Source organism: Adelges cooleyi, unplaced genomic scaffold (assembly GCF_023614345.1).
Source record: "Adelges cooleyi isolate 19-005CV unplaced genomic scaffold, UGA_ACOO_1.1 ACOO_flye_CR_arks_rails_tigmint_CR_PRNA_671, whole genome shotgun sequence".
NCBI lineage: Eukaryota > Metazoa > Arthropoda > Insecta > Hemiptera > Adelgidae > Adelges > Adelges cooleyi.
The window spans coordinates 70,942-215,120 of NW_026096373.1; the positions used below are offsets into that span (position 1 = coordinate 70,942).

At 30.6% G+C, this 144,179-nt stretch overlaps 2 protein-coding genes and 2 long non-coding RNA genes across 20 annotated transcripts; all 4 read left to right on the forward strand.

Moving 5' to 3' along the window:
* Positions 1-11,273: 11,273 nt before the first annotated feature.
* LOC126845101 (carotenoid isomerooxygenase-like) lies at positions 11,274-27,862 on the forward strand. 5 transcript variants are annotated; one of them, XM_050583663.1, is made up of 12 exons: positions 11,582-11,685; positions 16,974-17,175; positions 17,422-17,533; positions 17,603-17,749; positions 18,099-18,243; positions 18,987-19,131; positions 19,213-19,445; positions 19,535-19,711; positions 20,728-20,967; positions 21,084-21,182; positions 21,875-22,032; positions 27,297-27,862. In XM_050583663.1, exons 1-12 carry the CDS (start codon positions 11,656-11,658, stop codon positions 27,418-27,420), a joined length of 1,812 nt encoding a protein of 603 aa, XP_050439620.1. In that variant the 5' UTR covers positions 11,582-11,655; the 3' UTR covers positions 27,421-27,862. The 5 variants fall into 5 exon arrangements, with proteins under 5 accessions (XP_050439619.1, XP_050439620.1, XP_050439617.1 ...); XM_050583662.1 differs by lacking the exon at positions 11,582-11,685 and adding an exon at positions 11,274-11,485 and having other exon boundaries at positions 17,422-17,749; XM_050583660.1 differs by having other exon boundaries at positions 17,422-17,749.
* Positions 27,863-29,545: 1,683 nt separating this feature from the next.
* LOC126845104 (uncharacterized) lies at positions 29,546-38,867 on the forward strand. 13 transcript variants are annotated; one of them, XR_007686694.1, is made up of 11 exons: positions 29,546-29,853; positions 30,570-30,669; positions 31,174-31,486; positions 31,873-31,954; positions 32,069-32,252; positions 32,622-32,884; positions 33,908-34,119; positions 34,225-34,303; positions 34,575-34,955; positions 36,417-37,018; positions 37,729-38,867. It is a non-coding gene; the product is annotated as an uncharacterized LOC126845104 (long non-coding RNA). The 13 variants fall into 13 exon arrangements; XR_007686697.1 differs by having other exon boundaries at positions 31,174-31,460; XR_007686696.1 differs by lacking the exon at positions 31,174-31,486 and having other exon boundaries at positions 34,575-34,713; positions 34,776-34,955.
* A 14,387-nt stretch (positions 38,868-53,254) lies between these two features.
* On the forward strand, positions 53,255-65,300 carry LOC126845102 (uncharacterized). Its single transcript, XM_050583665.1, has 3 exons — positions 53,255-53,327; positions 59,474-59,567; positions 64,831-65,300. Exons 2-3 carry the CDS (start codon positions 59,531-59,533, stop codon positions 65,268-65,270), a joined length of 477 nt encoding a protein of 158 aa, XP_050439622.1. The 5' UTR covers positions 53,255-53,327; positions 59,474-59,530; the 3' UTR covers positions 65,271-65,300.
* Positions 65,301-136,073: 70,773 nt separating this feature from the next.
* LOC126845108 (uncharacterized) lies at positions 136,074-137,034 on the forward strand. The gene is made up of 3 exons (XR_007686708.1): positions 136,074-136,226; positions 136,289-136,412; positions 136,939-137,034. It is a non-coding gene; the product is annotated as an uncharacterized LOC126845108 (long non-coding RNA).
* Positions 137,035-144,179: the final 7,145 nt, after the last annotated feature.

Below are 144,179 nucleotides of genomic sequence, written 5' to 3' on the forward strand. Positions count from 1 at the left end.
TGTAAATACATTGGCCTTTTTTTGCATGACCCTTTATAATAATATCAAGGACAAAAAGTGGTGTATTTGATTTAAGAGGACGTCACACACCGCTTATTTTCTTCAAAAAACCCGCCTTGCGCAGATTAATTTTACAAAGGCTATAATAAAAACTAAGAAACCTCATTTTTACATAATATAGACAACAGCATTGTCTGTGTTCTACTATCGCCCTTTTTTAAATATTTTAACTAGTTAATGAATAATTAATTAATTAAGAAAGGACTTTTTGACTTTTTTAAAAATGATATAGCGTTGGTTGTGTGAGGTATATCGAAAAAATATGGTTGTTGGAACACAGATAATTTCGTCATAAATAATATGTATGAATTTCTTTCCTTAACTATATATGAAGCCTGAGAAAAATAAATTCGCGCAAAGCAGTTTTGAATGGAAAAAATTGTAATTTGTCCTATAGAAATGACTGTGATAGTCTGGCAAAAAAAATGGCAATCAACAAAGTATCCTCATAACTGTATAAATAAGTATGCATTGTATTTTAAACTCTAAATTAAGATTTTTTCAAAAAACTGCCTTTTTCTCCTTAAAAATGGCAGGTGTGGCATCCTCTTAATGTTTAAAGTGAATAATAAAGTTTTTTTGAAAAATTAGTTTTTCTACGCTCTAGACTAGTTTATTTCACACCAAAATCAGATTTGAAAAATATATATATATATATAAAAACAAATCATAAACAAAAAAAACCCGGATTATGAAAAATTGTAAATAATTATTTCTCAGAATCACAAAAGAGTAGTTTATAATAATATAACTACGTTTTTTTTTTTTTGGACGACTGATTTATTGATCGATAGTCCGGAAAGGGGCCATTGTGTTTGCATACATATCATAGGAATATGTTTAGCCAATATTTTCAGTATATTAATTTTCACTATGAACAAGATGTGTGCAAAAACTTGATTAAGTTTTAATCGAATTCCTTATAGTCCACAACAACTTACTAGAAATGTGTTTCCCACATATAACGATATGCTTTGCTATTTTTTGTTTTTCCAAAGTGTTGATAGAGTAACAAACATTTTTTTTCCATAATCCGGGTGTTTTGTTTTTGTTTATAGTTGTTTTATATATATATATATTTTTTCAAGTCTGATTTTGATGTGAAATAAACTAGTCTAGAGCGTAGAAAAACTGATTTTCAAAAAAACTTTATTATTCACTTTCAAAATTAAATCAAAGTTAAAAAAAATGTTTTCTACAAAATAATAGTTTTTTAATTTTTTTTAGTATTGAAACTTTTTGAGTTATGATAGAAAATCTAAATATTTTTGCTAAATATTGGTTTTTTTACTTGGGCGGGGGAAATATTTAAATATTTTTTTTTACTTTAGATTTATATACACCAAGACGCTAGTTTTGTAAGGTATTACGAAAATGATTTCAAAAATTGCCAAAAAAATGGCATTTTATAAAAATATTTGCAAATATTTTTAAAATTATTTTATTCTTGTATTTGTAGGTACATATTTTACTATATTTTTCAATACTTTGAAGATGTTTAAGATCATCCCTTACTATACGTAACAAGACTATCAATTGTTTTTTTTTTAACGACACATAGTTCAAAATATTGTCGTTTGAATTTTTAACTTTTAACAATTGGTTTGCAACGTATGACTTTGTAAATATTTTAATTTAAGATCGTCATTCGTTCTGTTTTTATAGACAGTACTTCGGCGAGATTCCAATAAAAAATACAATAATATAAAATAATTGGTAATATTGACTCCCGTCGATATCACTGTCATCAATAACCAGACATTAGAAACACTTGTTGCGGTAGAGATTCTTTTCCGCCAAAAAATAAAATCGAATTCAAATTAGTCGATGAATAAAGAATATGAGTAGCTCATTTTCAAAATTAATAATAAACACTTTTGGCAAAATAGGCAAAAATCGTTTAAACATTTCTAAAACAACTAGAAGTATAACATACAATTACTTTTAATTGTTCTATATTTTATGTTATTTTTCCAACTATGTTCAAAATTAATAAAATAAGCCAAGTGGAAATAATTAAATAAAAATGTGTTATTTACATGATAACCAAACAATAATAATTTAGTATTTTTCTCTATATACATTAATAATTAATAATATAACAATAATAACAAACAACTATTATTATTATTCGTTTTTTAGATAAAGGACTTTGATATTTATTCTGTATCTTATGAACATCTATCTTACACAAAAATACTCTAATATTGCGTATGGCGCGTCCGGCCGCGAACAGTACTTTAAATCAGTACGTCACACGGAATTTTTTTGCATTTTTTTTTTACAAAAAACATAAAATTTACTATTAAATATTATAATTTAAATATTATATTTTTGGGCAGAAAATCCCTGTTATGGTGTAACAGGGATTTTGTGTCCAAAAATTAAATTATAAAACTAACAATATTATTATTATTTTATTAATAAAATACTATTTCACATAAAAAATATTAAACTAACCTTTGGCTTGAATTACTTAATAGTGTGATGTCATGCTGTTTTTTTTTTGAAGGACTCATACCGGGTTGCACCAAACTTGTTGTTATCTATTGGTAAATTATTTACCACCGTAATAAACTAACTTTTGTTAAACTTGTTGTTTTATATTTAGGTTATTACCAGTATACTGGTTAACGAATAAATGGTATCAGCAGTAGGAGTTAATGGTATAATCATACTGGGACTAATCAACGATACACTGATTTCCGCTGAACGCACATTTCCATTATCACCATTTTAACGCAAAACATTGCAAACAAAATTTAACTATACGTACATTTTTACACAGCGATAAATTAATTTAACTCGTGATAAAGTACATTTTTAACAGCAGATAACATTTAAAACATGGTTTCTGCAACATAATTTATTTTAACTCCAGTTAATCGAGTTTATCTCTATGTAAATATCCGGTGCAACCCGTCATCAGTGTAATATCACTCGTATTAAAATAATTAATGAAATAATTCCTAATAAAAAATGTACACTTTTGTGCTGATGATACAAAACAAATTCACTATTACAGCCGCCGCGCCGATGACATGTTAAGTCCGCCCGGTTCGATTTACAATTAGCCATAGATTGTCTACCCGAAGCTTAGACGTCCCGCCTCCGCCACCAAAAACACCGACGCCGAAGGCGGAGGGACTAAACGCACACAACCCCGCCGTCGCCGATGACGGCAAAGGAACTAGACGCCGCAGACGCTCCGGCGCCGCCGACGGCGTGCCGACTAGCCGCAGACCATGCCACTGCCGTCCGACGAGTGCCGAGGCTGGCCGAGACCGTGACGCCGGCGACATAACCTAACCGTAGTTAACTTACAGCTGAGCCGATCGATGCCAACAGTTCTGCGGTTTGAGCCCAAAATGCATTTATTTAGTTGACCATAGTTTACCGCAAGATTTGCTGTTTTTATTGTGCTACGTTATTGATTGAATGATTCGCGCCTTGCTTTTTAAAATGGGTAAATTTTAGTACTACACAGTACACTCTTCAATCAAAAAAACGTTTAAAACATCTGACATTTTTCATTAAAAATGATCGTAATTAGTTAAAAAAAATAATGTTTTTTTCAATAAAAAAATGTTTCTTTTTTTACTAATCGTCTAGTTAAATAAAACAATTACACATATGACCCTTGTTTGAACTTTATCTCGGCAGCCGCCACCCCACACTACCGCATTGTCCATCGGTACTGAATGTACAATATACCGTACCGACTGCATCGTTTTTATTTATTTCGAGAAAATATTTAGTTATTGTGCGATAATCATCAGCGGAGGTGAGATGTAGCTTCGAAAACTGATTTTTGTTAACAATGTTAAAATCGTGAACTAACATTGGAGTAATTGTATTTCGGAATTCGATAAAGTTTGTGATGTCATAAACATAGAGTGGTGGTATTTTTTGTCTTACCTCTGGAGGGTCTAAATCGATATCATTATCCGAATCTATGTTTGTGTTATTTTGAGTCTGTAAAGGTGAATATCTGTTTCTGTTAATTATTGGTGGCGAAAGAGCAGTACTGGATGTTCTTTTGACAGAACTATTTTTTGAAGTAGTTGGCATTGCTTTACTGGGTGCCATACCCAGGGAAGCGTTGGAACGCGCGACGAAAATAAACTTTGCTTACGTACAAACGGACAACCGGTTTCGATGAACGACGCGCGTGAACTGAAAGAGTTTTAAACTTTTACTATGATGACAGTTTATTTCAATTTCAATTGTCAACAATGGAAAAGCTATTACTGAATTATATCAGTGAAAATTACACATTTTCTTCATAAAAAAGTATTTCATTTTCGTATTATTGTATACAACTTGGTTTTATCCCTATCATCGACCACAGCTATACTATCAATGTATATAAATACACTTTGAGAAGTGGTTTCCGCTTGTGCACTCCAGGCGGTTTCTATGTTCGGCGTTTGACAGCCATCTACGCGAATAAGAGATTTCTTTCAACGTGAACCCGGAATGGCTATTTCAGGAGAGACCGAACTCGGACGTTAGAATACTAATACACCGTTTTCGTGGGAACTTCCTTTTTTGTACTATTAGTAGGGGCTATAAGTTAAGACTGCTACGTGTTTAAAATATTATGTAATTGTGTATATATTCATAACAAATAAACAACTACAAGGTTACTACTTCCTTTTGAAAATTATAAAAACAATTTTAACTGTTCCAAATTTAACTTTAAACTGCTGTAAGTTCTTGGAAAGTTGTCAGATTAAGTATATTATCTAAACAGTTACAATTTTATTACTTTTATATAAGGAAACCACATATAAGGGAACTATGACCGAGCTGTACTCCAAAATATTGTTCGATTTTTTTTTATGCCGAATGTGTTTTACAATTTAATAAAAAAAAATGTCTATGAACTTCTAGTAGTATAGCTCAAAAAATATCTTAGATAAAAAAATACAAACATTTAAAGCCAGTTAAGAACGTTTACTCTGCGCTAAGGAAGCTGTTTTTAATTTATAATTCACCAGGTAGTAGATAAAAATTTGAAAAAAAATTCAAATATATGTAATAAGTTTTAATAGAATGTGTTATTATTTATGTTGAGTTGATATTATTTTAAAATGTTGTTAGTCTTTTGATCCAGTCCTATCATCTGAGGTTGCGTTAATTCTTATATTAGCCCTTTGAGAGTTTTTTTAAATGTTTTGTTTAAACACCACGCGTACACCGATTCGGTAGTCTTACGGAATAGGATGAGGACGAAAGGTTGCCACGCGATAACGACAAACCGGAAGGGGTGAGCCCTTTGATGAAATTTAACACCACCTTGACCCTTCCCTTGGGTCTTGGCTGCTGTCTCCCAGGGCAGTGTCCGACAGTCTGTTATTAAATGTTAACCGAGCGGCACGCATACCCCGGTTAGGCAGTCTGTTAGCCGCTTAAATTTCGAAATTATGTCTACTAGGGTGCTTTATAATTTGGTCGACAACGAGCAAACTTTGAATCATCAGTTATCAGCGGTTCTGTTAAAAGTAAATGGTAAGTAAATCTCACATAATTTTATATTTTTTATGTGCTAGTGTTTTATAGTTTTTTCTGGACCGATTAAGGTGATGAGACAACGCCTGTCTATAATAATTTGTTTCCATTGTTACTTATATCGTAATAATATAATGAAAATATTTTCAAATATTTGTCAACTGTTGATTCGTTCAGACATAGTTGGTTCATAGACATTAGTGACCTAGAAATTTACAACAGTCAAAGTTTATTATCTTCTCTATTTTTGGTTTTTCCTTAATATAAAAAAAACTTTGACTACAGATTTAAAAAAAAAACGTATATGTTTTAGTCCGACTCTAGATTTATCTTCAGTTTAATATTCAGACCTTCAGTTGTTTCTATTTTTAATATAAAGTACATTGAAAAACGTCGCTTCTGGATGATCATTGTGCATGCTGCATGCACAGTTCACGTGGTTTTATGTTGGTGTGTTTACTTTGTGCATACACACAGGCGACGTCATCACAAAGGAACATTATTATACAGGGTCCTGCAAAAACACCTCCCCTATTTAGAAATGTCACTGTGTGAGTTGTGGTACAACGGGGTATCGATCGATAGAGTATATTTCAACTGCGCCGAAACGATGTCTTTTATATTAAAACTTTAAAAAAAAAATAAGCGTTTAAACATATTTTAGCTTGTAACGTTCCTGCAAGACAGTTTTTAAAAGAGCTGTATTAAGAATGCCAACTTAGTTTTTGTACCTTAAAAATGCATGTTAGCTTAGGTTTAAGCTTAAGTTAATGATAAAAATTGTGTTATCGTTGCAATCGTCGAGTAGAAAACTGAGAGTGAACGCGTCGAGTGCTTTTATAATTTTTTATTATTTGCTAAAATGGAACATGAAATTGATGAAATGATTAATGAAAAAGGAAAACCAGTAAAAATTACATCGTGCGAAAGACCGGCAAAAGTATTACACGCGGAATTAATGGAAAATAACGTAGATAGTAGTACTTTTTAACGATAATGTCAGTTTTATTAGAAAAGTTCAATAAAATTTTAGCGTTGTTTTAGAACCCCTGTTTCTTTAGCGGGATGCAACTAATAATAATTTTTTTCGGATGCAACTCATATTTATATATACTAAGCCTGAGAGGCAACTACTGTAGATTGACCTTTTTAGTTACGATAAGGATCGGATGCAATTCGTAGTTTCCCAGATGCAACTAGTATGCGCCCATATTTTGATATCTACTATCGTACGGCCGGCCACCGAGTGTTTTGTAACTCGATGGCTTCGCTCGCTACGCTAAACTAAAAGAATCCTAGGTTTACTGGCTAAAGTCTAGAAGGCGACTATAGGCTTAACGCCTTAAGTAAAATTTAACTTAAATCATACATACGAATGAATAGCGTTGAAAACTTAAACTAAAAATCACAAGTGAAAAAACAAACTCTGGCGCAGTTGATGTATACAACTATACATTAAATGTACTATAGATAAATAATGTCCATGTTATGATGGGAAACGCATATAACACAAATATTTTAGTGTAGATTTAGGACACTGGGAGCGATCAATGTTGGGAAGAGTGGTGGAAACGTGTGGCATAGCTCAAACCAGAATAAATTATATGTGATCCACAAAAAAGCATATGTTTGAAATCCATTCTGAGCCTTATTGACAGAAAAACTAACTAAAAAAGAGCTTCCAGCTGTTCCATACGCGTTGTTTATCTATATTACATTTAATCTATAATATAACCCCGGCGCTGTTGATTTATATTTTTTTAGTATACCACCTTAATTCCACCGGCGCAATAGATGTATACAATAGTAGGTAGTTGCCCAAAATGGGCGGAATTGACGAATACCGGATCGATAGTGGTATACATGCCATTTCCTCCGACCTAACCTAAACCAGTTTGCTAGGAACCATAATGAGGATGAACTCTAAATTACCGTACATCATTGAATATTTGTAAAATGAGCACACTGATAGACATGGTTACTGGAATTATTTAATTTTATATTTTCCTAAATCGTGTTATGTTATTAAGTGAAAGTTCAAGGCTGCGTTTTTTTTCACTCGTCATCGCGCGGTACTCGGTCTTGTTCAGAATTTTGGTAGAATACAAATTAAAATTGTGATAACTAATAACTTACCATTTGTCAATAACAGTATTATGTTGTTATGTATTATGTTTGTTAATTAAACAAATTTGTTCGTTTGTTTGAATAATTTCCTCAGTCCTTCACACTGCCGTTCAGTCCCTCACAATGACAATTTGTTTAATTCAAATTTTCTGCTAAACTAAGAATTTCTATGAAGGAACATTAAAGGTCTTTATGTGAATCTCGTGGCTTAATCAGAAACAAAAAAAATATTGTAAAAAAATTGACTTTTCTTTAAGTGAAACAATTATGTCAAAATTCCTTGGTTTCAGAGAATCATCTATATTATTGTATATTTAAATACATTTATCCGAGCTGCTCTATTTGAGCTTGAGGCTTTTTAGTATAAATAAATTAAATCATGACTCTGAGACTTTTTTTGCTCTTAAACTGGTTAGGTTAGGTATAAAATATTACACGCCTGACGCACGTAAATACATACTACATAATAATACATAAGCCGACTGAAGCACGACACAAACTAAATTAGTTTTGTGTCAATAAATATTATTACCCAGATACGATAAACAGATAGACAGACAAGTAAGAAAAAAATCATACTGAAAGGGTAGAAAAAAATAATGCTTTCATCTTTATAATTGGTTATCATTGAATAACGTCTATAGATAAGATATCGCACCAAGGACGTCCGGAGAGTAAAGATACAACCCAATACAAGCCCCCCTCCCCCAAGGCCGTAGAAAATTTTTTTTGCTATGTTGGCCACAATGCCGTTTAGCTTATTTTTTCCCCTTCAAAACAAGACCAGAACGAGTTCAGTACGTCAAAAACTGTGGTCACAGGAATTTTTCTCGTGAAACATGTCGATCGAGTCTTCCGCCAAGTGGAGAATCCGCGCCAAATCCGTGAAATCGAGTGCAGACCTCCAAAGAGTTTTTGGAACGTTATGAACTGAAGGGTGATGATTGTCTCAAGTGTATTTCTACTGGCGATGAAACTTGGGTTGCACACTATACGCCTAAAACCAAGAGACAGTCCGAACAGTGGCGTCACACCACTTCACGGTTCACCCTCAGCCAATATTACCTAATACGTAATATAAAATTATTAAATACATATAAATTTAACATTGAGTTAACTAGTATTTGATAGAATGAGTATTATAATAAAAACAAATTTAATATACTCAATGTTTATTAATATAATGTATCACACAAAATCTAACTTAATTTATTATTAAATTACAAACGTTTTTGTTTAATACAAATCCATAACGTTTTATGAGTGTAATGTTTATTTTTATGTGCGGCGATGGTATAAAATGCTACGTGACGTTTTGGGGGTTGTGGTGGCGGCGAGGGTGTTGCAATAGCAACAATGCATATTGGACTCCCTCAGCTGTTACCGAGCGTTATTATTGATTTATTACGGCGAAACGCACGCTACCGTTTTTACTTCACCATGGCGGATGGCCTTGCAGTACGGTACGAGACGACGTCATACGCGCATTAAACGTTGAACAATTTTTTTTTTTTTTTATGTTTTAACAATTTACGATAAAATTCATCAAATGACATATTATTTCTTTACACCGTACTCATTCGTCATACAGCATTACAAAATTTTATAAAACTGAACATAAGGTTGCAGCGTAATATAAGGTACAGTATAAAACGTATATTATAAGGACTCTGGCCAATAGAATAACCGTACATGTATAAAACGTAACGCCAAAGAACCATGAATAATATTTTATTATAATGTATAACAATAATAAAACTATTGGAATTTGCTTTTTATGCAGCTTTAGCTTCGATGCGAAGCTGCGAAGGTATGATGTGTTTTTTTTTTATCTGTATACACATAATGATTAAATATTATGTGTTCTAACATTTCATAAAATAACATAACAAATGATTTTATTGGGCATCTATACTCAAACTTTAAAAAAAAAAATGTTTAGCCAGCTGTATTCAATTGATTAAGATTCAGTCTACATTTTAGAGCTGAAGACATAAAAGTTTTTCAGCCGAGTTTGCAACACGAAAGAGAATTTTCATGTCTCGTTGAAGTACTGAATAAATTTAGAGTAGTGGTGGAATTATAGATAATTAAATAGTATATTAACAAGCTAGTATCTGAGGTGGCTAGTAAATATATTAAGGTTCTGGGTTATATTTTAGTGATTTCATAATATCTACCCTTAAACAATTCATAGGAAATATGACCTGTTAAATTACATTGAATTTATTTTTCAGTTATAATTTGATCGTTGTAAATACAACATATCTCTCACTCCAATCTATCAATCCTATCACTTTTCCCCTATCTCCCACCCCTATCTTCCCCTCTCAAACCCATCTTCATCCCCAACCCATCCCCATTCCCACCCATTCCCCAACACCATCTCCGTGTGGTAACGCTTTTTTGATACGCTTTTTTGACATTTTCATGTCTTAGCTCTGGCACATAACCCTGGCAAATAACCGAAAAAAGCGTTACCAAAAAAGAAATGGGGTTGAAGATGAGGTTGGGGGTGAGAATTAGCCGGTAAATAACCGAAAACATTTTTCAGCTGAGTCTGTAACCACGAAAGAGCATTTTCATGTCTCGTTGAAGTACCAAATAAATATAGATTAGTTGTGGAATTATAATTAAAAAAAAAAAAATTACATGAAGCTTCCAGTTACAGCATAAGCCAAGGGGATTAAAAAATTATGTACAATCATGTTTCTGGCTAAAATTGTAGTGTTTATTATCTGGCCAAAAGTAACTTAACATAGAGAATTAAACTATTTTGAATTTATTATTTAGTTCTTATTTGAACGTTGAACGTACAACATAACTTTATGTGTTGTGTTCTGTTATATCATAGTATAACAATATATATACACAAAACCAAGAATAACGAATTTAAAATGGTATTTTTCAGAGCTCTGACCACATTTAGAACTTTAATAGTAAGATAAATCATTTATTTACTTTATTCGATTTAGCTTAATTTTCTGAAAATGTTGACTGGTCGATAGCCAATTTTGGATAATTTAGTTTATTGAGTTATTATATTTATATTTGCGCGCGTTACAATTAAAGCGCTTATTAAAAATTCCTTAACTATTTTTTCTTTATTTCACTTTTTAAAGCAGTTCTAGGGATTTAGGACTGAAACGTAGACCAAATGTAGATCAAGATTCAAGAATGGAACTAGAACATGTACAATTTTCTCATAAATCTGTAGTCAACCTTTTATCACTCTCAGTTATAATAATTTCTGTAGACCTGCGACCACCCCGTCCCCACACGCCCCGGTTCTGCCTGTACTGGCTTTGAGTTTAATATACGGGTTAAACGGGATCAATAAAAACATTATAAAAAAAAAAAGGCTACTCTGTATGGCCAAAGGTTTTCGAACGTTGCTGCACAAACACTTACCTGCACAATATATAGTATGATGATGGATTCTGTAGGGCGATTAATCATGCGCCGTGACCTTTGGGTGGGACGCCTGGTCGTCTGGCTTACATGCACATCGATCACATTCCCAACAGGTGTTTGTGTACGATGCATTTAGGTGCGCGTCCATTTTACTTGGTATTGTCTTTTCAATTCAGTTTTGAACCGTTATATTATTTTCTAACTATTTTATCGTTTATTATGTGAACCAATACACGTACAATCGTCGAGCCCACATAATATTACAGTGCATTCGTTTTCTTGCTAATCTACGTGCATGTGCAGTTCCACCAAGAATTGTCTGCCCGAACGACACTCCAACCGATCATAAAAGAAAATCACCGTCGGGAAGGTAAAAATCTTCTTCCGGGGCATTCCAAGTAAAGTAAAAGACCTCCGACAATTCTTATGGTTGACGTGGGAGGTGTTGAACACAGGTTTTACGGGCCGTCACCCTAGAACCAGCAAGGTCAAGACCCACATCTTAGTCACTATTGATTATTTTAGTCGCCAATTAAATCGATGGCTAAACATTTTAGTCATCCCATAAAGGTAACTTTTTTATCATGATAAATTTAATCATAGAATAACAAATAAAATTAATCATGAATACAAATTTTAACATTTAATTATGAATAAATTAGTCATGATTAAAACATATTTAATCTTGGGTAATAGATAAATTAATCATGATTAAAAAAATTCACCATGACCAATAGCTAGTTAAATTAGCCATGACCAAAAAGTCAACTTTTTTGTAGGTACACACGAATTAAGTTATAAGTGATTGAAGATAAAAATGTTTTTTGTTTAATTAAGCACTCATTAGTGCACTATTTAAACTTGAATAATATGCACAAAGTAACAATTTTTAAAGAAACTATTTTTTAAAGAAAAAAAAACAATTTTAAAAACTATGTGGAATAGGGTAAAGGAAGGTATTTTCGTGGCATAAGCAATTTCGTGATATAGTTTGTTTGATCGTATCGCGTAATTCCCTATTAGAATATTGTCTTGAAAACCACACTGATTGTTAAAATAACAGTTATTTTTAACTAGCGGACGTGTAGATTAAACTAAAACGGATTCTGTTTTCTGTTGGCGCTAAACGTGTTAAAGAATTAGGTAACAATTTACAATGACCGCAACAGTTATTTTTCAAGACAATTTTCTAATAGGGAATTACGCGATACGATCAAACAAACTATATCACGAAATTGCTTATGCCACGAAAATACCTTTCTTCACCCTATATGTCTGTAGCCTAACAATTTGATTTAAAAATTATTAGATATATCAAATTAAAAATTAAGACATTTTTATCTTAAGTGTTTTTTTCTGTTTCCCTTAAAACTACTTTATTTATACAAATTAATTGAATTATCCTAAAAAACGAATATTACATACAAAACAAATTACTAATTACGAATAATAATATTTAAAAATATAAATTGCAAATGAAAAAGTTAATCTTGGGCAATAGTTGAATCCTTGTCTTGATGTAATGGTTTTTTTGTGGCGGTCATTGTAAATTGTTACCTAATTCTTTAACACGTTTAGCGCCAACAGAAAACAGAATCCGTTTTAGTTTAATCTACACGTCCGCTATGACGCTGGATCTGTTAAATGTGGTTTTTACAGTATCGTTTATAAATAAACCATGAATATGTTCTTATGAAAACGAAATTTAATATTTATAAATTACAATAAATAATATCTTTGTCGTTGGATAGCCAATATTTTGTGATTTTGGATGGAAGGGTGCATAGATATAGCATGATGCATTTCTTTGGGTGAAGGGGGGGGGAATATTCCTAAAACAAATTCTGACCATACAAAATAAAATTATTAATATAACTTTTTAATTGCCACAATAATAACAAATTACCATTGTTATTTGTTGCGAGCCCTTTTGAAATTAAGAGCGTAACAGAAATAACGGTTGTAGGTTGTAGTTGAAGTTTTGAAAAAATAAAGCCGTGTTATAATAACATTTATAATAGTTAATAATATTTATTATTAATATTCACTAAAACTGAACATATAAACAAATACAAACACTGTTAAAATAATACTGTACAGATATTTGTACAATACAATGACGCAAAAGATGTTGGTATGCCGTTCTGCGTCTCGCAAAAGATTCTTCTAGCTTCAGTGCATGGAATCATTTCACTGATGGATCATTTTTGCTTGCTATTTAAACCATAAGAGGTAACCGGATCTGGGACGAATTACATGTTCAAAGCTGTGTTAGGCAAGGCCGTTACCTTTTGCATGTACACTTTTTTACATGCATAATTTATATACTAATTCAAGTACATATTATTCGCGAAATTGTTAAATTAAATTATACTATTTGTCTATAACGACTTTAAACAATTTGCACGGGTCGTAAAACCATATAAACTGTTTTTAATTTAATCTCAAATTTATTCATTAAAAATAAAAAGCCAGTACAGTGGGGTCGAGGCATATTGGGGACGGAGAGGTCACAGGTCTACAGATTTTATCATAACTGAAAGTGATAAAATCACTTTTAAAAAAAACGTTTCAATGCGAATCTGTGAATAGTGTGTTCAAACTAGTTATAGTGATTTAAAAGATATCATGGGACCAGCAATAATGTAATTAAAATGTAATATTTAGTCTTGTGCAGGGTGGATACGATAAGGGTTGATCGCCTGTCTATAAAAATGTACTGTCATAGTTACCCATGTATCGTAATTAACAATATAATGAAAATATTTCCATTACCTGTTGACTGTTAATTCACACACACATAGCAACCTAGAAACTGACTACGGCCAAAGTGCAAATTTACCCTATTTTTGGGGTTTTTACTTAATAAAAAAAAAATTTGACTACAGATTTTTGAGAAAATTGTATATGTTATAGTTCCATTTTAGATCTACCTTTGGTTTAATTTTCAGTTCTAAATCTCTAAAACTTTGCTTGAAAAGTGAAATGAAGAAAAAAATTCTATCCCTTCTAAGGAAAAGGGTTTATAATATTTTTTTGGTTTGTTAATGTTTATCGATAGTACTATGTTTGAAAAACAATTCATATAAATTTGGAACATTTTCGACTATTTTTAAAAAAGTTATAGAGCATCGTAATTTTAAATTGAAAAATTTGTACATTTTTTGGGTGTTTTTCTCGATTTTAATGGGGAAGGGGTGGCTTTTTTAAATGTTTGACCATTTATTGTACCTTTCGGGTATGATTTCTGATCTTTAGAGTTGCTACACAAAGAAATCGGTTTAGCGGCTTACGAGATATCGTGGGTCCAGACACAAAAATAAAAAATAAAAACACATCATTGTAAAAACAATACCTTCTCAGCTCCGCATCGAAGCTAAAATGAAAACGGATATGAATGCAAATTGATATTTTGAGTTTTTTGAAAAATGTGGTTTTTGAATTATACGAGTATTAATTCTAGCCTACTCAAATATAATATTTAGAGGAGAGGGAGTGGTACGTCTCATACCAATGGACAGTACTCGTATCCACCTATATACTAATTAATTGACATCTTACTATCTAAGCTCTAATATCTTATTTAATAATTACCTAAATTATTCAGCTCTTTTTATATTTTGTGTGTGTTTCATCTTACCTGCTCTATCACCGGATTACCAAAGGACCAGGTATCAGGTTTATAACCTTTATATTATAATATATATATATATATTATATTTATATTGCTTTCCATTCATTTTAATACACTTTTATCAATAACTTAATCTTTACTCGGAGTTAAGCCTTTTTAATAAAAAACATTGTGCGTTACAGTTTCAGAGTTTAGTTTGTACGACAGCCCTTTTGCTATTCAGTCGGTTATATAAATTTATAAAGAGTCTCTAGGGATATTTTACAATAGATTCAGGGTAGCTTCCTGTCCCGGTTAAGATCTTTTAATTTAGCCCTAGAAGGCGGTCAGACGTGGGTGTGATCCACTGCACCGTAACAAAAGTCTAAAACGATAATCATACCACTATAACAACATCGCTAAACAACTACTGGGCCCTTTGCCATCCTGAAGTCGCGTATTTATGATAACCGTGCAATATACATAGGTATAGTAATAAAATACAAATTTGACATTAGTTTTCCACCCCTTACTTAACGGATTGTGGTTGGGGGCTGTGGGAGGGGAGGGTGGTAGGGGGTTGTCGAAATTTGGGTTTGAGGCAATGTGTGGATGGAGGCCATAATCAATGTTCTATAATCATTTTGACTCGGATCAACCCGCGAATTTCGAAAGTCTAACAAATTAAAGTTGATGGTAGAAAACCCAGTCAAATACGAGTATTTTTCGGTTTATTGCGGTTTTGAAGATGAAGGAGTTGGCTTTTGATCCACCAAAGTATCAACCGCATACGATTTCGGATCTACAGAGGTGCTACTCGAGTAAATCGGTGTACATAAACAGTTATCATAACTTCAGACACAAAAAAAAAACATCGTAGCTAAAAAAGTTTGTATAAATATTAAATACACGGACAAAAATACTGAGTAGGTCCAATTAAAATTAAGGTTAATATAATGACACAATACATTTCTAGTTGGTATAACTAAATGTTTAGTTGACCCAACTATTAAACCTACCCCTCCTAAGACCCATCCACAAAAGAACGCCCGTGGTTGTAATACAATTCAACTTAATGCAGCCTGTTATTTTGACGTTTTAGAACAAAATGCCAGAAAAAATTTCGATATAAAAGTTCTTTGGCAATTTTACTAGGTTATGTAGGAAACAGATTTTTGATATTTTGCTTTTTTTATAAAAAAAAATTGAAAATTGTATTTATTTAAATACAATAAACTTAAGATTTTTATGAAAATCAGCTTCCTACACAACAATAGTAAAGTAGCCAAAACACTATAATCTCTTTACAGAATTGAAATTGGACCGTCCTAGGTAGTCGAAATTTCGTCTGGCTTTTTGGTCTAAAATTATTATTCAAAATGACTTTTACTCATAGGAAAAAATATTTAAATTAAAAATAATACCTTGAACTGCTTGAAGCTTATACAATTAACAGATCAATTAAGTGACATGACTGTAATTTATTACAACCTTTTTCTTCTTAAATATTGCCTATACAAAACCCCTTAAAAACAGACCGCATGCAACACATTATTGTGATAACCAAAAAATATATTTTTATGAAAACATTTTTTTTCTTTTTGTGACCTTGTATGTGCTATACATTAATCACATTAGTGGAATAAAAAGACAAAACCGTTACATAAATTGCTCAACATGTATATGTTTTAGTTATTGTTTTTTATATAATAACTAAGTATCGTTTAATTTATGAGATGTTCACCTAACCTTATTTAACCGCAAACGACTAAAGGACTCGCGTTATAATTTGTATGGTACTTACTTGGATTTCAATTTTTAATTTTATTAATTTTTATCGATTGAGTAATAAAATCCATAACACTATGTATTTGTATACAAATCACCGCTGTAAACGTTTTGTCGTTTGGTAAGTCGACCAAGATAAATCGTGGCATTTATTTCTTTGGAAACCTTACAAAAAATAAATAAATAAATATATATATACTATGAATATAAATCGTAATCCAATAATTTTTATACTTTCTCATAATTCAGTTGACTGTTTAAAGCACAACCGCATGTCGCCCATTAGTACTACTAGTGTGACCACCAAACGGTCACATTTATACATGTGTAAAAATCTATAAATATATATATGTATTAAATCATAATGCGCACTGCGACCAAAGTAAAACAAATAATTATAACCAAAATAAAGTAGGCTTTAAAGCGTTGTAAAAAGTATCGGGTTTGGATTCTGCAGAACTTGAAGCATCTGATGGCTCTGTCGGGTTCCGTGAACCGAACGATGATCAAAGATTTATTCTCAAGACTTGACGAAGACAGGGAAGCGTTGGTAAGAAAATTAAACACCGGCGAAGACCTGTACCCGAACTGTGACAATTCTATATGGCTTCGAAGTTGTACAAAAGAGACTACTAGTCCAATTCATGGAAAACCCAAAGGTAAGCGTTGAATTCGACGGAAAATTTAAAACCGGCAATTTTTCTTTAATATTAAAACTCGAAAGGAACTGTTTGTTTTTCATACTAATGGTATCTTCTTTTTATCTGGCAAATAAGTATAAGTGATAGTTTGTTCAGCCTCTTACGCCTCTTATCCCAGTTATTAATGTCATACTATTGATTTTAAAAGAATACATAATATATATGTCATACATACAAGTGTAATAATCATGAACGTTGTGACAGGTAAAATACCAAAATGGTTAACCGGATCACTGCTAAGAAACGGACCAGGTTGCATGAGTGTCGGGGAATTTGAATTCAAACACTTATTCGATAACTCAGCGTTGTTACATAGGTATGCACATCATTGTATTATGATGACACTTGTTTCCATGGTGTACAGAATTTCAGTCTTCTCAAACAGATTTGCATTTGATAACGGCACAGTAACGTACCAATGCAGATTTTTGAAATCTAATACTTACAAACAAAACCACGCAGCTCAGAGGATTGTCGTCACAGAGTTCGGAACTAGAGCTTGCCCAGACCCATGTCAAACGATTTTCCACAGGTACTGTTATATATTGTTGTTTATCACAGACCACTAGTTTGAGACGTTAAGTATTAACCATTTAGGTTTACCATCAATAATTACCTGTTCTATCATTAGTTAATTATTCAGAGCTTTTATTCCTAGTTTTAAAATTACCACTACCTAATGTTTTGCTACAATCATACATTTTTTAACGTAACTGCACTTCTACAAACTTTAAACGATAATCCTCCGATAAACAAGTAACCACACATTTTGAACATTATTCATATTTACAACAGAAACGTACGGATAAACTGTTTTGTCAAGGGCAAAATTCTTACGAGATAAAATACGTAGTAACCATTGATTCCTATTTTTTTTTCAGGTTTGCCAATGTGTTCAATTGGAACTTCGACGAAACAGATAACGCAATGATATCAATATATCCGATTGGAGATGAATATTATGCACTAACGGAGTTTCCTGTGATGATCAGAATAGATCCCAAGACCCTGGAAACGCTCGATAATGTAAGTGTTGTATTTTAATGTTGAATTTACAGTTTGGTCACATTTATCATTGAAATTTTGGGGAGTTTTTTCGAAACCTTTTTAGTTTTACAATCGTCCATTTTCTTCCTTTCATTTTTGTACATATATTAAAAACCCAATGCCAAATAATTAAAAAATTACTTCCTCAAAAATCACGATAAAACCAAAATAAAATAGGGTGCTGCTAGGGTAACAAACAAAAAAAAATCTCTTATAAAAGTTATAAAGCTTAAGGAAAGTTCGACTGATAACAGCAAAAATAGTCATAACTTTTACAATTATTAAGCTAGAGAGCCAACATTTTGTCGAGTTCAGTCAACAACATAAACAGTGTAAATTTCAGTTATTAACGTTCAATGTACCGCGAGAAAAAAATGCCCGTTAAGATGAAACCCAATCACCACAAAATTTCAATCAAATCATCTAGACAACCCAACATACTGCCTACTGGTAAAAATGTAGAAAAAAATTCGAATCCACCATCTTCCTTCCCCTGAGATTATTTCCTATTGGCGCTACTGGGTTTTATTTTGTAAAAACAAACCGATAAACCATTATTGACGTTCAATTTCACATATTATGCTCTGCTATACATTTTTAGAGTTTTTAAAAAAATATATATTTTCGCTTGATATTAGGGAGTGTTTGGGCCTACCGGCTGTAGTTCCGCTTATGCATGTAAAGATACTTGTTAAATACTTTGATTGTCGTCACGTTTTCAGGTTAATATTGCTAAGAAAATGGGCATAGTGCACCACACTGCGCATCCGCTTTTAGCGTCCAACGGGGACGTGTACAATTTGGCGACTATCCCTAAAATAGACGGTCCTTACTATGGCGTGGTCCGTTTTCCTCGGTGCGATCCAGGTATAAAACAATTAAAACCTAATTGAATATTATTATATAGGGTGTTGATGGTTTTTTTTTCGCGATTTTGTTTCAAAAAAGAAACCGGACAACAGCATTCCGGTGCCGATGGGATGTTCGATAAAATGCACGTGGTGGCTTTGGTTAAGTGTCGATGGCCTTTGCACCCGGGCTACATGCACACGTTCGGTATGACCGAACATTATTTTGTCGTAGTCGAACAACCGTTGAGCGTGTCCATACCGACGGCGCTGGTGAACCGATTCAACGGAGAACCACTGTCTTCTGCTCTTAAATGGTTCCCAGACCATCCGGTAAACAGCTTGCCCTCCAAGTGATCTAAGTGCCAAACGTAGTGTATATAATATTTCTACTTGGTAACAATGTCGTAACGTGTTTTTAGACTTTAATTCATTTGATTTCTCGAGTCGACGGACAAACAGTAACGACTTATGAGGCCGAGTCTTTTTTCTACCTTCACATCATCAACCAGTACGAAAACAACGATAGCGTAGTGATCGATATTTGCTGTTACCGAGATCCAGCCATGCTCGATTGTTTGTACATAAAAGAGTTACAAGTAATGTTACAAAATCAACACGAACAAATTTAGTATTCCCGTCGTTTTTCCACATCTTAATTCATAGCCATAAATAAATTCATACATCTCCATCCTATTATTTATAACATTTAGTCACTTCTATAATTCGGTCTACCTCTTCTCATTTAATCCTTCTATACCCCTATGTGTCCTCAACATGACCAAACATTTTTTAATCGATTGTCTCTCGTTTTTCCTGTTATTGGCTTTTTCTTAAGTCCAACTAAGGTCCTAATGTAAAATCATGGTAGGTAGTAAAAACACAATTAAATTATAGGAGATATTCAAATGCATAACACAAATTGAGCGTCACCCCCCCCCCCCCACCAAAAACTATCCATACTAATAATACAAAAATACTTACTTTAAAAAAAAAACACTACGATGGCGATGATTTTTGTACAATTATTAGCTTAGAGGTGATGTAGTATGAATATTGCAGAATCCAATTGTTAGGGAGATTCGAAAGAGTTACTTATTAAGGGACAGAGGATAGGCAATATTTAACAAAAATAGATCATTTTAAATAATACGCCGCCTAATTTTAAGTTAAACAAATATTAATTTTTTTCAGTTATAAAACTTATAACGTTTTTTTTCTTTAAGTCGTGAAGATAGTTTAATAAAACAATTTAAATTACATTGTGCATGTTTTTTTTTTTTTTTTTTTGGATCCTACGAACAGCTTTTTTCATTTATTTATCTAAATAAGCGTAATTATAAATTGTAATAAGTGTAATTTCAAAATTGTTAATATTTGTTCGTATGGTCTAGAGAAGAAAATATGAGAAATACAACGCCACTTTAAAAGTCCTTAGAGCATAATTAGATCGTTGAGTACGTTGGTGTGAATAATATAGGTTTTTTTAACATGAAAAACAGTCAGTTTCTAATCTCTTTAATAGATCAAGTTAGATTTTAAGTTGATTGAACGAAGAAAATGTCCCCAAAATAAAAAAAAAATGTTAATTTTTTTTTTTTACAAATGTTATAAGAACCTGAACAAAAATCCAGATTATGCAGCCATGTTCCGGAGTCGGCCGCTTAGATTTATGTTGCCATTGACCGGCCAAAAAAACGGTGGAAGATTGGCGGCACAACACCCGTTTGTATGGCCAGAGGCACTGTGCGATTTAGGATGTGAAACTCCCAGGATAAACGAATGTAGGGCGGGGATCAAATATAGGTTTTTCTACGCCATTTCGTCGGACGTGGACGCAAAAAATCCGGGCACGGTATTTGTATTATATATATATATTATGTTTAATGTGCCAAATACTGTAGAGTTTTATAAGACTAACACATTAATGGATTCGACGTTAAAAGACGCTACATTGTATGTTTTAAATAGATCATCAAAGTGGACACTGTCAACAAAAAGTGTATAACTTGGTGTGAACGAAACGTTTACCCTAGTGAACCGATTTTCATCGCATCGCCCAACGCTGAAGTAAGTACCTCCGTAATCTATGTACGTTTTCGAACTTCATTTGTATGTGAATAAAGTTTCTCATATAAATAAAATGTGCCGTGTTACTTTAAAGCAGTAGATGTGTCATTTACGAGAGTTGAGTGATGTAAATGTCTTATAATTACGCTAAAAGTTTGGCTGATTTTTATAAATACTTATGCATGTAAATTATATATTCATTTCTTAAAAAATGTTAAGAGGATATAATATGATTTTCTAAATTTCCCTCTCTGACAATCAGGTGAGATTTCGTAGACTTGAATGAAAACTTACTCAGTCTAATCGAGGCCAAGTCTTTGTGCAATGTTGAAAAATGTATAGCGTTATTTATGAATAATGCAGGCGGACAATGTGTGTTAATAGTTTGTTTAGTATTGTCGTTCGAACATAATCGTGTCATATTCTGTACCTTGTTCCAAAAGCACGTTGAACTTATTTGGTGAAGTAAATACTTTTGGTTTATTCTGGTACATTTTGGGAGAAGTAGGTTAAGAGAGAAGCCGATGCTTACTTGCCGGTATTGGCGTGCCCATATTCGTGCCCCATGTTCAGTACACATTGCGACATGATCCGAACCAACCTTTGAATATACCGATAATAGACGTCTGTACATAATGACCGATGAAACCGGACTAAACCCTGTAAGTTATTAATAATTTTTTTATGTGCAGGACGAGGACGACGGAGTGGTGATGTCTTCGATTGTCTGGGGAGGAACTGAACATCAACGTCGAACAGGAGTTTTAGTTTTGGATGCAACAACTTTGAAGGAATTGGGCCGGGTGACGTTTGACACAGAATCCCCAGTGCCAAAATGCTTACACGGGTGGTACGCATTGAAAATGGTCTGAGCAAAATACTTAATTCCATTTTAAAAATAAATCATTAATATCTACCAAAAATAATCATAATAGAATTCATATAAATAGGGTTGAAGATAATAACAACAATAGTTATTATAGGGCTAACAAGAATGTGAACAATAAAAATAGTAGGATTAGTCAGCATACTAGGATTAATAATGGTAAAAGGAATTTTGTACATAGTATTCATAGGGCCAATAAGAATATTAATTTGGGTAACTTTAAGTATTATAAATATTATAGACACCCCCGTGGGTTAAATAATAATCATTCTAGGGCTGTATTCAATGAGAAAAATAGGACAACTCAAAATCATTATAATGGAACTAGAAATAGGAAGTTTGAATATAATTGTAATAGGTCTACTTTTAGTGCTTTTAACGATCAATCTAGAAAGGGTATTAGCAATAGACAGAGACCCAATTATACTAGCAGACCATTTACCACTAACCAACAATATAACATAGGGAACTTAGACTATAACCTACGAACCCAAAATTATGTCGAAACTCCAATTCCTCTGTTTTCCTCTGTCTCTTGATGGTAATTCCAAGAGACAGTATAAGAAAAAGGAAAAATAAATTTCTATTTTTCTTTTGTAAAAGTATAATTTTTTTGGGGGGAATCATACATATAATTGTATTATGCGTGAATAAATCAATTATTAACTTCTGTTATGTAGCGTCTTTAAAAATATAAATATAAGTATTATAATTCTCATTTCTCACGGTGTAAAAGATTACCAGGAATAGATCTAGCAAAAAAAACACATATTTCTTTGGAGGCAGAAAACTGCCGTTGCAGGTTTTTAAAATTTCAACCTAACCGTTATACCGGAATTATAAACGTTCGTTTGTAAGGCAATGCCTTTTTCTGTTATTGCGTTGTCAGAAATGAATAGTGGACATGTCCGAGTCTTATTTTCTGACAATCCTTGGACAGCAATTCCCGATTCGCACTTCAAATTATTACTTGAATTTAACACGATTATAAAATATTATAATAGGATTCGTTGACCGTTAGAACAGAAATGATAAAACAACGTATTAAAAATGATGATTGTGATTTTAATAGACCATAATAATGTAATATGTACAATCTCAGACGGTACCCAAGACGATGCTAGTAATTATGACACGCACACACCCGTATGTGCCGGTGATCGCAATGTTTTGCTGACGCTGTAATTTCTGGGACAATTTTTATTATAATATTATTACGTTAGAAGGTTTTAATTTTATTTTTCATAATAGTAAATAAATAAGCAATTTTTTTTCCCCAAGACAAAATAAAGAGTAAATATTATCGGTCTGTGCCATGCAATTATGCAAACGTGTAAAAATAATTATTTTTATATTTTTTCCCATACATATAAATATATGTATAATACTTAATATAATAAAGCAATTAAGATCGAAACGTCATTTATGTATTACTGTAATTTCCAGAATTAGGTCATTTTATGGACCATTTTAGCCGTGACCCTTATTTGTCTGCCTAGGATAATATGAACTGGGTCAATTTTTTGTCCAACTATATTAGAATTTAACATTCATTTACTACTTCTGCCGTACGCCTGTTTCTAAGTCATCAATACTACCGAATTATTTACCGATTTTTATTTACATCATCGTTTTAGCCGTTTATTTGCCGTTTGTTTCATCTCTAGCCGAACGATGCCGCCCGAAGCCGTTGGAGGCACTTTTATTTGGCCGCACGATGCCGCTTTTACTGTAATCAATTTGTATTTGATTTTATGTACTTTTATTTGCCGATTGCCGTTTGCCATGGCCATTGATCGACGCAATCTTAATTGTCGCAGATCCATTGTTGCCGATATTGCTGCTTAGTGCCGCATTTTTACCGCAAATTCAATATTTTATTGAGTTATTTGCCAGGAGTCAGGAGACCAAAATTGTTACCACACAACATAACACGCATTTTTGAATTTCGAATATTGATCATATGGGTAGTTTAAGAGAGAGGAGTAGCTAACCTTTATTTTATTCGTCCGGATCAGTTTGTTTTTAATTTTAATTGTTATTTGTGTTATTGCGCGAATGTCATCAGCGATTTTATTAGTGGTTTATACTTATTTCCGGTTGGTTACCGATGATTTTTTTATATTTTAAAATCTGTTTATTCACATCGACTGTTATATTATTATTTTGGCAAATATTTTCCCGGCTAACCCCCGGTGACTACTTTATGTCCAGTCTACTGTCGACATATTTTTTACACGGCACTGTCTCTGACGATCTCAGATTGACATATTTTAATTATTGAATGGCGTTTTATTATTTTTTATCAACATCAATGGACGAATATTATGTCACGTCACATGTTGACACACATTTTGCGGCATATTTATTTTTTTGGCTTTATAAAATAATTTCGGATTAGGTAATGAAATAATGACTAATATTCTACATGGTGTTTCGTTTACGATTGATTGTTTATGACTATGTATACATTAAATCGAATTTTAACTAACTTATTTTATTGACACGAGGTGTGCAGATACAGCCAGTATTTTCTTTTTACGGTGATTTTATTTTTATATGCATAATTTTGCGGATACTGATTTACGGGAGTATATGACATTATTTTGAAATATTGTTGTTGTTGTGGCTATTGTTGTTGTTGTTACTGCTGTCGTCGTGGCTGTTGATGTGATTGTTGGTGTTCTTGTTGCTATTGTTGTGGCTGTTGGTGTTGTTGGTGCTGTTGTTGTGGTGGTTGCTGTTGTAGTTGTTGTTTGTTGTTGTTGTAGTTGCTGTTGTTGATGTTGTCTGTTGTTGTTGTGGTTGCTATTGTTGTTGTTATTGTTGTGGTCCTAATGATTGGTACGGTCAATATTTTTTTCTTTGATTTGTTCGTGTTCTTCTGTTGTGCGCTGTTCACTTTGGATCTCCGTATTTCAATTAGCTAACCACCAGACGTTAATCCCTCCGTTGGTTTGATGTGGTTTTTGCGAGACATTTTCATGTCTTAGCTCTGGCACATAACCGAAAAAGGCGTTACCAAAAATCGTTACCAAAAAATCGTTACCAAAAAAACGTTACCAAAAAAGCTTTACCAAAAAAGCGTTACCAAAAAAGAAATGGGGTTGAAGTTGGGTTGGGGTGGGAATGGGAATGGGGTTGGGGGTGGGAATTAGCCGGTATATAACCGAAAAAAAGTGTTACCAAAAAAATCGTTACCAAAAAAACGTTACCAAAAAAGCTTTACCAAAAAAGGGTTACCAAAAAAGAAATGGGGTTGAAGTTGAGGTTGGGGTGGGAATGGGAATGGGGTTGGGGGTGGGAATTAGCCGGTATATAACCGAAAAAAAGTGTTACCAAAAAAAGCGTTACCAAACAAGCGTTACCACACGGAGATGGGGTTGGGGACGTGAGATAGGGGGTAGGAGATAGGGGTGAGAATTAGCCGGTTCATAACCGAAAAAAAGTGTTACCAAAAAAAGTGTTACCAAAAAAAGCGTTACCACATGGAGATGGGGTTGGGGACGGGAGATAGGGGTGGGAGATAGGGGATAGAAGATAGGGGTGAGTGATAGGATGGGATATAGGGGGTAGTGGATAGGGGTAAGATATAGAAGGTAAGAGATAAGAGATATGTTGTAAAATGGCTGATTTTCTTTGTATAATTTGATCAAATGATCGTACAAAATATAGTATGTATAATTTGATAGTATAGTTAAATATTTATTTATATGTATAATGAATATATATATATATATTTTGCTAAATAAACCTAGAACAAAAACAAATCGTTGGCATATAATTATTAATATATTATTATATATATATATATAATATATATATATAAAGTTAATAAAGTTTTAACCTTTGTACATGAATCGTATCTACGGAGTTTTTCCCGTTGAGAGTAAGGGCTACCTTATAATTAATTTCAAAAGGTCCCCTATATTTATATTTTAATTTTTTCGATTGTCTTGGAATTTGTATGTCAAATTTTACTAAGACCTTTTGACCGGGTGTGTAACTGTTTTGTGTGTTCTATCGTAGTATTTTTTTTTTCTATTTATGTTGTTGCCAAAGATTTGTAATAATAGATAACTTTCCTAATCATTAAATTTAGCTTGACTTAATTTTGAAAAATTTCGTTGTAATTTTGATTTGTATTATATAAAATTAAAAAAAAAAATCGTTGAATTAGTTTATAATTAAGGAAAATGATAAATAAAAAAAAATAATTCGAGAAAAATTATCTTGTAAAAAAAAAAAAATTCCTACTACTTTTTAGTTGTTACTAAACACAAAAAAAAAGTTGGTGAGACACAATATCTCAAAAGTTGAAATATCCCAAGAAAAATCCTTGGAAAATTCCAAAAAAAACTGTAGAAAAATGTTCTACACACAAAAAAAAAAATCAAACGAGAAATCCTATTCCCTTTGAATATAACACACACAAAAATTTGAGAAAAAAGGTAAAACTTCTCCCTCAAAAATAAAAACAAAAAAAAACTTGACACTTACCTTAACCCTTCACTGCATAATGTTCCATATATGGAAAAATTATTTTTGTTGTTTATATCTGCTCATGCTATACATCTTTGATGCACAATGTTCCATATTTGGTACAATTCTTTAATTAGCGTTTTCTATGAAACCAAAATTCAAAAAAAATTTATTTTTATATTTTTAAGTAGTATTAAGTGCATTTATAGCATATGGTTAAAAAAAATAATCATGCAGTGAAGGGTAAAAGATGGGCGCCAATTTTGTCGTATACGCACTTTGGTACACGAACCGTTAAACACACACACACTGTAACAATTTTAAATTAAGTAAAAGAAAAGTAACTCAAAAGCTAATAAACACACACACACACAATTATAATTTTCATAAAAATAATAATGCACGCAACAATACTCTCCTCGTAACAGAACGGTCGCTTACGGGAGAGTGTAACCGACATAGTAATTTGGGCGGCCTTAAATAATAAACATGATTGAAATCTTTACTGTGTAGACAATATTGTATAGTTTTGTTTTGATTGTTTGGCCTACATTTAATTGCTTATTTGCTAATATACATTTGTCTTTAAGAACTATACTACAATAATTAATTCTATTCTTAATTAAATGTTAATTTTCCAGGGCAATGTGTATTTAGGGGCTATATAAAATTATTTATGTATTTATTATACTGTATTTTATTAAGTATATATATGTATGTCTTATTAAGTCGACTTTTATATTAAGTTTTAGGTGCAGCGGTACGATGGTCAACTTTTTAAACTGTCTTTTTAAAGACAACCTGTGTATTAATAATGCCTTTGTTTTACATATTTTTATTATATACATATATATTGACCTATTTTCATAGTTAAGATAAATCATTTCTTAGTCATACGATACACTAAATGCGCAAGATAAGCCAACGTCAACATATTTTATGTACACTTTTCTTGTATCGTATGTATAATGTTTGTATACATTTTAGAAAAAAACCCGCGTAACGACCTGGGGACGGATATAATTACTTTCTTTAATTTAAATTGTTAACGTTCGTTTTTGGAAAACTACCCTACAATTAAATAAAAAAATACACCTAAAGGTGCGTGCATTCTTTAACTTAAGTGTATATTGTAAATGGTCTGGTTTTTTACGCAGCTTTTTCTCCAAACCATTAAGTTAACTTAAATTCTATAAACTTGTGATTACACATAATTTTATTTTATAAATATTATTCACCAGATGCACGTCCACATTGTTTGTGACCCAATAGATTTTAACTTAATAATGACGGAATTTTTAAATGTGGTGTATTGTTAAATTTTAAGAACACTATTTTTGGGGAGGACTTTGCGAAGACCTAGTATTTCGGTTTTGCCCCGAGCTTATGCCAAGAAAGCGACGACAGTGCGGGCCATTTCCCTATGTAGAAGGAATGCGACAATGTGGTGGCCCTAGCTGAGAGGGATGTCCTTCCGCTCTTCGAAGTCACCAGAAGTCCGCCAAAAATACAAGTGTTCTTTTCCCCAATTAGTTTTAAGGGTTAACCTTTATTTTCAGGAATTTTTGTAATACCATTTCTTTTGCCTTTTAACTTTTTTTTTTGACAACCCTTAACTTTATATGACTAGGTCTGAGGTCGGACCTCTACGGGGGAGGGGCAGCTGTAACGATCATATTTCACCTGACCGTTACTTCGTGTCCCAAACCTACTGACACAGCACCCCCGACTATAGGTAGGGGAACGGTCGCACACACAGGACAATGCACGTCGCGTAGCATCTAATTAACCAGTTGACTTTACCATCACGGACCGCCAATACCCTCGACCTTTCGCCCTATATTTTCGCGGTTTTACTACAAGCCGCCAATCCGATTATCTTTTGTGTGCGTCCGTTTCAACTCCGCTTTGAACAACCATTTCATCGTCCAACCCAGGTCAGAGTGTATATATTTATAATATAATTTTGTATTTTATTTAGTGACCTTAATTTAGAATAAAACATCTTGTAGCCTGCAGCTGAGGGTTAGATTATTTAACAGCGTGACCGCCCGTTCTAGCTCCTCGGGCGATATATTAAATTAATAAGGGAGACTTTAACCCTTCACTGCACAATGTTCCATACATGAAACAATTGTATTTATTGTTTATATCTGCTCATGCTTTACATTTTTGATGCACAATGTTCCATATTTGGTACAATTCTTTAATTAGCGTTTTCCATGAAACCAAAACTCAAAAAAAAATTTAGAAGATCATAATATCCTTTAAATTTTTTTTAAGATACGAAAATATAGTTTTCATACATATTTGCCAAATGCAACCAAACGCTATAGTGTAATTATAAGACATTTCACATTGACAACACTCAATTTTCGCAAATAATATATGCAATGTGCATACATACAAATATAATATGTATATACTACATAGTATAATGTGTATACTATGTATGGTGTCTTATGATTTAATTGGTTGGTCAAAATATAGTAATGTGTATAATAGTATTTGAACAAAATGTCGAGTACCTTTTGAATTTACTCTTTAAGTCTTGATAAGAAACTGGTCATTGGGAAAAAGTGTACGCGATCCTCCTGCATGACGGCGGCGACCGTGCGGGCGCCGCGGACGGTGCGGACGGTGCGGGGCGTCCCGCGCAGTGATAATTTTCTATGTTCAAGTAGCTGTAACTTCAAAACTAAGCGTTTCCGCAATTTTTTTTTTGTGCCATCGTTTTCAGCATTAAAAAACAAATCGATTGAAAAAAAAATATCGAAATTCGGGTCTTGGGTGGTAAAGTCGATTTAAGCCCAATTAATTATTATTGTCAATATTGTTAGGCGGCACGGCCGTTTTGGCGGTAGCGCGTTATCTCATCAGTGATCGTTTCTTCCATGACTGGCTGTTTGTGTTTTTATCAGCCGCACGGCCTATAGAACGAATTCTCATGGAAGAGCGATCCGGCAGTAATCACCACTGTTTAGTGTTTACCGATTATTGTTTAGACTTTAGCTATGTTTTTTGGCGTTTGCCGTTTGGCCAACTGCCAATAACTACCAGTGGTTTTAGCTGGTGTATAAAGTAAAAAAAAAAATGGTTAATATTCTTTAAGATACGACTTAACGCGGGTAACATGTAAAACGTAATTATTTTCGGGCAAGGTAATTTATCTATAATAAACGTTCCGAGATTCCATCGCGTTATTTCAATTTTTTGATTACTAGATCTAAATGCATCGTCCACGTCTATGATGACTTCGACGGTCGATTTCTAATACTAGAAAACAAGAATCGGCATTATGTGGTGCGTAAAATGATTGTAATATTGTGTTAATTGTTGTTTATGTGCTTGGCCAAGTGCTATTTTTCATTTCAACACAAAACTTTTTGTCCACTTGATAACCGATTGTCTATCAGCCGTTTAACAGACAACTGTAACCATCTTTATAATATTTCTCAAATTTGTTTCCAGAAAGCTGTTTAATTTCTTTTACATATTTTCTTACAGTATTCGATTAGGCATTGCAAACAATTATTTTTTGTAAGAGTCTAAAAATTTACTGATAAAAATCTTAACATTTAAAGCGTATGTATTTTAGATTATAAATTTATGATTAGTCCAAGCTACTGCATCAACTATAATATTATATTTGTTTCGGTGACATAATTATTAACGTTAGTAGTTAACCCAATTACAGATAAACAACTGCACACTATATAATATGTCTAACACATTTATATTGTATGTTACACTAAAGTTTACCTAGAAGTTATAAACCATATTATTAAATATGTACAAACTGTATTATAAATGCCAAGAAGCCACCATTTTTTATCAAAACCAACTTGAGCATTAGTTGTATGATATTATGAATGATTATAATGTGCATATAATATGTGATAATTTGATACCTATTTGACATTACTTGAAATTTATAGAAGTTTCATAAATTCAATCATAAATAATAACATTATTATAATATAACCATAAATAAACTTTGAATTTTTGTTTTTTTACAGATCAAAATCACATTCATTATACATTATAATTTGATTTAACGGATGCGACTGTAAATTAGTAATAATTTTGTGGACGAGAACAAACACAAAAATCATCATGGTTAGTATTTATTGTTGAAAGTTAACTAATTTAGATCCCTATATAACCTTTGATCTAGAAAAAGATTTTGCAGAAAGTTTAAGTCAACCCATTAAAATAAGTGTTCAAAAAGACAATAATAGGACTAATTTAAACTAACTTTAACTACTTACAATATTGAAAACCCATAATATAACGGTAATTTTATAATATCCTAGTATTGTTGTTGGAGATTTCTAACATTAAATTCAATTGATTTTTTTTGAAAACAATATTTGTTTATATTATGGTTCTTGGTGATTTAAAATGCTTATTAATGTACAATAATATCAATATTTAGAAATGGTTGTGGTTTTTCAGTGGCGGTCTCTAGGTTCTATGTTGTTGGCAAAAAAATATTATCAAAATATGATAATGACCATTAGCATTACTAACCTTCCTCACAAGACCACCTGCCCCTGATTTTCTTTTTTTAATTATTATTATTTACACGGTTATGGATTGATGTTTACTATGTTTATTAAGATGTATGATCATTTACCAAGACTTATTGGCGGTCAATCTTTGTTTTAACAATTTACAACTTTCTTTCGACATACGATAGAAAGATTGAAATTTGACATCATCTTGCATTAACTCATTAGCGGCAACAAAAATACAACAGCTTACATTATTCAGTATGTATGGATGTACCCAATATCTCCTTTTATTTTTGCGGTTTGATAATACCAGTATAATGCAATGGTATCATCATCTTCAGAGGATGACTTGTTTGCAACTGAGCCATTCTAGTTGCCGAAACATTGCCTATAGTGTGCAGAACTCACAAAGTCAGATTGTACGATTTTTTTGCTAAGCAACTATTTTTTTTAATCGCGTTGAAGTCATGTTGCGTTGCGTTGCCCTAGTGGGAGGAAAGCATAAGTCCTATTCATAACTGTATTATTATTGCCATAATAATAATCATGACATTTAATAAATTAAAACATGTTAGAAATTTGTTGTATAGATTCAATATTCAAATGGACAGGTTTCAATTGTGGCTGACAGTTAAAACACTTTTATAAATATACTATAATTGGTCATGGTTATAACCGCCTACCCATTATTTATTGCTCAACATTTTTTTATGTATACCTACTATTGTTATAATATATTTTGTTAATACCTGTTCATAATACCCGTCATTAATAAATATTATTGTTTTTGTTTCTTTTTTTGTAGATTGGTGGAAATGTCAAAGAAAAATGTAATAAGAAGAAAGAATTATTAAAAAATTACAGGACCATAGTACAATACACTGTTGGTACGATAAATTTCCAGGAGTTTTATTATTTTATTAATTATTATTTTTGATATTTTAGACTTTTAAATGTATTCAATATTCATTTTTTTTTTTAAATGCTTATTTTGTCCGCAGTGTTCGACGATGGCGATATTACAAGTTTAAAAAGATCTGCGTTGTGTTTAAAAAGTGGAAAACATTTCGTTGTTAGTGCAACTCTCGATCAACTTCCCCTTACTCATCCCAAACATATTACTAGCCCAACACAAAACACAATTATTTATGAACGTAGGAGTTGAAAGCATAAAAAATCTGTTGGGTAAAATAAATCTATTTGACTTTATACTTTCAATGATTTTATAACATTGCTAGAACAGTTTCTACTGCTTGTATTTTGTCACTTATTCTAACAAAATTTGTTAAAAATCTAAGTCAAATATAAAAAAACCGTTCATTGATTTGTTGTTTTATATTTTTTTAATTACTATCTTCGTACAATTTATTTTTACTTATTACTTAACTGTAAACTAAATAATTTAAATAAACTTAGTTCAGCTGTTTTATAGTCTTAATTGTTTAAATAATTGTCGCTATTATTTATACTTCAAAAGTTAAGTATTGTATTCAATGATTTTAAAAAAAGGTTTTATGTAGTGTAAACAACCTTATTTTGATTGATTTTTTACAGGGATAGTGGAGAGGAAGAAATTTTAGAAATGGAAGAAGAAGACATTGGTTAAATGGTGTGCGTAATAATAATGGTGTTTTGAAGATTTCTCCCGAAAACTCGAATGCTTGATGCTAAGTCATCCCAGAGGAGTGAGATCTCAAAGCAGATTTAGTCGCAGTATCATTCGGGATGTGGATTAAGCTTTACCCGGCACATCTACCTCAAGCAGTTCTGTAATTGTTCAGTAATTTCAACTGACTAAATGTTTTAACTAACTTTAGGTATTTTATTGATATGGAAATACCTCAAATAGCAATAAACTTGTATAAGTAATAGGGTGGTTTTATTTTAACTAGGAGGGGTGTGCAAACAAAGGAAGTTAATTGATTTGTTGACTTTAATTCGAAATCTTGTTGAAAATGTCTATGTTTGAATATAATGAATAATCTGAACAATTTGGTTATCCATAGATAATTTATTGTACATGGTTAATGAAAAATTCAGGAATTTACAAAAAAATAATAGAATAATTCAAAAAATGTAATTAATAGTTGTATACATGATAATTCGTGATGTTTTGCCAAATTAATTGAATACATTTCATTCTTATTTTTATTGATGTCTAAGTGATAATAGGTCATCACTTAGACATGTATTAGTTGTGTTCTTATCAGATGTATTATTATTATTCCGATATTCATTTTATACATGTCTAAATAAAAAAAATGTTTATCCAGTTTTTTTAATAATAACAATCAGATAGAAAACAGTTTAAATCAGTACCTAACAAATAAGCATAAACTAGGAGCTTCTTAGCTGTTGCCAATTCTATAAATAGTACAAACTTGGTACGCCTTCTCCAAATAGTAGTTTTTATTTTGAATTTAATTTAATTGTGTAAAATATGGATAGTCAATTAAAAAATGGGAATTATTTTACTCAGCCCTGGTGAACTAAATCTCGGGCAACGCCGGGTCGGGACAGCTTATTAGGTTACAATAAAAAATTATTCAACAATATTTGATTGGATCAGGTTAAGTTTAAATTTGGCATACTTACATTATTAAGAATATTATAAAATATTAGGGAAGGATGAGGTACAAACAATCTTTCCACTCTAATAAATATGGTTATACTTTTCAAGTTTATTACTCTATCCTAATCTTATGTATAATAATCATCAATTTTTTTTTAATAAATATATAGAAATAGGAGACATTGCCCTTCTTAAATAGCAATAACTATTTCCTGTTTACTATTTGTTTTACCATAAACAAATTTTAGCAAATTGTGTGATTTTCTAGTTAACTCATTCCAAATTTAAAGATGAGTTACCGACAAGACCAAGAAAAGTATCTATGAGCCCTATGAGTTCTTACATGGTGCCATGTGGATCAACAGTAGAGGTAGCAAATAAAATCAAAAAGACCGTCAAAAGACCTGAAAAGAAAAAATCTACCAGGAAGAAAAATGAAGATAAAGATGATAATAAGCCTGTATTGAACGATTCTCTAATGTGAGTTGATGGTTAATATGTTATGAACACTACTAATTCAACATTTATTATACTTAAAATATATAACAAACATTTTTTTTTTTTTTTGCAAATACTTTATATTAGACTGACCTACACTTAACATTTAATCTAGGAGATAATTTGGTTGTTTACTATGGTGATACACATACTACTACTTACTAAAGTAAGTTGTTTTTTAATTGTTGTTGTTATTTCTTTTAATGGATACACATACATTTATTGTTGATTAACACAATTCTTCTTCTACCAAGTTTCTTAAGTAAACTGCAATTTTTTTAATTAACTTAAAAGTTTAAAAAATATATATATAATATTATTATTGAGTTCCTCTTATATTATTTTTATTTAGATACTAATTGGTATTTCAAAAGTTAATATCATAGTTAAGAAGTTAAATATTTTAATTAAGTAATTATTACGTGGATGATTTTCAGATATATCTGTGTCAATGGTTGTTGACACTGTACAGTCACGGCAGCGGAACGGTCATGACACCCCTGAAGATGGACTCTGCAAAGAGTCCGAAACGTCGGTCAACAACCGTTGACACGGATATATCTGAAAATCATACACGTGATATATCAACCCGTGAAAGTTTTAACAGATTCATTAAGTAATTATTATTTTTGTTGTAGGTTCTTAATGTATGCAACATTGAAGGGTATGTTCAAATATTATGGCCATTACAAAGGATGGAATACTCGTTACGACAAATGGATCGATTTAACACGCATCGCATTGAAATCTAAGCCACCAGAACCAGAACCAGATCATAATAACGATGGTCGACGGTGATGATTCTTTACAAAAGTGAAGTAAGTTGAACATTTTTATTATTTTATGCAAAAATTAAAAATAACGTGTAATACTTGGTATTGCAAGTTGTTCCCAAATATGTATGTGGTCCCTCAAATCTGTTGTGTTTATCTGTACTAGTTATGGATATGCTAAAAGAATTATTTTCTTATGAAAAATGAGAGATATGGGTTTGTGACTTAACTTAAGTCAGATTTAGTCTGCCTGCATATATTTTTTATCATTTGCATTTGAAAATTTCAATGAATTTACCTATGTTTACCGTTTTTCTAAAAGTGTTGAATAAATAATTTTAGTTGTTATCGGTATAACGCATATGTGGGGTAGGAATTGTCCGCTGTTGCCCATTGGTCAATATTCAACTTTTTTAATTACAATTTTGGATAACATTTTTGGAAAAGGTATTGAAAATCGTTTAAAAATAATGCAGTAAGCTGCAGTAAAATATTTACTTTATATTTTAAATTAAATCTACTCATTTTCCAATTAATTACTAAACTGTTTAAATAACTTGGGCCATGTCGTCATGGTTTGTAGACCATTTCATCAACACAAGTATGATGACGTGCAAAACGGGCAGGGATCTTCAATAACGCCTTCCATACCCTCTTCACGGTTACCGGGTTCCCTACAACCCTTTTTAGGCCTGGTGGTTTCTTTTTCATTACGGTTCCTCTCCAAAATTAATTTACTCATCTCAAATACGTAACATATTGCAAGTTTGATCGCGGTAGTCTAAAGTCCGCCAATGCATGATGCCTACTAATTCTAAAATGTCATGTCTTGGAGAGTAAAACAACGTCTCCGCCAACTTTCTACCAACCCTACAAACTTAGAACTATCAAAAATGGTCTACTCTTGTGCTTCGCCCTGTCAATGTAAATTTATTAATGCTAATTTAAGGCAAATTTATTTTATTACTAACATTTATTTTTATTATAACGTTTTTATGAAGTCACAATCTTGTTTGTCGTCCGGGTGGAATCTTGCAACTCAAATTTCGAGCACTTCCTGATTAGCTATTCGGCTGAAACTTTCAGGGTAGCTCACAATTCGATGACAATGCATTATTAATCCACAAGAGGTTGAAAATTCCAACTGAGAAGAGAATGTTATTATATATTTAGACGTGTGAAGTAGTAAAGATGCGCCCCACGTTTTTCTAGTTCACCTGCCCTATTTGGTTATCAAGACCCCCGGAGGGTTATTTTATACTTTTTAAGGCGCATAAAAACGTTATTTTTTTAGATTAATTTTTTAATCTACTTTTTTAAGTTTGCATTCACATTCCATTCAAATTGAAACGCATAATATTCACACTAGCCTTAACAAAAAAAAAAATACATTCCTTTAGAAAGGAATGTCATTAGGGAAATGCATATAAATATTATGTATTTATTGGTTAGCTACACGGAAGACCGATTAAATTAACTTTTTATCTAATTGTTTTTGTTTTGCAGATAATTCCTAACCTAACCGCCATGACTCAAGACCGAGGTGCGAAGCCGGCGTGGCTCAACCAAAACTACGGAAGACATTTACGAGTTCAAGGAACCGGAACCGTGCGGTTTACAGGCGCTGCCGTCGGCCATCGACATAAAGCGCGACCGTAGGCTAGTCAAGCATTCCGAGCTGCCAAAGATGTACTTGAACCTATCCTCTCCGTGACTGCCAGCAAAGCCGCGTTAGTCGCTAGCGTAACGGTTGTAACGTTGATTGCGATAAGACAAGTCGGTCACCAGCAACGACTATGGCAGCAGTAGTAGTTGGTACGACAACTGTGTACCGAGTACGAGCAAATGTAATTTCTATGATACCAACATGCCGAACACCAGCAAGGATTTCTACAGCCCGGAAGCCGACGTCAACAATGTATTGTTTTGCCAAGAAACCATACCACGTAGCCGATGATCAATACGATCAAGAAGACAGGAAGAAATCAATAAATCAATATTACAAAGAAAGAGAAGCAGCATCGGCCATGTTTGCCATGAACTTGGCGTTCCGCAAGTCGGCAGTTGCTTCCAATGACAGCGAACCACACGACTACGATGCACCACGAGTAATTTCTTCTGTTAATTTAGTCATTTTAATATCATCATTGTTATTAGAGCCAAATAAGCTATTTGTAAGCTCTAGAATATATGCACATATTAATCTGAAAATCAATTTTTAAAATGTAGGCTACGTATAATAAAAAGTTCAATGCCATATTATTACTATAGCACCATATCATATGTGATGGTTTTTTCTGCCTCAGAGAGAAAGCTGCGTTCTTTCAAAAACATTTTTTCTACTAACGGGTTGGGAGTAAGATCTTATACCATAATATTATGTATTTTAATCGAAAATAGAACAACTTGGCATTCTGTCCATGGATGTGCGTGTGTGTGTGTATATGTATTCGTTTATTCATATGCGATTATGCAGATTTGAATTTTTCGCAGTATGTTTGTTCGGTTGACTAGATAACCTTATTGAAATTTGGTGGTAATTGGGTTTCATTATTACTGGAATATTTTTCCTGCAATAAATAAAACGTAAGCACCTGAAATTTACAATGTTTATGTTGTTGGCGGAACTAGACAATGTTAAGTCCACCCTCTAGCTCAATAATTGTGAATGTTATGACTATTTTTGCTGTTATCATTTAAACTTACCTTAATCTTTTAGACCTTGATAGGAAATTTTTTTAGTTTTTACTTTTGTGATTATAAAAACATGTCGACAGGTTTATGATAATAATGTTGACGTTCTTTATTTCTATTTTAGCACCAGAGATGGATTCGGCTCAACGTCAAGTGGGGAATTTTGGCTAAAATCAACAAACACCAAAAAGATTACACCATGGTCAAAGCGGGCATTGTGGTGGTGGATCGCAAGAAGAGCAGGAAACGCAAGAGGGAACTGGTGAAGAAAAAAGGCGCAGTGAATCCGAACGAACAGTCGACAGCTGCTGTTGCAACCAAATAATTCTCTCACCTAATATCAATACATTTTTGTATTTTAATTTTTTTAATAGCTAACCCCCTAGTTTTACACAATTGTCAGAATGGCTCCGTAATGACAATCGATTTGTTGTTAAGAGGACGCCACACCAGCCGTTTCTTAGGAGTAAAGTATAGGCAATTTTTCGAAAAATCTTAATTTAGAGTTTGAACTATAATGCATACTTATTAATACAGTATTGAGGATACTTTGTTGATTGCCATTCTTTTGTCAGACTATTACAGTCATTTCTATAGGATAAATTATAATTTTTTCCCTTCAAAATTGCTTTGCGCGAATTATTTTTTCTCAGGCTTCATATATAGTTAAGGAAAGGAATTCATACACATTATTTATGACAAAATTATCTGTGTTCCATCATCCGTATTTTTTCGATATACCTAATACAACCAGCGCTATATCATTTTTAAAAAAGTCAAAAAGTGCTTTCTTTATTAATTAATTATTCATTAACTGGTTAAAATATTTAAAAAAGGGCGATGGTAGAACACAGACAATGTTGTTGTCCATATTATGTAAAAATGTGGTTTCTTAGTTTTTATTATAGCCTTTGTAAAATTAATCCGCGCAAGGTGAGTTTTTTGAAGAAAATAACGGGTGTGTGACGGCCTCTTAATACTAATATCATTTATCCATATTCAGTAATTTAATTATTTTTTATGTTCTTCTGTATTGTCGGTGCAAGTGTTTTTTTTTTTTTAATATAAGCGCTTGATCTTACTAGACACGCTATTTAAACATTTGTATTTTCTGCTTTAATTAGAATTTGTCATTTAATGTAAGTACGTCAAACTTATTAATACAATATCAAGTATGATTCCCCCATATTGTAAAACAGATAAACGTTCTACTCGATTTCCAATCGTATATCAAATATATTTAAATAACCACAAAAAAAATAATTTTCCAAATAAATGAAAAAAGTTTTGTTTTATTTTTTTCTTAGATAATAATGCATTTTTGGAAAAAATTGTGTAGAAAAATGTTTCTACACAATTTTTCTACAAAATTGTTTATAGAAAATTTAATAATCGATCATAAAGGTAATTGAACATTTTACGCTTAACGCAATAGTTTTTTACTTAAACTCAAAAACTCATAAAACTACCCTTTTTGCCAATTTTCAATCCCTTTGAGGCACGTCTTCACGTTTGAATTGAAGTTAGCAGAACCAAATTCTACATAATTTTTTTTCACAGTAATGAACAAAATGGCGGGGTAGCCGATTGAAAAACTTAAAAAAAAATTCTTATCTTTGACTAAGGATCACCCTAATGTACCCCATGAACGTTAACGGATGTTAAAAGAAACTAATTTTATGACCTAATTTTTAGTACCAAAAAAAAAATTTTTTTAAATATTTTTCTACAACAACTAACAGCATAGAGAATCTAAAAAAAAATGTTTTTATTTTAAAAATGTCATGCAGTTAAAATCAAGACAATAAAAACTATCCCTATAGGCTCTATATGAGTAAATTTTAAACAGGTTCATATAATTAATAACAAATTAGGTATAAAATTCAAAAGTAGGTGCAATTAAGACCATTTTTTTATACACTGACCATGAGATTTTTATATTATACAATATGACGGGTAGCCTTACATAACGCATTAACTTATTAAATTAAAAGATACATAAAATCATATAATATTACAAACAAAATAAGTTTAATATAATTATATAGTTTCCAGGTAACATTGAAACCAAAAAATATTACATAATAACATGATAAAGTGTTTGTTTTGATTTAATTTCTTCTTAGGCTATAGGTACAACGTTTTATTAGGTAGGTAGCCATGTTGTGTGTCTATGATCGAAAGTGGTTCAAGGTTTAGGTACTAATAAATACATATTACAAAACAAAAAATAAATAGACAAAATAAATAAATTACAACATAGCTTCAATTGTTTTTGAATTATTTTAAAACGACTGTCTCTTAGTAGTAAAACTTAGTAAAACGAAAATCAAACTCCATATTTGACAAGTATCTACATAAGAATAATGACGTTATCATAAATATACACGTTAATTGTATGCAAATGAATCCACAACCATTTGTAAATATAAACTTGGGTACTTAAACTCTTTAAAAATTGACACGTGTTGAAAATCTATCGACTGTAAGTCCCTCAAAATCAATATCCAACACGGATTGTAGTATTCATAATAGTTTATATTTTTATTGTGCCTTATATAATATTGAGACTTGAAGGAAAACGGCGTTCACTTAACACTATAATATGCATTATACTAATTGTATTGTTATCAAAATGTCCAAAGTTGTATGTACAAAAAACCTGGCTACTCAAAAATAACATTATAGATATTATAGTTACTATTTATACAATTATGATTAGAATATTAATTATTTTAAATACACAATAGTAACTAGCAACGTAAATTGCACAACAAAATAATTTGGTTACTAAGTCGGGGTATAATAATATGATTCTAACTTATCCTATTCTAGAAAAATATCCATAATTGTTAAAATATAAACGATTCGGGTAAACTCGGATAAATTATGTTGCATTACTCAAATTATATGCATTTTGTACAATGAGAAATAGTGTCAATGAGTATTTAATATTATGTTAGCGATTAGGCGTACGTTTATTCTACGGTATTAAGGTTCAATTTATTACATGCATTAACATTTAACCATGCTTTCAGTAAAATAACAGGGCGAAACCGTAGCTATAATCATAAATAATCAGTCAAATATTATGTGATTTGTTCTATAATAATACTAGTGAGATAGCGCAGACCGTGTCTCCGTGGGCTAGTGATTTATTTCTGTTTATCCACGAGTAAATTAATATGCTAATTAGTGATGGGAATAAACGAATGATTTTAACAATGATCGAGTGATAAGTAATCGATATAAAAGATAAGAATGATCGAATGAATTCGATTGTTAAACAAAAAATCTATCACAGTAATTATTGATTTGGTTCATGCAAAAAGGGTCTTTAACGCCATTTCTGGCAAAAACAACTTAACCGCGGATTTTTACTGTAAGGGGGTAGATTCAACGTTTTATGCTAGAAAGGACCTTATTCAGACATTCCCTGATCTAGAAAACGGCTTGTCCATTTTCCGATTTATGCCAGAAGGGGCCTTATTCCTGGACTAAGGTCCCTTTTCACACGAATTTACTAAATTTCCATGGTTGTATCTCGTCTGCTTTATCACATATGTCATTACTACACGTTTTACTGTATCAGCTTTAGCTTATTAAATTAATGAAATATTTAAAATACCCGTGAGAGAGTTATGGTTTGATTTTATTCGCCAACATTTCTACCGCACAAAGGAAGCGGTCAGTGAATATCTCGAATAGTGTTTTTGTAATCATGTATTTTCCTTATTTTAAAATAATAACATAATAATATGTTATAATTAAAAACAAAATAGTTAATACACCATAGTGATTCACTGAAAAATATGTAAATGGTAGAACCAATAATCATCTATTATAAAATCAACTAACTAAAAATAATGACATAACGTAACGGTTTTATAATACGATATCAATTTTCTTTTGTACTTTGTAGAATAGATTGCAGTCGGCTCTGTCGGGCCTTTAGTCCACTTTTTTTAAAAAAGTTCTTCTGTACTTGTATAATTTTATCGGGACCTTTTGTCTGGGATTATATTACACCGATGTTCATGCCAATTACGTCGGCTGCTCAAAGATAAAAAAAACCCTCTTTGAAAATGTACCTAACGTCCTAACACATATTTACTTCCGTACCACCTTCCTAACCCATTTTGGATAACTATTTTAGCCTGGAAAATGAGCAGAAGAACGACCAAGGTGGTCTTAAAGGCTTCCTAATGTTCGAGGTTAAATCATACACAAGCACCGGGCAGGTCTGAACTAGATCAAGGGAATTCAAAGTGGAAGGGTCTTAAGGAGCTTTATTTATGAAACATTGAAAAAAATGGGGTTATAATAAATTTCGACCAAGTCAATTTATTTACAGATTAATTTGCATAAGTTTCAAAGTATTATTTTTAACTTATAAGTTTGTTCAAAAATTAAACGCCATTTGTATGGTATTTCGTCCGAAAATAATAAATGTATAAAAAATTAAAGTGTGTTTTCGTAACCGGTGCACAATGCTCACCTTAAAAGAGGGGTCACTTCATTTTTTAAGTTTTTGAGGTTAAGAAGTCAAAAGGGGCTGAAAATGTTGTAATCTCTCTTTTACGATGAGGATTTTGCACCGGTTACGAGAATACCCTGTAATTCTTTTTTTTAGTTTTTTGTTTTTGGACTTAAGAGGTTAAGTGTTCGATTTTTGAGATAATCAAAAACGGACAACAACCTGTATAACTCCTAACAATAATAATTTTTATCGTTTTTTACGCATCCTAAAGTTTACCACTCGATATTAAAAATAATAAATTGCTAAGCATGACAGTATGTTAAACTTTTCATATTATATAACTTTAACTATTATAATTCATATTATAGTTAAATAAACTCGGTCATTTATGTTATAGTTATGTTTGAGCTTTATGTAACAAAAAGAAGATGATATGAATTTGCACACAGTTATTTTAGTATACCATTTAAATATGTCCGACACTATATGTACGATCTTTATGAAAATTGCTTTATGTGTAATTTCTGAACGCAAAACTAAACTTCAGTTTGTATTTTTTCTAGTTAAAGTGCGGCTTAAAACAACATTTTTAAATGTGTTAAAATATTTATACATTTTTGTGTTCAGTTTCGTTTTTTGACGTTTTAATCGGTGTGTATTGGTGAATGAAACACTTATATATTTTTCAAGCAATTTTTCGTTTTGCAATTTGATTACTAGGGGTTTCAAATAGTTAAATGAAATTATTTAATATCAATCAAAACAACCATTTTCTTAAAATACTTACATATTTTACTTACAATACTTACAATACTTACATACTAACATATTAACATATTTTAAAGAAGACATAATTCAACGTTAACTTTTTTTTGTTTTTAATACTGTTACCATTCAACCAAATAGAATTTCACAACCCGTGTCCACGGACAGCTTTCCCGTTATATTTTACAAAGGGTAAATGCAAAATCCATTATGCATATGATATACAATTGAGTTAGGGAGTATTGCCGCACTCAGGTCCCAGACAGAAATTTAATTAAGCTGTCTGGACTACAATTATATGCTAATAGTATGCATACAAAAAAGCTACGTCCATTTCGGTATTAATTGATGAACAGCTATTACAATTTCCCGTTATTTTAATTATTATTTCTTTCATAGGGTTTGACATTGTTTAGCTACACGGACTGTCATTATTTAGCTGCAGTGGATTCTGAAATACCGAATTAAATGGAACACAGAGGTTTTACTATGTTTAGTAATTTTATTCACCGAAAAATATTTTATTTGACAAACGGGATTATTTTAAGATTAAAACTTCCAGTTTAACTTTAAAATCCCGATGTTATTGACTAAGTGCTCTAAACAGTAAAACTGATAAGTATGTGTTAATAAAAAATCTAATTAAATGAAATGTATTTTGTGTTATTAAAAAAAATTTTAATTTTGTTTTATAGATTTCTATTTACATTTTTTTGATTAATTTTTTTATCTATATTATCTGTATTAGTTATCATTTTGCTTCTAAATAGTTTGCTATTTGTGAATATTTTGAATCAATACTGTAACTTTCGTTAACTAGCTTTATCTTTAAGAGTATTGGATTTACAATTTTACCAAATATAATCAATGGTTATCTAGGTAACTTTCTAACTAGTGGATTTATATCTTTGAGTAGCTTGCCCATAAATAGTACACTGATGCAACTATGAGGCGAACTATACCAACTTTCCTCATCAAAAGGAGAACAATATCCTACACATTGATATATTAATATTACATAGGTTTTTACAATATCGGTAATTTAACTTTTTTATTAAGGATCCGAAAATTAACTACAACTTTAAATAATGTTAAACGTCTTTAATATTTGTCTGAAAAGAAAAGCGTGGGAACCTTTAATCTAATAAAAAATAGTAACACAGAATTTTAATAATATGTTGCTGTTATAATATTAAATTAATAAAATATACACAATAGAGTATATAAAAAAATAGCCCTTCTGGCTCAACAAATGTAAATATTAATATGAACTCAGCAAAGGCTGGTTAGGTCGGTCCTTCTGACGTCACTAGCCTCCCTCGACCGTCATTCTTCTGGCCGTCGCAACGATGTAAAAAATTCGAATAAAACAAATTTGTATAAAACTTACAGCGAACGCGGAGAACGCAGACGGGCGAGCCGCTTACCTATAACCTATATTACTAAAATTCACACACGCATACAGAAATACAAATAATTAATACATACACAGGAAATCAAATAATACAAGTGGCAACAATACGAAATATTACAGCTGTTCAAGCAGCCTTAAACAACAGTTTGGCTATTACTTAATAGAACCACGATCCACTAGTGAGCTGTACAACGATTAGCGTTACACTCGACTTGCGCGCGTACTTATAACAAAAAAAAAAAACAATAATATTTTACCTATTATTATATAATGTAACGATTTGAACCATAATGCAGCTCTAGTGTTATCGTAATTTTAATGAGGTTACCTTCCATCATGACCGCAGTCAGTGCCGGCTTGCAAATCGTTATTTTCAACGTCTAAGTGGTACCTTTCCAAAGGCAATTAACACAACTTAACGACTGGTCAAAGTAGTTTTGTTCCACTCGATGTCCGTAAGCTCACAACTCAGACTATATTATCCGTCCCTTGATGTACCTTTATGATCCGCCTTAATTTCAATTTCGACGGGAGTGTACAATTCTTAAGATCACGTATTAAACACAATCGTTAGATATTTAATGAAGCACTATATTGCGATGCAAATATGTATACACAGTATACACACGACTGTGTAGTACTTCATCGGTCCTTTTGGATAGCCTAACCCGGGGTAGCACAAACAAACCTTATACACATATTATTTTAACTGGCGTGGCGCTGTCAACTAAAAATATTGAAAAAAAGGGAGATAAAATTTGACTTGACCCATAAGAGAACAGACCAAGATTTGCTCGTATAAAATAAAACGGCAAAACCCTTTTCATCCGCCCCATTCATCAAGTAATCTCCTTTACATTTAATCACTTTTTCCATTTCCATTTTTTTTTTATTAATTTCCTATTTTATCTTTCATCGTACAATACTACTTTTCTAAAAGCCAATAGCCAAGACAATATTCAATAGAAAAAGAAATGTTCAAAATATAGAATTGCCAAGGGGTTAAGACATTTTTATAAAGAAAATATTCGGTATCAAATCTAGATCTGAAAATGATTATTCGATATATTATTAATGAAAGAATTAAAAATGCCAATAAAATATATTTTACAACAATGGCAGAGAGAGATAAGCATTTTTTTTATTAAGGATGTTATTCGTAGAGTTTTGATTAAATGCAGGTTGATTTACCTAAACACTAGAGAAATTGAATTTAAGAGTTTTCTTAATAATTTACACAATGAATTTCTATCTGCCACAATAATCTTTATTTTTTTTTAATGAAAAAAGTAGTACCCACATATAATACAAAACTATTAAGAATAGTTAATTAATAGAAATAATTAACTACTAAAAGTATTTATCATGTCGATGTTGAATGTTGAACGACGATTTTGGGACTTAAGGTTATGTTTAGGTCTACAGGGTGATTTCTTTTATCATGTACCACTCAATATCTCATAGGGTTTAATAAGAAATAAAATGTTTCTTTTCATATTGTTTTTATATAATGTGAATATAATTTTTCACAATTTTTTTTTTGTTATTACCTCCCTCCCAACTTAGTTTTTTTAATAGCAACTATTGAAACTTTAATGGTAACGTATATATTTTATTAACTTAAGTTTAAGTTGAGAATAATGTACTAAACATTTTGATTGGTCGATAACCAGTTTCGGATAACTATTTTTGAAGTTATTGAAGTTTCAAGTTTAGGGCAGGAGGAAAGGTGGAGTGTAGTATTATTTTTATCTGCGCGCATTTCCCAACCGCACTTCTCAACAAAAAACAACATTATTTATGACAATATGATTTTTGCGGGTTGCAAAAAATTATACAGGGTGTTCCAGCATTAAAGGTAAGTAATAGGTGATTGGATATCTGGGGGACCCCCAACTAAGCCCCCCGTTTTTATTTTTTTGATAAGTCAAAAATTGAAGATTTCGATAGTTAAGTAAACAAATAATGACTTAAAAATAAAAAAAATTATTCCCTGTTATTCAATGCAAAAAGCTCACCTTAAAAGAGGGGTCACGTCATTTTCAGTCTTTTTCAGCCCCTAACTCTTCTCTTATCACTAATATCTTATTATTTATTTCTTATCTCTTGTTTCTAATTATTTATCTCTAATCTCTTATCGTTTAGCACCTATCTCTTATCATTTATCTCTTATCTCTCATAATTTATCTCTTACCAATTATTTCTTTTCTTTTTTCTCTTATCAATTATGTCTTAGCATTCATATTTTATCACTTATCGTTTATTTCTGGTCTCTAATCATTTTTCTCTTATCATTTTTTGAGTTAGGGGCCGAAAGGAACTGAAAATGATGTGACCCCTCTTTTAAGGTTAACTTTTTGCACTGAATAACAGGAAATAATTTTTTTTTCCTAAGTCATTATTCTTTTACTTAACTGTCGAAATCTTCAATTTTTGACTTATCGAAAAAATGAAAATTGGAGGCTTATTTGGGGATCTTCCAGATGTTCTATCACCTATTACTTACCTTTCATGCTGGAACACCCTGTATATTCTTACTGCTGAGAACTTTCTCTATAAAATGCATATACTGGGCTTAGGGTATAATTGAAAAAATGTAAACTGAAGTCTTTGAAAAAAAATGATTCGTAACCGTTAGGGACTTAAATTAAAAAAAAGAAAAAATGATTTTTATTTTATAATCTTTATACTCTACTTAACAATGTATTGTTGTAAGCATTTTATTTTTTTTATTTGATATATTTCAATAGCCAAAAAAAATTAATGAATTATCGGCATTTTTATTTTCAAAATAACAGAAAAAAACCATATGTGTTTAGTTCACTTGGCTATAACTGCAGTTAAAAAAATGTTATTAAGCTGAAATCATAATCATATACTAATGAGATCCTAAAAAAAAATTGATATTTTGAACATTTTTAATGGCCTATTTTTGCCACCTAAATTTCATTCTCAGACCACTGTGCGTCGTCCGGCTAACTGACAATAGTCATCTGATTATCAGAATAACGGCAAAATACTGAATAATACAACTGATTGACGGCGGTCCGATGACGGCCGTATTTATGTCGCCGGCGGCGGTCACCTTTGCTGATAAGCTGCGCCGGGGTTTTGCTTAATAGGGCGTCGCACCGCCCATTTTTAAGGAGTAAAGTATAGGCAATTTTTTACAAAATCTTAATTTAAAGGTTAAACTGTGATGTGTAATTATTAGTCAATAACTAAGACTCTATTTGGTAGTTAATTAATTTTTTGGACTATCACAGCACCCTTGAAAGCGATTTAAAAATGTTTTTTCATCTCTACTTGCTTAAGCAGACTGAAAATAACTCGCTTAATTTTGAATTTAGAGTAAAAGCACCCATTATAAAATTAAAAGAGAACAATATTTCAGAGGGCAAGACGGTACATTTTTTTCATTCTTCTAAGTATAGCGCTCAATACATAGTTTAGAAATAACGACTATTTTAACATTTTTAAATGACTGTAATTTTTCAAAAAATGAATTTTGTTAAAAATCGCACCGTCTTGCCTTCCGGAATATTATTGTCTTTTAACTTTATAATGGGTGCTTTTACTCTAAAACCAAAATTAAGCGAGTTATTTTCAGTCTGATTAAACATGTTTTTACCACTGAAAATCACCGGTGAGACGCCCTCTTAATGGGCAATTAGGGAAGCACGGCCCGGTCGGATATTGTCATCGCGGTCCGGTCGGATATTGTCATCGCGGTCCGGATAATAGTCCAGACCGTGGTGATGGCAATATCCGACCGTGTCAATATGTAATAAACTAGATTGCTAACAATAAGTGACGTAATTGTACAATGTACACAGAGAATCATATATATATATATTATTTTATACACACATAAATCCTACAAAAATGGCGGACGTCGACTTAGAATCTTATCACTAGTTAGAAATCTAGTTTATTATATGCTATGTGTCCTCAGTTAAAAACTTTCCTAAGAAAAATCTAACTATCTAATACGGTAAGAAAAAATATTTCTAGAATTTTTACTTCAAAAGTAGAATTTGCAAGATAAATCAGTTAATGACAACGTATTAATCTTCCTTTTTTTCGTTAGTAAAAACAAAACAAATAAATTGCATTTGAATCCCATATTATATCTTTGTAACATATTTTAATAACAAAATAATACATATTTCTTAGTATTAACAATATAACAAAAAAGCAATATTATAATAACCACATTTTTATCAATTAGGTACTTTTGGTAGATTATGTTATAAAACAATATTAAAATAACAAATTAGTCTCAAAGTATAAAATAACATTTCAGAATCTATATTTTAACATTATTTATCATTAAAAATAATTAAAGTATTTAACAATATAATATATCACTTTTGAGAACTATTTACATATTTCTCAATATTCTCAATATAAATTTAAAAAAAATAACATAAAAACCATATAATGAGTTTCAGATATATCCACGTCAATAGTTATAGGTCGACGTTTTGGATTCTGCAAAGAAAATATATCCGAAACTCATCCAAATGAATAACAAATAGTCACAACAAGTTTACATTAGCCACAGGAACAGTAAAAAGCTGTGTACGCGGGTGACGTGACAGAATAAAGTTGCATACAGGTACTTCGTATCGCGTCATTACAATTATCTCATATTTTTGTTAATTATTTGAAAGGTCGGATAAAGTCGGACACACCAATCACAGAAACATCATCAAATTTACTAGTTTCATAGCCAGTTCCAATTTATTTCAGTCAGACAATAGTTGATAATTTTTATTTGACTCAATTTGAACAATGTTGATTACAATTAATCTGTATAGTTTTATTTTATTTTTTTTTGTATTTCGATAGGTAATTTAGGTTATTTTAAAACCAGTACAATAATTATTAGTAGTACATAACATGTAAAATAAAATTATTATAAATCATTTAGAATTTTATTACAGAAATTTAAATTAAAAATAATATTTTTAAATACTCAAAAAAAATGTCCATTACATCAGATTAATGAATATCATTATTTACATTATTATTCGTTTGTTTGGTAAATTTTCATGTGAAAATATTGGGGCAAGTAAAATCTGCTTTGTCAACTAATTGAGAACACATTTCAATAATAATTTACATTTCAATAAAATGCCCGAGATTGTCTATTAGTCGCCCCATTGCCACGGCAGTACCACCGCATCAGCGGTATACACGGCCGCCCGGTAAACACCTCTCCTCCTCCCCACACCTAGTCATACAACCGGCCGGCGACTCATTACAAACAATAGCCAAGTAACCACCGACGGCCGATCAAGCCACCCTACCGCACCTCACCACGCTACACAGGCGACCGGCCGAGCCGCCCCTCTACTCCACCTCACCTCACCTCACCACATAGGCGACCGCCGGCGACCAGCCGAGCCGCCCCTCCACTTCACCTCACCTTACCACACGGGCGACCGGTGACCGCCGGGTCCGTGAAGCTTATCACGCGAGTTCGCCGGCAAACGTAAACAAACGCGTAACCAATCTACTAAAGGGTGTCTCAAAAAGAACGCCGGATTTAAATCTGCTAAAAATTAAATTTGTTTCTCTTAAAAAAACATAACAAATATATCATTCTCTTCAGGAGAAGTTTAGGTTTAACAGCGAAAAACAATATCGGGCATATGACCCCCCCCTGTTAGCCCTACAGGCGATTTTTCTTTCCATAAAATTTACCATCACTCGATCACACATTGCCCCATCAAGTTCGTTGAGGACACGACGAATTTCTTGCTTAAGTTCCAAGACATTTCGGACTTAGTTCTGGTAAACTCGTGACACCCTATATTATAGTAGTACACCGGCCGGTACAACAATTCTATTAAATTTTTTTTTGTTTATTCAATTATTGTTTAGGACGCATATAAAAACCCGGAAAATTATTACACGGAAAGTAATTTTACGGACTATATTGTCACTGACAGTAGAAATACGGGAAAAACTAAACCATAAAATCACGGAAAATATTTTCGGTGTCACGCCAGTCACCAGTGCATGTGTTCTCTTTTTATATTTATTTCAATACTTTTTTGTTTTAGACTAGTTGGATAACGTTTGGTTGTGTCATTTTGCACAAGACCACTTATGTTGTTTTATTATATTGGTGCTTGACCGCCAACCGTCTGGTGACAAGACCTATTGAAAGGGTCAGGGGGGGGGCTAACGGTTGCTATTGTCATTTTTGACTACTTTTTCACAACTAAGTACAAACAGATACAAAATATAAACATTGTATTAGAAGTTTTATAATGAAAAGACAAATTCAATGGTAAAAGAGATTTCTGAAGGAATATATACACATAGTATACATATATATATGTATCAATAATAAAGAAAACTTATCGCAGATATTATAAAAATAGTTGAAAACCCGCGTTAAAATGAAATGTTTTTAATTTTGTTTATATTGAAATGGTAAAGACATGCTAAGAAAATAAAACCAATTCATTGCCTATTCTACTGACAACCAGTGCAGTTTTATTAGTGTTTTCATCAAATTCAATTCGATTTGTTTTAGCAAGTGGAGAAAGTTGTATTCGTAACTTATATTACAATTACTATAGTAAATTAAAACAAAACAATTTTACAGTAGGTATTATTTTAAACGATAATTGTTGAAGATAACTTTTAGAAGTCAAATTTTTAGCTATATATTTAATTCGCCCATTAAGTATAGAACAATAATGTACCTAGTGAAATCAAAGACTGGTTTGTAATAGAATAAATAATTTTTGTGTTATAGACGAAGTATGTGGATGGAAATAATAGTATTACAGCCCTTCTCTCACCTTGTCGAGAACACTAAACTAAATTTTAGGTTTCATTTGACAATTGTAGCTAAAATAAATAGAAAATATAATTTAAAGTACATTTAAGTTCATTGGATACCTACATATTTTCCCTGTTGGGTATATTTTTTTTTATTAAGATAGATATATTTCAAATACATCTTTGTGTGATGTTTAAATCAAATATCATATTTTTCGTTATTTTAATTTTTGCTTAGCTGACAGTTACCAATAATAACAATATAAAATATGTTTTTTTTATAATGGAGAATTATAAATTAATATTATCAGATAAAACGAGAAAAGGAAAAATGTATGGACAATAATTGTGGGTGGAAAACATATATAAATACACGCCTCACTTCTCCATTGACCGAACGGTACGGGCTCTTTACTAACGAGACAAGGGCAGGCAATATTTAGTAGAAATTGATCTAGTAGCCATATAAAAAAAAAATTAAACACGCCAACTAATTTTAAGGCGTACAAATATTATTTTTATCTAGTTATATAGCTTTTTAAGTTATTTTTCTCAATTTTTACGGAAGTTAAAAATAAAAAAATAATTCATAATGTAATTTTATAGTAGCGTATTAATAAGACGGACTTCAATTTTCCTATTAATGTGAAGTTTACTGTTTTCTCTATGGGCGTTAAAAGGCCAATTTTTAAATGAGAGAAAATTAATTGGATTCATAGTTAAAAAAAAAATTATAAAATATTTAATTATAAACATTTCTACAGTGGCGTCTTTGGTACTTTGCCTGGGTGGATGCAATATTTTTTGGTATATATAACATACTCCAATTATAATAAAAGTTGTCAGTAAGTGTAAAATATAAATTGACAGTATATTTATAGTATATAGTAATAATTGCGTTATCAGTTGATTATCAACTTCGATCATATAATATTATACATATTATACATATTGTATCAATGAAAACATAAAACAAAATAATAAGTAAAATGTCTGGGGGGGGGGGGTATCGCCCCTATGGCCCCTCTAAAAGTCGCCACTGTACTTCTAATACAATTATAAAAACCAAAATTAAAAATCGGCTTTTTAGCCACTATAGATTAGATAGTAAACAAACAACAATTTCGAAATTGGTTCGGTTAATGCATCACGTTTTAGTCATTTTCGCATACAATTTGACGCTTTCCGTTTCCCTTAAACTACATTTTTTTAAAAGATTTATTTTTAATTTTTTTACTAAGTATTATCATTTTAATAAATACATTTTTTTAATAACAATATCATTGATATTCAATTTTTTTTTAAATTTATGACCTTGTTGTTTTTTATTTGAATGTTTGAAAGAAAAACTTCAAACCTTATAAAAACTCCTTTTGACCTTTAAATTTACACTTTGGAATTTTGTACCAAAAAACCTTCGTCATTAAAAATATCTGTTAGGAGCTGTTATGAATTTATTGATTTAGACATGACTAAAACAAATAGTTCAGTCGAAGGATGGTATAATTAATTTACTTCTATAATAAATTCATAATATTTAATTTAGTAATATTATAATTTATAAGTCATAATATTGATTCCATAGTTGATTTCGCTGGCATAAACCCAAACTGATTCTTTGATACTGTACTTGTGCTTGTCTTTTTTTTCGATATAATTCCTTTCAATTCTAATATCCTATACGGTATACATGTACATATATTAAAACGAAGCATGTATGTATACCAGGTACGTAATGTTTTAATACTTAAAATGTTTAAAAAGAATAATATCATGTTATATTTATTTTGGTAAAAGATTACAATTTAACTACAAAAAACTGCTGCTGAGTGAAATATATAATTTACTCACGATTTTTTTCATTAATTACTTTTGGCTATATTAAGTATACAGGTATACTTTTTGTATTATTTAAAAAAATTATTATCATTTTTATATATTTTTCTAATAATAGGAGTTTTTAAAAATGATTTAGAAAAAAAAAATATTGATCCACTTAGCTGTTTACTTAAAAATAATGAATATAGTATTATTTGTATTCGTCTTGACCTGGGCAATATAAATTGCCACGGAGCGCGCTAGTACTTGCACGGCGGTGGGCAGAGAGAGTGGTTCAGCTGAATCTTACCCTGGCCGACGGCTTTGATGCTGGTGCAACCACCCTTGGCCGACCAGTCGTGTCGTTGCAGTAGTGCATTGCTGTTGTAGTTTTTCAACAGATTCTTGCCACACTCAAATACGATCAATAGCAAAAAATAAGGTACGTCTATAATAACTTTTTCTTAATTATTTGAATATTTTATTTATTAAATAGTACGATACTTGTTAATATTTTGTTATAATACGATTTTTTTAATTTTTTGTGAAATAAACAGTATTTAATTTGTTTTTATTTGTCATTAAATTTTGTTCAACTCTGGCAATAACTCTTATTGTTTTTTTTTATTAATTACTTTTGTGATTACACATTACAGCACACTATATGATACAAAAAAAAAAAAATACAATATATTTAATATTTACATATATTTAAATAAAGAAGCCAGCGCTTAAAATAACTCATATCATTACACAGTTTGTATTTTATTATTTTTAATGAATTTTTTTTTTTTAATTTCAGACACAAAATTTCCAAAAATAAAACTTTTATTATTATCAATTTTGAGATATTACGGAATACGTGAATTTTAGTTTAGTTTTTAGTTGATAAAAACGGTGTTTCTTACAACTTTGTGGGTGATTTAAAAAATACCTTAAGAAAGTCATATATACCTTACGGTATGATGATATAATTCGATTTTTTTAATGAAACCAAACCCTAATAATCTTCTATCGAATTCGGAATTACAACTTTTTTATTATTATTATAATATTAAATGCAATATATATATATATATATATATAATATTATAATATTAATTATACATTTTATTTTTCCAATTAAATATTATTTAAGTTTACTAATTATTAATAATTATGCGAGTGTAAGTTCAGGTTAACACTAGATATAGTCTAAATTTTACAAAGTAACTGCAAAATGATAAAATCCTATTTGTTTATATATTTTTAGAGTTATTTTCACTAGAAACTTGTTTCTAAATATACAGGAGTTATGTCCAAAAGTTTTGAGACACTCAGACTAAGTTGAATTACTAAATTATTAATTCAAATTTAAGTTCTTAACTTTTTTGCCTGAATATTAGAAAATGGTTTTTCGTTGTGAAATTAGGCTTAAGTACTTCGTCTTGAGATGCCATTGTCTTTTTGCTACAAAAAAAAAAACTACCCAGGTTATAAATACAATGTAAATTATTTATGCAGCTATACATAATAATATTAGTATTAAACATTACAACGTAGATTCGGACAGGAGGGAGTTATAGTTTCGACGGACGTTCAATAACGAGTTTTTGAATGTTGGGCTTTGGACCAGACGGTTAGGTTAAAATGATCACGGTATACAGGGAAATGTATTGGTTTATTGGTGTTCGGTATTGGCGAATAACCGTCCGTTATAACGCAGCGGCCTCCTGCCGGTTTCCAGGTCAATGGGGCAATACGGCAATGGGTCAAACCAGGCCAGCCCTCTCGCCACTCCACCTGACTCGCGTCAGCTACACCCTCGCCTCGCAACGGCGCGGCATCAGTTAGTGTTGCGGCGGATGCTTGTGTGGTGTGTGTGTGGGAGGGGGTGAAGGTACGGTTTACCGGCAGCCGCGCAGACTACAGCGCTTATTATCGTTGTGTTCCAGCGTCGACCGTTTGTCGAGGTGGGTGGCGTGGGCAGTGGCTGCTGCTGCGTTACGTCTGGTGGTGTAGTGCGGGGTGGTAGTTTATCCTATTGCGCGTTGGCCAGAGTTAAAATGTATATTCCGTGTTTGCCTCATTCGATACTTCCACTAATAGATGCGGTGCTAAATAGGACACGGGATAATTGCTATTGCTGCCTTTCACTAGCTAACGGGAGTGCTTATAATTCGTTAAAGACTCTCGAGGCTTAACTTTGCCAGGTAATCCAGCGGTGTTCTTCCAGGTTGTTGTCACACTGTTTAGATCTTTGTTGGTGAACTAATTTTTGACGCGGATCCGTCTGGCGAATCGCGTGCCCAAAAAAAAAAAAAAAAGGAAACGGTTGGGAAATGCGCGCAGTTAAAAATAACTCCACTTCCCCTCTCATCCTAACTTTTAAACTCTTATAACTTCAAAAATAGTTATCCGAAACTGGTTATCGACCAGTCAAAATTTGTAATACATTATTCTTTATTAAATGTAATAAAATATATATACGTTACCTTTTAAGTTTCAAAAGTTGCTATCAAAAAATCTAAGTTGGGAGGGGGGGGGAAATAAAAAAATTGTGATCTCATATTGTATAAAAACAATATGAAAAAAAAAATTCAATTACTAATTAAACCCAGTGAGATATTGACTGGTTAAAATAACATGATAAAATAATCACCCAGTAAAGTAGTATTATTATATTATTTTACTATATCACTATACTAGTGGCGCACTTTCCAGGGGGTTCGGGTTAACCCCCCCCCCCCCAAAAAAAAAAATTGTGAATAAGTAATATATTATAGGTATTTATTGTATAATTGTTACAATGTTACTCTCTGAAGTAATTTAAAACTTGAAGTAAATAAATACAATAAATAATAATTTAATAATTATACTTTAATTATTAAGTGTTTAGTTTTTTGTACAGTTTTGACTTTTGTTAACTATTAAATGTTCAAACATATACCTATCATCAATCATGATACTAAAAATACGAATTTACAGTAATTTTATATACCTAGCTATTTTACTGTAAACCTATTAAAGAAGATGTACCTACACATAATAACTGATAACACAATAATAACTATTGTGATTATTAATTTTTATTAATTAATAAATTAACAGAGATAATACACTCCCGTGTAGTTTGGAGTGTAAGGCAAAGATAAAGAAGAAGAATATATTATCAGAAATGGACAAAATAGTTACCAAAATGCATTTCAAATGTAAAATTGCATTTAAAATCAGGGAGTAGAAACGTGTAAAGAAACGTTTTTTAATAATAATAATTATATAATTGTTTAATAATAATAAATTATTATTAATCAGTTACATTTTTGTAAATTAACTCAATCCTTTGTGCTTTCTTTTCGGCAAACATATTAATAAGCTCTTCATTAAAATTATAAATACTAGGTATTCATATTTTTTTTCTTTTGACAACATAGATAATTCGGATAGGCGATCTTCTGACATAGTACTACACAAAAAAGATAATCAGACTTTATCAAAGTTTGTACCCCGGTTATATTATGGCCACTTATAACATTGGCACCGTCATAACTTTGTATAATTCGTTTTTGTTTGTCGGTTAAAACATCTTGAAGCGCAGATTTAATACATTCGGACAAACACGTGGCATCATGACCAGTTGTATTAAAGAAACCCCAAAACCGTTCTACAGTTTTTAAAATTTTTTTATTTAAGATCAATATGTTTAGTATAATAAGTAAATGAGTTGATAATAAGTTGATAAAAAGTACATAGCTTGAATGACTTGATGTGGCCACACCTTTAGTGGGTTAATAGATCTCTATTCCACTTTCGCCTGCGGGGTGCGTTCGATGGCAAAGTATTAGTAGACATTTGTGAAACTAGTGGGTTGTTGTGTGTTAATAGTTTTGAATGAAAACGTTTATAATGTGTTATAGCTAGTTCTTTGACTGTGTTTACTCGTAGATCTTTAAGTAGGTTTTGATTTGTTATGTACCACGGTGCTTTGGTGATCAGCCTCAGAGCAATCGAATGAAAAGCTTGGATTGGTCTTATATCAGATGGTTTGGCCGGACCCCAGATTTGGATGTCATATGACCTAACCGGCCGTATGATAGTTTTGTACAGCACAATTATAGTGTTTAGTGGGAGATTGTAAGTAAGAATAGGACGAAGGAGGTGTAGGTAACCTATTGTTTGCACATTTTCTTTTTAATTAGGAATCCACGTAAGACGTTTGTCTTATAAGATTCCCAGATACTTAATTTCTGTTTGGGGGATGTCGGCTGTGAATACTTTGTAGAAATCTAGAGATAAATCGCCTCCTTGAGGAACTCCTGCATTTATTATATGGTATTCTGAAAAATCATTACCTTGGCGTACTACAGAGTATCTGTTTTCTTAATACGATTTTATGATTAGATAATATGGGACTGGCATATAGTGTTTCAATTAAAATAACAAGCCTTCGTGCCAAACTCTATCGATGGCCTGCACAGTAATGCTTGTTTTCTAGTGATGCTGCAATTCCGTCAGTTAAGCGGTGAATTTGATGTATTGTCGAATGTCTACTTCTATTTACCCCAATAAGTATTATTATCGATAATAATTGACTCCAACTTATTTTATTTGGTCGACTAAATATAATACATAAAAAACAAAACAGCTTATTAGTTACTTCACAGCCAATCAACAGATCCAATCGTTTTTTAGATACGTTTCCATATCAAAACTTATTTCAGCTATTTTATAATTACACTTTGATTCTTTTATAATAAGTGATTTTGGTTCTGGCTTACCTTCATTTTTAATTGCGATTTTTTGTTCAAACGATAACGAAGAAAAATCTATCTTGGTTAAAAAATTAACCGAAGTCTATTGTGACATTTTTAATTTTAATTTTAATATTTCAAAACATACAAATAAACAAAATAGTAAACACACTAATATAACGTCTAATTTCTATGCACTGGGTTCTAAGTTTTAACATCAAAAGACCATCGTTAATCTGCAGAAAAAAACAGTGAATACAAGTTACGATACAAGATAACAACTTATAATAATATTACCATTGAGTATATATTGTACTCAATGATATTACGTTTATACAATAAATATTATTATTGTATACATCAGTAATATTGTCATCATATTTTTGTTGATAAAAACGGTATTGGCTGCAATGGTCCGTGGAAGCACAAACAGCTGTTGTAAAACGACTACCACCCATACTCTACCATCAAGGCAAAAGCACTGCTGCAACCGTTTGTACTTTATAAAAAAAAAAAAGTCTTAAGTACAGCAATGTCTGTGAACCAAAAGCCATGCCTAACACAACATATGTTTGGGAGTAGTAGGAATGAAACTGCATATGCACATTCGCGAACCGATCAATTTTTTTTCTTGCCTTGCCCGCTGGCCGTCGCCATTCGTGTTGTCCGTGTACTGTAAATGGTGACAGTTTTAGGTTAGGTAATATTATTTGAAGATATTTATATTTATCGACAAAAATACAAATTATTTTAAGAATTAGCTCGCTTTTATAGTATAGTTTTAAGGAAAGTACCGTAGATATTAGACAATAGACCGTACCACTAAATAATTAATATTCTTCAAATAATAGGTAAAATAATAAATACACGGATAAATGTTTGAGGATAAAATTGACGAGACGAAATATTGTCCAGAAATTTAAATATCTAAGTGCACAAAACTAAATGATTTTTTTAGCTTAATATATATACCAAGTAGTAAAGTAACCTTTTTAAAATATACAATATGCTCATTCATAAATTCTGTTACAGTAACTCTTCGAAGAAATATTTAGCTAAAAAATCTTCACATAAAATCGTTGTTCTATTATACCAGAAAGAAAATTATGTGTTCAAGTCAATTATGTGGATAATGAGGAGGGTTACTTTAAAAACTTCAAGTAACAACCAATGTATTAATTTTATCTATGAAAAGTTCTATGATGTAACGTAAAAATAGAATGACTAAAACTGTTTTTGGATAAATATATATTTTGAGTTAGTAGTATGCAACACATATATATATAAATCATAAGGGGTTGTCAACTTTTAGAAGGTACCCTGAATACCACAGAATAAATAAATTATCATATAATAATTTCATGTATTCTGTGTTAATACTTTGAACTTGACGTCATTCACGGTTTTTGTTCGTTAAATACAATAAGTACCTAATTTCGAAATATTTAGCTAAAAAAAAGTAATTCATCGAAAATTTTAATGTAACACGATTCGTTAATGATCCTGTATCAATAATTTAAAAAATATTTTATTATCTTTTATACGACCATTTATTTTTATGTTAAAAGAAATATTTATATAATATTCTAAAACATTAATCAAAGCTGTAATATTATGTAAAAATGGCTGTAAAATATAGCTTAAAACATATCGGTATAAAAACATACTTTTATATTGTAAAAATGTTTTTCATTAACATTGTACGAATAAAATATTTTTTACAAATATTCTATTTACAATACATTATATCTGCAACATTCTAACGTTTTACATACATTATTGAAAACATTTTTTCACTACTTCGGTTAATTAATAATTACTACGGTTGACGTTTACATGGGGATAAAATAATTTACAGGTTGAGTTACTTTCAGCTCTAAAAGTTAAATACGGAATACGGCAAATCGGGATAACCATGGCAACAAATACGATAGACGAAATGAATGCAATTAGTAAGTACACAAGTAGTTTGACTCGATTCTGTTTTTTAACTACTATTCATATAAATGTATTTTTTAACTATTAAAATTATTTTAGACTCTTGGCTATTTTTTTTGCTATAACGTTTTTTTTACCGAACCCGTGGTGCAGGCGAGTGGCGGAGTGAGATAAGGGTACCCCCCTTATCTACCGTGTATCAACGCACGGTCGCCGGTTCAAAACTCGGCTACTAGGCACTAGCGGTTTGTTCCTCCGGGCGGGCAACTGTCTGGGGGGCAAAATGACCACCTGCACCTCTCTCTGGGGTCAACTTGTTTGGTAGTGTTAGGTCGGCAGCCAGCTATAAGCCCAAAAACGTCAAATCTTAACCGTCTAAGCCCCGATCGGGGGAATAACGGACGTTAAACGTAAGAGGGGACGTTGTTTTTACCGAACCCAATTTTAAATACTTATTGAATGATAAACACCTATTAATTTAATTTTTCTTGTGTTATGGTGAATATTTGCTAAAAAATTACTTTTGTAAAAATAACTATTTGCCACACCTGTTTCACTAATTCCTATTTTATTATTATTTTTTTATTGAAAGCTTGTAATTTTCTCCATAATATGTAATGACTAATTTAATTTTAACGTGTTATTAGTAAAGTAGTTTTATATATGCTATATAAATTACAAGAAAGAAAAAATGTTTATAGCTCAATTGTAAAAATAATTATAACAATATAGGTTTTCGAACCCCTTGAGAGGAAATACAAATATTTTGTTGGGAAATAACAACGACAAACACAGTTTATGTTAACAAAGGTCGGTTAGGTAGCCTACAAAACGACAAAGGTTATGCCGGCAGCTGTACACCCTCGCCCCTGGTCGCCTCGGCGAGAGCGTACTGCCGGCATGAGAATGACGTTTCAATGGTTGCAATCTAAAATCATTGTAAAGGAAAAGAAAGCAATGTATAAAATGTTATTTTTGAAAAAGCAATTGAAATATTTTACCCGAGTGCTAGACGTTTCTATGTAATTTTTGTAAGCCCTTTAGAAATTGTGTTTTTTATGTCATATTTGTATTTTATTTCGGATTATGATTTTCAACAATTTGTCTGAGTCCGGTACTAACGTCAAAAAAAAAAAAAGGCAGCACAGTAGGTATAAATACTGGAGACGGAGCATATTGGTCACGGATTTTTTGAATTATTAGCTATTATAAGTGAACGTAATGAAATCACAATAAAAAAAACCTTCAATACAAATGTGTAGACAGCAAAACATTGTAAATCGATAAAACCATTGCGGGTTAGGAGAAGACACAAAAAAAAAAATTGAAGCTACAATACATAATTATTAAACATTTTTTCACTACTTCGGAAACAGGAACTTTATTTTACATAAATGAATGCGCATACAAGTAAAAAACCTCGAAGTAATGGTAGGTCAACATTTTATGAGCGAAACTTATCTTTGAAATATCGATTCAACCTGGGGAGTAGATTTTTACGGATATTATGTGTTTTTTAATTCAACTCACGTGAGTGCACTTGCTTGACTGGCTGCTATAATTTTATTGTAACCATAGTGTATTCTATCGATAATAACGACAAAAGCTGATTGCGCGTAGGGTAATTTTATTATGTCTACGTTAACATCAAACTGAACGTTATATTATAGTACCCTTTGTCATTGAAATTGTGTTCTGTAATGTTTCACTCCAACTATTCAATATTATAATTAAGGTAACAAAGCTCTAAAAGCTTTAGGGTCAATAATACACTATTGATTGACTATACAATATGTAGTCATGTAAAGTCGTAAGTACAAAAGGAAAGTTATCGGGTAGTATAATCAGATATTCTGTTGTTGTGTAATGCTTTTAGACATAAACTTTGTAGATGCTAGGGTTGGGAATAAACTTCGAATAATATTTAATAACTTAAGTTTCATCCTAGCGGTGGCAATGTGACAACATTTTATTTATTATAAATAAACAGACTTTAGCCTAAAAACAAGAATAATGTTACAGTATAGACTATAGAATAAATATGGCATGTAATATACAAAATCAATAATATTAAGACAGCTAAACTTATATTAAAAATCAATATCATTGGCAAAAAGTATAAGACGGGAAAACGGGGAACTTGAAACGATGAAATAGAGAGGAAGTAACTTTTAAGGTAATACCTGAAGCGCACGTTAAAATATTTACTTAATATTATAAAACAATTTAGATAGTTATGAAACATTTATTTGTTAAAACATTTTTAATATTAACACTTGAATTATTTTCAACATTTATTACTTCAAAATTGTCTTATAAGTTATAACATTAAAAAGATCCTCGTTAGTTTTTTTCCTGAAGGAAAACATTGGATCATGAATATGACTTTATCGTAGCCTATCTATTCAGGAGAGAATTTTAATAACAAATTAACAAACGGTACACAATTTTGAAATAATAAATGTTGAAAATAATTCAAGTTTTAAATTTAAAACAAATGTTTCGTAATTATTTAAACTGTTTTATAATATTATGTAAATATTTTAACGTGCAGCACTTTAGTATTACTTTATCTCTATTTCATCCAATCAAGTTACCCAATTTCCCGTATTATACGTTTTGCCAATGATATTGATTTTTAATACAAGTTTAGCTGTCTAGTACCCAGTTACTTTAATCATATATTCATGTACATGGTAATTTCTCTCCCCTCCCCACTCTTCTCCTTTTATTTCCCTCCTCTCTCCTTCTAACCTAACCTAACCCTACTCTCTCTCCTCGTCTAAAACTATTTTAGTTATTTAAAAATATGATACTAAATATGTATGCAATAATTAAGCTATAGTTTGGTTTAGATAATTTAAGTAAACTTTTATTGATGAACAATTTTATAAAAACCCTTAATTTTAGCGATAAATATTTTTCAGAATCCGGATTTACGGGCTTAAGGGGAACGGAAAGCGCTATTTATTAAGGGGCAAAAGATAAGCAATATTTGACGAAAATTTATTTAATAGCCATTTTACCAATACCTACTAATTTCAGGGTGAACATATATTACAATTTTATAAGTATAATACCTTTAAAATTATTTTTCTCCGAGTTATGACGAAAGTTCGATAAAAAATGACTTTCGTAGAAGACGTTTTCTGGCGTATCTATAGGACGGATTTCAAATTTTTTTTCTATGTGTAGCTTACTATTTTTTTTATGAGGGCCAAAAGGCCGATTTTTGATTTAGCGATTAAAAATATATTTAGATGTATTAGAAAAAACTATAAAAAAATAAAAATAAAAATGCTTATAAATATTTTTTTAACACAAAAATAAAAAATCGGTTTTTTAGCTTCCATAGAAAATGTGTTAAACTATAAAACAAAACAAAAGTTATTGAAATCGGTTCGGTAGACACTTCAGAAAATGACTTCGCGTTTTAGTCTTTATTTGTAAAAAAAATTGACGCTTTTTGTCCCCCTTAACAAATCCGAAATCCAAAAAAAAATTATCTTTTCGGTTTATATTCTATAATAATATTGTAAAAATATTTTAAAACAATATTTAGGTAGGAAATCAAGTAACCATACTTAAAAATTGCCTTGTACTTTTAAATCAAGTGTAGTAGAGTGAGACATAGTTGGGAGAAAGTATAGTGGGGACAGGAAAGGTCACAGGTGTACAAAAATTGTTATAACTGAAAGTGAATTGCTTTGCGCCCTATATTACATGTTTTCAGTATGTGTTAAATGTATTTTAAATATATTTTTGCGCGTATTTAGATGATTTTCATATACTATTTACATTACAGTGTACCTACATTTTATATATAATTAATTAAAAATAAATAAAAAGTATAATAAGAAAAAAATCATTTTGAATCACTCGAAAATTAACTTAATTATATTTTTTAAAATCTATATAATTGTTGAGCCAACTTATTATCCAATAAAATCTATTGTATAAAAAAAAAATACATTTTAAAACCTATTACTATGTAGTTTTTTTACACACACACACCATACAGACTCCAGTCAAGACAGAGTCGCGGATTCGGCCGAGCAATTGATATTAGAATTCTCATGTATTACTGTGCGTAATTTTGGGTAAAGCGTTTGAATTCTGTAACCAAAACCCGGCACCTTCAACGTTATAATGAAGTCGTTGGATCACGACGGACAGTGGCAGACTTTTATAATTTTTTTTTTTTTTTTGGGGGGGGGGGTCCTGAAAAATAATATGTATGTCAAAGGCATTATTTTTATTAAAAAAGTGTATTATATTGATGTAATTTAAGTTAATATATAACATTATATATTCACCCCCCCCCCCCCCCTTGTAAATCCGCCACTGAGGACAGAAATCGCAATTTTGTACAGACCGTAACACAAATCAATTCTTTTTTTTAGTTCTTCTTGACCTAAGATTGACCTAATTTGACCTAAGATTTTTAAGAAAATCAAATATTTTTTTTAACCTATACTAGATCTACTTTCAGTCTAATTATTTAGACATTAAGTCCTAAATCGGTTAGGTCTGGTTAGGTTTATCCAGTATGCCTAAAAAGAAAAATAAGGAAAAAAGTTATATCGTTTCTAGGGAATAGGCTTTGCGATATTTTTGGTTGTTTAACGTTTATCAATAGTACGTCATCGGAAGAATATTCAATACAAATATGAAACTCATTCGACTAATTAACAAAAAGTTATAGCAAGCCATTATTTAAAAAATAATGTTAAAAAAAATATGTAAAATTCTTGGGTGTTTTTATCGATTTTAAAGAAGAAGTGGTGAACGTTTTAAATGTTTGGCCCAATAAATACCTTTCAGGTATGATTTTGATTTCTTAGAGGTGCTTCATGAATAAATTGGTTCAGCTTTTTAGATGATATGTGGGTCCACACATTATTGTAAAAACAATACTTTGTCAGCTACGCATCGAAGCTAAAAATACATTTTTATAACCAACTTTACTTGTTGTGTATAATACAATGGCTATTTAGATAGCTATTTTAAAAAGTAGGCTTAACTGTAACTGTTGGCTGTTCGATGACACGTTTTAGCTAAATACTTTTGGAGTTATTAACTTTTAAAATTGAAGGCAAATCGTTTTTACTATAAACAATACAGTGTATACTAGAAGACGTGATGGGGACCAGTATAACTGAGAGAGAAAATTGGCAACGGTAGTTTTTTTTTTTGCAAATGAATTCCTTCGCCGAAAAATGTATGAAAAAGATATACGTTAACATACAAATTCTCATTTATTGCGTCTGATTTCAGTTAGAGCAATGGATCGACCAAGAAGAGAAAAGTACGATTCTAGATCTCCTCGACCAAACCCAATTGGAATGCATTCTTCAACGGACCCCATTGCGGCTCTCGAACGGCGATTAGAATTTTTGGAACATCGAGTAGACGTCTTGTCTAGAGCTAAGCAGGCGACGCCCGCACGAAGACCCCAAACGTTGGAAGGTCTCTGCTGTTTGACAACAGAGACTGTCGTGGGAGCCGCTCCACAATCGCAGCCACGCACACAACCATGGATGAAATATGGGACTAAGACATCGAGTGGAATGGCCGTCAACAGCTCTTACAAACCTCCGGTGCCACCTCGGCACACTTCATCAGCCTCACAAACCATTCTACCACCTGTTACGGCTGCTAGTGGCGAACCGATAAAATCGGTAAAAATACCCTTCTTTAGACGTAAATCCGTATAAAGCAGAAGGTAATCTTTAGTTTTGTTTAATCTTTAATGCTAAATGTTAAAAATAAAAATTATCTTCAGTATCTTATGTTATTATCAATAGCCAAAAGATATGTATAATGATAAATATTTTTATTGTGCTTAGTATTATACACTATGTTGTCATTATGAACGTGTAATAATACTAAAATATATCTGATATACTTACTGTCAACATGTTATTTGTTCTTCTTACTTTCTTGTACTTAATTAATTTACTTTTAAAACATGGATTAGATTTTCAATAATGTCTTATGTGAATGATAGCAACCATTAGCGAGCTAAGAATACAAATGTTCTATATTCAACATTTACTAAAAAAATATTTTTTTTTTACTAAATTTTAATCATTTTTATTTGCCCGTCTTTAGATCCATCAACGGTTTCTCTACCTACATTCTCTATAAACATATACAAAATGAAAATGTTCTAGGTCCGTAAAAATTAGATACTGTGAATTTTTTTTAATTTGGAAAAACTTTTTCAAACGCAATTACAGGATTTTAACCAAGAGGTATTTTTCATTCTCAGCCTGCGAATTGGGTATTATAGACATATGTGAAAATAAGGGTTTTCGATTTTAGTTTCATACTAGTTTGTAGTATCATTCTTATATATTTACCATGAATTTTAATCAAAATCTATCTTCTTAAAAATAAAACTGTTATTTAAATTCAACGCGTAGCTTTTGTTTCTTATATTATGTTTAGAACCACTGTCAAATCATTGGCAAATAACTTCCTTAAAACTAAAGGATAATGGGTCAGCAATGAGTAAATGTACCTAAGGTAAGGTCTACTAATAACAGAAAAAATCACGGAATCAAATTTTAAAAAACGTTGAAACATTTACAATTTTTAAGCTAGAGAACACGATTTTTTATAACAGTTTTTTGAATTCAAACAACTACACTCGAGTAAATCGGTCCACACGCAAAAATGTTATCGTGACTTCAGGCCCAAAAAAATAAACACATTGGCAAAACTAATACCTTCTCAGCTGTCGCATCGAATCTAAAAGGAAAAATCACTCTCGCGCCATATTTTAATTTCAGGTTGCTATGTGTGAATGTATCAACAGCCAACAGGTATTTGACAAATATGTTTATTGTTGTTGGTAAGCTGTGGTAGTCATTAAAGAAGAACGAAAAATTGTTCTTATATTTTTTTGTTCCACTTGTCTTCTGGAGTAAAAAAAATTTTCCTAATTTTTTCAAATTTTTCAAATTATTTTTAGCGGATACGAGCATCAGTTTTTCAAAAATGTTTGGTTTTTTAGTATTAGTTTTCTTTACGTATAAATTAAAATTAAATTTTTATATTTAAACAGATGGTATTGTATAAAATAGTATTACTATTTTTTATTTTTAACTAATTAAAGTAAATAATTAGAACTAGCTTAGGCCTTAGAAAGTATAACTATGAAAATATTTATAAACTAACCCTTAATATTATCCTAAAATATTTGTTTTATGGGTTTAAAAAAGAATAAATATATTTACAGGGTGTAATGTAAAGTTCTACCGAGCTTCAAATGAGACATTCGGGATGCTTTATGGGTATAATAAATGGTATTAATTTTTTTTTAATTTTAAAATTATTTAAATTATAACTCGTATCTCATTAAAAAATGGTCTAACGAAAAAAATAATTTCAGATTTGGAGAAATCTGGAGAAAAAATCTTGTTAAATTGATATGTAACAAGGTTTTTATCGTATCTGGCCACATATGCGTCCACAGGGTGACCACCGAGTGGCCATTGAGTGACCGGCATGTGACTAAAATCAACATATGGCACGTGACATATCATTTTGGGTTAGAATTTTATTCTCAATTCAGTGGTGTCCTTAGTAATATTTTACATGAAACGATGTTTCGCATGCTATATGTTGATTTTAGTCACATACCGGTCACTCAGTGGCCACTCTGTGGTCACCCTGTGGACGTATATGTGGCCAGATACCAAAAAAAATGTTACATATCAATTCAACAAGATTTTTTCTCTTGATTTCAAATCTGAATTAATTTTTTTGCTAGATAATTTTTTAATGACATAATGGTTCTATTTTAAATTTTAAAAAAATGAACACTTTTTTATTGTACCCATAACACTTATTGTATCCATGAATGTCTCATTTGAAGCTCGGTAGAACTTTACATTACACCCTGTGTATATTTGTTGGGTGTCTTTAGGGTAGTTTATTAAGGGTTAATTTGACGTTTACATATACGTTACATTCTATGGTCTAATTTAGTTTAAAAGTTGTATTTTTATATAAATAAAAAATACTAGTTTATTCCTCTTATTCTACTGATGACTTTTTATGCAAACAACATATTGTGCTTAAAATTAATATTTAATATTTTTGAAAAACTAGTGATCGCATCATCTAAAAATCTAAAAGAAATAGCGAAATATTGTTTTACCCCAAAAACATAATATTATAAGAGGAACAGAAAACAATTAAAAATAATAATTTTGTCTATCCTAATTACCATATTGCCTAAATATTACCATATTTAGTTGTAATTTTCTCATGAATTAACGATGTCAGGCTGGGAGTGAAGCAAAGCGAAAGCGTTTCCCTTTCAGTATGGGCGATACCGAGATTAAAAATTACCATATTGCTTATTGGTAATAAAGGTGACAAACTACTAGAAAAAAACAGAAGATTAGCCCCTATCATATCTACCCTAATACTTAAAGTACATTTCTGTGGCTTTGGTCTAACAGGCAGAGACAAATGAGCTTTAAAGTTTTTATTTTCTTTTAGCGCTATGGATTTTTTTCTATAAACTCTTCATAAGTAATTCATTTTTTGGCCTCAAAGAGTATCATCTTCAACACAGTATATAAAGGATAATTATTGCATTTAGCAGACTAACTCGTACATGCCCAAAATTGACACAGGCACTTTTAGACCCAAGCCACAAATGTATAATTGCAAGTGCTAAAATGAAAATACAGGCATGCAGCTATAACAGAATACACCAAGTTCTTTATAAACAATGTAACGACTTGAATCAATAACATTTTTTAGCGCTTTCAAATACTATATTATAAATCAGTATAGGTTGAAAAAACAATTAAGTTGTTATGGAACTTATATGCATTTCTACCTTAATGTCTTTTGGATAAACATTAAATTTATTTAGTATATTTATATATGTGTGCAATGGTTTTTATAGAACTAATAATTGAATCGCTTTATGCATAAAAAGTCTTAGTCCATAACATGAAACTTTTGTTATTTTTGAAAAAGTATTAAATTTTAAGACCTCTATTAAAGTCAATAGCGATTGGATAAATTAAATTCTATAAGATAATTTTTTTTTTCAAAAACGCAGTCTTGATAGTTTGTATTATACACATTAACAAATGAAATAACTTTTGTTTTAATGAATATTTTTAAGACTTTTTTTTTTATAATTTGTACTCATTTGCGCTGTAAGCACCAATAAGTTACTAAAGGTTAAAGGGTAGGATGGGAGATGGAGTGCGGTAGAGAAATGCGTGCAGATAAAAATAGCTCTAAGCGCTTACTCTACCGCACTCCACCTCCCATCCTACCCTTTAACCTTTAGTAACTTAAAAATTAATTATCCAAATCTTTTAACAAAATGGCTATATTGAAATTTAAAAAAAAATGTAACAAAAAAATTTTTAAAAAAATTAAAAAAAGTAAAATAGTTAAGTGCAATAAAAAATGTAGAGCTATATTATAGCGCAAATGAGTATAAATTGTTAAAAAAAAAAATCTGAAAAATATTCACTAGAAGAAAAGTTATTTTATTTGTCAAATCATTGTGGGCCATCCTGTATAATATAGTATTATTATACTGTGGCCCTTATTATAAAAATTTATAATTATATGTAATTAATACACTTAAAATTTATTTTAATTAATCATCTTAAAAACAAAAAGTCTGTGTCATAAAACCAGTTTTATTAGCTTTCTAAACAACGAAATATATACATTAATATTAAAAATAAATTAAAATTAAAAATATAGGTATTTGTATAAAATATAACAACAACTAACTTGTATTTTTGATAATATGATTAATCATTATTTTTGTAAATAGTTATCATAACATTAGAAACATTAATATGAGAGTAACAGCCAACAGTCATATTGATAATATTATTTTCGCTGAAATGTGAACTAACGCCTAACATCCCTTTTCAACAAACCTTACCTGTATACTTACACCGTGAGATGGTTTCTTGACGAATTCGCTATCCGAGACTGGTCGTCAGTCCGTCGCCGTGTTGTTAGCTAGGTTTAGCTGTCATGCGTTTAAGTGTAAAACCAGAAATCGAAAATAAATAGATCTTTAAAAATTTGGAACTAGGTACCCACAATTGCTGGAATTACAATCTGATGCGAGGACGACGTCTATAGTCATATTTCAAAGGCATGATTCGACCCCATGATGGTTCGCACTGCGATACGGAAGGCAAGGGGAAACCACCGTATAAATCATCCCAAGAAATAGCAAAAGCTACAAACAAATCTCAGGATTGAATACTAAAGAAGAAGATTCGACCCTGAGACACAAATAAACATTAAAATTTTTCATTAATTTACCAGCAAATTTACCCTGAACCATACAACTAATAATTTTTAAATAAAAACTAAAATGTAGTATTTTATGGTTCTTGTTAATTTACAAAGTCCAAATTCATTGAGTTAAGTATTATGAAATGTATGTGTCGCACACTAATATTAAACCAAATTTAAATTACAAAAAAACGTACAATATAAAATATTATCTGATAAATTTATGAGGAACTTTGTTGAATAGGGCCCACGCTTTTCTCTTATGTCAAAAATTAAAGATGTTTAACATTATTTAAAATTGTAGTTAGTTTTCGGTTGTTTTCAAAGTAATTGACATTTTAAATTAAATGTGCTACAATTGATTGGTAAATTGTTCTTGTAATACAATTATTTTTTACTTTTTACTATTTATTAGAAAAGCAGTTAAGAACTGATTAGTGTTAATAATTTCAGATCACAAACGATCTACCGACTAAAAAAAGAATGGCCAGCGCTGCTGCTTGAATAAAAGTAGAGTATATTTGTTTTTATGTTTCAAAGAAGTATCTAAAGGTTAGACGGTTCAGAATTAAGTGTTTGGCGTTGTTTACTTTACGGATTTAGTAAGCAATGATTTAAAACATAAAGAATATCTAGAAATCAGTCAGCTAAAATATCAAATATCAGTAGTGTACTGTTACGGTGCAGTGGTGTACTGTTACGGTGCAGTGCAGTGAATGAATCACACACGACTGTCCGCCTTTTAAGGCTTAATTAAGGAATCCAGACGTGGTAGGAAGTTACTCTGTATCAACCCTATAATTCCTAGAGACTATTTATGTATTTTTATAATCACCTGAAAATCAAAAGGGTTGTCGTACCTTAACATCAAGTAACTAAACTCTCAAATTGCAACGTACAATGTTATTTATTATACAAATTTAACGACGAGTAAGAACTAAGTTATCGATTAAAATATTAAAATGAATAAAAAGCAGTATATATATGTATATAAAGGTTTTACACTTGTTACCTGGGTCCGTGTTAATTCGGATATAAAATAGGCGGAGTGACACACACAAAAAATATAAAAAAAGAGCCGAACAATTATTAGGTAATTACTTGTTAGTAAATAGGTGTTGTATGGTATATATTAAAAAAAAAAATTACATTTCAAAGTTGGCTTATTTCTACGTTTTATTATTAGTGTGGCACAAATAATGTGATGGTGCATTTAACAAGTTTTTTTTGAGAAAAAATAGGTTTATTAGTTTCATATTATAATACAAAAAATGCAATTAATTTATCCTAATGGCCATGGAAAAAAGTTGCCAAAAACCATAACCATATACAATGTATTCTTAAGTTAAGGATGCATGTGCTTTGGGGTTAAACATGTTTAAAATTAAATTAAATTAAATATTTACAGTTAAATTAAATTATAAAGCTACCTATAATAATTGGACTCAGGATTTTCCGCGATAGAGAAAATTATATTATAAAATCATAACTCATAATCTGTAATATGATACAAAAAAATGTACATTTTAATATCTTGCTGATGGCTAACTTGCGCTTTATATTATAATATGCTTTGTGTAATTAATAGCTTTATATTAAATATATTTACAATTAAAACTAAAAAATATAAAAACAAATAGGTAAATAAAAAAACATACTTTGAGTTAATTAACATAAATTGGAATGGAATAAACACATAATTATTGCTTTTGCTCTTTTAGAGCGAAGCATTTTATTATTATATTATAACGTTTTGAAAAAAAAGTAATGTTTTAAGCTACGAAATAGTACGTTTAGGCAAAAACCAATTATCTCAATCGATTTGTCGCCAGTTTTACTCTAAGAATCGATGTCTTACTCAATTTTGTCAAAACTGGAGATTACACGTTCAGAATGGAAACATCTCATTAATAAGGAACGGGGCTTTTAAAAATCACAGCAAAGTACGAAAAACGAAGAAAACGGTCAACGCAACGGATTTACGTCGGTCACGGAAACGGCGTTTCGGAATTTTAATCACTTTAGCCGACTGATTTATTAGAAAAGAAACGATTGTAATGATATTATATTATTCAAACGTACAATTCTTGATTCGTTATGTTCCATAGTCCCAATGCTCAAATGACTCCTATTATGAACATTAATTTTGATGTATAAATGTTTTTTTAAAAATTTTAGACGTACTCGTGTGTAGTATGACTTACCAGGTTAGCAGACAGTGAAAATTAATTTTGCAAATCTATGGCCACTCGAATATTGTTATCAGAATTAGGATTATACCGTCGTTTTTCTTATATACCAGCCGGTATGTTTTGACCAGAAACCGGGTGTGTATACAGAGTGAATAAAAAAATCAATTGAAACGGAACTCTAGAAAATATAATATTATAGTTGTAATAACAATAAGATAAGTCAATGTTAGTGTAAATGTAAATTTTCCAGTCTAACTAGTTACATTAGTGTTTGAGATATTCTTCTAGCCCTTTAACATAAACAATTTTTTCGACGATTCGTAGTAAATTACAATTACAAGTATAAATTTAAGCTCTACCCACAACTGTTTGTAAAATTAAAAAAATGATACACTATTTTGTACTTCATATTAAAATGAATGCAACTTATAACTATTACATACGCTTTTTTAAATAGTAACAGAGACCTATTTTCTATTTTTTATTTTATACTTAATAAATATTTAATTAATCGTTATTCATGGTGAAAAATTTAAACCACTCAGCCTTTTTCCCACTCATAAGCGCCATACAAGAAAACAATTAAATTCACACAGGGAGTCTTGGGAAATCTCGTTGTTCTGATGGCTTCTAACAATAAATGTTGAACGGTTTATGGTAACAGATAATAAAATACTTGATTAGACTTACCTTGGCAATTAATAGACTAATTCCATTGGTTTCAACTGGTACCATATTTGGGTGACCAAATTGACCATTTAAGGTGACCGTAATATATGGTAACCAACATAAAGCATAGACAATTAAAAATATGTAATTTTTCCGTCTTATATTTCTAAACTGTTGAGCTTGTTTAATATTATAGCGTTGATTTGAAAATAGTCCTGAAATAATGTTTGTTAGTAGATATAGTTTAGATTTAGTAATTATTATTATTTTTGTAAATAGATTTTTGTTAAAATAGTATGTTTTTTTGTCGTTGTATTTCGATTGGGCAAGGAAGCATTAAAAGTATCGTACAATTTGTTTATCAAAACACCGTATTTTGGCCGTAATATAAGTAGAAAAAGTTACTATTTTAAGGGAGGCAATACTTTAGGGTACGGCATAGTATCAATAATTATATTTAGAGCAATAATCAAGCTGTATTGGCACATGTGTAATTACTATGCTGTCATCGTAGTTAGTGTTATGTATATTTAGTTATGGATAATTAAAAATTATTCGGATAGTTTCAGATTATATTTTTAACACGCCGAATATATTTTCTTTCCGTTGGCAAAAAAAGTTATTTTAAGTATAATCAAAAAATATACTACATTTTAAATCTAATAATTGTTTAGTTCCACGTTGAAATTAAAATAACTAAAGGTGTATCAATATGTGTGGCGCAACAAGGTGATGGTATAAACTGTATAGGCATCCGAAACTATCCGGACAGTTTTTGAATATTTAGATACTTAAAAACTAATTAATACAAAAATAGTCGATCAATTATCAACTATCTGGATAATGTATGTTAATAGGTATGTATTTGTTTTGCCACGTTATTACATGAGAACACAAGAGCAGTTACAGTACAAAGGAAATTATTTAATTTTAAATTTCGGTTATATTACCCCAAGGAAAGTAAGTAAGTGTAAGGAATCCGTTAATATCAGTATATGTGTCAGTGCGTATCAGTTAGAAAATTTGTATGCACAAAGGTATTTTAATATTTATTAATACATGTATCGTTAATGTTCTAATAAGAGTTTTTTTCGTAATATAAGTATTTGTTTATCATATTTTGATCATGGTCTACTATTTTCTGAAGAACCTCCTCCCGTAACAATGTGAACTTTTTTTTTGGATTAAAATAAGCTATAATATGTTTCTTATAAAATTATAATATATTTATTTTATATATTATATGTATGGTCTTACCTAAATTATCTTGAATATTAGAGTTGATACGTTCGTAGCAATAGACAGTTATTCCTACAGGGATAAAAAATCCATAGCATAGTAAGAAAAAATAATACACTCTATTATATAATGTGCGTGTCTGATAATCCCACGAACAAACTGGATCGAACTGATCTTGTATATAGTTTGACCATCCAAACAACGGTGGAACTGTTGCCACAAAGCTTACAATCCAAGCTACTATACAAAACTAGAAAACAAAAATATAAAAATAAATTGAGTGTTTTAAAGTAGTAATTAAAAATAAACATTAAAATTATGAACACATTATATAACATAAAGATTTATACATTTTGTCGATATCTTTTTACAGAATAGTTCATTAGAGTCGTGCTACCACAACCTGACTTAGTGCCCTGCATATAAATAAATTATTCTAAATTTGAATTTAACTAAAAAAAACACATTATAAAAAACTCTAAAAATAAATAAGTGGGTAATACACTTAAATTTCTTTAAAATACATTAAAATTTTGAAATTGAATGTTGTAGTCATCGGGTGTCATCATCATTACTTGTTCTTTTTAGACATATCTCTCTTGCTTATTATTAAATATTCTAAACAGAAGATACACATTAGAGCAACCGATGACTGAAACATTTCGATATTCTAAGATATTTTAATCAAATTCAAGTTTATTTATCAATTTTTTCACTATCAACTAATTTAATAGCCTCAAATTTATAAATAATTATATCTCTTTCTCATCCCTTAACAGGGTTTGGAAGTTTTTAAAGTTGTTTCATAATTGTATTATGTTAATCAATAAATAAACCTTTTAAAGAAAAAAGTGATTATTCTTTTCAGTTATCCATGGCGAACACAGGCTACCAGCAGCTAACTGTATAATGAGTATATATTAATCGAATGTTTTTACATACCATAATTGCATTTTTGTGTGGCATCTTTGATAATCTTTTTTTTTTTATTCCCTTTAATCGTATTATGGCATCTAAAGATATCATAGATATTTGAACTAAGCCTAATTGGCCCATTCCAAAAGCGTATAAATTGCAACCTAAAGAAATACAATGTGACAAGTTGTATTAAAAATGGTGTTGTTATTATACTCAGTTTTAAAATAACTAATTAGCATTTTTTATTTTTTATTATTCAATGTTTAGATTATAAATCATTTATCTTATGTTTCTGAGAGTATAGTGCATAATCGATAATAGTTCATGAAAATACAAACAACATCTCGCTTTGCATCGAAGCTAAAACATTTTTCTGGATTTTTGTGTAAAAGACATCAAAAGTGGTCAAATTAAAAGTTTTTGGGGTCGGTGATTACGAATTTAATATCAGTTCTCAATTTTAATCATCCGGAAAGAACTTAAGTAAAAAAAAAAAAAAAATGGAATTTGTGTAAACTTAAAGTCAAAAGTGGTAATTGAGCACAAAACTTAATAGTATTCTGCATAGATATACATAAAATTGTTTTAATGATTTGATACATTTTTTTTAAAGATTTTAGGTGTTTTTGTTAAAATATACGCAATGTGCGAAAACCCGGTTTTCCGGCAATTAAAAAAAAACTGTAGTGCCGAATTTTTCACCCGCTTAATATGTTATGGATACACATGAGTTCCAACTACTGGCAAATTTTCAACCCAAAAGTTTTAAAATTACGGCTAAAAACCCCGAAAAACAAAAAAACTTGTACCCCCCCTAGGGGGATGGGAAATGGGTATGAGTTAAATTTGACACAACTGACGTGCGCGGGCACACCAGATAAATATTTCTTATACATTTCATCTCGATCCGACTCCTTTTCTCGAAACTATAGCCAGTAAAAGTTCTAACTTAAAAACTCGTACGGTTTTTTTTTGGTTTTTTCAACTTTCGTCTGTGAAGAATTAAACTTTTTCTACTTTTACCCCCTCAAAGTACCAACTAGATAAAATTTGCGATTTATAGAGTTGCTACTCGAAGGAATTGGTCAAGTATTAAAACAATTACAATGTATACAGCGAGAAAAAAAGCCCACATCAGAGTAAAACCAATACCTTCTCGCTTTGCATCGAAGCTAAAAGTTCTAGGGGATTATCGGTCTAAAATGGCGGGGGGAGGGGGTAGGGTGGTGTTATTACATGGTCAACTCCTAACGGTAGTCGTTCGGTCGTAACGGTCTTGAGGTCGTGTGTTGCTGGCGAGGGGGCGGTAGTTCCGAAGCTACTGGGGGCGAGCGGGATTAATACCTTGGTTTCCGGGTACACGCCGGCGCGACGCACATTTTCCTCTATCATTAAGATTAGATCATTCCTAAGTGAACCACTAAAGCCAAGTGTAATCTTATCTATTATCCACTAGTTATTTGTTTACCGTATTCTAGCGGGTAGGGTTTATCGTAAACCGATTAAAAGAAAAAGAAAAAAAAAAACAAAACTAAGATAAAAACCCCCAAAAATGTTTTTCTTTTCTTATTCGGGGTCAAGCTGATCTGACATAACAACAACTGTTGACGAATTGTTGTTTGGGTTCGTGATGGCCGGTGTGCTAACACGCCGGTTATTGTCGCGGCGCGGTATTACGTTCAAGGCGGTGACAACGTTGAAAACGAATTGTCCTGTACTAGGCGCGCGCTGGTTAGAGTTGAAAATATCCGGGTGATATGGGCTCGTGTATCGGTACCTATTCCGTGTGTCCGTTAACCGTAAATCCCACTGCTGTCACCAGTGGCGTAACTAGAACTTTTAAGTTTTAATGCCCGTGGCAGAATAATCCAACAGGCCCTTAGTTTTACAGATTTGGGGGAAGGAGATTTGAGGGATAGCAACTGTCTACACGATTCCGCATAGCTGGCTAAAAAAACGTATATATTTTTCTTCTTACCTGGTCGGTTATGCAGTAGACCGGTGCCGGGGAGTCAATTTGTCGTGGCTGTGAGTGGGCGACGCAATTAAGAAATAAATAAATAAATGAACGAATTACAAGTTTCGGGTAAGCGGACGTAGCTCCTGGTTTATTGGTTGAACCAAACGCACAAGAAAGAAAAAAAAAACAAACAAACAAAACAACTTGTTCGGGCGCGGCCGACGACAAGGGGATGTTAGGAACAGGAAAAAAGTAAGGAGAAATGAAACAAAATCGGACAAGGGGGATTGGTAGGGAATAAGGATGAAGGGACGCCAGAAAAAAAAAAAACAGATACACCACGCGGTTTGTCGCTGATAGGCGGACGTGTCAAAAAAAGTACAGCGATGTAGTCACGGACGTGTACGGGACAAGATAGCACGGGCAATATTATTCAATAGTTATTATTTAGATGCATAGAAACAATTGTGTTATAAATAATTGTTAAATAATTTATAAAATTCAATTTTGTATTTTATTCGTCTGTTATTAAGTTTTAAATTACTAATATTTACCAAATTCGCCAAACACCCATTTGGCACAATACGAAGATATGGTTGACATTAACGACAGGAAACACATTAAAATAGAGCAAAATTTGTTATGCAAAATAAGTATCGAATGCGCCCTCGTTATATTTTCTGGCCTGAAAAAGAAATTAATAATCAAAGGTCTTATTTTATTCCGTTGCCGAACATCGGCGGCCCTCGTGAACCAAGACGTAGACTGTTGGTCAGTGTTGTCACCTCCGCCTTATTATTATTTATGAGTATTTTAACGACAAAACATGATGAGATTTTAAAAAAGCAGTACAGTGTGGACGGGGTATAGTGGGGACGGAGCATATTAGAATTGGAAAGGTCACAGGTCTTCAGAAATTATCATAACTGAAAATGATAATATCACTTAAAACCTATGAGATCCATGAAATTTTTTAAACCACTGAACCCATTTCTTATGTAATCAGTCAATAGATCAAAAAGTGTACCTGAAAGGTAGACTATTGGTCAAAAATTTTAAAAAATCACCTTTCCTCTTCAAAATTGAGAAAAATAACTAAATTGTTTTCAACTTTAAAATACTGTGCTCTATATATTTGCATTGTATATTTTGTTGATTACAAGTTACGATATATTATGGTGACAGGGGTTACAGGGGTAAAACAAATTATAATAGACAGATGATCAACCTTAATTGTATCCACCTTATAATTAAAAGTACGTTTTAATTTTTACATTGCCTCTATCGATTTTTGTATTTCTACCATCAACAGATTCCATTGAAGCGTTTTTTTGGAAGTGATTTCATCACTATTAGTTTTAATAAATCATATAGACCATAACTTCCTCTATTCCGACTTATTCGATCTTCTCTTTGCTTTGACCCCCTCGTAACAGATTTTTTTTAAGAAAAAATGTAATATATATTTATAACTCTACAGATAGGCTAGGTCACCGTTCTGTTGTGCCTTTTTGACAGGTGAACAGTGGTTTTAGTATCGACTTATTCAGATACTACTATCATTGGTGTTAGTAACAAATGATTGTATACGAAGTGAGAGGCAAAAAAGAACAAAAAGATAATTTATTTAAATTTGTACAGTGCCTTTAAAAATTTGGCTTAACAATTAACGTTCTGGAAATCATTACTATAACAGTATAACAATGTTGTTAAATAAAAACTTATTTATTTCTAGTACATTTTTATTACCTAAACTACCTAATTGCCTATAAATAAAAATAAGGGTGATTTTTTGTCGTGAGTCAGTCAATATCTCAATGAGTTTATACTAATACCTAATTGATTTTTTTTCATAGTGTTTTTATACAATGTGATCTCAATTTTCCACAAATTTGTATGTTTCTACACCCTCCCAAACTATTTTTTTTTATATAAACTTTTCAAACTTAAATGGTAAAGCATACATTTCATTAACTTTTTCAAATTGAGAATAATGTGCTAAAAATGTTAACTGTTCGATGATCAGTTTTAGATAACTATTTTTGAAGTTATTGAAATTTTAATTTTAGGATAGGAGGAAAGATAGAAAGTATTATTTTTATCTATGTGGCCTTTCCAACCGCACTCAGCACTTCCCCTAACATCCTAACTTTAAACTCTTATAACTTTTAAAATAGTTGTCCAAAATTGGTTTTACCATTTAAAATTTGTAGTAAAATATTCTTAATTTAATCATTTATTAAAATATATACGTTACCATTTAAATTTCAAAATTGTATAGAAAAATAATTAGTGTGGGAGGGGGGTAAAACATAAAAATGTGTTAGTTATTAAGATCATATTGTTTAAAAACACTATGGAAAAGAAAAACTCAACTACTAATTAAATCCTATGAGATATTGAGTATATCTCATGAGATTTAATACAATATGGCTTACGATAAAAAAATCACCCTGAATTTTTAAATAATGTATTATTACTAAAATCATACACACTTGTGTATCGTGATTTACGTGTACGGAAACCCGTTTTCCCTTACTTACACCCATCCGAAGTAATTATACGAACGTTTGTACAGTACTCAACAAAGTTATAGTACTTAATATGATCCATGAGATATTAGTTGTGTACTAATATATATATATATATATTAGTGATGTGAACTAAATCCGGATTCTCCAAAAATCCGACAAATCCGGATTTTGAAATCCGTAATCCGAAAATCCGAAATTCGGATTTCAAAATCCGAAAGTCCAAAATTCGGATTTCAAAATCCGAAAATCCGAATTTTTAGTTTTACAATGCTTATTTCTGTTTTTTAAACCTGAAAGTCAAATTTTAGGTTCTTATCTAAATTGAAATATGTAAATCAAATCATTTTCACTTCTAAAGTCTAAGATACTGTGTTTTTATTTTAAAATGTATTTGTATAATTGATTTATTTAGTGTAGCTATTTCCGATAACTACCGATTATATATATATATATATATATTTACTTAGATCTGATAAAGGATAATGTAAAAACCGGCTATTAGTAAACCAAGCATTAAGACTTTCCTGGGTTTTGGAATCCGAAATCAGGCATTTATTGAAATTCCGGATTTCAGATTTTGAAACTCTGATTTTTTATTTGTTTAAGCATTTATTGTAATAAAACTGTTTTAACAAAAATTCATTTGTGATAAATTAAATACATTTTAACAATTACTGAACTTAATCATAAATAGACATTAATAAAAAAACAACAAAAATAGCCATAACGACAATGGCTATCTTAACTCAAATATTAAAAGAAATTATTTCAGACAGTAAAATAGTTAATTGCAATTAAACCGTAGTGTTTATTGCGCAAATGATTATTAATCAATTTTTAAAAATAAACTTAAAAATGTTCCTTAGAGCAAAAGTTATTTTATTTGTCGAATGTTTATGGGTCACCTGTATTTTCAATACTTACCAATACCTCATTATGTTCTGTTTAAATAATAATAGCATCGATATTTTTTGAAAATCTTTGTATTTAGGTCTTAAGAGGGCGTTACACCGGTGATTTTCATAGGTAAAAACTTATTTACGCAGACTGAAAATAAGTCACTTAATTTTGGATTTAAATTATAATAATAATCTTTATTGAGAGAAATATATTCCAATTTACAATAATATAATATATGACAGAGATGTAGTATTTATATATGTAGTGTAAGGACAGTAAGTGTTTAAAATATAAAAGCATCCATTATAAAATAAAAAAAAATAGATTAAAAAATTAATCCAAAAATAACGTTTTTATGCGCCTTAAAAAGGATAAAATAACCTTCCGAGCGTCTTGATAACCAAATAGAATAGGTGAACTAGAAAAACCTGGGGCGCATCTTTCTACGTAGATATTAAAACCTAAGCTTCATGCTAATACATTAAGTTGTCTCTCATAATGCTGTCGAGATGAAAAAACATTTTTTAATCGCTTTTAAAGATGCTATCATAGTCCGAAAAATAAATTAACTACCAAAATAGAGTCCTAATTATTAAACTAATAATTACACATCACAGTTTAACCTTTAAATTAAGATTTTGTAAGAAAAATGCCTATACTTTACCCTTAAAAAGGGGCGGTGTGACGGAACGGTAAGCGCTATTTATTGAGGGGCAAAGGATAGGCAATATTTGTCATATTTAGGCACTTTTTGAGATTTAGTGTACCTATATCTTAAAAAGTAGAGCTGACAGGAAAAATCTGATGACATATTTGAAATCAGCATTTAAAATACTATTAAAACCAGCAGGAAAATCGTACGCACCAAAATGTGTGTTGGGCCAGTGTTATTAATATATTATTATCGATAAACGTTAAAATCAAAACAAATATCATAAACCTTTTCCACCAGAAGGGATGAAACTTTTTTCTTTATATCGCTTTTAGGGATTGAGGTCTAAAAATTAGTCAGAAGGTACCGATAAAATGGGTCCATGAAATACCTACTCAATTTTATTTGAAAATCTGAACTCAATTTTTTTTTTATAAAGAGAAAAATACTCTTTGACTATAGTCAATCTCTAGGTTGCTATGTGTGAGTGCGTCAACAGTCAACAGGTAGGTAATGAAAATAATTCGGCAATAAATTATTAAAGATAGGCAGTCAACCCTATTTTTTTCGTATTTTGCCTAATATTTCTATTTTTTTTTACTCAAACATTATTTTTAACTAATTAATTAAAAAGATAAATACATTTTTATAATAAATTACTTTTAAAGAGTGTTATTTATAAATAATACTTGATAATTAAAAAAATAATACACTAGTAAACTTTTATTGTAAAATATTTGTCACGTAGGATAGATGTGTAATTTGTGCAATGTGCTATACATGCACTATAGCATGTAGGTACAATGTGTATTGTTTAGTATGTTACCGCCAAAGTCGATTTTAAGAACAACTTAGTAAATTACCCATGCTTTATTTACCAATAAGCCGGTTTTCTTATCCGATAGTAGTGTAAGAAATTTATATACAGGGTGGTTAATCAATTATATGACACTCATGTTCTTGTAAAATTCGTAAAATTGTATCGTTTATTATTTAAAAAACATTTTGATTTATATTATTATACATTTTATAAAATTACAACGTTTTCATTGAGAAAATCTGAAATCCGGAATTAAAACAAATTTCTGGTTTCGGATTCCAAAACCCAGAAAAGTCCTAATGCTTAGTTTACTAATAAGCCGGTTTTTATGTTATCCTATATTAAATCTAAGTAATTATATGTATAAATATTATAATCGGTCGTTATCGGAAATAGCTACACTGAATAAATCAATTATACAAATACATTTTAAAATAAAAACACAGTATCTTAGAATTTAGAAGTGAAAATTATTTGATATATATATATATTTCAATTTAGATAAGAACCTAAAATTTAACTTTCAGGTTTAAAAAACAGAAATAAGCATTGTAAAACTAAAAATTCGGATTTTCGGATTTTAAAATCCGAATTTTGGATTTTCGGATTTCGGATTTCAAATTCCGGATTTCGGATTCCGAAAATCCGGATTTCCGAACTTCGGTAAATCCGGATTTTTCCCATCACTAATATATATATATTATGATAGAGCGATGAACACTCACAATTTATAATGATCATAAACCATATTATCCCTGCGTGTATACCTCAACAGAGTAGGTACCATGTATTCGCTTTTAACTAGTTGAACTAAGTTTTTTTAGAAGGCCTAACTAAAATCAGGTATGATGTTTGTAACACTTTATGTTCATAAAATAAAATATCCGTCGTATTCATAAATAATACAACAATAAAACATCAAAATTTAATTCTCTAAAACAAGATATAATATTTAATCGCACACCTAGAGCTAGACCTCCAAAACTAAAAATTCGTGAGTTTTATTAACTACTTTCCATTAGTAAAACATTTTACATACTATACAGGGTGATTTTTTTATTATGACACTCAATATGTCATATGGTTTAATAAGAAATTAATATTTTTTTTTCCTATGAGATATTGAGTGGTTCGTGATAAAAAAAATCACCCTATATTATATACTCAATGTGTTAAACTAAAAAACATTAATCCATTCCTGAATAATAAACTTATACTTGTGAAAAATGTACCACCCATAAAGTATTCTCAAGTTTCGTCGTTACAGTAGCTATCATTCGACAAAGTTATTGGATTGAACATTTTCGCAGCACTGTTAAGGAAATTGTTTATAAATGCCACAGGTGTCTGCGGTTTTGAAAATAACGATGTTGACAAATAGTAATGGATTTGATTCCGACTGAAATTACAGTAACTTTTACGTTTAACAGGGTTAACAGCTTGACACACAAGTAATATTAGGTTAAGGCAATACAGACATGAATATCTACTTTTTTCTTTATTAGCTACATAAGTTTGATTTACGCAAAAGGATGGAGCCTGGAGGTCTATAGTATGCCACATAATTGTAAGAAATAAAATGTTCCTTTTACTAGTATACCAAATATTATAATAATATAGTTTTTGAAAATTATTTGATTTTTTTTACCTCGAGTATACGTAGAACAAGCTTATGTTTGTATAAAATCCAATTAATGTATTCACAGACATGGCGTTTCCAAACCAGAAATAGGGTATAAAATTTAATTCATCATTATCTTCATCGATATACCAGCTTTCAGTCTGATTCCCATAGTACTGCTATAACAACAAACATTTTAATTTTACAGTAAATATGTATTTCAAGGGTATATTTTCTTAAGCCCCTATATTTATTACATCGGTACTACGTCTAGTTTTTGTTATTGTCATTACCGTGGCCATGATCTTACACTATGTAATTATTTTCTCTGGGGGTATGTGATATCTCTTGTTCACGTCAACAGACCTTGATCTGTTCAGGGACTTCAACAAGAGCTTCGGCGTGTAATTGATAAAATCGATGAAGAGATGTGTCAAAAAGTGATCGTGAACTTCATCGACAGAATTAATTCGTGTAGACTAAACGAAGGAGGACATAATGCATATGTAGCATTTCATTATTATTAAATCGAAACACATACTGAATGTAAAAATATAAAATATGATCTTTGTCGTAAAAAAATTAATGAGTTATTACATTTTTAAAACCGGCGTCTTTTACGGAACACTCTATATTTATTGTAAAACTGCGCTACCGAAAAACCCGACCAAAACCGGACTCTTCGAATACGCAATTATGTACCTTTCACCTTAAAAGTCGATAAGCAAAATGTAGCCTACACATTTAGCAAAATGGTGAAATATTACAACACAGTCACAACCTGTGTGCTAGGGGTGCATATTTGGATGCAAGTCATATTTAGAACACACACTGTCAAAAAACCAAGTCCTTCGTATGTATAATGGAAGACGTAAAATAGAATAAGAGCAGGCGTCGGTAGGGAAAGTAAAACCTAGCTGAATGGGATATCCAGGATGACCAAACGTGTGGTTGTGGACCGATATAGAAAGATGCCCGTTATTTGCTGTACCTTCGGGCCGCTGGGTTAAATAACAAGACGAAGAAGAGAGATCATGAAATTCTAGTAGGATCGTGAAATTGAAATGGTGATCGACCACGCAATAGAAGAAGAAGAATTGTAAACTACAAGTCTGACTTATTTACTGTTTTTCTTTGGCAAGTCGTGTTTCAGACGGTTTGTATTTAAATAAAGGTTGTCGAAGTTTATCTCTTAACGAAAGTGCAGAGGCGTATTTACTTTAACCCATGGGGGAGGGGGAGAATAGAAGAAAAAATTGTACAAGACGTCAATGTCACATAAACTACTGTCATATAAATTATTGATCACTGCATATCTATCTGCATTTAAACACAAATTTATGAGACTTAAGCGAACATTGACATTTTTTGGCGCCAAGTCATTATTTAAAAAATTGTAATTATATTTTTAATAAAACAATAATAATAATAATAGTTGTTATCAAAAACTGAGAATCGTTAAAGCAAAATGTTCTACAACATTTAAAATAAAAAGAGACAAATAACTTAAACAATAGTTTTAATAATAAATAATGGTATTGTTATAAACTACTGTAGTTTGCCAACAGAATAAATAAAATCAGAAAGGACAGTTTCAATGTAAGCAAAAACGTGGCGGCCATATTCTAAACTTACTATTATAAATTATATCTATACACAACTAATAATAATTATGTATAGATTTTATACTCTACTGATAATTATTTGAGAAGATGGCCGCTTCGTGTATGTGTGATAAGTATCTTCCCAGAGTTCTTTTTTATCAGTGTCGGGGCCTAGTTTAACTACATAACATAGAAAGTATATATCCAGGGGGTGGCGATCGCCCCCCGCCTCTTATATACGCCCCTGCAATTGTGTAATACTGATTTTACGGGTGATTGTTAATTAATAGAAAACTATATATATATATATATTAGGTGTAACGCGAAGTTTAGAGCTCTTGATAAATTGTAAAAAGGCTTTTCACTCGCTAGTCCCGTGCTGTGGCATCTTGGGTGAGCCGCCGGCGATTGATCGTTGCGAAGTACCATCCCCCTCGACAACGACTACGATAATTAAAATTTCAAGTTTAAGAATACTACGAAAATCAATATTGAAGGAATAAAGTAGTTCAAATTATAAAATAACCTCGACAACATTATTTCTTGCTAACCAATATTATTAATTTAAAATTACCTAATTGTATAATTGCTAATGGTCTAAGACGTTGAAGCCATTTATTTAAAAAAATATATATAAAACAAAATGATTTATTAGAATATTGCTGAAAATGGTTTAAAAAATAATCTGAATAATTATTTTGCCTGCGTGAACTGTATGATTTTTCTTTCAGTTCATATATATAATCACTTATTGCAGATTAAATAATAAAACACCATTATAGGAGGTATTCCATCATTTAAGGCGTGATATCCTTCATCGACCATCCGGCTCGTTTTTTGTGTAGTTAATTAACACCTTAGTTTTTAATTTATTATAGTTTTAATTTATATGTCTGGTCATCGGTCTTATCGGTCATAGCGTACATACACAATTCGTTTGGGTAAAAATATCGTGTTACTAATCTTTACAAAGCAGCGAACCGAATAATAAAAACTAAAAATCAATGTGTCGATATTTTAACACGATTATTATTTTCTACGTATTAATCAAATAAAAAATAGGTGTTTCGATTTAAAAAAAAATTTAGTTTTTTTTTTACAAAAAAAATGATGCTTCTTATAAATAAAATGTTCATTATTCTGAAATTTATAACCGTTAAGTTTAGCAAAAATATTTATATAGAAATTATTCATATTTTCCAAAAAAAAGTATCTTTATGTCTAACGAATAATTTTGTAAAAATTTGTTGTAAATACTTATTACGTACATCGTTTTCGTAAACCATATTTGATATTGCCAAGTTGTTTAATTTTGTAACTTCTAGTTTTAAATTGATATCTAGTTTAGTTCATCTGCTGTAATTTCATTGATCTTAATAATACCTAAATAAAAAACATAATATTTATGATTAATAATATTTGTATGCGTTGATTTGTAAAAATAGTTATAATTGAAAATGTTATTACTTTTATAGCGTTTTCCACTCTTCTGAACTATTGCATCCAGGTGACAAATGAACCGGGATAATCGTACTGAAATAAAAAAATGCAATACAGTTATGCCCCAATTCTGTAGGTTAAGCAAAACAATATTCATTAGGAAAACATTATTAATAACTAAATAATAATAATAAATATAATAATTAAAATTAATTTTATGTTTAACAATTCTGTGGCTTGGTGCAAGAAGGGCCAATGTCAAAATTTGTTAATATGATTTGATAATGATTTGTTAATTTGTTTTGATAATTCAGCTGTAGTCTAAATTATACCTGCTATAATATTACTCAAAATTCTTATCTTTTATTATCCACCTCCCGTCATCAGTCATCCTCACTTTCAAATGAATATACCTTTTGAACGGATGAATAAAAATACAAATTTTTTTTACCAATCCTTTTTTAAAAATTATTTTGAACAAAATGGCTATCTTGAAAAAAAATAAAATTATGTAATAAAAAATTTTAAAAAACTATTAAAAAAAATAAAACAGGTAAGTGCAATAAAAACCACGGTGCTTATAGCGCAAATGAGTATAAATTATTAAAAATAAAAAATCTCAAAAATATTCACTAGAACAAAAGTTATTTCATTTGTCAAATCTTTGTGGGTCATCCTGTATACTATAAACGAATTAACGCAGGTAGACGGACAGCGATGTGCTGTTTTTATTAACACTAACACATAACGTTTAACGTTTATTTAAAATATATATGCGTTTCATTCCATTGGAATATCATCCTGTATACTATAAACGAATTAACGCAGGTAGACGGACGTATATTATATCTGTACGACGTTATTCTTTATCTATGATTATTATTATATTTTGTTTGGTACTTGTTATTATTATTATATCAGGCTTTCAGTAAAAAAAAATGTAATTTTTTAATTTAAACTGCCCCTACTTGCCCCCCCCCCTGCGGACGCCCTTATCTGAGAGGTGGTAATTACTTTTTGTGGAAATTCTCCTCATCTATACATTTTTAGTCAAATATGATTAAGTTAAAACTGTTTGTGTAATGATATTTTATTGAATACGTGTACAATATACACTATACGAATAATAATATGAATAATAAAATAATAGTAATATATTGAAATACGTTTTATTTAATTAACGTGTTCAGAAAGCTGGAAGTGTCTTAATCGAACTATGATACTTTTTTGGAAAACTACAAACTTAAAAATAGTGCTTTTCAAAATACCTACATTTATTTCTTAGTGAGAAATTTGTTGAAAAATAAATAAATGTAGCACTAATTTTAAGCTTCAAATATTTTAGAATCCCAAGGCTCCCTCCCCTAATCTCCGCTAATAAACTGTCAAAACGTTTTTTAATGTATCTAAAAATAAAGTTAAAAATAAGTATAAACCTATATGTACATGCGCTTAATTTTATTCATTGAATTTGCACAAGATAGTATTTACCTTTATACATAATAAATAAATATATACTTTAATTGTATTATAATAAACTATATTTTAAGCCTTCATAGATAATTAACTTATAGCTAATAATAACGATTTTCAATTGATATTTGCAAATTTTTCTTAATTATGTTCAACATATAAATGATTTAATATTGGTTGTTTATACAAGATTACATTAGATAATATTATGCATTCAATTTTATAGCGTAAAAACTTAACTACGCAGAATGCGTTTAATCGTTCTATTGTCGGCGTTGTGGGAAAATATCTAATATGTAACCGAAAACAAATGATATTAAAGAGATACTATCACATTTGTTTTTTAGAAAAAAAATCCTTGCTGAATGTAATTATCTTTTGATTTAAAAATCGTTTTTGGTCTAAGACTATCATAGTCCCAGTAAAACGCAATCTGCGTGGATATATTTTGGTACAAATAATGTAGTTATTAACGAACGTTGTTGATGGTCTGATAAAATAACTGATTGTACAAATAAATTTAGTCTGGACAAAAAATTACCTACGAGTACATCAAACTTTTTAATAATTAGGTTGTAAAACGTCCTTTTAACTCCGAATCCGAAATCCTATTATTTGTACATCTTTTAATGCATTTTCAGATTCGTCAGTCGTTCAATTATTGCTCTGTTGACTGTTTGTCTGTAGACTTTTTTTTAAAAGTTTATTCAGGTGTTAGAGGTCTACGGCGTTTATACAATTAAAGCATTATACGCTTTTATTGGGTATCACAAACGAGGCATACACATTACGGTCGATTGCAGTCGCTTTTTAAATGTATAAGGGTGTATCAAATATTGAATTATAGTATAAGTTCAATTATACGCCTTTGCCTAATAATCAAAGAGCAGTAAAAAAATGCATTTTCCATGCAAACATTAGGGCGGAATTGGTAATGAGATTTAAGCTTGTTACGGGGAATAAAGTATTAAAGGGAGATAAATAACGACAAATTGTCAGATCAAATAAAAAATAATATATTTATAAAAAATAAAACTCACTATACAGTGCGAGTGACGAGTGTTTCATACTTTTATAAAAATATATACCAATTTTTTATTTTCTATACAATTTTTTTTTGTATTATAGACCATAAATATTTCATACCCAATTAAAAATAAATACAAATACAATAACTTTTATTATTAAATTTCATTTTAAAAACCCAAAACAGCTTTGTTTAAAATTAGAATATTTACTATGAATTTGTGTTACATCACTGTCGATTCCATGTGCTATGCAAAACGAAAAACCATAACAAATTAACCAACTATATAAAATATTTAGTACATAAAAGGAAGTTGTAAGCTTTGCTATAATATAATATTAACAGTGAAAACTAATTACCAATCTAATGCATTTGATTTGGATATTGCGATTTAAAAGAGTTGTACAAACAGAACTACTGATGAACAGCTCTAATAATTAATAGAAGGTGCAGAGTTAGACTTTAAACAATGTTTAAGAGAAATATATTTAGTTATTATTGAAACCACGAATACCTTAGGTAATATTGATCTTTTTTTGTATCATAACTTTAATAAATACTATAAAAAAGTTTAATTAAAAAAATTAAGAAAAGGTGAAATCGTAAAAAATTCATCCAAAAGCACTTACGATTTTTTTTAAATTTCATGTAGAGGAAACCAAAATAAGCATATAAAAGCTAACTATAGATTACTAAATACTAAATGCTATTAGAAATATCATTTGAAAAATTCAATAAAAGTTGAAAAAACGTGATTTAATGGTGAATTATAAATTTAAAACAACTTCCGTAGCGCAGAGTAAACGTTCTTAACTGGCTTTAACTGTTTGTATTTTTTTATCTAAGGTATTTATTGAGCTGTACTACTGGAAGTTCATTGAAATGTTTTTTTATTAAATTGTAAAACACATTCGGCATAAAAAAAAAATCGAACAATATTTTGGAGTACAGCTCGGTCATAGTTGGTTTGCTTATATAAAAGTAGTAAAATTGTAACTTTTTAGTTAATATACTTAACCTGACAACTTTCCAAGAACTTACAGCAGTTTAAAGTTAAATTTGGAACATTTAAAATTGTTTTTATAATTTTCAAAAGGGAGTAGTAACCTTGTAACCTTGTAGTTATTTATTTGTTATGAATATATATATATATATATATATATATATATATATATATATATATATATATATATATATATATATTCATAACAAATAAATAGGTTAGGTTAATTGTATATATATATATATACAATTACATATTTTAAACACGTAGCGGTCTTAACTTATAGGCCCTAATAATAGTACAAAAAAGGAAGTTCCCACAAAAACGGTATATTAGTATTCTAACATCCGAGTTCGGTCTCTCCTGAAATAGCCATTCCGGGTTCACAATGAAAGAAAATTCTTATTCGCGTAGATGGCTGTCAAACGCCGAATATAGAAATCGCCTGGAGTGCACAAGCGAAAATCACTTCTCAAAGTACATTTATATACATTGATAGTATAGCTGTGGTCGATAGGGATAAAACCAAGTTGTATCAACAATTTTAAGTCACCGTGTAGAGCTAATAATAGGAAGTCATACACTAAGTAAAACGAAAATGAAATACTTTTATAAGAAGAAAATATGTCATTTCCGCTGATATTATTCAGTAATAGCTTTTCCATTGTTGACAATTGAAATTGAAATAAACTGTCATCGTAGTAAAATGTTAGCACAGTAGGGGAAATAAGCAATTACGCTATATTGATTGAAGTATGAAAAAGTTTAAACGAAATAAAATCGCCTACCACAATATGTAATACAGAACGACGTAAGACTCATTTTCTAGGAAAATGTTTTTCCCCTAAACTTTGAGGTAAGTATTTTACTATATTTTTCAATACGAAAAAAAGTTTTGCATTTATCGCTTATAATAAAAGAAGTATGGACTTCATTTTTTTCAAATGAGAACATGTGTTTTTAGTTCCAAAAATATGTAGGTTTGAATTTTGAATTTTCATCAATCTGTTCGTTTGCTATGACATTACAAAGATTTGAATTTAAGATCAACATTTCAATATTCGTTTGGTTTTTACAACAGTAGTACAATAGTTTTCCATTAAATAAAAATATTGACCCCCGTCGATAACACTTGTCACCGTCACTGTGCTTGAATATGTAGATAAGGTCCACTTGTCTATCATTATTACAAAACGTTTCATTATGTCTAGTTATTGGGTTCTCACATACAAAACAATGCGAACATAAATATGAATTTAGCAAACCGAAAACATATGATAATTGTAAGAGGAAATGTAATATATTTGCAAAGCATATAGCAAATTAACAGATTGACGAAAATTATAAAATTCAAACGCTAAAATTGTTTGTCTACATATTAATGGAATTAAAAACATGTGATCCATACACGCATTACGTATAAGGGATGAAGATAACTAACCTAACCTAACATACAAACATAGGAAAACATTATTATCAAAACATTCATATTTTCTGAGACAATTATTGCCTTACATCAAATGGATACACTCTATATATGTGTTATGGTAAGCTGTATATAGTACTGTCAAATTAAGATCAGTAACACAAATTTAATATAATATGTAACATAAACTGCAACTAAATAAAAGACTTTTACAAAAAAAAACACTAATTTGTCTACTTCTTGCTTCTTGCGTGAAACACAAAAGTATTTTTTTTCATGGGAAGTCTATAAGGTTCTATATGATGGTGGTGATCCATTTTGTGTAATTCCGGCGATACTGTTTATCGCATGCAAGCGTTATCACCAGGGTCGTTTGACGATATTAAATTATGTTATGTATGATTAGATATCAATATCCTTCATGAAATTAATTAAATCACGATTTAACAACATGTTATACCGGTAATACTATGTACTGCATATTAATGAACGGGCGTTCCTGAATTGTCACCTTCCATATTAAATTTAAAAACTAAGCCTCCGAAATGTTAAAACAGTTATAGGAAACTAATTTATTAGCTGTACCCGGTAGTAGAAAAAAATTCAAATATGTGTAATAAGTTGTAATAGAATGTGTTATAAATTATGTTGAGTTGATATTATTTTAAAATGTTGACAGTCTTTTGATCCAGTCCTATCGTCCGAGGTTGCGTTAAATATTAACCCTTTGAGTGTTTTTTTTTTAATGTTTTGTATAAACACCACGCGTAGACTACCAAAGGGATGTGGACGACACGAAAACGAGAATCAGAACGGGTGAGCCCTTTTTTGAAATTTAACACCACCACGACCCTTCCCTTACTAGCTGCAGTCTCCCAGGGCAGTACCCGACAGTCTGTTATTAAATGTTAACCGAGCCGCACGCATACTCCGGTTAGGCAGTCTGTTAGCCGCGTAAATTTCGAAATTATGTCTACTTTATAATTTGGTCGACAACGAGCAAATTTTGAACCATCAGTTATCAGCGGTCCTGTTAAAAGTAAACGGTAAGTAAATCTCACATCATTTTATATTTTTTATGTGCTAGTGTTGTATAGTTTTTTCTGGACCAATTACGGTGATGAGACAACGTCTGACTATAATAATTTGTTTCCATGGTTACTTATATCGTAATAATAATATAATGAAAATATTTTCAAATATTTGTTAACTGTTAATTCATAAACATTAGTGACCTAGAAATTTACAACGATCAAAGTTTATGATCTTCTCTGTTTTTGGGTTTTCCTTAATATAAAAAAACTTTGACTACAGATTTTTTTTTAAAAAAACCGTACATGCTCTAGATCTATCTTCAGTCTAATATTCAGACCTTCAGTCCTAAAACTTAGAAACAAAGGAAAACATTTCTACCCCCTTTTTAAAAATAAAAGTTTTATGATATAAGGTATAATAATATTATCTTTTAATAATACCACGTATAAAAGATAAAGATAGCGACATAATCAGAATAAACAAAAATATTTAAAAAAAAAACTATGCAGTCACAATCAACAGATTTAATTTTATAAAAATGATTGTGCTTGTTTAAAATGTATAATAATGTAATTTTTCAAATGGTTTTTTAAATATTTTTTCTATTTTTGTGACTGGACTCACGTTTACCCTGCGTTACTACTCTATACAAGTGTTACACCGCTGCTACTCTGGGTCTCCTGGACCCAATTTTTCAAATTTACCTCAAATTCCCAAATATACTTCTAGAATATTTATTTAACATAGTAAAAACAAATTCCTTTTTTATTTATAATATACCGATAATATATACCGAGATTTGAACCACGGCTAGTGCGTAGAAACACTGCACAGTGATCTAAAATCAAAAAAAGGTGGCCAAAAATAAAAAAAATCAAAATGGAAAAATGTAATTTTTTTTAGGTTGTTACAATACTACTTAAATTCTCTGAAAATTAAAATTAGAATTTAAAATATTGATTTGAAATTTTACTTACGAGTTGTTGAAGTTGGAAGAATCAAAAATAATTTGGTTGCTAATTCACGATTTTTATTATAGTATATCTTTAATATGTAACACAAATCATAAGTTTTAAATTGTTCTAATTTTCTCAAGTATGTACTATATATGTATTATAGTCATTATATAAATAAAATTGGAATCTATTTTTGTTGTATACGCCTGTATTTATAAACCTTGATTTAAACACAGTACAAGAACATAACAGGTAGGTTGATAAGATTACATTTTTGTTATATCTATTCACTGAGCTTCACGCTGATATACACATACAATAATACTTTAAGGTATATAGAATAAGAATATATATAGATTAGCTGCCCATATCTGCCCTACTGTCGATAAGACATAATTGAATCAGGTGTACACATGAAATCGGAAGTGTACTCAATTAGTTGTAACGGCGCGTTCGATGGTAATATTTATCAAATATGGCGCAAAATACAATTATTACTCGTAATGATGTCCATGCAAATGTTATGATTAACAACGTGTCAGGTTCAGTGCAGGATAAAAACAATTTTGCATTAAAATGTGTTTTACATACTTTTAATTTTGACGAGTACAACGTGGAAGTTCAGGAAGCAGTTGTAGATATTGTATTTTGCGCCATATTTGATAAATATTACCATCGAACGCGCCGTTACAACTAATTGAGTACACTTCCGATTTCATGTGTACACCTGATTCAATTATGTCTTATCGACAGTAGGGCAGATATGGGCAGCTAATCTATATATATTCTTATTCTATATACCTTAAAGTATTATTGTATGTGTATATCAGCGTGAAGCTCAGTGAATAGATATAACAAAAATGTAATCTTATCAACCTACCTGTTATGTTCTTGTACTGTGTTTAAATCAAGGTTTATAAATACAGGCGTATACAACAAAAATAGATTCCAATTTTATTTATATAATGACTATAATACATATATAGTACATACGTGAGAAAATTAGAACAATTTAAAACATATGATTTGTGTTACATATACTATAAAAAAAATCGTGAATTAGCAACCAAATTATTTTCGATTCTTCCAACTTCAACAACTCGTAAGTAAAATTTCAAATCAATATTTTGAATTCTAATTTAAATTTTCAGAGAACTTAAGTAGTATTGTAACAACCTAAAAAAAAAAATTACATTTTTCCATTTTGATTTTTTTGATTTTTGGCCACCTTTTTTTGATTTTAGATCACTGTGCACTGTCTTGGCCACCACGTTATGTTTAATTATTAGTTCAATAACTATTGAGCCACTTTTTTGGTAGTTAATTATTTTTTTAGGACAATTACATCATACTCAATCGTGATTTAAATGATTTTTTTCATCTAGAATGCATTTTACCCGGTTCATATTACAATTAGTGTAAAAACTCTTATCATAAAATCAAAAGATAACAATATTTTGCAGACAATATGTTATCGAATTAAAAAAAAATAATGGGAAAAAAGTTAAAATTATTTTGAAAAAGTAAAAAAAAGGTGATTTAAATCTTTAAATATTAGGTTTATAAAAAAAAGCTATGACATTGTATCCAAAATCTTGTTATCCCCTCATTTTCGTTATAGGTATTTTTGTTTTAAATCGACAAGCAGCGATTGAACGCAATATGTGTAGGTATGTTTTAACGCTGACAAATAAGATGTAATCGACGCGTCATAATAGGTACAATTTAAAATTATTAAACATAAATGTTGTCTACTGTTGTACTAAAACATAAATAAAAAAATTCTCAAAAAGAAACATCACAAATTTGCAAATATTTTAAGAGTAAACTCTAGTATAGGGAAAGAATAACCCGGTATATACTATAGTAAAGAGGAGCGAAAACTTTGTTTATTAAATAGCAAAATATATGCAACAAATGACAAAAATCTATTTTGTAGCCATTTTAAATATACCGTCTAGTTTAAAAAAAAAAAAATATTAAGTTTTTCTAGTTATACAACTTTAATTTTTTAAACGGATTTCAATTTTGTTTCATGTAGCTTACTATTTTCTCTGTTCGAGCTAAAATGCCGATTTTTGATGAAAAGTTATTAATAAGTAAAAACTTAAATGCTTTAATGACATTTTAAAAACAAAAATAAAAAATAGAAAATTTGCCGGTTTTTGTTCCATTTAATTTTAAGGTATTTAAAATAAAAGTCTTACTTGAAGTCGTGACTGATGTCGTATTCTTTTCTGTCTGGTATAACCATCGGGTGATATCGGATAGCTAACTGATGGCAGAAAATTTTAACCACTCTTGTTAAAATTCGAACATTGACTACAACGCCTTTATCGGAAAATTCGAGTAAATGTACCGCCTCTGGGGTAGAGTAAGCGCGTAGAGCTATTTTTATCTGCGCGCATTACTCTATAGCACTCCACCTCCCATCATACCCTTTAACGTTTGGTAGCTTAAAAAGTAATTATCCAAATCTAGTTATCGACCAGTCAAAATTTTCATCAAACTAATCTTAATAAATCTTGAACTAAAAAAAAAATTAAAACTTTATTTAAAAAAGTAAAATAGTTAAGTGCAATAAAAAACGTGTTGCTTGTAGCGCAATTGAGTATAAATTGATAAAAACAAAAAAAAAAAATCTTAAAAATATTCATTAGAACTAAAGTTATTTCATTTGTCGAATCATTGTGAACACCCTGTGTAATATTTGAAAAATTACATTTTTTATGTAACGTACTTATATTTGCAACAATTTTTTTAATGCTTTAATCTGAAAATTGTATTTGTTATCATTAAATGTTTTAATATCATAAAAACATGTTTAAAAAACCAGTGCAGTGGGGTCGGGGCATAGTGGGGACGGGGAGGTCACAGGTTTACAGGAATTTTTAAATTTGAAAGTGATAAAATCACTTTCGAAAAACTCCTTTGATGCAAATCGGTAGTTAGATTTTCAAGCCAGTACAGTCCAAACCAAGCACAGTATAAACCAGCAAAGTTAGAAAGTATTAAATTGAGTGCATTTACTGTTTTTTTTTTTTTTTGCAAAAACATAGTGGACCAGATAACACATATACTTGTTTGTCTTGTTATTTTACTATATGTCAATAAAAATAATAATACTCGGAACGACAGCGGATTGACACTCCAGATCAATGTTAAATCAATAACTGATTATCGAATTACCGAATACCGACTACGTACAAATGTCATCACCCCCGACCTCTCTCTCATACACCATGGCCGGCTCGGGCCGATAAGGGGTTTTTCGTTCCCACCTGTACCGTGTACATGAGACGGTGAACAGTTGATAACGCGACCAGGCTAATCGCTATAAACGTTTTCAAATAAATGTTCACTTAAAAATTACAAAATAAAAAACCGATTATCAATAAACAATATTATTTTAGTTTTGATTTTTGCGAAAAAAACTCTAATATTTTTGTATTAAACTTTTATCAACTATCACTTTATAAATGTCATAATACCTACACACCTGAAAAAAAAAATTGAATTTGTGTAAAATAAAAGTCAAAAGTGGTACTTGAGTACAAAACTTTTTTATTTTTTAAATCTTTTGTTGCATCAAATTTATTTTTTGATTTACTAAAATCAAAACCTAGTTTTACGCCATAAGAAATAATCATTGGAAAAAAAAAGAAAAAAAGGGAGAAAACAAGTTTCTTACATTTATTTTTTGGGTTCCTCTTACCATAATATAGTCTATGTACAATATTAATATATTAGGCCTATAATAAGCATTGGTGTACTTTTAAGTGATAAAAAAAAACGGTGCATGTCCGAGAATTCCGACGACGAGTATTCACCCAACCGCGCGTTCGATAGCGACGACAGTAGGGATGGGGGAATCAAATACTAAATTACCACAGGCCTATGACTAGGTCAATAGCCGACAAAATTGCGCGGGAACGTTTTCGCCATAACGCAGTACAGGGAAATAGAAAATTGGGACTCACTGAAAAAATTATTGGAGGATGAATATTGCGCGCAACGCACAGCAACACATCTACATCTCGAATTAAATTCAACGCGAAAATGAAACCATAAGTACTTACTCAACGAGAGTACAAACGCTATTTCATGAACTGTGCAACTCATTGGAAAATCGGTCACCGAAGCCAAAATTATTCGCGACCATATCAAAAGCCAGACGTTAGCCACTTTTATCGAGGGGCTACGACAACCAGTAAAAGCAATTATAAAAGCTGGAAGACCGACTTCATCGGAAGCGGCAATAAAAGAAAGTTTAGAGGAAGAACGCATATATCAATCAGATAGAGAAACACAGCGATTCTTCAAAATTCCAAAAACCTAACGGCAGTGGAAACTCAAAATATTGCAGTCATTGTAGAACAAATACACACAATACCAAGGACTGCCGGTCAAAAAAATACAATACCACAAATAAGGTAACTGCGGAACCTACCTCGTCATCTACCGTTAAGAGTGAAGCAACGAACACGGGAGGGGGTGACCGGAAAAACAAGCTGTACTGCCGCTATTGTAAAAAACCTGGACATGACATTAGTGATTGTAGAAATAAGAAAAAGCAAGATGGACAGAGCGCAACTTATTGGGGAAACGAGGAGCGACCGACCGTCAAGAGCGAACGGACGGTGCGCGACTTGAAGCTCACGGCAACTACAAGCCAATCCGATCAATAACCGTTAAATTAGTTAACGATCATGTCAATTTCAGCATTCCCCAGTGTCACAAAAACAACGTTAATCTATTAATAGACACCGGAGCTAAATTCAACTTAATCAAGCTTAATTCTTTATCGGACAACATAACAGTAAATGTCAAGGACACATACTTACTACAAGGCATAAACGATAACCGGGTCGAAACGCTAGGATCCGTTCAGCTAGACATACACGTGAATAGTTTCGTACAGAAGGCAATATTCCAAGTCGTACCTACAACTTTTCCATTACCACAAGATGGTATTATTGGGCGACCTTTTCTCGAGGAAACCAAAGCTGTGATAAATCTTGCCGAGGATATACTCACGTCGAACGGACAGCGAGTTCATCGTACCAACGCGAAGCGAAGTCATACCAGTATATACCACAAACATCATTGGAAATAACCAAGATGTGTTGGTGCACGCTCAACAGCTCTCTGAGGATGTTTACTGTGGGAACGTATTAAACTCCGTACAAAACGGACGCACTCTAGTATGTGTAGCTAACTCAAATGAAAAATCGATTAAATTAAAGAAATTAAATATTGAAAACTTATCATACGAAATTATCCGAGAAGCAAGTACAAAAGCTATTCACACTACACGACATTTAGCCATTTAAAGTAACCGTATAGAATTGTTAAAACAGTCACTGTGCATATCATGTAAGCAGTTCCTAACGCATACCAACACGTTGATGCAAGAGATGGTACGCGCAAAAGAACATGTACTTGAACCTATCCAACGAACGAATCATCACGTCATGTGAAGGGGCCTGGTTAACGTAGTTGGACGAGCCGCTAACGTTTTGTTCGGAACTTGTGATGACACCGACGCTGAACCCTTCGATAAACAAATTGGTGAATTCCGCGAATTCAAAGCCACTTCGATGCATCTTCCGCGCACCCAGACGACCGTTTTAAAGAACGCTACACATGACTTCAACGGAAGTATGACATTCAGCAATGACCGAATTAGTGAGTGGGGACAACAACAAGCAGCAATACGAAAGGCAGTTAATCGGGTCTCATCAACAATAAATTATTAATAACTCACGAACGAAACTGATGCTACATCTTCTCTCAGTAGAGACAGAAGATTTAGTGCAGACCATTAACTATGCTTTCAAAGGACGTATACGCTCGAGACTACTTTGCCACCTAACGCAGCATTCCCAATAAAACCAACTATAGACAGTATTGCCGATTTATACAAAATCGCTAAAGTCACGGTAGTATATTTTAATCACAAACTTTTGTTTAAACTGGCGATTCCAATTATGAACGCACGGACCTTCGTTGTATACGAGATAATCCCTTTGCCTATACTAACATCTTCGGGTAACTATGTAATTGTAGACACATCAGACTCATTCCTTGCAGTAGATCAAGCACAACAACAATTCATAGCATTTACAAAAGAGCAATTTGACAAGTGTGAAGAGTTAAACGATAAGTATCTGTGTCAGAATGATCAGCCGGTACACCACGATCAGAACACTGAGCATTGTGGTTTCAACACATTCAACACACCAAACACCTTGCCAGAAACATGCTCTATGAAGCTCATCAGTAAGCGACCAACTGTATGGCACAAACTAATGAAGCAAAACTCATGGATATATTTTGTGACGAACGAGTCGGTGACAATACCTTGTGAAGGAGAAGCTCAATCCACTAGGTTAAAATTACAACAAACAGGGAGATTAGATATTAGCACCAACTGTAAAGTGTACACAAAAAATACGATCCTATCACCAAATCGCATTTTCTCATCCTCTTACTACATAGATTTTTTTCCAAAAATACAAATAGAACAGACAATTAAACCTGTAATTAAAAAACTAGATATTATTAAGGGGGAAGTAGGAAAAATTAGATATAATTTTAATAATTTGGCAAAATATGCGGTAGATTTAAATAGTATACAAAAACAAATTGGTTTAGAATTAAGTAATGAAATTAATTATAAGAATGCTACTAGTTCCACAACACTAGTAGGGGCTGCTATATGTGTTATAATAGTAATTGCATTTTGTATAACTATACTTTATATTAGACATTATAAAAACCACTTTCAGTGTAAACCACAGGGCGGCGAAAGTTCAGTCCAACCAATTTCAATGTTTGATATGGGCACAGACCATCAAAGACCATTGCCCGAAATTATCTAGGTTCTAAAAAGGGCAATAGGGCTTTCGTTTAGCCCTGAGGGTGTTATGAACCCCTACACGCGCCGTGTTAGTGCTGACCCAGCACATAGCACACTGCACGGCCCGTGTAGACGGAACTGGAAATTATTATCGGAGTTCCACCGTCATTTGATTAATAGCTCATTTTGTATTATCAATAACAGTAAACATTAACATATATAAATATATTATAAAAGTAATTGTAGTGTAGTGTCATAGAATAATATTTCAATACAATTTATCCAAACTTGTTTAATTCACTAAACAACAACTTAATATTAACCTACCCGACGTGTCGAATACGTATATTCAATTTATGTTTAAATATTATAAAACATTTTAATCAAATTTGTAACAAAAATAAAATGTAATAATTAATACAAACGTTGTGGACGTACCTCTTTGTTTTGCCATAAAAATGATAAAATGGATTATAAAAACTGTAATGTGCTTAAAAAAAAAATATATATATATACTAATAAAGGTTTATAAAAACAGGTTTTCATAGTAACTCTAAATATAATTTCATATTATCGGCAGCGTTCGTGTAAGCTATGACGTGTGATATGAATATTCTATACAAACTTGGAATTAATTCGACTATTTTTAAAAAAGTTATTGCACGCCATAATTGTTAGTTAAAAATATGGTCATCTTTTGGGTATTTTTATCGATTTTGAAGTGGAAAGGTGAACTTTTCAATTTTTTTGCCCAATAAAGTACCTTTCAAGTACGATTTCTGATCTGTATATTTGCTACATAAAGAAATAGGTTCAGAGTTTATAAGACATCGCGGGTCCAAAAAAAAGAAAATAATAATAATATCACACGTTGTAAAAACATCTCAAATCAAATCATCTCAGCTACGCAACGTAGCAAAATGTATGTATATATATATATATATATATATACTCGGCTTTAAAACCCATTGAAAAGAAATGAAAATATAATGTTTGGAAATGACGTCGTTAAACATAGTTTATGTTAACAAGGTCGGTCAGAAAGCCGACCAGAAGACAGCATTTTCAATAACGTTTGAATGGTTATTGGTACTCTGTAGTTGTTGTAGCGTAAAGAATGGCAATGTATGAATATAACTATTGTGAAATGTAATTCGAATATTATAATTGGGTAAAGCGCAACTGCAATGGTCCTTATTGGCAGTATATATTTTAATAAGACCATTGCAAGTTTTTACCTGCTAACTTTTGCAACATTGCTGTTGTTAGCCTTTTATGAAACGTGTATTTTTTATATTATGTACAAGTAACGTAAAATTAATGTCAGCCACTGCTCTTAGAAAACTTCTTAAACCGGAACGCTAATAAGTTAAAGCTCGGTTGTTTATGATTGCATATTTCTTTAGTGAAATCAGAATTATACTCAAATACGATATAAATTCGATTTACACAGACTAAATTTAAATCAGCAAACTTATATTGCACATATTAGTCACTTTTGAGCATATAATTGCATATAATGGTTATCTCTAGATTTGGTAGCACAGATGTAAGAATAATTATTAAAAATGTTCCATTTTATTATTATCTTCAATCGTGTTTACGAGTATGAGCGCTATAGAAAATTATACACGATATGAGAAAAGTATTAAACAAAAATTCTGATTATGAAATATTGTCCAAAATTTCTAAAATAATCATCATTATTCTTTTTAGTTTGAAAACATCACAAAAATAATAGTAATTCTATGTTATCCTGATACGTTTTTAAATAATTAGCCTGTGTAAAATGGTTTTTTTATTATGTTAAGTAGGTTAAAAAAACTCGGCTAACATTTTTTAGCCGATTTCAATAAAGGCATAAGGGTGATTTTCTGAAACCAAGGAATTTTCAGTCTGCTAACTTTTGCTAGACTTGTGTTTTGATTTTTAAGAAACTTGTTTACACTCTATGTAAAATAGTTACTGATCAACGTTTTCTAACAAAACTAAGATATTTAAATCATCCTCTTCCTATAAAAAAAAAAATAAAATTTTTTCGAATTTTCAATCCCTCACCATGTCCCACACCCCTAATTTGCGTTTTTAACAAGCCGTAGATGTTTTTCCTTAACTCTCAAAAAACAAAACCTGAACATATTCAGTTAATTATGTACTCAAGTTTTCAGATTGTATTATGGTTTTTTGAATACTTCAATAATTTCCGCCATTGTGCCCTAAAAACTATGTGTTCCATAGTTTTTAGTTTAGGACCTAATATTTTTATTAAAGTGGCACCAATTCAAAGCTTTTACGTACAATTGCGTTTTTGAGAGTTAGGAACGTTGCTTGAATGCTATCATAAAGTAACATTGACCGCATTTAGCTTATCTCGTATTTTTGATGTTTATTAAACAATGTGACAATGAGAAAACGTAATCCGGCGAGTTCATTTATTCAGGCCCTTGAAAATATGGCTTTCCTCCAACCTTATGTCATCCAGTAGGTAATGTTTTTGCGATTTGGTGCGATTTTCAGACCCTCGTTTTTTGAAAAAAAGGCGAAAATGATGTCCTGAATGATTTTACGAGGGACTGAACTTTTACATTTAGTTTTTAAGTTTGCAGGCTAGTGGCAGCTCAGGCGTAATATATTTTTTTTAAACAAATTGCCGTTCTACCGATGTCATGCTAGTAGGCGATGTGGTAATAACCATAACAAGTAGATTTACATTGTTTTGTTTATTTCGATTTTGAAGTTTGAACGCTGTCAGTCGCACGGTTGTTTCTATTTTTTATATCAATTATATTGAAAAGCGACGCTTCTGGATGACCGCCGTTGTGCATACTGCATGCACAGTTCACGTGATTTTATGTTGTTGTGTTTACTTTGTGCATACACAAAGGCGACGTGATCACAAAGGAACATTATTATACAGGGTCCTGCAAAAAAAACCTCCCCTACTTAGAAACGGCGCTGAGTGAGTTGTGGTGATGGTACAACGGCGGAGGGAGTATCGATCGATAGGGCATTTGACAACTGCGCCGAAAATTGCTGGTAAAAAAGGAAATCTTATCGGATAAAAAAAAGGTATACATCAACTGCGCCGATCAATTTCTAAATGTGATATCAAATTGGCCGCACCTTATTTTACATGCTTCTTTTAAGCTCGCTAGCACGTACTTACGTACGTTTGTACGGGTATTTTTCAAATCTTGCAAAATTAATTTAACCCACTTTCCGAAGTCGTATAGGGCTGAAACTTGGCATAGACACTTATCCTAGATGACAACACAATATCCTGCAATTATGTTAGGACTCGGACATCCAGGTCGCCTAACACAGGGGGCCATTTCACTAAAATTTCATGTTTTTTCTAAATCTTCCAAAATTAATTTAGTAATCTATTCAGCAATTATTAAATACCTTTAATAGAACTAAAAAGTAAAAAAAAAAAAAAAATGTAAAAAAAACTTTTATAAAAACATGTTTTTCTAAAAAAAAAAGTGAAAAGTGAACTAAAAAGTAAAAAATAATTTTTTTTTACAAGAACAATTTACCAATCAACTGTAGCATATTTTATTTAAAATGTCAATTACTTTGAAAATTAACTACAATTTTAAATAATGTAAAACATCTTTAATATTTGACTACAAAAGACGAGCGTGGGCCCTATTCAACAAAGTCCCAATTCATTGAGTTAAGTATTATGAACTGTATGTGCCACATACTAATATTAAACCAAATTTAAATTACAAAAAAACTTGCAGTATAAAACATTATCTGATAAATTTATTGGGGATTTTGGTGAATAGGGCCCACGCTCTTCTTTTTAGTAAAAAATTAAAGATGTTTGACATTATTTAAAATTGTAGTTAATTTTCGGTTGTTTTCAAAGTAATTGACATTTTAAATAAAATATGCTACAATTGATTGGTAAATTGTTCTTGTAATAAAATTATTTTTTACTTTTTAGTTCACTTTTTCTATTCTTTTACTTTTTTTTTTTTTTAGAAAAGCCTGTTTTTAAACAAGTTTTTTTTTATATCTACTATCGTACGGCAGGCCACCGAGTGTTGTGGCACTCGCTGCGCTAAACTAAAAAAATCCTAGGTTTGCTGGATAAAGTCTAGAAGGAGGTCACAGGCTTAACGTCAAGTCAAATTTAACTTAAATCGTACATACGAATGAATAGCGTTGAAAAATGTAATTAAAAATCAAAAGTAAAAAATAAACCTCTGGCGCAGTTGATGTATATAACCATACATTAAACAAACTATAGATAAATAATGTCCATGTTATGATGATGGGAAACGCATACAACACAAATATTTTCCAATAACACATGCCATTTCCTCCGACCTAACCTAAACCAGTTTGCTAGGAACCATGATGACGATGATCTCTAAATTATCGTATATCATTAAATATCTGTAAAATGGGCACATTGATAGGCACTGTGTTTTTTTTCACTCGTCATCGTGCGGTACTCGGTCTTGTTCAGAGTTTTGGTAGAATACAAATAAAATTGTGATAACTTACCATTTGTCAATAATAGTATTATGTTGTTATGTATTATGTTAGTTAATTAAACAAATTTGTTTAAATAATTTCCTCAGTCCCTCACACTTCCATTCAGTCCCTCATAATGGCAATTTCTTTAATTCAAATTTTCTGCTTAACTAAGAATTTCTATGAAGGACCTTTAAAGGTTTTTAATGTGAACCTTATGTTTAATCAGAAACCAAAAAAAAAAAAATTTCTTCAAGTGAAATAATGGATGTCATAATTCCTTGGTTTCAGAGAATCACCCATATAATTCAGTGGATTAGTCAAAGCTTAATAAAAGAGGTTTTTATAATGTATACAATTGATTATCTTTGACTCTAGAACAATTATTATAACACAAAAATGAAATTACAAAAATACGTTTATTAAAATATCCCGCGATATCTTTTAAATCGCAAAATTGATTTCTTCATGGTCAAGTCTGTAGATAAGATATCGCACCTAAAAGTATTGAGCTAAAAATAAACGAAAATCGTTGACAAATCAAAAAAATATCATAAGTTCTTTTCCCTATAAATAATATACACTTTTCTTCATAAATTTTTTCGAAACATATTTGAGCATTAATGTTTGAGAATTAGGTTAGGGTTTATCTAAAGAGCGGAGATATAACATATACGATTTTCTTTAAAACCTACAGACTTTTTTTTTATTACAAAGTCAAATATGGGTGTAAATCCCCCCAAAAAGGAGGTAAATTACATTTTAAACATAGAAAACTTCCATTTCATTTAGTTGTCTGAATAATATTTGTATAAATATGTATATTGTTAATTAAGGTAATAATAATTGTATAAGTTTCTTAATTTCAGACATCGCGTCGTTCTCGTATTGTGCACACATGTTAATTTCACTCTCGTGTTTTTATCAACTAAAGTGTATGTGGAATACTCAGTTTTTTTATTAATTAGTCTTGTTTGAAAGCTCTAATTACACCGATCGTGGACGTTTTTGCTTCGTCGAAATCATCGAGATCCTTCGGGTTCTGGGTAAGACAACAACAAATTTTTAATGACTCAAAATGGGCAACCGTAATCATACGCCACCGTCAACGCCGTTATCTAAAACTATAAACGCTCCGATAACCCCGATAACTATAATAAACCGAAGCCATATAGTAAATAACAATAAAAATGATTCGCTAAAATCCGTAAACGCAGATGATTTAAACGACGACTGGACTACAGTATTACCGTCAAACAAAAGACCGCACTCACTATCGCCTGATTCTTCACCTTTACCTAAACATAGCACAAATAATAAATTGAAAATCTTAAACCGATATACACCACTTCAAACTGATAACAATGATATGGAAACCGTACAAACTAACGAACCTATAATCCACAAACCACCTCCAATATTTATCAAATCTGAACTCAATTATTTAAAATTTTGTGAAATCATTAAAAAAAATATTGGTTCCGAAGAATTTACTTGTAAAAGCAATACATCGGGACTCAAACTACATCTCAGTTCTCCTGAGTCATACCGTAAAATTGTACGTATTCTAGTACAAAAAAATGTTGATTTTCACACATATCAATTAAAACAAGAAAAGCCATTTCGCGTTGTTCTAAAAAACCTTCATCACTCCACGGAAATAAAATTTATTGAAGATGAACTAAAACAACTTGGATTCAATGTCAAACAAGTAGTTAATGTTCTACAAAGACAATCCAAAAAACCCCTTCCAATGTTTTTTATTGATCTCGAACCAAGTATTAACAATAATGATATTTTCAAAGTAAACTCAATTTGTTACTCAAAAGTCAAATTTGAAGAACCTAAATTAAATAATTACCCTATACAGTGCTTGAGGTGCCAAAATGTTGGGCACACCAAGCGTTATTGTAATCACGAGCCCGGATGTGTGAAATGTGAAGGCTCACAATTAACGGATGCATGTCACAAAACCAATGACCAGCCCCCCAAATGTGCCTTGTGCGGGGGTGATCACCCAGCGAACTACAGAGGCTGTGTGGTATTCAAAAAAGAACAACAGCGTAGAACATCAAATTCAAAATCTAACGGAAATAATTATATTTTAAATCATAATATCGAACATAATTTTGTAAACAATGTCTTTACATTGTTTACAATGTAAAGACATTGTTGGCCCCTGTTGGTGACATCCAAATAATAGATCCCAATGTACATTCCCCCAACATACATAGAACATATGCCAACGTAACTCAACAACCTTACTCTTATAACAATACTCAAACCCAAAACAAAACTAATACTGACAACGATTTAACTAAACAACTTTCTTCATTTCTATCCGACCTTAAATCTTTAATCAACCCCTTAATATCCCTATTAACAACAGTAATAAATACAATTATTCTAAAAAATGACAAATAATTCTAATCTCAAAGTCCTTCTTTGGAATGCCAACGGACTTCTACAACACAAAAATGAACTACAAACTTTACTTAACGACAATAATATTGACATAGCACTAATTAGTGAAACTCACTTTACTGATAAATCACACTTTAAAATATATAAGTACAAATTATACAATACTAACCACCCTGATGGTACAGCTCATGCTGGTACTGCTATTTTAATATCAAATGCCATTCAACACAACGAAATTAAACCGTACCAAGAACCACACATACATGCGACAAGTGTGTCAATAAAAATTAACAATGTTCCTACTACTATTTCCGCTGTATACTGTCCTCCTCGTTATAGTATACATCAAGACGATTTTCAAAATTTTTTTAACACATTAGGTCATTCGTTTTTAGCTGGTGGAGACTTTAACTCAAAACATACATTATGGGGATGTTACTCGAGTAATCAAAGAGGAAAAATTCTCCATTCATTAATAACCAATAAACATTTTTCATTCATCTCTCCTCCAGGCCCAACTTACTGGCCAACTCACATCAATAGGCATCCCGATATTCTAGACTTTTTTGCTACTAAAATACCAAACCATATAATAACGAATATAGAAAACAGTTGTGATCTCTCTAGTGATCATTCGCCTGTAATTCTTACCATAGGTGGAGCAGTTACAATGTCCTCCAGACCATCCCTCACCAATGGTCCTATTAACTGGGGAAAATTTCAAGAAGAATTGAACAAACATATTAATCTAAATGTTACACTAAAAACTCAAGAAGACATTGATAAGGCGGCTTATAACTTTGTTCAACTTATAAAAAACTCAGCACATAATGCAGCTACTCAATCAAATACTAATAAACGCACAACTAATTATAAACTTCCACTCCATATAAAATGCCTAATTGTTGATAAAAGAAGAGCTAGAGCCACATGGCAACACACTCGTTATTATTCTGATAAACGCGTATTTAATCATTTAGCTAATAAATTAAAAAAAGAACTCCAAAAATATAAATCAGAAGAATACGTAAATTACATAAGATCTCTCAACCCCATGGACAACTCTCTATGGCGAGCTACCAAAAGGCTAACTAAAACTAAAGAAACTATCCCACCATTACTTAAAGAAGATGGTACCTTAGCTATAACAGATGACGAAAAAGCTTTATTATTTGCTGAGTATCTTAGTAATACATTCAAACCACACCAACTACATCTTTCTCCCGACCTTTATAACATATTTACTGCTGATATGCCGCAAAGTTGTAACACATTACTAGCTACTTTTGCTGACGATACAGCTATTCTAAGTAGTCACAAAAATATAAATGATGCGGCTCACCATCTCCAATCACACACTAACACTTGTGAGAAATGGTTTAGGAATTGGAAAATTAAAATCAATGTAAACAAGTCCAGTCAAGTCACCTTCGCCCTCCGTCCGGAAATAAGTCCCGTTATAATACTTAACAATACAATTATCGCTACTCAAAATGAAACAAAATATCTTGGTCTAACTCTTGACAAACGTCTAACCTGGAGACCACATCTCAAAGAAAAAAGGAAAAAAATCAAATATCAGACTACATCTTTCGCGCCCTCTGCTAAAGTCTAATCTGTCACTCAACTCTAAACTGCTTATATACAAGTCAATAATTCGTCCAATATGGGCTTATGGAATACAAATATGGGGACCAGCTAAACCGTCAACTATAAGACCAATACAGGCGTTCCAAAATATTACACTGCGAATGATTACAAATGCTCCTTGGTATATAACAAACAATAACTTACATAAAGACCTAAAAATAGTCACTGTTAACGAACTTGCCAAAATACATTACTTTAGATTCCACACAAAACTAAATTCAAACTCAAACCCCCTAATAAAACGCATGCACACGGCCAATATCCCTGACGACCCTCCACGCAGACTAAAACGTAACTGGAGTAGAGACTTACTAACATAAAATAAACAACTTATAACCTAACCCAACTTACTATAGAGGTGTTACCATAGAGGTGTATATACATGCCCTGTTATAATTTAGATAAAAAAAACTTATTGTACATACATAATTGTATAGATTGTTTTTGTAATAAAAAAAAAAAAAAAAAGTTTCTTAATTTACACCTTTCAAATATCAAGTGTTCTTCTTCGTTATTCTTAGGTTAAAAAGTGAATAAAATATACATGTGGTCATTTTTTATATTATTTAATAAAAAAATGTCACGAAACAATATCCTAAAACCTTAACTAACGTCCAACACTATTGTAAGTACATTTGTTATCTATAAAATAATTTATACTTATATTTTAAAGGTAAAAAATATTTTTTTTGTTAATGATTTTATTTAATAATTTCTGAGTACTGTGACTTCCTCGGCCCAATATAATCCGTTCAACCTATGCCTCTACTCCATATCCTGTTTTTTTTAATATATATTATATAACTATATAATAATATATAATTTATTTATATATTTAATATATAGTTGTATGTATACAACGTATTACAATTTTATTTGTGTGTTTATCATCTTTTGATGGTTGTTAGAATGTAGGCTTTACAACTTTTCACCTAACTAGTAACCTGTAGAACGATATTCCAAATCTATAAACCGTCTAAGCCCCCATTGGTGTGAATAACGGACGTCAGAACGTAAAAAAATATTATTTATATTCTATGGCATTCTATATTTTTTAGGTTTATCAATTTGTGTCTGCAATACTTTGATTTAAGTATGTTCCATAAAATTTGAAACTATTTCGACTATTTTTTAAAAAGTTATATAGCATCGTAATTTTAAACTCCGAGTTATTAATACATAATTATTAAATACATATAAATGTAACATTTAGTTAATTAGTATATTTTGATAGAATAAGTATTATAATAAAAACAATTATATATTTAATGTTGATTAATATAATGTATCACACCAAATCTAACTTAATTTATTATTAAGTTACAAACGTATTTGTTTAATACAAATTCACAACGTTTTATGACCGTATTACTTAATATTTTTATGTTTTTATTAAATTTCGACCATGTTGATTAATTTACCGGTTAATTTATATGAGCTTCATGGTATTATTTTTAATTTAAATAATTTTGTCTATGAGTAAAAGCCATTTTAGTTAATATAATAGTACATTTTTTGTCCATCGCACAGGCTGAACCAGTAATCCGATAAGTAATCTGAAAACAGATTTGAATTTTTCATGAAGTTTACTCGAGATCGGTCAGCGTACTTTTTTGATATCTTATTCCTACTACGCATAAAACACGTTTGAACATTTTATAAAATTTAAAATTTTTAAATCAAATTTGGAAAGGGTTAAAACTAAAAATTGAAAAAAGTGCTCTGACCGATCTCAAGTAAACTTCATGACAAGTAAATTAGTAAATTCATATCTGTTTTTAGATTGCTTATCGGATCAATGGTTCACCCTGTGCGATGGACAAAAAATGATGTGTTTTGGCTGAAAAAAACGGTCGGTATCCAGGGGCCTTAAGCTGCGTGACGTTTTGGAGTTGCAGTAGGAGGAGAGGGATGTGGGTAACTTTCGGAGGGTAATGCATAGCAGCAATGCATCCCACTTGTTGCCCAGCGTTATTGATGTATTGCAAAGAAACGCACCCTACCGGTTTGACTTCCATTTATGGCCTTTCAGTTCTGGTACGGTACAAGACATAAATGCGAACGACATATTATTTCTTTATACCGTACTCATTCGTCATACAACGTTACACAGTTGTAAAAAACTGAACACAAGTATGCAGCGCATTATAATAAAAGGTACAGTATAAAACGTATATTATAAGGAATAGAATAACCGCGCATGTATACAACGTAACGCTAAAGAACCACGAATAACATTTTATTATTATGTATAACAATAGTAAAACTATTGCAATTTGTTTTTTACGCAGCTTTTTTTCGTTTCATATTTTACCGTGACGTTAACATGAGTATGCATTTGCGCATTATTTTCAATCCCCTCTCTTCTCTTATCTTTCCCACCCCTTATCTCCCTATACCTCCTACTCCTCTCTTTACCTCTCCCCACCCTCTCGCTTCAATCTCTAATTTCCCCTTTACACCCTCCTCTCTCATCGTCCACCTTACCACCCTCTTATATACCTCTTCTTCACCCTCCAATGCCCTCCCGTTCACACCATTCCCTTCCGATCTACCCTCTACTTCTCACCAATTTCGGCCTTCTCACGAGTTAATATATGAAACCATTAAAAATATATTAAGTTTTTCCAACTGTAAGCTTATTGTGTCTCTTAATTAATCACAATTTAAGTTCTCTAACTATGTACTTTTTTTCAATGCTTAAATGTGTCTTCCAAGCCCAAAAATATATTCAATGTTTTTTCGTGAATCATAGAAAATAGTAATTGTTTTCCCTAGATTCGTGATAGATTACTATATACCTACAAGGCATCGTCGGAAATCTGTCATTAATTAAAGTAAACAAATCAACATTAAACTATTTTATCCCAAATAATGACACCTGCTATCATTTTTATTAAACATCAAATTAATAGCAACGTATTAATATAAAACTTTCGTCTTCTAAATTTTGTTTAAACTATTTTCTAAAGTAGGTAATTTCATATATTTTTGAGGATACTGTATTTAATTTTGATATTAAATTAAAAATTTTCTTGTTTTATAGAATTTAGAAGGGAGGGAGTGTTTTAATGTTGTTGTTAATTTATAATATAATAATTGCATAATGATTTATACAGGGTGGCCCACAATTATTTGACAAATGAAAAAACTTTTGTTCTAGTGAATATTTTTAAGATTTTTTTTTTAAAAATAATTTATACTCATTTGCGATACAAGCATCACGGTTTTCATTGCGCTTACCTGTTTTACTTTTTAAAATTGTTTTATTACATTTTCAATTTTTTTTCAAATTGAATTCATTTTATTCAAAATAATTTTTAAAAAAGAATGGATGAAAATCTCAAAAATATTCACTAGAACAAAAGTTATTTCATTTGTCTAATCATTGTGGGCCACCTTGTGTATGTTTATAGTTACAAAACTCAAATATGCAATTAAATATTTTAATAAATATCTAATTTAGTAAAGTTTAAAACACGAATTACGCTACTAATTTGTATTTAAAACACTGTTGTTTTATTTGTTAGTATTTACTGTGGTTTGATTTAGTATAACATTACTCCTTAAAGTATAGTTCTAGAAGTATCGCCCCAATTTGTTAAGTAGATTTTTATACAAGAAACTATATTTAAAATTTTTTTCTGTAATGTTGATTTAGAAATTGAGTTAAGTATACTTGATTTAAATATTTTATCTTTATTTATAAATAATTATACTTAACTGCTCTTGAAGATTTTTTTTTTCTTTGATGCGGAGCTGAAAAGTTGTATTTACAATGATGTGTTTTTATTTATTTTTTTTTTTGTGTCTACCGGTCTTCTAAGCCACTTAACCGATTTTTTCGTATAGCAACTCTAAAGATTAGTAGTCGTAGCTGTTTGATAAATTTAAGAAGTGTATCCCTTTCCCTTTAAAATGTAGAAAAAAAATTGTTCGACCTAAAATTCGTATCCACCATATTACTAAAATGTATTTTTAAGTAAAAAATTGTCATTAGGTACAATGCTTTTAACAATATTTTGTATTTTTGTCTGTAAACACTGGACTTACCTTACTTACTCAATACTACTAATACTAATTACTACTACTACTCACTTACGTGCTATACTTTCTTACTATACCGGTTTATACTTGGTTTGTAGTTTGGACAGTTCTGGTTTGTACAAATTACCTATCCACAGATTCGCATCGAAGCGTTTATTTGAAAGTTATCTTATAACTTTTAATTATAATAATTCCTATACAGACATATGACCTCTCCATCCTTATCATAGATAACAAAACTTTTTTTTTTTATAGATAAATCTAATTTTATTATAAGTACTATAAAGTACGAACCAGTATTAACTAGTAAAAATTATCTACATGCAATAATTCTTAAAATACATGTTTGATGAATTTTTTTTTAAAACAACTGTGTAGTGAAATGTAAATACTGTAGGCAATGGTTTAAAAATATACAGTTAAGTGTTACGTATATTATACTAAGTCTATGTTTCTCTTTATATTACTAAGCCTATACAATAGAAAAGCGACCAATTTTATGCGGTATTTCCTCTTCATAGTTATTATCCGCCCGTTTATAAACTATGGCGGGGTACCTCTGTTGACAGCGAGAATCTCGCAAATCGATCGTCATTCATGTGCACCGCTTGTATCACCTTGAATCCGTTATCCGTCTTTATTTATAAGTTATGAACCTTTGTAAAATTTTCAAGGAGATTGATAATAACGACTTCCTATTTTATTATTCATTACGAACTCCGTACAATGTAATTTATTTCGCCAAGTTATTTCCTGATAGTGTTCTACGGCAATTATCTTTTAATTTTTTACCCCATTAAATAAAAAAAACAAAACAACCTTTACCACAAATTACACATTTTGCATAACATAATGCCTTTTTCTATAACAACCTCATGCCGTAAAAGCTTTTACTTTGTCATAGCTTTTACTTTGACAAATGTTGTTATCCAACGAAAATTATATTTTATGAAAGGTTGTTAATTTTTCAATATTATGCAAATTGAATTTTCGTTCTTATTCCATCGAGTGTATTTATGAAGCTTAATGGAAGTCGAATGTGTTAAATTCATTTTATAATATACCCATTTTGGTTTTTAAGAGGACGAGTCGCTAAGATGGTTAGCGTCAGTGTACACTGTTTGCCGGGCGAGAAACCGTCTGATAAAAAAAGGCCACCTTTCTCCTATTCCCCGTCTCTGGCGACAGACTGACACAGCGACCCTTATACTTAGGCAAACTTTTAGCAATTTCTAAATGTGATGGCGGACGTAGCTAAATCGCATTATGCCTACTTTTTTTTTACAGCCTACCAACCAAATTCACCCACCAAATTCAATTAAATTAAATTGAACGATGAAATACCACTTGATTTCTATTTGGCATTGAATATATAAGATAATTATATACTCTTTATCCGGTATATTACGATAAATCTTTTAAAAAAATGGTGTGGTCAATTCTACGTTGAGTATACTATAAGTTTTTACATTCAGGGGGGTTAAAATGTTATGAGTTTATACGTAATTAGTTTAATTAATATATGGTGTGTGCAAAGTATTCCGCATTGATACGTTTTCCTAAAAACGTTTAATAGCTTATAAAATAATGTAATTTAATGTGGAAATTTAATTCAAAATAGTCTCTCAGCTCTGCATCGAAACTAAAATGTGATGTTTGTGGTTGACACCGGCTATCACATTTTCATGTTAACAAAAATTGTTAAAATTAATTAATGTGGCAGATAAATTATCTGTTATATTTTGAAACTATCCTATTTTTTTGTATACTTCAAATAACAGTTTTATTACCCATAAGGATTTGACCTTTCTGATATATATCTTCTGAAAATTATTATTTAAAAATAAATCCTTATCAGAATCAACATTTGTTCTTCAGCAGTGTATAAGACTACTCTAATGATCATAATAGGGTATACCCTACAATTGTCCAAGTTAATCTCATACTATAATAATAGATGAAGTCCTAGTGTTCTATTTCCCACTTGTTTTAACGTATATAGTATTGTTAAACAAATCTTTTGGACTTTATTTTAAAAAACAATGTATTTTGTTTCCGTAAAACACTTCGAATGTTTATCAAGCCCAATTTTGACTTAATTAAAAATGATAATATTATATAAGCTAAACACTTAGTTAAAAAATCGATACACATTTTATTTGTATTCACATCATCAATGTGACTTAGAAAATAATAAATATTATGTTATTATCAAACAAACAGCTAAGCAACTATGGTTATTATAGTTAAAAAAAAAAATTAAGTATTTCAAAAACCCTAAACTACATAAAAATAATTAACTTTATTGTTTACGCGTATTTTAGTAGCAATGCTATCATTGTCAGGGCTTACAACAGATTTGGTCTGAACTTTTAAATATTTGGTTATTTTAATTCTTATCCATCATGTTATAAGAGGTTAGTGAAGTGTGGTATATTTATATACCATTCGGTTCAGAAGAATGAATACAATTTAAAGACAATATGACAACATTCAGTTTTGGTTCAAACAATGCTTATTTTGGACTGTGATTGGTTTAGAATATGCAGGCTTACACTGTACTAATTTTTTGAATAGATTTTTATTTTAAGTTATTATTAAAACGTTTAGTTAAAACAGCGATAGATATTTTGTTAATACGTGAAGCTATTAAAAGTCCAAAGATGAGAATTATAAATTATAATGTAAAAGTTCGAATTTATCATATTTTAACAAGTTTAATGACAAAAACCTTATAACTGTAAATAATACGTTATTATTTTTTTTGTTTTTGCAGGAACCTCATTTACAGCCGTCAATTCCTGGGGGTCCTGCTGAAATACAACATTTCTTATTATTGGACTAAGACAGTTGTGGTTATAGTTAGTATAAACGAAATTACTGATAATTTTAAAATAATAATTGTTTTACCTTACCTTAGGAAACTTGAATAATGGCAACCGATTCTTACAATTTTCGCTGACTGGCAACATATCTTCTGTTTTAAATTTAATAATCGTTCGTGGTAAGTATAGCCATAAATAATGATGATTAAAATAATTATTAATTTTTGTTTTTTTTTAACGAACATAATTTACAGCGACCAATTTTTGTGACATTTGCTGAGTGGCTACAAGTCATCTTTTTTTTAATTAGAATAGTCGTGTTTGGTGAGTATATACATAATAATTGGTTATTGTAAAATTTTAACTTTTTTTTTCTTCCCCCAGGAAGTATTTATTTATAGCAACCAATCTTATAGCTGCTTATTTCAACTATTGTAGTTATCAAATGGAGTATTTGCTGTCAATTCATAATCCGGAATAATTAAGAAATTACAAGTATTTCAAAGAATTCAATATTCTTTATGATTAAGGTTATAATATATCAACCTAACAAGATGTGGATTAAGTGGAAATTATAATTTGTTTATATACTTGTAATAAAATATTTGTTCATACATTTCAATACTTTTGAATATATTCTCCTAAATATATTAAAAAAAAAAATTAGAAAAGGCAGAGTAAAAAAAGAGGAGAGTAACTACTCCAAAATTAATTTACTCAAAATTTGTTTGTTGCGCCTTGGTTCCAAAAGAAAAGTCTATTTAATTAAATTGTGTTTTTCATGGTCACTTCGGTTTATTTTAAAATCTATTCTAGGAGAGTTATTAATTTAAGGGAATGAAAATCCCTTTTACTGTTTTCTGCGTTTCTGTTTAACGTGCTTTTAAGTAATCTAAATTTTAGTTCTTGTCACTAATATTCCGTCTCTTTTTAGATTATACCGCACTATCAACACTAAAAAATCGTTCCACTGATGCAACGGCAATGACAACGGCCACGACGGACAGAAGGTCTAATTACAAAATGTAATTGCAACCGACTTTTATAATATATAATTTTATTTTTATTTTAGAGTGGGTATAGAATTCAAGATGGTTATACTTTGAGTAGAGCTTTTTTTACTCTCCCAATTTATTTTCAATAAAGATATTCTTAGACCTTTTTTTGACCATGGAAATAAAAATGTACTAGCATCTTTATCTTTATGCTCACTGCTGAATTCATTTGTACTATTCTACCACGAGCTCCAAAACATGTTTTTTTAATTTTGGACACTTTCATGTAATTATTATATATAGAATATTATATGATATTTAAAAGAACTTGATTGATATTGACCAAGACAGCATTTAGATTATCATAAAAGTAATTCCATCTCGTTACGTTATGTTTTTATAACAAAACCCAAACAACTTTTGATAATGCCAACTACGAAGAAAGAATTTGGCTCAGTAAAAATATCTTTAAATTATATCTTTAAAAAGTTGTTCGACTTTGCTTCTTTTCCTGAGAACTATAGCTTCAAAATCTTTAGGTAGTAATCATAATATATAAAATTTTAACTACAAAATGTTTAAGATCTGTGACATACGGTATTTATTGAAATAATATTTTAATATATACCTTTGTAGTTTATTGTGATTCTAACTTCGCAAATGTTAGAATTTTTTTAGAGGTAATAAAAGTATATAAATGAATTTGGGACTATTTAAAAAAAATTTAGTTGAGGTACACATAATGTTTAAATATTGTGTGTTCTAAAATTTTATAAAATAACATAACAAATGATTTTATTGGTCATCTATACTCAAACTTTAAAAAAAAAAAAATGTTTAGCCAGCTATATTCAATTGATTAAGATTCAGTCTACATTTTAGAGCTGAAGACATAAAACCAAATCAAAAGAGTAAGAATAAAACCCTCACTGGATGAAAGGCTTAATAATATTGTCTCTGTATATTGGTAATAGTATAAAATATACTATAGAAAAAGACACCCAAATTCAAAAATAATTGGTTGATTTTTAAAAAAGTTTTATCCTGACGTAAAGTTAAAATGGAAAAAGTGTACATTTTTAAAATATTGTTTATGCTCTTGATGGCAAGGAACAAATTGTTTCATGTTTGACATTAGAAAGTTCAAATAAGGTATTACTTGTGGTCTTATTAAGGAGTTACAGAATTTTAATTTAAAGGTTTAACTATGATGTCTAATTGTTAGTTCAGTAATTAGGACTTTTTTTCTGACTATCACAGCATCTTTGACAGATATTTAAAAAAAAGTTGCATCGAAACATAGCTATGCACATTCTCTAATATTGATTAAACAATAATCGTAGAAAACATTTTTATCATATTTTAAATAATGAGATCTTTATTTATAGGTTCTCTCGTCAGTTTTTTTTTTATTATTAAACCAACACTCACAATTTATATTTGAATACTGCCTTTTTTAAACTTTTTTAAGTGCTTTTTTAAGGTAAAATTAATGTTTTCTAAAAAAAACGACTGAAGAACCTAGTTAATGTTCTTCCATTTTGAACAAGGGAATTTTAATAAGAATTTCTTTTTACTTCCATCGCAAATTAGTTTTTTTGATAGCTACTTTTGAAACATAAATAGTAAGGCATACATTTCATCCTAATACTAAGACTAAGAATCTTAATACTTGTTTTATAACTATTTTTTTATTTTGTATTTAAAAAAATATCACACATTTTTGTAAACAATTAAAGAATATCATAAAAATAAGTTACAGTGGTTACAGACAAAAAAAACATTGTAAAGTATGGTTTAGTGTTATAAATTATATTAATAACTAACTAACTTAGAAAATGATTAAAGGTTATACATTATAATGCGAAATAAATTGGATACTCAACGTTTCTGGGCTCATAGAAGTTATTTAAGTACACACTTATGTTGGTCTGTTATTAAATAATACTATCTATAATATAATCGTTTTACTTTTGGTGTGTACATGCATATAATAAATATACATATAGTATATTTAATCTATGGTACATGTAAATATGCACTCCACAATGCAATATTTTAATTTGGTTTGTTGTTTGTAGGACACTGGATTAAAAGTGGACGCCTTGCAAAGAGCTAGTGGCCGTCTTTGTTAAATCAACCGATTTATGGAGCGCTTTCCATGCAGCTTATAACAATTAAAAAACTGGGAAAGTTACCTATCCCTAAGAAAAGATGCTTGGAATTGGGAATACCACTCAAAAAATTCTTCGATGCGAATTTTAGATGGTAATATTATTAAATATCAATATAAATTACAATATAGACATTAGGTATATGTGTTTATGGTGATAGGTTGTATGTATTTTCGGAAGACATCAATTTTCTCGAAAAATAATTAAAATTGTACGATTACTTAGCCGTCTACAGTTATAATAAAATAAAAATTGTTTGATGTTTGATAGAGTCCCACCAACCTAATCTAAAAAACAAAACTATAAAATTGACTCGAAAAAAAACGAAATTTGGAATATTATGGCAGAATTGGAACAATGAATGTTTTGAGAATGAAAAAAGTGAAATAAGATAGTTAAAGTTTCCAAGTAAATAAACACACCCCTGGACCTCATATCCTCGGAATTGGGCTTATTGAATTATCGGGTGAATGAAAAACTAAACGTTTTAGAATCTGACCTTTGAGTAATTAAGCAGAGGATAACTAAAAACAACTTAGAAAAATAACAATTTTTTTTTACAAAATTTCAATAATGAAAGTGGCACTATTTGCCAAATCACCCTTATACTAATATATAAGCAGTTAGTGATACGTAGTTATAATATTATCTAACAGACTGGGCCAAAAAAAATGGTGCAATCGGTACAGTAGTAAACAAAGAAAACGATGCAGTCGGTACGGTACATTGTACATTCAGTACCGATGGACAATGCGGTAGTGTGGGGTGGCGGCTGCCGAGATAAAGCTCAAACAAGGGTCGTATGTGTAATTGTTTTATTTAACTAGACGAATAGTAAAAAAAACATTTTTTTGAAAAAACATTATTTTTCAACCTAGAAAAAACTGTTAAGCAAACTCATGGTTAAATATACAGTAAAGATATAAAATCTACTTGAACCCTAAACCATAAAAATTATACACTTCTTGCGTACACGTGTTACGACAACGATGTTGCCATCTTCAGCGCTAACAACAGACTGAGACCGATTACGGGCGAACATCTCCCTCTATACATGTATACAAGGTCATCATACCGGGTGTGATGACCCGATTAGTCAATAAGCATAAATGGCCAAGGGAAGTTAGAACAGCCAGTACGCACAGTAGGAGGGATAATGAAAAAATTATTAGATCAGGTATGGTTTATTTTCCAGGTATTTCAAAGGGGTTAACAAACATTTTTAAAAATTACGGTGTAACTCTAGTCGCATCGAAAAGTACTTATTTAAAATCTTTGTTAGGTAGTACCAAAGATAAAATAGGGGAAGAAGAAAAATCCGGGATTTATAAAATACAATGTGAAGAGTGTGCTAAATGTTATGTAGGTCAAACAAAAAGAAATATTGGGGTTAGGTTGAAAGAACACATAAGGAACATCAAAAACCAAGAAGTACACAAATCTCCTGTTGCGGAACATTTATTGGACACTAATCACATAGTATCAAATCAGTAAAATTACTAAAAAATGTATATAACTCTAAAGAACTTAATATTAGGGAAGCAATAGAAATGTTCGCCCGTAATCGGTCTCAGTCTGTTGTTAGCGCTGAAGACGACAACATCGTTGTCGTACCACGTGTACGCAAGAAGTGTATAATTTGTATGGTTTAGGGTTCAAGTAGATTTTATATCTTTACTATTATTTTTCAAACTAATTATTATCATTTTTAATGAAAAAATGTCAGATATTTTAAACGTTTTTTTTTATTTAAGAGTGTACTGTGTAGTACTAAAGTAAATTTACCCATTTTAAAAAGCAAGGCGCGAATCATTCAGGCCACGTATCAATCAATAACGTAGCACAATAAAAACAGCAACGCCAGAGCGTCTGAGGCGTCTAGTTCGTTTGCCGTCATCGGCGACGGCGGGGTTGTCTGCGTTTAGTCCCTCCGCCTTCGGCGTCGGTGTTTGTGGTGGATAGCTTCGGATAGACAATCTATGGCTAATTGTAAATCGAACCGGGCGGACTTAACATACTACTGCTGATACCATTTATTCGTTAACCAGTATACTGGTAATAACCTAAATATAAAACAACAAGTTTAACAAAAGTTAGTTTATTACGGTGGTAAATAATTTACCAATAGATAACAACAAGTTTGGTGCAACCCGGTATGAGTCCTGCAAAAAAAAACAACATGACATCACACTATTAAGTGATTCAAGCCAAAGGTTAGTTTAATATTTATTATGTGAAATAGTATTTTATTAATAAAATAATAATATTATTGTTAGTTTTATAATTTAATTTTTGGACACAAAATCCCTGTTACACCATAACAGGGATTTTCTGCCCAAAAATATAATATTTAATAGTAAATTTTATGTTTTTTTGTAAAAAAAAAATGCAAAAAAATTCCGTGTGACGTACAGATTTAAAGTACTGTTCGCGGCCGGACGCGCCATACGCAATATTAGAGTATTTTTGTGTAAGATAGATGTTCATAAGATACAGAATAAATATCAAAGTCCTTTATCTAAAAAACGAATAATAATAATAGTTGTTTGTTATTATTGTTATATTATTAATTATTAATGTATATAGAGAAAAATACTAAATTATTATTGTTTGGTTATCATGTAAATAACACATTTTTATTTAATTATTTCCACTTGGCTTATTTTTTTAATTTTGAACATAGTTGGAACAAAAACATAAAATATAGAACAATTAAAAGTAATTGTATGTTATACTTCTAGTTGTTTTAGAAATGTTTAAACGATTTTCGCTTATTTTGCCAAAAGTGTTTATTATTAATTTTGAAAATGAGCTACTCATATTCTTTATTCATCGACTAATTTGAATTCGATTTTATTTTTGGCGGAAAAGAATCTCTACCGCAACAAATGTTTCTAATGTCTGGTTATTGATGACAGTGATATCGACGGGGGTCAATATTACCAATTATTTTGTATTATTGTATTTTTTATTGGAATCTCGCCGAAGTACTGTCTATAAAAACAGAACGAATGACGATCTTAAATTAAAATATTTACAAAGTCATAAGTTGCAAACCAATTATTAAAAGTTAAAAATTCAAACGACAATATTTAAACATTAAATTTTTAACTACAACCGGGTAGTCTTAAGTAAATACTTAAAACTATGTATCGTTAAAAAAAAACAAAGTTGATAGTCTTGTTACGTATAGTATGGGATGATCAAACATCTTCAAAGTATTGAAAAATATAGTAAAATATGTACCTACAAATACAAGAATAAAATAATTATAAAAATATTAATATTTTCCGAGAAAATTAGTGTGCTAACACCATGGGGATCACTATGTATACATTAGGGTGTAGTGAAAAAAGGCAATTTTTTAAATCGTTTTCGTAATACCTTACAAAATTAGCGTCTTGGTGTATATAAATTTAAAGTAAAAAAAAAAAATTTTTAAAAATATTTCCCCCACCCAAGTCAAAAAACCAATATTTAGCAAAAGTATTTAGATTTTCTATCATAACTCAAAAAGTTTCAATACTAAAAATAAAAAAACTATTGTTTTGTAGAAAACTATATTCTGCATATTATACGTGTACAATTTTTTTTTTTTTTTTTAATCGTCAAATTAAAATTTAAAAACATTTTTTTTTAACTTTGATTTAATTTTGAAAGTGAATAATAAAGTTTTTTTTAAAATCAGTTTTTTACGCTCTAGACTAGTTTATTTCACATCAAAATCAGACTTGAAAAAAAAAAAATATATATATATATATATAACAACCATAAACAAAAACAAAACACCCGGATTATGAAAAAAAAATGTTTGTTACTCTATCAACACTTTGGAAAAACAAAAAATAGCAAAGCATATCGTTAAATGTGGGAAACACATTTCTAGTAAGTTTTGTGGACTATAGGGAATTCGATTAAAACTTAATCAAGTTTTTGCACACATCTTGTTCATAGTGAAAATTAATGTACTGAAAATATTGGCTAAACATTTTCCTGTGATATGTATGCAAACACAATGGTCCCTTTCTCGACTATCAATCAATAAATCAGTCGTCCAGAAAAAAAAAACCAAGTAGTTATATTATTATAAAATACTCTTTTGTGATTCTGAGAAATAATTATTTACAATTTTTCATAATCCGGGTTTTTTTTTGTTTATGATTGTTTTTTATATATATATATATTTTTTTTTTTCAAATCTGATTTTGGTGTGAAATAAACTAGTCTAGAGCGTAGAAAACTAATTTTTCAAAAAAACTTTATTATTCACTTAAAACATTAAGAGGACCGCCACACCTGCCATTTTTAAAAAGAAAAGTATAGGCAGTTTTTTGAAAAATATTAATTTAGATTTTAAAATACAATGCATACTTATTAATACAGTAATGAGGATACTTTGTTGATTGCCATTTTTTTTGCCAGATTATCACAGTCATTTCTATAGGACAAATTACAATTTTTTCCCTTCAAAACTGCTTTGCGCGAATTAATTTTTCTCAGGCTTCATATATAGTTAAGGAAAGAAATTCATACATGTTATTTATGACGAAATTATCTGTGTTCCAACATCCGTATTTTTTCGATATACTTAATACAACCAATGCTATATCATTTTTAAAAAAGTCAAAAAGTCCTTTTTAATTAATTAATTATTGATTAACTGGTTAAAATATTTTTAAAAAGGCGATGGTAGAACACAGACAATGTTGTTGTCTATATTGTGTAAAAATGTGGTTTCTTAGTTTTTATTATAGCCTTTGTAAAATTAATCCGCGCAAGGCGGGTTTTTTGAAGAAAATAAGTGGTGTGTGACGTCCTCTTAAATCAAATACATCACTTTTTGTCCTTGATATTATTATAAAGGGTCATGCAAAAAACGACCAATGTATTTACATGTAATTTAATTTAAATGTTTAGATGAAATGTACATAAGATACGGTGTTGTCAATTTTTTAATATGTCAAGAGTAGTCACCGCGTATTCGGCGAGATTACGGCCATTATGTCTCGCACAATTATATATTATTTGTTTTTATTAAAGTCCTTTTTGTGTAATATCTGAGCGCCTTCGCGTGAGTATGGTTACTGCTCTCGTTCCATACTCTGTCACACGCAAAGGTCAATGCTTAATAATTTTCGTCCCTTAGAATTTGACATGCCGATGGAAAATGTTTACCGCGACGGTCTTTGGTCAATTACAGCGTACAACTTCACTCTCGTAGTATACCGTGTCATGTCCATCCACCCACTATTTTGTTCCCACTAAATAATTAAATCGCTTTCGACGGTTCCAATATACCGTATAACCGTCAAAAATCAAAGTGCGTGTAGCATTTCGGAGATAAAATTATTCTATACACTGAAGTTTTGCGGAGGTACGCGGCGGCAATTATTGCGTTCCGTGGAATCCCGGGGTTGTTAGTTTTCACCCCCCTGCGTGTCTGGCCTGTACCCTGTCATCAGCCCACACGGCCAACCCGGATATTGCAGGAAATGCTGCCGTAAGAGCTTTTCGTAGAATCCCGGTGTTGTGGTATTCACCCCCCTGCGTGTCTGGTCTGTACTATAACTACAAACAAAATTGTTTTATGATGTCAAAAACATTTTTCACGTATAATGAATAATATAGGAAATAATGTTCAATTTTAATAATTAAGTTGCTTTTACAGCATTTCCATTGGTATTTGTGTACTGAAGGTACACTACAAAACTATATTATACAGAACACATGGCCGTATTCAGGGGGGGGGGGTCCGGGTTCAAACCCCCCCCCGAAAATTCATCGAAACATATTTGTATTACCTTTCCTTTATGTCTTTTTTACCATTTTGTTTAAGATATGTATGTATTCCTGAAAATGATGTAAAAAAAAGAAAAATATTTTGGTGTACGTTTTCTTTTAACTTTAAAGCCTAAAATATAATTGAATAATAATAAATACGTTATATTATCGTGAACGCCTGCTTAGGCTTATGGACACGCCAATGAATTTTAGTTTTTTCGAATTTCGAATATATATATATATATATATATATATATATATATATATATATATGTGTGTGTGTGTGTGTGTTTGTGTGTATATATATATACACAAAAATAATAGTCATTATCAGCGTCGGCGACAACGACAGGACACCGTAATCGTTTACTGCAGCGGTTCCCAAACTTGTTTGGTTCACGCATCCCTAAAAATAAAATAAAATAATCGCGCCTCCCATGAATAAATTAATTTGTAATTACTCGTACTAGTATGTTATCTTTTTGAAATTATCGTTGATCTAAATATATCAATATTTAGCTCGCGCCTCCCCTGTGTGCTTGGGCCTCCCTAGGGAAGCGCACCTCACAGTTTGGGAACCGCTGGTTTACTGGAATGATCTGTTATTAATTATTTCAACCTGCAAAAAAAGTCAAAACAAAATATCCAAAAATACCATTGTATTATTGTAAAGTAGAGATTCCAACGAAAAAAACCACAGTGATCTTTATAACCGAGATAAAAATTGGCCCGTTTATATACAATTATATTCTGACATTTATCGACTACGCGTCGACCTCAACGTGTCAAATTTTTTTATTTGTATTTTGGACTCCTTACATCGCCGTTCACGGAACAATATTAAAACGTATTGATTCAAAACCAGTAAGTATTTTTACTACTATTTTCTACTTAATAATTGTAGTTTTGTTATTAGAATAATATCATAATTTATTTATTTTTTGTTTGGTTTTTTATTTTGTGAAAAATCTTTTTTAAAAACATGCTTTTCTAAAAAAAAATTATTAAAATAGTAAATTGTGAACTAAAATATAAAAATATTTTTATTACAAGAACCATTTACCAATCAATTGTAGCATAAATAAAATATGCGAATTCTAAAAAAAAATTTAAAAAAAAAAATTAAAAAAAACTTTTTTAAAAACATGCTTTTCTACAAAAAATAGTAAAATAGTAAAAAGTGAATTCACTTTACAATTAGGAAGTAAAAAAAAATGTATTACAAGAACCATTTACCAATCAATTATAGCATATTTTATTTACAATTTCAATTACTTTGAAAACAACCGAAAATAACTACAATTTTAAATAATCTTATTATTTATATTTTTATTTAAAATTGTAGTTAATTTTCGGTTGTTTTCAAAGTAATTGAAATTGTAAATAAAATATGCTATAATTGATTGGTAAATGGTTCTTGTAATACATTTTTTTTTACTTTCTAGTTCACTTTTTACTATTTTACTATTTTTTGTAGAAAAGCATGTTTTTAAAAAGTTTTTTTTTATTAATTTTTTTAATTTTTTTTAGAATTTATTCGCTGACGATTCATGTACAAAAATGAAACGAGTTCAAAAGCAATTGAACATTACAGCATTTACCCAAAACAAAAAAAATAAAACAGACAATTCTGCTTCTGAAAATGTAGAACTACCCTCAGTTAGCAATAATGATACTCCTTCTATTTCCAATAATACACCCACAGCCGGAGTAAATGATATTGGTAATTATGTGCATAATAAAGAAATAGACGATTTAAAAAAAGAAGAACTTTTAAAGAACCCATGGGTACCCCATTCGACTTATATATTTCCTGTAAAAACCAAAAGAAATTTACGGTTTCAATTATCTTGGATAAAACGATTTTCATGGCTAAGTTATTCACAAATTTTTGAAGGAGCATTTTGTACACCATGCGTTTTGTTTGCTCGAGAAAAAGGAGGTAAAGGTGGCCATCAACAATTAGGTGCTCTTGTTTCTAAAGAGTATGATAATTGGAAAAATGCTTTGCAAGATTTTCAATTACATGCTAGTACATCATATCATAAATTGTGTGTTGAAAAATCTGATAGTTTTTTAAAAGTAAATGAAGGAAGATCTAAAAAAATAATTGAACAACTGAGTATTGAACATTCTAGACAGATTGAACAAAATAGAAACATTTTACTTTCTGTTATAAAAACAATAATTCTTTGTAGTAAGCAAGAAATTGCTCTTCGTGGAACAAACGATTTTGGAAGTGTAATGAACGTAAATTCTTTTAATGACGGAAATTTCCGAGCACTTTTACGGTTTCGTGTAGATTCGGGTGATATTTTGCTAAAAGAAGATTTAAACAATGGTCCAAAAAATTCTTTATATACGAGTCCTGGTATTCAAAATGAGATAATTTCTATTTGTGGTGACATTATCAAGTCAAAAATTGTCCAAAGAGTCAATGCTGCTGAGTGCTTTTCTGTGTTAGCGGACGAAACTACAGATATTGGAAGGATTGAGCAAATGTCTGTATGTTTGCGTTATTATGACCAAGTTGATAAAAAAATTCGTGAAGACTTTCTAGAATTCACACCTGCTGCTGATCTAACAGGAAAAGGACTAGCAACCTTAATATTGGGCAGTTTGCAAAAAAACAGCATTAATTGTCAGTTTTTAGTTGGTCAAGGCTACGATGGTGCCTCTGCTATGAGTGGTCATTTACATGGTGCTCAAGAATACATAAGAAAAGACTTCCCCATGGCTCTCTATGTACACTGCAGTGCTCACTCACTCAATCTTGCGTTGGCAAACGCCAGCTCATTGCCCTCAATAAAAAATTGTATTGGCACCATTCAAACTGTTGGAACATTTTTTCGGTCTTCAGCTCAACGCAGTGAAGTATTGAGAACAACTATTATCGAAACTTTTCCAGACACAAGACATAGCACATTAGTGGCATTATGTGAAACACGCTGGGTTTACAAGCATGAAAGTGTCATGCGGTTCAAAGAACTATATCCAGCCATTATTGTTGCATTAGAAAAGTTGGAGTCTTCAATAAATAAAGAAACTGCTCAAAAGTCTTGTCAATTATTAAGTGCAATTAATGACGCTAAATTAGTTATACCTCTCATAATAATTGAAAATATTTTTTCCTATACGTTGACGTTGTGTAAACAGTTACAGACAGTTAATGCTGATTTAGTCGAAGCATGTAACCATGTAGATAGTGTACTAGGAGTTTTAGACGAAATGAGAGAAAATAACAAAAAACATTTTTCAGATATGTTTTCTGTTGCTGCCATAATGTTGAACAAAAATAAAGAAGAAATTGATTTGCCTCGTTTTGCTAATAAACAAACACACCGTAGTAATGTGCCCACTAATAGCTCTGAAGAGTATTACAAACTTAATATTTTTTTGCCATTTCTTGACCATATAAGAACACAGCTTTCTGATAGATTTCAGAAACACAAATCTTTAATAAGTTCATTACAACAAATTATTCCCAGTAAATGTATACATGCCACTAATGAAGAAATAAACGACTGTGTACAGTTTTATTCCCAGATTTTGACAGAGCCTTCTACTTTCAAATCTGAATTTTCAATATGGAAATCAAAGTGGCTTAAAGAAGAGTCACGCCCTAATACAGCAATTACAGGACTTGACAATTGTAACATTCTTTTATTTCCAAACATATGGAAACTTTTACAAGTCTTAGCTACAATACCTATGTCAACTGCGACGCCAGAAAGAACGTTTTCTTCTTTAAAAAGATTGAAAACGTATCTTAGAAATTCAACTGGTGAAACTCGCCTCAACGGATTAGCTTTAATGTCAGTTCACAGGGAAATAAATATTGATCCAAAAGAGGTGTTAAATCAGTTTGCAAAATCATCAAGGAAAATGATGTTGTTTTAAATAATATATATATATATATATATGTGTGTGTGTATGTGTATAAATATATATAAAATATTTATATATATATGTGTATATATATGTGTATATATATGTGTATATATATATATATATATATATATATATTGATGTGGTTCTATTTAATTCAAATCCTAAGTATTATTTACTAGTTTTACCTAAAAATAAAACCCCCCCCAAAAATGAGTGCTGGATACGGCCATGACAGAACACATATATTATACAACATGTGTACAATTTTTGTTTTCTTGCTGTACCGAATAATTGATAACATATAATACGTAGAAAGGATTTGTCGAATAACTTATAAGACTACCTATTTCGTGTGTTTTTAGTTCAACTGATAGTGATGAGCTACTGTATAATTGTTTTATTAGAAAATAAGAAAACACAAAAAAAAAACTATGGCATATTTTTCGCCGAATTTGCATCTAGCCTCAGAATATTACTCTAGTAGGGCTAGTTATTTTTTAAACAAACTCAAAAATAGTTTTAAGAAGCTCTGTTACTAAGCGTGTTACTTACGTTTGACTAATTTTATAAACTAGTGTTTTTTTAAGGTATCTGTTTTGCTTGTTGAACAGAACTATGTAGTTACAGAATTTTGTTCATAAAGAACGTAAAATATTGTTGTAACGTTTTTGAGTATACTATATTGATACGCCTCGTTTCGGAAATTAAAACATTAAACTAATATTACAAAGTGACCACACATTTACGTTAATTAAGATAAAAATAAGTGAATCGTCTGTTTGGTTAGCTGTTGTCCCGTCCAGTGATTCCCAAGTGACCTTATGTATGTATGTATGTACATATTATGTATTGTGCGCGAATATTGTTATGCTACTATCATATTTTTCTTATTATTAATATCAGCCTAAGCCCATTTCTATTGCTTGCCTCGTGTATACTTTCACTTCCTATCATTGGAATAAAATATGTTACCCTTCCGCACTTGGCATTTAGGTCACCAACCACCAATTTGATTACATTCCCTGGCAACTTATCATAAGTTTGTGTCAGGTCCTCGTGGAAACGTCCTTGACACTTTAAACGGATATGATAATAAAGTCATCGGAAGACATTTTTTTATTTAGTACAGGTGTTCCCTGGCTTTTGTGGTTCACCCCGGAAGGATCGCCTACGGACCGACTAGTAGACGGATCCTGTAATAAATATATATATGTATGTATATGTTTTTTTTTTAAATTTAATAATTAATCAAAATACTTTATATTTTAATAAAAAAAGATTTAAAAATATCTAAATGACTTAATACCAAATTCGATTGAAATGTATATTTATTACTCGTATGATGTATACTAACATGCACAGTCATTTAAATATTTTCAGTTTTTTATAACAAGTTTCACAGGCCATTTTTAGAATTCTTCCCACCTAATTGTGTTTCTAAACAAGCACAAGAAGACAGTAGGCCGTCGGTATTTAGAATTTAGATAGATTTGTCAAAATAAAAAGTAAAATTATTGGCAATTTCCTGTGTATATAATAATACAATTTTTAAATTGTTCGTAGTGATAGATATTACCGTATAATTTATAATAAAATAATAATAAGCAAAATATTGATTTTATTGAATAAAAAAGTATAGTTTTACACTGTAATTAAGTATAAATATAAATTCTATAATTTATATTTATGCAGCGTGTCCCACAAAGATACGACAAATTAAATCACTTTTGTTCTAGTTAATATTTTTAATATATTTTTTAAAATTAGTTTATACTCATTTGCGCTAAAAGCACCGCGTTTTTTTATTGCACTTACCTATTTAATTTTTTTAAACTATTTGCATTTTTTTTCAATATAAGCATTTTATTAAGAATAATTTTTAAAAAATAATTGGTGAAAAAAATTAGTATATTTATTCATCCATTAAAAAGTTATATGAATTTGAAAATTATGAAAATTTGATTTCACATTTAATGCGGCGGCCATTTAACCATGTTATTAAATAACAATTATTCATGTTCACATATGTCCAAGTTTTTTTTTTTTTTACTGATTATAATGATACCTACAACATACGATATTATTGATATAAGTCGAAGACTCAAAACTGAAGTTGGTCGGTCTTGCCGGAGCCGCCAGTGGAGCCGTCCACTTTGTCGTTGCGGCTGGCCGAATCTCGGGTCATTGTGGTCGTTTTGGTGGGCTTGAACGATGCGCCCTTGTGTCGCTTGGAGTACCTGGTGTCCACCTGGAGCTTGTGTCAGTTGTTCTGAGTCAGCGCCACCTAAGCCCATCGTCTCAGTCGGCGCCTGGGGGCCACGTAGATCCGCAAGTAGGTGATACTCATCACCACCAGCGGTATGTATGGGCTCGTTTTACATACTAGTGATGGTGAAGAGCATCACCTTACTTACGGATATACGTGGCAACCAAGCGTCGGCTGAGACGACGGGCCCGGGTGGCGCTGCCTCAGGACAGCCGACACCAGGTCCAGGTGGGAACTGGGTCGTCCAAGCAACACAAGGGTGTGTCGACCAAGTACACGAAAACTATTACAATGACTGGAGATTCGGCTAGCAGCTGCGACATAGTGGACGGCTCCACTGACGACTCCGGCAAGACTGACCAACAAACCTCGTCGGGCGGCTGCAAGCAAGTCAAAGAACTGCTCGAGAACAAATAGTGCAAATCGCTATCAAAGGAACGGAAAGCGGCCAAAACGTTGGCATTATCATGAGCTTGTTCGTCGTCTGTTGGCTGCTGTTCTTCTGACCAATCTAACATATCTGACCTGTTTTGACCTATCTGTAATAAAGGTTTTTTTTTGTCATATACTACCTTGTCTTAATTTAATATTTTAATGCTGTAAAATCTTTATTTATAACCTTTAAAGTTTATACAAGTTAAAAAAAACTTTTGAGTATTACTCAAGTAATTCAATATAATTAATTAGATTAAAACATTTTTAAAGAGTTTTTTAAAACGGAATAACTATTAATTTGTAACCTTACATAGTATGTTTAGGGCATTTTACATTTGTATTAATTTGTTCTTATCATATTATTATAATGTTGTACAAGGTGATCCACTTATCGTGAACCACTCAATAATACTACACTAATAACTACTCAATAAACAATTTTTTAAAAAAAATTTTTTATACAATGTGATCTCAATTTTTCAAATTTGTTTTGGTTTTTGCCCTCCTCCCAACTTAAATTGTAACGTATATATTTTATTATTTTTTTAAATTGAGAATAATACATTAAAAATTTTGACTGGTCGATAACTAGTTTTGGATAACTATTTTTGAAGTTATTGAAGTTTCAAGTTAAGGACAGGAGGAATGGTGGAGTGTAGTATTATTTTTATCTGCGCTCATTTCCCAACCGCACTTCCCCTCCCACTCTAGTTTTAAAACTCTTATAACTTCTACAATAGTTATCCAAAACTGGTTATCCACCAGTCAACATATTTAGTACGTTATTCTCAATTTAAAAAGTTAATAAAATATATACGTTACCATTTAAGTTTCAAAAGTTGCTATCAAAAAAGCTAAGAGGGGAGTAAATAAAAAAAAAATTGTAAAAAATTGAGATCACATTGTATAAAAACAATATAAAAAAAAATGTTAATTTCTAAAACCTATAAGATATTGAGTGGTTCACGCTAAGTGTATCCCCTGTATTTAGTTAAAATTTAAAGGCCTTTTAAAATGATTTCTATTTATTTTCATCATACTGTTTTAATTATTTTGCATACAAATATGTACAGGGTGGGGCAGTAAAACGGCCAATTTTCCAATGTATTTAAATGGGAAACCCCGTTTCACTGCCTCACCCTTTACAATTTAAAGATCTATGAAAAGGTTTTTTAGTTGCATTTTGTTTTGTACATTGTTAATCTAGTAAAATATAAGTATAATAGAGCTTTGAAAGAATATAATATATGAAGTATAAACATTTAGTGTGAGATTGCTCTAATGGAAGTATATAATACATAAATATTAATTTTATTGAGAATAAGCGATTATAATTTAAACTATAGAGTACAAATGATTCCAACTAAATTTAACAAGACATTGTATATGTGTTATTTGTTCCACTATGTTTTTGCAAAAAATAAAAACCAGTACAGTGGGGTCGGGGCATATTAAGGACGGGGAGGAGACAGGTTTACAGGAATTTTTAAATCTGAAAGTGATAAAATCACTTTCGAAAAACGCTTCGATGCAAATCGGTAGTTATTATTTTCATGCCAGTACAGTCCAAACCATGCACAGTATAAGTTAGAAAGTATTAAATTGAAAAATCGGTGACTTAAGTCGTTTTTGAAATGACCTATTCAATTTAATACTTTCTAACTTATACTGAGCATGGTTTGGACTGTACTGACTCGAAAATACTAACTACCGATTTGCATCGAAGCGTTTTTTTGAAAGTGATTTTATCACTTTCAGATTTAAAAATTCCCGTAAACCTGTGTCCTCCCCGTCTCCCCTATACCTCGACCCCACTGTTCTGGCTTTTTTTAAAATATAGAATTATGAAAAACTCTTTATTTGTATAAATTATGTAAATTTAATAATGAAATAGTTAGGATTTTATTTATTTAAAACTTAAGTAATTGTCGTCCAAAAAAATTGACCATGTCAATTAGCCTATTTTTAAATGGATTTTGGAGATTTCATTTCAATTTTATGACGTATACACTATGTATCCAATGATAGAATATCAACATTTTGCACATGTTATTATTATTTGTGTTGAGATAAAAATGTAATACTTGTTAAAAAAAAAATTTGTTTGGAGTTAGGTGATGCTATATTCCATACATTTATTGTAAAAACCCCACGTAACTTAATGACTAATTATGATACCGAAATGGAATTTTCACTGAACAATTGTAATTGAAGTGTTCTTTCTTTTCTATAATATCCTTAAACAATTTTTTTTCGACATTTTAATTAGCCAAAAATTGAAAGACACATAAAAAACGTTATAAATTTCATTAAATTTTTATGCTGACTCAAGTTTAAAATTAAAAAATTTTGAACCGAACTTTTTATATCCGTCCTTTAATAAAGTTTTAAAGCAGCATGTAATGGAACGATTGCGATTCGTATGATAAGAATTTATTATTATTATGAATGTTGGCGGCGAAATTTGAATGTCACGCCAGCCAGGTATCATCCGACAATCTCTACCGCCTGTTTCCCTCCGCTACAATCAGGTCGATCAACGGACACCCGTCGCCAGCACATGACACGGCCATATCATGTGTTGACCGTACCGCTCTTACAATATTTTGTTACTTTTTATTATACGCAGGTACGTATATTACAAATTAAATATATTTTATTTTATTAAATAACCGATAAAGTGGGTTAATTATATAGTGAGGTTAATGTTATTATCTCATACAGTGATGTTACAGTATATTATAACTTTAATACCTAACAATTTTCGCTGCGGTTACTTGACTATGATACGCATATACTATTTTTTTATTACAGTGTGACTAGCTCCGGCTCACAGCGACTTCAAAGTTCAAATCATAAAAAGACGATCGAAATAAATATGTCCTGAATTTCAATTATAAAAACGTCAAAATATATGTTTATGGGGTCACCGCATTCGAATTTCATATACATTTTAAAGTCTGCCTCCTTTTTTGGATTTAGAGGGAGGATTCTTTTAATTAAAAAAAAAATTTCATGAAATACAATAAATTATATGTATTTGAAGTCTTTGCGTTGAAGTTTGATAAGAATTGAAAGATAGCTAGGAGTTACAGGGGACTTTTTTTAGATTAAAAAAAAAGTCATCCATTAATTTTACTAATAGGATTATTGAAATCAAAAATTGTATAAGATTTACAATCAAATTATATTTTCGAAAACAAAAACATTTGTAATTGAATTCCTAAGTATTTAAATGTAGGGATTCAAATTATTTTTTTTAGCAGAGGTCTGCAATTAAAATTAGGTTGTTTAATTATTACAGACATAGCTATTTAGAAATATATTTGAACTGTCTATTGGAACGAGAAAATGGATTTTATCGTCTCAATATTCCAATAAATCGTAAATATACAAACGTAAGTACAAAATATCTATTTTTTTTAATACTACTTGTTTCATACGGAAATCCGGATTTTTCAAAAAAACGCTATTTGAGCCACTTGAAAACCTTATAAATATTAAATATTGTACAGTTAAAAGCTGTGTACCTATTAAAATGTAAATCAAAATTTAATTTATATAATAATTCATCTACCGCTTGCAATATTTCATTTAGTTCATGGTGTTGGCGCTTATAGCTACGTCCATGTTAACTCAACTATCGCATTTCACCAAAGCCACCATTCTCATAATCATCGTTCTCATGCATTGCGTTATCAACATGACCACCGTAAGCAGCGCCATCGACTGCGAGGACTTCATCATTAGCAAACCGTACAAGTAATACTTAGGTACATGTCTAACTGTTGAGTACAACTTATTTATATGATAGCCGTCTAAAAGTTTACGCTTACTTACAGCATTGATTGAATTTTTAGATATTATAATTTTTTTAGTGTAAGTACTTAACTTAAATAAAAACGAAAAATATAAAGCAATAAAGTGATACGGTAATAACTATCCATGCGCGAAAATCACTTCAAAACAAAACTAATAACACTAAAACAATTAATGAGGCTAAGTGTCACATAATAATAATAGCATCTGTCCGAAGTTTTAATATGTATAACCTATTACAAACCTGCTACTATACTATATTTAGGTTCGACCGTTATTTCTTGAACTTAACAAATAGGTAGCGCGCTATGATTTTAAATGAAAAAAAATAAACAGTATAACACTCTACACTACTTTAAACTTAACGTTTAAAACGCAAACTCAACTACCTAATGATTAATTGCGATGTCCTGTTATAACCGTAATATATTCAACATTACTGGGTACCCCATGTAGGTCAATATATTGGAAACAGTAATAGTTGTTTAAAAGTTTTTGTAAACGTATGATAGTTGCTACAAGGTCGGGTTTTTAAATATACTAAACGAGTTACTGTTATATTTTTACCAGCGTTTTGTTTTTTTGTCAGGATTTTATCGTTTTTGCTGATCTCCGTCACCGTGGCACTCGTTTACTTGGCTATAGGAACGTAAGTATCACCTATATACGTTTCAAATATTTGGAAAATTCCTACAGCCGGTATCAACTGCAATGTGTTATGGGTTCAGATGGATAAATCTTCGAGGTCATCCAAAATCCGAAGACGTAACGAAGCTTTAGTGTACAACATCCTACCGCCAAACGTAGTCGACCACTTTCTGGGAAGCTACAAACTTCAACATGAAGAACTAAATAGCCAAAATTTTGCTGAAGTCGGAATATAGTACATAGTTGATTATTTTCCTCGTCGAGTAAAGCTGATTTAATATTTTCCCTTTTGAAATTGAAGTCATCAAATACAATAAAATAATTTTTTTATCTTTTAGACTTTTATTCCGGAGAGACGGTGAACAACCAGGGACTGGAATGTTTAAGATTCCTCAAAATATCTGATTTTCACGTGGTATGCTTAAACGGTATTGTCATATTCAACGGCCAACGCTCGTCTAAATTACATAAGACTAATGAACGTTACAGCTTTTTGAGCAACCACGGTACCACGACATCATTAAAATCAAAACTATTGGTTCATCTTAAATGGCGGCTAGCTGGTTAAATTCGGCAAGAAAGGTTGAGGTAATAACTCCCTGGTTACGCTTATATTTTGTTTGACACTTACTTATCGTTAACGAATTTAGGCCGAAGATTCAATCGAAATAAGATGGGCACATCTAGCGTTTCTCGTCGACTTCGCTGTTGATCTGAAAAAATCATTGCAATGATTTAACGAGCAAAGTTTCAACCACTTTGTATTACAAATGGGTAAATATTTAGTGTACTCGTACAATAATAATATTATATTAATAATACAAGTCTGTTCAGGGAATATAGATTACGCAATAATTATTTACTATACATAATCATTGTTTATGATAAGAGACGAAAAATAATTTTTTTAAATATTAAAAAAAAATGTTTATCACTACTGAAGGTAATGTAATAAAATATGCTCTATTGTAAAATCGTTTAAAATTAGCTTGTTATATTAATTGCAACTTTATTTTTTCCTCAATAACGTAACACCTAATGTCCCCAGGTATCAACCACGAGTTTTTTTAATTTAAAGTAGTACTGGGGATTTAATTACAATATTGAAAAACCTGGGACAGCTGCTCCTGTGGTAGTTTTTATCAAAACCTAGTCTGTCTACACAATCGATGAGTTCTTTTTATTATATTATATTTCTTCCTGGTTTATAATATGTTTTCTTACTTAATCATTGTGTATGTTATACACATTTTTTTTAACATCAGAGTACAATATTATTTATCTTATTTTCATTTTCTAGCTTCACTTCCTGGTATGTGGGCAAGAACCATACAAATTGGCAGCCAAAACATTTAACATGACTAGTTGGAAACTTGGTCAGGCGTCTCGTCCAGATTATCTCATAAAGTATTTGCAAGTTGATCAACAAATTGCAATTTTCACATGTCCCACAACATGGCAAGTATGTTTTAATTTATAACAATTTTGTAACTGAGTTATCTAAACTTATAATCGTAGAGCCGAGGCTGTCGCAGGTCTGTAAGAATGAGTGAACAAAATTGCTTTTAAGAAAACACTACAATGATAACTTATAGAATATGCTGTAATAACTGTAAAGTAAATTGCAAAGTGATCTGTTTTTTGACGTTTAAGACCAAAAAGCCAGACAAAATGTCGAGTATTTAGGATGGTCGGATTTCAATTCCGTAAAGTTATACAAGCTCTTTAGGAACTTTACTAGGTTAATATGTAGAAAACAGATTTTTGATTTTTGAATGTAGAAAAATTATGCTGGGATATTGAAAAATGTATTTATTTAATTACAAGAAACTAAAATGACTTTTACTCATAGAAACAATTATTTAAACTTAAAATGATACCTTGAAGCTTATACGAATTAACCGGTAAATTAAATGACATCATCGAAATTTATTGAAATCTCTTTTTTTTCTGAAATATTGCCTATACAAAACCCCTTAAAAACAGACCGCACGTAATCTTCCTAAAAAAACGTCGCAGTGGACAGTTTTTTTCATTTTTATTTAATTGTAAATATTAGGTTACTAAAATAATTTGACAACATACTTTAATATACGAGTATTATACCAGTATTCTTTACACCTTTGTAAGAAATAATACATAAAGTTATTAGGTATAGTTGTTTGTGAAAATCCCTCACATATCTGCATCTAAGTTTAAACAAATTGACTAGGTATTGTAAAATCAATACCATTTTTTGTTTCTTTTTCAAGCTACAACTAATATGTATTAAAAATAAAAAAATAAAAATCACTAAGTTTAACAATAATACAAATAAGAATAATAAATAATAATAGGTAATAATAAAGTATAATAATAGGTAACAATAAATTTGATTGATTTTTAAAATGGATTGTTTTTGTTAAATGGGATCTTATTCGATTTTTAAGCTGACTCAATAAATGTGTATAATAATGGACCCGGATTCTAAAATAGCTTTGACATACTAAATGAGTTAGTTGCAGTAAATGGTTTTTAATGGGTCTTGATTTAAATTGTGGTTATTCAGTAATGTTTAAATTACTTTGGGTATTGTTAAAAGTTCATTTTTATAAATTTTAAAAACTATTTCAATTTTACATAAATATATAATATCTACTGATGGATTTATTAAACCATCACGGGTTTTCATATTCATTAGTGACTCTGGTTCACAATGACTTCGAACTAAAGCTGCAGTGCATTTATAACAAAAATAATATTTTTTCTTAGCTTTCGAGAAATGTAGCCGTATAGCTATATAGGTACTCAACAATATCGTTAACTGCTTGTTGTAAAACATTAAACTGATTATTGTCGCATATATTTAGGTCGTCGTTTTGCAGTGGCCGCTTCCATTTGAGCCCACGTGTTGCGCAATCCAACTGGCGCCAGACTGTACCACGAGTTGGCCGTATCTACTACCGCCGCCCGACTGTGCTGTACCACGGGTTGTTGCATCTGTTACTGCCGCTTGATTGTGCTGTTCCACGGAATGCCCTCTCTGCTACTGCCGCCCGACTGTTGAGTGACTACAAATTACACTCGATAACACATCAATACCCAACAAAAAATCAGTTAAGATCCTTGGTATTTTTTTTCGATCGCCGACTTACATGGGCAACTCACATCCACCACCTAAAAACCTCAACCAACCACTCACTTAATATTCTAAAAATGTTATCACATACATCTTGGGGAGGTAGTTCCAAAACACTTATTAAGATTCACAAATCAATTCTCCAATCCAAACTAAATTATGGATCAATTTTATACAAATCAGCACCACAATCCTTTTTAAAAACAGTCAACAGTATCAACAACATTGGGTTAAGACTAGCGATTGGTGCCTTTCGTAGCAGCCCAATTTACAGCATCTATAACATTGCAGGTGAACCTATACCCGAGATCAAATGAAATGACCTATATCTTAAATATCTGGCTAGAGCATATAGATCAAACAACAATTCTCTTATGTTGGAAAATACTGAACTGCATGATGAACTAATAGAAAATGACATCGACCTGTCACAAATAATCCTTAGAGAACAAATGTCACATCCTCCGTGGACTGTACCGTATAAGATAAATACAGAACTTAACTCCCTTCCAAAGTTACAAACCTCACCAGAAATATACAGAAGACACTTTCTAAGCATACGAGAAAGCTATAAAGACTATCAAGAAGTGTACACGGACGCTTCTAAGACACAAGACGGAGTAGGAGTTTCAATAATATTTAAAAACAAAAATATAGTATATAAACTACCAAATACATGCTCCATATTCACGGCTGAGGCAATAGCTATCCTAGAGGCAATCAAAACAATCATAGACCAAGAACATCCTAATCATATAATATTCAGTGACTCTCTGAGTACCCTAAATAGCATAAAAAACCAATTTAAACCCGGAGATATTGCTATTAAAATACAAAACAAACTAAATGAAGCTTTATCCAAAAATAAACAAACTATTCTCATGTGGTTACCCGGACATTCGGGCATTGAAGGAAACGAGATAGCTGATCAACAGGCCAGAATTGCCGCTACCAATTCCGAAATAACGACACTTCCAGTGCCAGTAGTGACCTCCTATGATGACTTTAAAAGGCATATTCAAGTCATAACCTATAATAAATGGCACAGTTTATGGCTTCAACAAACCACCAAACTAAATACCATTAAAAGAAATATCGACAGGTGGGTAAACCATTCTTTAAAACGTAAAGAAGAATCAATATTAACCCGTTTGAGAATTGGACACACCCGACTCACCCACGGTCATTTAATGGCAAAAGATGAAGCTCCCTCATGTGAAGTCTGCGGAGTTAAACTCACTGTTAAACATATCATAACTGAATGTCTTAAATCTGAGCAGGATCGACAAAACATAGGATTAGATGCAACCCTCTGTACCGCATTGGGACCAGACACCACAGACAACATCAAGCTGATTAACTTTTTAAAATCAACAGACCTCTACAACTCAATATAAACAAAAACATGTACTTAAGAAATTAAAAATATTATCTCTCCTTACTGTTATCACTAGTAGTAGCATTAATTTTGTAAATACATGTACAAAATATTGTAAATAATTAAATTGTAACTGATGGATATAAATGCCGGGTTTTTATTTTAAGATGAATAACAAAAAAAAAATATTAACCCTGCATTAGTCGCGCGGTTTAATATCACATGAGTAGTCGCGCGTCTACATATGTAGAACAATTACAATTTTGCTAACTAAAATTTATTATTGCAACATAAATTAATGATTTGACCACATTATTTAATTCTCATATATATTGTGTATTCTGTATCTTAGTTGTACATTATTAATTAATTTAATACATATAAAAGAAACTGTAACAATTTAAAGTAGAATAAACAAAACAATATTATTAATATATATATTTATATGTGATGAGGAAATCCTAAAACCATTTAAAATAAAATTTATTATCGGCGTACTACAATAGTAGAACGCGCAACTGATGCAGGGTTAAGCCTTTCATCCGGTGAGGGTTTTATTCTTACTATTTTGGTTTGGTTTTATGTCTTCAGCTCTAAAATCTAGACTGAATCTTAATCAATTGAATACAGCTGGCTAAACATTTTTTTTTTTTAAAGTTTGAGTATAGATGACCAATAAAATCATTTATGTTACTTTATAAAATGTTAGAACACACAATATTTAAACATTATGTGTACCTCAACTTAACTTTTTTTTAAATAGTCCCAAATTTATTAATATATTTTTTTTACCTCGAAAAAAATTCCAACATTTGCAAAACTATAAAGGTATATATTAAAATATTCTATCAATAAATACCGTATGTCACAGATCTTAAACAATTTGTAGTTTTAATTTAATATATTATGATTAATACCTTGCTAAGGATTTAGAAGCTATAGTTCTCAGGAAAAGAAGCAAAGTCGAACATGTTTTTAAACATATAATTCAAAGATATTTTCACTGAGCCAAATTATTTCTTCGTAGCTGACATTATCAAATGTTGTTTGGGTTTTGTTATAAAAACATAACGTAACGAGATGGAATTACTTTTATGATAATGTAAATGCCGTCTTGGTCAATATCTATCAAGTTCTTTTAAATATAATATAATATTCTATATGTAATAATTACATGAAAGTGTCCAAAATTAAAAAAAAACATGTTTTGGAGCTCGTGGTAGAATAGTACAAATTAATTCAACAGTGAGCATAAAGATAAAGATGCTAGTACATTTTTATTTTCATGGCCAAAAAAAAGTCAAAAAATATCGTTATTGAAAATAAATTGGGAGAGTACAAAAAAAAGAAGCTCTACTCAAAGTATAAGCATCTTAAATTCTATACCAACTCTAAAATAAAAAAAAAAAATACATTATAAAAGTCGGTTGCAATTACATTTTGTAATTAGACCTTCTGTCCGTCGTTGCCGTTGCATCAGTGGAACGATTTTTTAGTGTTGATAGTGCGGTATAATCTAAAAAGAGACGGAATATTAGTGATAAGCACTAAAATTTAGATTACTTAAATATGATAAATAGTTTTATATTGTATTTCAAACAGCATTCATTTTTCATGCAAATAATTTCAATTTTAATTATTAAATTAATAAGGTAAAAGTAGATGAAAATTATTTGGTATTGAGGAACCTTTATTGACTATTAGGAAAAAATAGCCAACACCTATTTATTAATAGGCCAAGGGTAGAGGTGGCTAAAATTTGTTTTATTTTAAACTTTTAGATATTGTACACATTTTATTTTAAAAAACGATCAATTTTTATGATATGGTTTTTAGGTAACATTTTTTCTGTAACCCTATTTACCTACCGCAGAAAAATAGTAAAAGGGATTTTCATTCCCTTAAATTAATAATTCTCCTAGAATAGATTTTAAATAAACCAAAAGACCATGAAAAATACAATTTAATTAAATAGACTTTTTTTTGGAACCAAGGTGCAACAAATAATTTTGAGTAAATTAATTTTGGTGAGGTACTCTTCTACTTTTTTACTCTGCCTTTTCTTATATATTGTCAATATATAAAGGAGAATATATTCAAAAGTATTGAAATGTATGAACAAATATTTTATTACAAGTATATAAACAGAATCATATCCTGATATTTAATTATTTTCAAAGTATTAAAAAACGTATGAAATCATTAGGCGTACACGTAGCTAGTGTGACAGAGTTTTTTCTTTGTTAATAAACTGAAACATAATCTTATATTTTGGTAATAATTTTATGGAAGAAACAAGTATAAAATCAAATTATTTGTGGTTAAAAACATTGATCATCGAACTAATTTCAACAAACATGTATTTCATATTAACCGTTATCAGTTGTACTTTTGCATTAAAAAAATTTAGTTTGTAATGTTTATAATTTTAAACCTTTAATAATTGTCTTAGTTAATTTGTTATTAAATATAATTTATAACATTCAACCATACTTTATAATGATTGTTTTTTCTGTAACCACTGTAACTTATTTTTATGTTATTCATTAATGGTTTACAAAAGGTGTGACATTTTTTTAAATTAAAAAAACGAAAAACGGTTATAAAACACTAAGTATCAAGATTAATGTTTTGGTAGTAGTCCACTCTAAAACAAAAAAACCAAAAAATCATACATTATAAAAGTCGTTTGCAATTATTTTCGTAGACTTTCTCTCCGTCGTTGCCGTTGTCATTGCCGTTGCATCAGTGGAACGAATTTTTAGTGTTGGTAGGGCGGCATAATCTAAAAAAAGACGGAATATTAGTGACAGGAACTAAAATTTAGATTACTTAAATATGATAAATAATTTTATATTGTATTTCAAACAGACAAATTTCATGTAAATGATTTCAAATTTAATTATTAAATTAATAAGGTAAAAGTAGATGAAAACTATTTGGTATTGAGGAACCTTTAATGACTATTAGGGGAAAATAGCCAACACCTATCTATTAATAGGCCAAGGTTTAGAGGTGGCTAAAATTTGTTTTATTTTAAATAAGCGACACAAAGCATATGACTAATATTTAGTTCAAATTAAAAAAAATACCCAAACAGTTTACATATTTCATAACTTGAAATTATGATGCGCTATAACGTTTTAGTTTAAAAATAGTCGAATGATTACAAATTTATATGGAAAGTATTTTAGACATAGTTTTATGAATAGATATACTTTGATAAACCAAAAAAAGTATACAAATCCATTCTCCCTAATGGATAGACATTTTTTACTTTATCTCACTCTATTATGTGTAGTTTATGGTCTTCAGACCTGAAAATTAGTCTGAATGTAATTTAGCGAAGGGGAAGGGGTATAATATATTTAATTTTCTCAAAAACGTGTGGTCTATCTTATTTTTTATTAAGGAAATACAAAAAAAAGAGTTATAATAACTCTTGAATCCTTATGATCTCCGACTATCCAATATGTACCGTTTCCATTATGCAGTGGTTCTAAATCAATGTTTTTTTTTAAATGGTGTGGTATACCCATTTTTAACACAATACTCTACAACAAAAAAATTAATATTTATGGGGTTTGGCCACCTATTTCAGATTTTAAACCACTGTGTTCTACTAAGTACCCACTAAGCTGTTTCTTAATAAAAAAACATTTTGATTACAATAAGACAATAATAAAATTATAATTGCATTAAGACAATTATAAATATTATAGTCCCACTTTAAACCATATTTTATAACGAATGAAAATTGGTTAATTAATTTAAAAATTAAATATATAGTATCTTAGCTTAAATTTCAGGCAGAGTAGGTATTGGCTTAATAAATATGTGTTTGAGCTTTAGGACGGAGCTAAGATGGTATTGGTATTACAACGATGTGTTATACGTTTTCTGTTTTTTTTTTGTGTAGACACACATTGGGACTTAGTTTTAAAGTGAATACACGATTGGTAGATCGGCTCTCAATAACATTATTTTACCGTTTTACCGTACATAAGTTGTACTTAACAACATAATACAAATGTTTTTCATATAC

Bases quoted from the DNA above. Each gene is read 5' to 3' on its own strand.
- LOC126845101 (XM_050583660.1), top strand. From the start codon at position 11,656: ATGGCTAAACATTTTAGTCATCCCATAAAG. The intron at 17,176-17,421 runs GTAAGCGTTGAA...ACGTTGTGACAG, and splicing joins AATTCATGGAAAACCCAAAG to GTAAAATACCAAAATGGTTA. The intron at 17,750-18,098 runs GTACTGTTATAT...TTTTTTTTTCAG, and splicing joins TGTCAAACGATTTTCCACAG to GTTTGCCAATGTGTTCAATT.
- LOC126845102 (XM_050583665.1), top strand. From the start codon at position 59,531: ATGGCAACAAATACGATAGACGAAATGAATGCAATTA. The intron at 59,568-64,830 runs GTAAGTACACAA...GTCTGATTTCAG, and splicing joins AGACGAAATGAATGCAATTA to TTAGAGCAATGGATCGACCA.